Genomic DNA, 144,179 nt, shown 5'->3' with positions numbered 1-144,179 from the left:
CAATACATGGTATTTCTTTTTCTCCAATTTTGGCAATTGTCTCTGTTGTTTCTCTTGCCCAATGTGTACAGGAGTAGTGATTGCTTGGAATGAACCGAGCCTCTTCCTCCTCATGCATGTGCTATAGACAGTCTTTTTTTTTAGAGGTGGGCTGCCCAACTGGTTTGGACCAGCCGACCATTACATTTTCAGCTGTCACTTCTTTAATTTTTGCATTCATGCTTTCTTTATCTTCACCTTCAATTACTGCAATTAATTCTTTAACTTCTTCAAGATGAATTCCTTGTGAAGTCAGCTTCTCTTCATCCTGCACAAAAACTCGAAGAACTTGCAAAAAAGCATGCACTGTTTCTTCAGCTTCATCACCAACATATTGTATTTTTCTTTTGATTACATTAATAATTACATCATGGAATTCACATTTGGCATTCCAAGAATTTCACCTAAGATGAATTCAATTTTGCTTCCCACAGTTCATTCTTTTAGGACTCGTTTGAGATCAGTTGTAGATTCTATGTTAGATTGCAATTTATAGCCTTGCTTCTTACCTTTCTTCTTTCCTTTGGTCTTCTTTTTTTGTGGCGCATCTTTCATCTCTTGATCTAGGGTTATATTTTCAGCCAGCTTTGGTTGTTCATGCTTTCTTCTAGCTACCCATTTTGGAGGGCCAGAAGAGGAAGGCCCTAGTTCATCTTCTCTTATTCTCTTTTCTTCAATCAAGACTTCTTTTTTATTAACGTCAGCCAAATGTGCAAAGGCATAAAAAGAATCTACCGGTTCTTTCCAACCAGTTATTCCTCAGCTTCAGCATCACGGAAGGCATAACACTCCCTCTTGTCATGTTGTTGGCTGTCACACCAAATACAACGCCTCTTAAACTTTGGCATCCAGCTTCTCCACCTTGGAACTAATTTCTATAAGATTTAGATGAAGATCTCACATGCTTTTAATGAGTTCATCCATTACATCATTTTTAGAAGGAACATAAGAAGAAAGAGTTGGTTGATTAGTCAAAGGAATAGGGGATTTTGAAGGTGGAACAAGCTCCATCAATGGAGTTGTTGAAGTTGAAGTAGAGCCCAATATTAGTTGCATCCACTCTCTTTAAGCAATCATGTTAACTGCATCAGTAACATCTGTCCTCCATGCAGTCTTGACTCGTGATTCAGAGGTAGTATCTTCTAGGCGATCAACAAGTTTCTCTTGCAGAATGGGATCTGCAACCTTAAGGAATAACTCAATCTTCTAACCTTCCATACTTTGTTGATTTTCAACATCAAGTTTCCCAAATTTACTTTCAAACTCATGGTATAAAGTTGTTGCAGCTAAACCTTTGTTGGGTTTCTCAACCCAATTAGTGAAACTTTTCTTCATCATTAGGCCATAGTCTTTTAAGAAGAATTCTTCACATAGGGCTTTTTTGAATACAGCCCAATACGCATCTTGCTGAAAAAGACCATGGATTCTTTCTTGAAGACCATGCTTTGGCTAGTCTGGTGAAATAGCGACTCCATGCATGTTGCGGTACACCAAAGAAGAGTATTTTCTCAACATACAAGCGAATGAAAATAGAGACATTTTGACCATTAATTTTTTTTAATTCCCGCCCATAGGGCCTTGATAGCTGTGGAATCAATATTCTCTTCATCTTGCCTTTATTGTTGTTGTTGTAACATTTGGATTTGTTGTTGCTAAGTCTACTGTAGTATGCGCACCAACTATTGTAGAGTATCTCCTAAAGAATCCCCCATCTTGGAGTTCTCTTACACCAACCTCCATGTCGGGTTCACCAATGTCTCAACGCGTAGGGTTGAAGGTCACCATAGGGGTTTGGCAAGAGAAGAATATATGGGGGGTTCAAGAGCTTAGACTCCGGATATGGTAGAGATAAGAGAAGGGTTGAAGGTTTCAATCCAATCATCAAGTAGTGCATCAATCCCTCTGTCAAAGCATCTGCAATGCTCCTTACCTACAAAATATACTCACTAAATATATATTTTATTATGTCTTCAAAGTATTCAGCTCTTGCTTGAGTTGAATCTTCCGTGTCTTTGTATTTAGTCAAAACATGTTCTAAAAATTATCCAAGTTCCACATGAATTTTTTACATTTTTGATATGCCCCAACCCAACATAGTATTATCAATGACTGCAGATAGCCAATGCATCACCTTTTGGTCCTTTGCATTCCATTCTTTCTCACCTTTAATTTATCTACAATTGTAAGATTACTCACCTTTGGCTCCTTTTCTATTTCGTTTCATCTACTTTGGGTGGCTTTAATAATGAGAAGGCTTAGAAATCATTTCTCACTTCTATATATGTATGAAAGCCATTTCCAAATTTTGATGAGTTGGTCTTCTCATGATTACTTAAGAGATCAATATGTAGGGCGACTCATCTGAAAAAAATGGTGAACATGTCCAAGCATTTTACTCAAGTTCAGGAAGGGATGTGATAAATCCTCTTCAAGAGGTCGTGGTATGGGATGTGCTGGTGATAACGAGCAAAACATATTAAATTAACAATTCGGTGAAATGCAGGTTTTATAAGGTTGTTGAAACTTTAGAGGCAAGGGGAGCTCTAGAGGAAGAGATGGATGGTAAAATAAATATTGTGGAAATTTTGATGTTGTTTGTTACTATTGTGGAAAAACATGTCATATTGCAACTCATTTTTTCACTAAGAAGAATAATATCCGCAATGGTAAACTACAACAAGGAAACTATGCATTGTTTTCATGATAGATTGAAGACAAAAATGAGTATTTGTTTGTTATGTAGTATATGGTGAATGTTGTTATAGGAAAGGGGACACATGATGATGTATGATATGTTGATTCAAGTACAACTAATCATATGACCAATCATATTGAATGATTTGGAGAGATACATGATTTACAAAATCTAGGTTATGTGTAGATGGATGATGATTCATGCCACCAATTTTACACATTGGAAAGGTTCCCTTGTCCTTGCATGATGGCCAGACAAAGAGTTTATCATATGTATTACATGTGCCATCAATCTCAAAGAATTTAATGTATGTTGGTCAAATGGTAGAGAAAAGGTTGCAAGTTCGATTTAATGCAAAAGGTTGTTTTATAGAAGACTTAAATGATAAGTGTAGATTGGTTGTAAAAGGAAATAGAGTTGGTTACATGTTCACTTTAGATCCTGAAACTATTGCAATGAATGTTGCTATGTATGCTAAAGGAAAAGGAGTGATTGTAGACATTGAAATATGGCATAAATGTATTGGACATACAAATGTGTAAAGACTGAAATTAATGCAATCCAAAGGGTTGGTTATAGGGTTGCCTACCTTTTAGAGTTCCAAAATTTATGTGAAACATGTCAGTTTGATAAGTAGTCAACATAATCTTTTTTGCATGACAGAGATGTGAGTAGAAACATACTTGATGTTATACATACAGTTGTTTGACAATCTACATAGAATATATCTCTTGGTGGTAGCAGATATTTTGTTACATTCATTAATGATTATTTAAAAAATATGTGGGTATATTTCATGAAGGAACAAAGTATTTGAGCACTTCAAAACTCACAAGGCTGCAGTTGAAACAGAAACACACTTGAAAGTTATTTCTTGAGATCAGATGGAGTGAAAAAGTACCTCTCTAATGAGTTTAGTGCCTTCTTGAGGTCTCATGGGATAAAGAGAGGGTTTACTTACATGTATATCCCACAACAAAATGGGGTTATAAAAAGAAAAAATAGGCGTATTACAGAAGTTGTATGGGCATTGATGGCTGAAAAGAATATGCCAAAAATATTTTTGATTTGAAGTCGTTTATATTGATGTCTATATTATAATCAAAACTCCCACAATTGTAGTTTATGGGATGATCCCCGAAGAATGATTTACAGACAATAAGCATGATGTGTCATGCTTAAAAGTGTTTGGTTGTATTGTATATGTTCATGTGCCAAATGAGCTATGAAAGAAGCTTGATTAAAAGACTAAAAAATAGATTTTTATTAGATATTATTTAGAGTAGAAAGGGTATCATTGTTATGACCCTATCACAGGTGAGTTCAAAGTGAGTAGGGATGTCATTTTTTATGAGATGAGTAGTTGGTATGCATCTAATGGTGATGCATTGAGTGATGATGATGATCATGTTAGTTACATGCAGAAAGAAAATTAACAATAACATAGCCTTAGTGGACCAAGAACACCATCTGGTACTACATCTATAGTTAGCCCTTGGTCTAGGAGACTAAGGAGTAGCCCCATATCTTCCGGTGGATCTACAAGCATTATAGGTAAAGAAAAAGAAAAGAAGAAAGTATCAGATGGTAATGATGCATCTACTAGTCATTTGGGATTTGATGGAGATTCTAGTGGATCAGAGAGTTTGGATGATGAGCTTGGTATTCCTTCAATCAAGACAGTAGATGTACGGAGAGCACATGGTAATGGAAAGCCTCCATTAACTAATCTAGAAATACACAAGTCTAGTAGTAGGATCAGATACCCTATTAAAAGATTTAGTTTTGGAGGCTATGCAGCTCACCATTATGCTTATATGGTAAAGGTAGTTGAGGAGTTTGGATCAATTTCCTTCGAGCTCACGTATCAATTAGGATGTATTTGACAATTGTTTATTTTTGTGTAGAAATTCAAAGATATATAATGAAAAAATACAATGTATACACACCTCACAAGCTCTCCCATCTTGTAAATGATATCACGTACATCTTTGGATACACAATGGGATATGCTAGTAGGAAGTACGAACTGAATGTAAATAATATTCATAGATCAAATGATTAGTTGAGGAAAAAGTCATCATACCCCAAAGTTTACACATAGTTGCTCCAGTAATTACTATATTCATGGTTAGAGATACCCTTACTTGAATCATTTTGTGCCAATTGTGGGACTTCAAACCAGATAGTTGCTCCATACCTCTTTTCTTTTTCTTTATGAAGGCTCCCTTGAGACATCTCATACATCCTGTGGATGTTCAAAAGCTACATATTTGTTCCTTCACTATTTTTTCCTCGTTCTTTGACAACATCCAAGGTGCATGGGTAGCTCAATCTTTCCTCTGGGTCCAACGCACGGCCAGGCTCGTCTCATGCGACCAATGTTACATAAATCCTCCCTTACATTGACTGAATCATGAGCCCCTATTAAGTGATCTCATAATGTAGATACAACATTTTTGAATATGTGCATGGGATCCATTGATCTTGAGTTCAGTCCAATACGAAAGACGAAAAAATATAGAAAACCTAACAAACAAACAATATATTATGTAAACAATTCATCATGCTAAATACTTTAAAGTCAATCGAGAGAAATGCACTTCTTACCGACTCATGCCAAGTGGAGGGTGGCTGTCGGCATTAATCCATCTCTCCTTCCAATCTCGAATGGTTAGAGATTGTGGAGTCATTCCATTAGTAGGGAGAACATATTTGGGATGGTCAATAGGAAGAAATCGATGATGATTGTCGTAGATAACCTTCTTTAAATGTGCCGACCTAGAGAAAACTAGAGAGTGACCACAAATAGGACATGCATGATATCCTGATGTGGTTAAACCTGAACAAACAAGTGAATTAATAAAATGTAATTGATTCAAGTCTTGAATTTCAAATATAGAGTTATATACATGTACATGAATACTCTCCGTATCCTGGAAAGTCATGCATGGTCCACAACAACATGGCTTTCAATGTGAAATCTCTAGAGGATGCAGATGCGCTTGTATCTTACACCTCAATACCTTCCCATAATATTTCTAACTCTTCAATCAAAGGCTCTAAGTAAATGTCCATGTTTTTTACCTTGTGCTTTCCAAGAATCAGAAGGGAAAACATTACATGTCCCTTTTTAATTGCCATGAATGGAAGAATATTATAGTTCACCAATACCACTGGCCATACATTGTATGATGTGCTTTTGATGCCAAATGGATTGATTCCATCCATACCTAAACCAAATCTCAAATTTCTTGGCTCTTCTTTGAAAACGGGCCACAAATTATCTATATGTTGCCATGCCGGTGTGTCTGCAGGGATTCTCAATTTTCCATCACTTGAACAATGACTAACATGCCATGACATGAGCTTTCTAATAGACTTACACTTGAACATAAGTTGAATACGTGGAATAATCGAAAAATGTTGTAAAACCTTACGAGGCACATCCATTGACTTCATCTCCACTTCGTATCTTGATTCGCCACAAACAGGACGCTCTCGTGCGAACTCATGAATTCCACGAAATAAGACACAATCATTGACACATGCATGGATCTTGACATAATCGAGGCCTCCTAGAGATGTCAAGTAATGTCTTGCTTGCTCTCTCTTAGTTGACAATTTGTTTCCTTTTGGAAGCATTTGTGATAATAACCTACATATATTTTTAAAAGTGAGTTAAAAAACCACCAACATATATTTGTGTCTGATTTCAAAATAGAACAATTAATATTATGATTCATAAGCCAAACTGAATTGATACCTACTTCAATAATGCATTCAAACTGACATTACTCCATCCATAAATTGTTTGCAAGTTAAGTATCTCGAGGGATGCACGAAGAATGGAGTACATACAACCTTCATACAATGGAGTAGATGACGTTACATATAGTGGATCATTTGGCTTCATAGAGTTACCTTCTCCCTAAACCGGTTGCGAAAATAGATGGTGTACCATGTTGTCCAAAATCTCATCCTCTACAACTTGATGGGGCATTTCATGAGGGCTACTATCATGGTCGTCAGTCTCCACTCTTTTTGAAGACTCTGCCTCCTCGCGTCGACGTTTTGTAGCCTCTCGACGCCTGAGAGGGAGCATCTGAGGATGTGGCACTACATCCTGCTCAACCACAAAAGAGTGTTTCATGTACGTTGATATATATTGAGTAACATAGACTAGCAATCTTAGTGTTAAAAAAAAACAATGAATACCGATGATTTTTCTCAGTCCCATTCTCCATACATGCTGAGGTGTGACATTGCAACTCGACGTGCTCGAAAAATACACCCTCGATAACAATCACACATGCATTTAATTTTTCGTCGTAGCCATGCATCTCGATTATGAAGACGTAATGTTTCATCCTCACTTGAGGATGTGCTCGTTGACTCATCAGTATGCACCGCACTATGTGATGATGACGACATGATTAAACCTAATTCATGACAATATTAAAATATTTGTCATTCATATGTTTACATAAAAACTTCAAGCTGGCGTATTAATTATTCTAAGATCTCAAATTTAAATACACAAAACTTATCATAAATACATAAAACCTTATGATAAGAACTTACTATCAAAACTTATCTTAAAAACAAAAATTTATGATAAAAGCTAAATGCGCGTATATATCTGCGTTTACCTACACGTCTAAATTTGCGTCTATTTGCGCATCTAACTTCGTGTCTATACGCGCATTTACGTAAACTTAGACGCGTATATGCACGCAAAAATAGACACAAATGTAAAAATTCAAAAGATACTTAAATCATTTCTTTTCAAACTGCACCTTTCCTTTCCTGCGTTTTTTGCACGTCCTGAAGCTCGAGTTTAGCCGACATGCATTCTCTTCATGCCTCACCTCCTCATGACTCACCTCTTTTTTCACTTCAAAGAGACAAGAGGGGAAAAAGGAAAGCCAAGGAGAGGAAGAAAGAGAGAATAAGAGAGAGGAAAACAAGAGGAACAAGAAGCAAAGGGAGGAGACAACAAGCAGCAAGCAAGCATCAAGGGAGAGTAACTCACCAAGGAGAGGAAGAAGGAAGAAGCGCCACCACCCGCCACACCAAACACCCAAGGTGAGTCCTCTCTCTCTCTCTCTCTCTCTCTCTCTCTCTCTCTCTCTCTCTCTCTCTCTCTCTCTCTCTCTCTCTCTCTCTCTCTCTCTCTCTCTCTCTCTCTCTCTCTCTCTCTCTCTCTGTGTGTGTATTAGGATCTATGATTGCATTTTGTATAGCACAAATAAATCATGAATGGCGGTCACCGGACTGAAATTAGCCGACTGAGCGCGTTTGCCAGTGTGTCTACATTTCAGTACAGATGCAAGGATAGACGCGAAGCTATGTTTGGTGTCATTGCGTCTGCGGCCGCGTCTCAGAGTGTCTACACAGAAGAAGCTTTGACTTCATAATCGTGTCTCTAGGCGTGTGTATCCTGCATGTGAGACGCGGGAATACATGCGCCCTGCCTAGAAGCTTTGACTTCAGAGTTGCGTTTCCAGGCACGTGTATTCTGCAGTCCACAAGCGAGGATACATGCGCGCCAGAAGCATTGACTCAGAAATCACATCTGATAGTGTGCCTATACTGCATCTCAGATGCGGATATACACGTGCTCTGACCAGAGGGTTGACTTTAGAGATGCATCTGAGAGCGCGTCTATCCTGCATTTTTGACGCAGTTATACACGCGCCAGCAAGCTCTGATAAAAAATAAATTTTTATTTCTGAAATTGTACGAATTTATCTTTTTCCTGTGTTTTTTTTACAGATGTCGCATCCTGGTTCATCTAGCAATGACCCGGATTTGGATCGTATAAATGATACATTGGGCTTGTTCGGCAGAGGGATCAATGCATTTTTTGGAGTTTTTGCTAGTAGGGAAGACTTCATGGGAGAGATGACCATACACCTTCACTGCTCTCCCACAGCAGACGAGGTGTTCAGTGTTATGTCTGGAACGCCTCTGATATCTTTGCTTGGCACTACTTCCCAAACTCCAATTGTAGGTACTCCACGTACAGTACCTGTACATGCATCGGCTGAAGCACAAGCGTCAGCCGACGCATGTGCATCTGCAGAAGCATGTGCATCTAGCGAGGCAAAGGGTAGTCGATAGAGAGGGAGGAGGGAGAGTCGAGGGGGAGAACGAGGCTCGTGTGGGGGTTGCCTAGGAGGTGGTGAGCGATCACCCTCACCAGAAGATCACGTAGAAGAGCCAGTACGCCAGTACTATAGAGTTACAGATACTGGTGGCATCCACTACAAGATATAGGCCTTATATCGACATTTAAAACAACGAAAATACAAACAACAAAATTTGCCCCTCTCATCGCAAAAAGCGTCGTTATTAACGACGCCATAGAAACGTTGGTGCGATGCTGATAGCGACGCTGATAGCGATGCCAATAGCGACGCGAGTAGTAAAATTTACGACGCTAATAGCGATGGTAACAGGGATACATTTTTTTTTGTGACAAAATAGTTTCTGCACTATTATGTACAATGTGCTTGCAAACAAAAATAATGTATATTGAAATCATAAAACTGATACATGAAATAAATACACGATCGCATAAAAAACAATTGGTACAATCATAACAGGATATCACTAATACATAGAACATGTCTATATAGATCAGACGACTCAAAAATAAAGGTGTGTGAGCTCCAGGGTTCAAAGGGTGAGCTACGCATCCTCGTCCCCCGAAAGCTTGTCTCGCCCTGCCGCAAAGGAGCATCGAACAAACTCTGCAGAAAAAGAAAAAATACATCAGTCCACCATATAATAATGCATTCAAATATCTCATGGTAACTACAGACAAGAAATATGAGTGACTTACAGGGCCATCGTGTCTATATAATCGGTCGATCAATGTATTCAGACCGTACTTCTCTGCATATCGAGTCTCAAGGCCAGACGGATCGCGATTTGTAATAGAGTGCTGCAAAGAAAACAAAATGCTAATTGTTAGAAACATGATTGTCAGTACAAAGAATATTTTAAAAAATAAACAAGCAAAACAAAAGAAAAACTTACAAAGTTCTCCAAATATGTCCTGTAGCTGCCACTCCCAAGATGATGGACCACTCCGGCCTCGAGTCATGCCCTCGCCGCCTCGCACTGCTGACTCCAACGTCCTGGAGAATCTGTAGCCTCCTCCCTCAATCGGCGCCAGTCGTCTGCATCTAACCACTCGGGCTTTATAGCACCACTCTTGATTGCCTTGTGTGCGTTGGATCGTCTATGTGACATGTATGCACGCATGCAATTCATCATCCAGCCTGTAGAGAATCTATCTACTGCGGTGGCTGGCACCGGAAACTCCTCGTACAAGGATGCTACTATGTAGTCCTTGCTCCCCTCCGATATGTTCTTCCAATGATCCAAGACATTGTGCTGAAAAACTTGTTGGCACAACTCTCTCATGTGAGCCATCACCCTCCTCCCCTCATCACTCATGATGATGGCTCCTGACCTACTATCGATCAGATATCCATAACCCCTAGGAGTATGCTTAAATGGGTCCTCTCCCATCTACATCCATGCTCCTGGGCATATCCAGGAGACCCTTTGTATCTCTACAGCATCCCCCTGACCCTGATCCCAATGCACACTCTCTCTCTGGCCCAAGTCGTGAGTGTCGAGATCGTTTGCTCGAAGCCGAAGTATCCGATCCCACTAAAGCAGATCTCGCAGAGCGCCCTGACGAAGAACGAGACAGCTCCTGGTCTGCCATCTCTCTGAATTTGGCAATCTGGTTTGGAGACATGCGTGCAAAGATGTCCTATAACTTCTCATCGCTCATCCCTCGACTCATCCTGAAAATGTCACCTGCACAGACAAACAATGATGTTAGAATAATCAATTTAAATCATACAAAGCACAGCAATATAAATCATTTAAAAAAAATCTCACTTAAAATGCATATCTTATGTACCCTTATAAGCGATTGATCAACGAATTGAGTAAGTGGATGCTCCAAATATGAAGTATCCTATGGTCCCATGTTAATCTCTTGACACAACTCCGCATACACTGGAAGGTCGATAGACATGTCACCACAAAAGAATGAGTCTGCCTTGTTCTCAAGAATTCTTGGACTCCTGTATTTCCATCATTGTTAGCCGATGCTGGCTCCAAGCTTTCGACGGCCTCCACCCCTTGCAATATCGACCCCTCTATTTGCATATTATCTTCATCTATGCTCGGAACATCGCTTTGATCATATACTCTCGCACTTCGGGCAGTTGAAGGTATAACATACCACCATTGAGGTTGTCGGGGGTTTGGATAGAAGATTACATGTTCACAAACTTATACAAGAGAGTTCAAACCATTGTGACATAAACCATGTCGTAATACAATTAGCAAGCAAATGACTCCATGCACCTGTTCACAATGGGCGGGCAACACAAAGGTGTCGCGCAAATCCGTCTATTTTTTTTTGGAATCTATTTCAAGAAATTCGGATGGACCTTGTCGAACTGTTGCTCCAGCTCCTCCAAGTACCACTTTGAACCATTGCACATCGAATAATATCATGGAGAAGCTACGGTAATCCACCGTAATAATACTTTGCAAGTTTTCAAAATACTCCATCTCATCCACAACCGTGTTTGGATCCGTTGCTCGTCGCCGGATCTCTTGCTTGAACCTTGCCATGACATCACAGTCCATTGTGGAGTGCATTTTGTCAATATGCTCCACGTGAAAATGCCGTCCGCGCGACCACGCTGCACTATATATTTTGTATTGTACATTGAAACACTCAAATTAGATGTCGCATATAAAATTTAGATACGACAGAATCTAAATCCCTCATTACCTTTGGACTACATCCCCTCGAGAATTCCCACTTCTCCATTGAGACCTCCGTCCCTTCGCGAGATGATGCGGTCAAGGCTCCATGCAACCATCGCGTTGACATAAACCGCGGCATCTCTTCCATGCCTTTGGGATATCGAATCGGTCGATGATGCGTACTATGTCGGAATTCAGCTCGCGCTTCCTCTCGATCTTGCCTAGCGATCTGGTACTTGACGAGCCACGTCTCCATAGAGGCATGGTGCAACATACAAAAGCAATTCACCTTCTCTTCCATTGAGGTATCCATTCTTTTTTCTACCCCATTTCCAACCACCACATCTCCAATTAGTCTATCATCGTCCTTCAGCGAGACCATAGCATTTCATTGTCTGGTTTCACCGTTGGTAGCCATTGTGAAATATGCACTAGCGCCTCAGACACCAACCAACCTTTGGCCATGCTACCTTCTGGCCAAGCTCGTTGTCGTACAAAGCCTTTCAGGGTTTTCATGAAGCGCTCCAAGAAGAACATCCATCACGTATGGACAGGTCCAGCAATCTCCACTTCATCCAAAAGATGCATAAGAAGGTGGATTTGTATCGTGAGCATGCTGGTGGGTAGGTATTTCTCAAAGAGACAGACCGTCTCCACTGCTCCCCGCCTCGCGGATTCAATAGAGGACGTCTTAATCTCCTTCTGTGAGATCCATTGCACCAAAGTCGACAACTTGTAAATGGCCCCGCGAATTTTTGGAGTAAGACATCCTACGATTGCGATTGGTAGTACAAACTGCCACAAATGAGAAAGCATTATGAATAATGGCCACATTCCAAATATCAAAATACCCACGCTAATTACAATCCATTCTAGTATAAACCTGACATATCTTATGCCAATCATGGGATTTTAGCGCTGATAATTGGTCGTCTTTAGAAAATGCGGACCTGAGAGAACGCACAATGGACATGCATGATAACTTGAGGTAACTAGACCTATTACAACACCATGACCTAGTGAATACTTGATTGAATGAGATAAAATATAGATATTACCAGCGAGAACGGAGGCCTGCTCACCTGAGCACTCTCCCAATCCCGGAAAGTCATGCATCGTCCACATGAGAATGGCTCGAATATTGACTGACCGCCGACCATCGCGCCTGCTCATATCTTGCACAGTGACCCCCTCCCCCCACAAAATCTTAAGCTCATCGACTAATAGACGAAGATACACGTCCATATTTTTGACTTTGTAGCGGCCTGGGATGAGCAAGCTAAGGATGAGATGCCTTTTCTTCGTAGAAAGCCATGGAGGGATGTTGTAGTTGACAAGGACTATAGGCCACACACAGTAAGAAGTTGAGCGTAGACCGAATGGGTTCATGCCATCCATTGTGAGACCGAGCCGAAGATTCCTTGGCTCTCGCGCAAAACCTGGGAAGGTAGAGTCAACGTGGCTCCATGCGTGCGAATCCGCTGATATTTTTTGAACTCCATCCGTGGACCTATTCTGCGCATGCCATGTTGTCAAGCTCACCATGCCGGACGTACAAAACATGTGGTTTATGCGGGGGATGAGCAGAAAGTGTCTGAGAACTTTTTGAGGGATGGTTTGCCCTTGCAAGTCTTGTTGATACCTGTGAGTACCACACTTTGGACATGTCTCCATAGTCTTGTATTCTCCTCAAAATAGACAACAATCGTTGATACATGCATGGATGTTATTGTAGTCTATGCCAAGCTTCCGTAAAACATGTCGTACATCATCACGAGACTCAGGCATGGTATTTGCAGGTGGTAATATATGATATTTCAATAACCTTAAAAAAATCATAAAACACCTTGAAAAAGCACAAATGTTTGTAATAATAGTGTCAAAAAATAATAATCAATGAAGCGTATGTACAAGGTACCTAAACAACTCGGTCACACTCGTATCGCTCCACCCGTATTTTGCTTGCACACTTAAGAGTGCAAGCGGTGTCTTTAGCCGAGATACTCGGCACCCATCATATAATGGTATGGATGCCTCCTCTCTAAGCGAATCAGAAGTCTCAATATCCATGGGAATCAATGCATCAATCATTGCCTCCATCTCAGGCTCCAAGATTGTAGGTAGGTTTGGAAGGTTGCCTGTCTCCTCTGGCATTGACGGTATAGATTGGCCTTGCGAGTGGTGGATTGGCTCTTGCACTCCATCCATTATACGCCCACGAACTCTTCTAATTGGCCGCAAAGGGTGCACTCCCCCTTGGGACGAGACATCACCTCCCTGGATAGAAAATTTGCCAGCAAGACCCAATCTTATTATATATAGTATTCAATTAGCTTGCGAGTACAATGCATGATTGATATTAACTTTAAATTACTATTTGCTGAAAATCTGCAATCGCTTGATCAATGATCTTAGATTGAAACTCGCCAAATCGTCGTACGTGTTCTGTAGAAAATCGGCATTTTCGTCTAATTTCCAACTTGTATTGAGAGCAAGGACATGGGACACGCTGATTAAGATATGCCTCGCGATCTTGAACAACATGACCTTCTTCGTTTTCCATCTTGTCTACGTTACAACAAACAATTTAATGACTTGTAATACAATTTGGGAAAATGAGGCTCAAATGGATAGCTTTATGGAGATGTATGTCAAGTTGCAAGTTGACCATAAGCTCTTGCTTGAGAGCTTTTAGCCTCTGCAAGAGGTTGAGAAGCAAATTTTGAAAAACATTGAGGTTGATATTGATGCATCCATGGTGTTGAAATCTAAACTTCAAGATATAAGAAATGCTTTATTGATTGATGTAAAAAATGCATGGGACATAGTAGTTGAGAGATCTATTGATGTTATATCTCGGCCATATATCATGCTCAAGGATTTGTTTGTCCCGGTAGATAATTATTCATTATTGTAGAAAACAAATGCATTGGTTCATAAGGTTCATGAGTTGGAGACTAAATGTTTGGACTTGACTAAAAGATTGGATAATGCCTTAGATGCTAAAAGGAAAAGTGATGAATATATTACTTCATCATTGCAACAAAAAGATTGGTGACAAGGATGCTATGATTAATGAAGTTCTTCATGAGGTGAATATAGAGTTGAAGGGGATGGAACACGATTCTTCTTTGGGATTTAGTGGTGATCGGTCAATTATTAAGGTGTCTTCTTGTATGACCATTATACCTTATATACCTAGCTACGGTCTCTAGGTTATGTACTTTGAGTATCTTATCCATGCTCTACTAGGATTACTTATACAATTGCACTAGATGGCTTTGAGCATAAGTAATCCTAGTCAACAAAATACAACTTTGTCAACAAATCCTAGTTGTATAAGTAATCCTAGGTGCCATTGATGAATATCACTTTCCACTTTGTTTCATCATAGTTCTTTCTTAGTCTCATTTTGTTGACACCTAGGATTACTTATTCATCATAGTCTCTTTCTTAGTCTATTGAGGCCATAAAATAAACTAAAGAAAATAATCATCAATTAAAGAGAAATACAATAGGGAACATTCATACTCATCCCTCAAATGTTACATATATATCATAATATGCATTAATCATGCATGTGCGCGCGCGCGTGTGCGTGTGCGTGCACGTGCGTGTGCATGTGCGTGTGCGTGTGTGAAGTAATATCATGAAGTAGCGATATGTGTCAGCGTACACCCTAGTTATGGGATATCAAGATGTCAAGTAAATTCTATATGCTTATGTACACTTACCCATATATTCATATATTCTTTCTAGCACAACATCGACATTGATGGTATAGAAAATTTATGAGTATCATTGAGGATCTCTTAGTCTAATAATAAACCAATCTCAACAAAAAGCATCTTAGTAATGTGGTTTTTTTGTCCTAGGTCCATGTATAAAAATTAATGCCATCTATGAAATTTATCAACTTTTATTGTAATGATTGGAAGACATCAAATGCAACAATGTAATACAAGGTTACTATGTCAAAGACAATATCAAATAGTAAAAATGTTTGTGCCTATGTGGGGGTGTGTGTGTGTGTACCATAGTTATAAAATTTGTTCCAATCAATTATACTCATAGTCATAACCTTTGAAGAAAATATCCTATGCTCAATTTAAGGGATTCTTCTTCTATGGCAATACTTTTGGGTTCATTTTGATGAAGTACCATAATGACCATTAGCTAGGGGATCATTTTCTTTTAGTTCTTCCGTTGACTAGTTGGCATGATTACTAATTTGTTATGCCTATAAAATTAATACAACAACAAGGAATTATGCATATCACAATTAGATCCCCTACTTGGACATTATGAAGGATATGACCAATTTTAAGCCATCTTAAAGAGTCACCAATGTACGTGGCCCATGGTAAAGCACATTGCATACCATTATCGATAAGTCCATTATTGTGCATCTTAAATCTCCTAATTAGACTTTATAAAGTGTATGAATAATTTTTAGCCCTCTTAAGGAGTCGTTGATGTAATGGTACCCATAAAAAAAGCAAAGTGCATACCATTACCATAATCATGGATATGTTATAGTTCCAATATACACACACACACGTGGAGTACATCTTGAGTAGACAAAAGCTATCCATTTGAGTAGACATACATCTCCATAAAGCTATCCATTTGAGTATACATGTCTTTCTCTTTCTCTCCCTCTCTCATTTCCTCCCCCTCAGAGAATGCACTCTCCCTCCCTCTCCCTCTCCCTCTCCCTCTCTTTCTCTCCCTCTCTCATTTCCTCCCCCTCCCTCTCCCTCTCTTTCTCTCTCATTTCCTCTCCCTCTCACAATATATTCTAACACTCTCCAAAAGCAAAAGGGAGAGGGAGAGAGAGAATGTACTCCCTCTCCCTCTCACAATATATTCTAACACTCTCCAAAAGTAAAAGGGAGAGGGAGAGAGAGAATGCACTCTCCCTTCCTCTCCCTCTCCCTCTCCCTCTCCCTCTCCCTCTCTTTCTCTTTCTCTCCCTTTCTCTTTCTCTTTCTCTCCCTCCCTCTCCCTCTCCCTCTCTTTCTCTCTCATTCCTCTCCTAAACAAGTAAAAGAGAAAGTGATTTAAACCCTAAACAAGCAAAAGAAGGAGAGAGGGAGACTCACCAATGAGATATGGCGACTGTGGGGTGGCTCCTCTTCGCGATGAAGGCTCCTCCTCTCCTTCGCGAACAACGGCGGCGGCGGCAAGCCTTCTTTCTCTCCCTCTCTCATGACAGTCGCTCTCTCTCTCTCTCTCTCTCTCTCTCTCTCTCTCTCTCTCTCTCTCTCTCTCTCTCTCTCTCTCTCTCTCTCTCTCTCTCTCTCTCTCTCAAAACACAAAACACAAAAATACGAAATAAACCTGCACTCAGTTTCGACCTTTTTTTTTTTCCTGTGGAGCGTTGCTATCGATGCAAATAGCGACGTCGGTACCCTGTCGCTACCCGCCGTCGCTATAGGCTTAAATCCTTGTAGTGATCTTCCATGATGATGAAGGAAGGGATGTAATGGCGTACATGAGAAGCGTCGTGCATGTGATGTATAAAGGTTATTTCGTTTACTTCAAAAATCAGAAAAGTGGCTTGTGGCAGGAGGTGTTGAGGGCAGTCCATAGGAGGTACCCAAATCTTGAGGGTCAGCGATTCTCGGATGATTGGGGACACACAAAAGTGAGGGATTTGCTTCACAACAAAAGATCCCACCTCATGACACGTGCCAGGGACTCACTGCGGAGACATGAGGAGGGGCGTGGAGCCTATAGCCAACCACCTATGTGCCACCACATAGAGTGGAAGAAAGCCAAGAAGAAAGTAGCAGAGAAAGTGAAGAGTCGCCAGCACGTAGAGGCACGACGCATCCAAATGGAAACCATGGGATCGTCGCATTACGGATCGGGTGGCAGAGAGTCGTGGAAGGCAGAGTTTGTAAGTATATTTTGATTTTTAGTTTTTTTAAAATTTATATTTCTTTCAATTCTTTATATAATTTGTTCTAATACATTGTGTCTCATAATTGTTTATATATATCATAATTGTTTTGCAGACTACTATCGTTGGTAGGATACCTACTCCTAGAGAGGTAGGTTACTATCGAGGCCATAACCGCGCAGCCACATGGCTTCACTTCTATGAGGAGGGTCTCATCATTGAGGACTAATACAACCGGGCTATGAGGATTCAACAGCCAGAGGAGGCATGTTTTTCTTACTGTCCTATTTAAAGTATAGCTAATTATAACTTTTTCTCCACCATGTGTACGTAAGAAACCTTGATCTTTTGTGTGTGTAGACAAACCCCAATGTGGAGCATAGTGAGGAGGGGGATAGCGACGCTAGTAGCCATGGTGGTGCTAGCGAAGATGTTTCTTCTTTAGATTCGTAGAGGAGCACCATACCTGCTCTATGGCCTTGTTTTCTTGTATATCTATTATCCATCTTTGAGCCTACTGCTTGCGACCACGCTTTAGGCTGTAAGCACTTAAACTCCCCATGTAAATGTTTTTTATCTATAATAAATACATGGACTTTTGTTTTCAATTCTCGTGCTTTCAGATCCATTGTCTTTTTTCCAAATGCACAATTTGATGTATGGGAGGGGAAAAAAAAAAACCAGAAAGCTCTGTTTTGCGCGTCTATCTGCGCGTCTAAATTGCAGAAAACGTGCGTTTAAAATGCAGAGTACACGCACCCATAACGCGCTACATAATTCAAATTAAAAAAAATAAATATCTTTAAAAAAAAGGAGATTTTTTTGTTTTGCATTCATGTATATCAGCGCTTGTAAAAGCGCGTCTATGGGTGTGTCTATATGCCCGTCTAATTTGCCATGTAGACGTGCTGGTAGACGCACAAAAGAAATTAAATAAATAACATTTTTGGTTTTTTTATGCGCTTGTATTTACGCGTGTATATGTGCATCTATTACGCATCTATTTTTGCGTGTAAATTTCTCCATACATGCGAGTATAGATGTGGGTTTGTAGACGCGCAAATAGACGGGCGGGTAGACGCGCCCGTAAGATTTTCTCTATATTCAAAAATTGTGTCTAAAAGTGCATCTAAGAGGTATTTTTGTTGTAGTGTCAGTGATACTTCCATAATCCCACCTCATATGTGGATTCTTGATATGGGGGCCACATGCCATTTAACTACAAATAAAGGTTACCTAAGTGCATACAAAGAAATTACACCTAGAGATGTGTGCTTTAGAAACAATGATACACTTATCGTTGTTGGCATGGGAAATTATGTCAACATCGAATTAACCGATGGCAAAATTGTTCTCATTAGGGATGTCTATTATGTGCCTAATCTTGCGAAAAATCTAATTTTCGTTAGTAGAATTTCTAGCGAAGATACTTATTTAGAATTCCATCATACCCATTGTTTAATCAATCACAAACTCCCTTATGGGAGCCTTTACTTTGTTCCTTGCCCAAAGTTTGGCCGCTTATACCTTTTAGGAAGAAGTCAACCTTTTATCGAATCTTATAGTGCTACAAACTTTAATTACAATCATTACTCTACCCTCTTGTGGCATTACTGTCTTGGGCACTTAAACCTTGCCACTATGAAACACATTCAAGCCCATAAGTTAGCACGAAATTATACCTTACCTCATAATTGCAACCTTACCTTGTGTGAAGGTTGTCTCCTTGACAAGATGGCCAATAAGAAATTTCCATTTTCCCGCAATCATACAACTCACCCCTTACAAATTGTCCATTCTGATTTGCGTGGTGTCCTTCCTTGTCACGAAATAGGTACTTCTTAACCTTTATAGATGATTATACTAAGTTTACTATTGTTACTTTTATTAATAATAAAAGTAGCTCCACCATTTTACAACAATTCAAGTACTACCAAGCTTAACCAGGTGCCTGCTTGGTTTGGCCAAGAACCAATCGTGGCTAGATTTCTATGCAAAAGACCGCTAGCCACTTGCAACTTTGCATCCATTCCAAAAAACTCGTTATCCAAGTGATCGAGAGGAACCTGATTAAGCAATGTAAATGCGTTGGCTTTACCTCTATTGGCCCGGGATATCTCCACTTTATTCTGGAAGTTCCTGGTTGATCATGATGGTGGGCAGATTGCAGTGCTTTCTGGAATACTAAACTTGCCTTGTCTTTTATGTCTCTAATTCTTAACAATCTTCCAGGCTGCGATAATCCATCCCTTCCTGAGGCTTCTACGCTTCTCGTGAGGCCATACTGCAGCTCAGCCATCGACTGCAATGAGTTTGCCAAAGTAGCCTGTGAAGAAGCCTTGACCACCTCTGCCCAATTGCCCTTCTTTTGGTAGTCTCGATTCTCCATATCTTTGTCATCAGCATTGTTGGGGCGTTCCTCATAATAGTGGCTCCAAAGGCCACGTTCGAAGCATGCTCCTGCAAACCGGCTCCACACCAGCTGAAGTCTGAGTTGTCTCTGGGTATGCATCCAATTCCAGAAAATCAGGTAATTTATCAGTACTCCTACTAGCGTTCCAGAGAAGAGTACAGACTCGGTTCCTCCTAAAGGGGCTTGCCAGTGGTGGGGGAATGTATAATGCTTTCCCCAAGCCATTAGCAATCATGTCGAGCCAAGTTATAAGCAGGTAAATTGGGGATCTCCCACCTATACAGCTGGATACCCTCTCTTGAGCACATCTCTTCCCACATCAATCGGCTACCATTTCATATTAACGTAAACCAAATTTTGTAGCCTCACTCTTGTTAAAGACCACCTCAAGGAAGCCCCTTCCCCTGTAGCATATTTGATCCACATTGCTGTCACCTTTAAGAATTGTGTTAAACCATGCAGTCACATCCATGATAGCTTTTGGAAGCCTGACCGTAAAGAACACAAGATCGGCTTTCATGTCAAAGCATAGGACCTTTCTGCAGACTCTGTCTATGTCAAGAACAGTCTTTTCCCCCTCTCCTCCATGTTTTTCTTCCATATTCTATTGAAGAGCCTTGGCCAGAATTTCTGATACCACTTCTGGATTGGCCTCCACACGAAGCCGTAATCTTCTGAAGAGCTGTTTGATTGATCATTTGAGATGGTTGCCTGATCTTTTGCAGGCTGGCTCTTCCCTGCTAAAGCCTCCTCGTCTTCAAGGGACCCCTCCTCTTCTCTTTTCCCTTTGAGAGAGATGCTCATAGTGGTATCTCCTCCCGAGCCTTCCTTCGTTGCAGACTTCCATGGCGACCATATCCTGTTCGGCCCTTCAAAAGACAGATTCAGCTAAGCTCCTTACTGAGAGGTACATGCAAGTAGCCTCTTCCACTACGTGTTTGTATGGATGCATGTACGATGAACACTCCTAATCGAATTCTAAATATATGGAGACTAAAGAGCTTCAATAAAGTGCTTAGAAAAAAACCTTCATTGCCTGAATCTCCTTGTCGATTTCATCAGTCCAGTATTTTTAAGTCTCTACGTCTTCTATTTTCTAATGACCTGACAAATTTTATAGCTAACAAATATTTTGGTTTTGCTGTATTTTCTTTTATCTCTACTAGAAGTTTTGGAGTTCTACCACATGGCAACCTTCAAAAACCACAACTCTCTCTCTCTCTCAGCTCTCTCTCTCTTTCTCCAATGCCATTTGGAGGAAACATAGATTGATCATGATCATGAATGCCCTCGCCCTCTTTTCTCTTTAACTAATCATGATCATGATCATGAATGATGAATTCCCTCTTTATCTTTCTTCTTTCTTTCTAAAGTAACACCTTGATACATGGGCAAACAAGCATAAGACTTTGACCTATGTCTAGGAGAGAAGGGTAAAACCTAGCTCACTAGTTGCAAACAAAGTTGAAAGAAGTGATTTTGATGCGCTCACCTCTTCATCAAGAGATTCTTTATTAGAGCCAAAAACGCTTCAAACAATGCACTTTTGTTAATCATGTGATTAAGGAAAGGGCCGAAGAGAGTTTGCCACATGTGCAAGAATATGGTATTCTTGTCTCCTCCTTTTTGGAGATAGTAGAGTCCACTTTTGTTAATCATGTGATTAAGGAAAGGGCCAAAGAGAGTTTGCCACATGTGCAAGAATATGGTATTCTTGTCTCCTCCTTTTTGGAGATAGTAGAGTCCATTTCATGATTCTCTCCTCTGTTTTAGCCAAAATCTCCAAAGTCTGACATGTTTTGGTAGTCCCGAAGTCTTTATTTACTTATAAAATCTGACAAAGGACATGATAGAGATGTTGTGAAGTTAATAATGACTTTTTTGAAAGTCAGGAGCTTTTGGCACCCCCAATATATTTTCATTAGTCTTCTTCATATTCCTTTTTAGTTCATTCACCTTTCTTAGTGAGCTTCTTTCTTTGCTTATTTGCCTTTCTCAGTGAGCGCTTTTCTCTGCAAATTCAATCTAAGTATGGCATCCAAAAGGCACCCTTCTCGTTTAATAAACTCTTGCACTATCTATAGCCAAGGAATAGATGGAAATCGGGAGCCCAAAACCTTTTGCATAACTGATTGGGTTACCATGTTGCCATTTCACAAAGGCTCTCACAAGGTGAAAAGAAGAAAAAGAGAGGATATAAAACATCACTGGAAGTGGCGTGTCATTGCTTTCAAAATTATGCATGAAGGGTGGTTGGTCAAAAAGCAACATGTTTACATGGCCAAGGATATGCACTTGTCTCTTGATGAACGTATTTGCTAGCAGACACATTGTAAGTCTTAAGTTGATAACATATGTGATATTTTTTCATTTAAGCAAGTACTAATATCGAATTCTTGGTTGTAAATATATTTATGTCAACAAGTACTGAATGGCAACCTGTGGAGAGTTTGAGTGGAACTTTCAATGTGATTCATAAGGCGTTTGCAAACATTATCTATGTTGATGAGACCGTCGGTTCTTTTAGTGAGAGAAGAATTTTTATATATTATGCACAGCATGTGGTTCTGTTTAGAGAGGGTACATATGGACATATCGAGGATTTTCCATTGCCAAGTCTCTCATCTCTAATTTGGGAGGTTCCTGATAAGGCAAGGATGCATAATTTCAAATTGAAAATATATATAGATATTCAAAAGTCCATGACAACTGGAAGGATCTCAAGAAGAATACGCATGTCATGGTTTATCCCCTTACATATCTTTGTGAGTTGCTTCAAAATATCAAACTTAAAAAGAACAAAAGTATATTGGCTAAGTAGAAATTTTGCAGAAGTAGAACTAGATAACATTATATGAAGGCTTTGGAAATCTAGAGAGGTTGACCATAAGGCCGACACCATGAGGTGTATTTTATGCCCCCAATCCTTGTCTCTGCATTATAGTATAGCACGACAAACTCTTGCTTTGGGCTTTGATTATAGGGGATACAAACTTAAACTAGACATTTGGATTCCCTTAGATTCTGATACAAATTGCACGTCCTTCAAACTTAAGGTGCAAATTATGAAAAAGAGGTAAATATCACTTCCAATTGGAGTCTTAAATATGTAAGGGATACCTTGGAGATGCTAGACTATACATCCCCTGAATATAAGTTCAAAGTAAATGGTAAAACAATTGGGAAAAGAGCTAGACACTCTTTCTCTTATATGAGTTGCTTGCCTCCCACAATTGTAAGCTGCAAGCCATAAATATGAAAACATTGATGACATTTACATTTGACAAAAAGCTATTTATTGAATTAAGAGTTACAAAATTGAAGTGTAAATATACAAGGATCTTGCTTTGTTTGTATCTATTTGTCTTCTTTTAGCTTGTAACTTCTTCATCACTTTCTGTAAATATATCTAATCTCCTTAGAGTGACTTTTTTCTTTAGTTGCTCGAAGAATTTGACTTGGAGAGGGGGTATATTCTCTTCAGAGACTGATGAGGAGATGGATGAGAAAGTGTTGGCATTTCTTTCTTTTTGGATTTTACCTTGTTTTTCCAGATGACTTGCCCTTCGTCTTACCCTTACTCTTAGTTGAGGATTTTAGTGGAGGGGAGTCGGGGTTGACTGGCGTGATTGCCCTATCCAAAATCAACTCAATACATCTCTCTCTTATCCATCATGTGTATGAATTGGGGTAATCTTGGCACTGTGAGGAAAATTGTAATAAGTTGGAAACTGTACCCAACATGTCTCTTAAAAAATTGAAAGTTGTTAGGGCAGTGATAGTTCGTACTCATAGGGAGTTAAAACGAAGAAATGGAATGATTATAAAATTTGATGATAAATTATGCAACAGTTGTCGTGAAAACTCAAAGACATATTGCTTAAAAAACAATGTGAAAGATACTTACATTAACCCCATCTATCTTGAGTATTTTTGAATATTTTATCCTACAAACATTTGAAATCACTCTCCATCCACAAGAATGTGCATCATTTTGCAAGGGCACTTCTTGTTAGACAAAACTATATGGTTTTTTAGGATAAGCAATATCCTCATATGTGGTGTCCAAAAAAGTAACCATAAGCTTGTCAGCATTGTAAATAGAAACATGTTACTAAAAAAGACAATCAAATAAAGTAAACAATAAACCAAAAAGTAAGTATTATTCTAGTCAATGTACATTTTTGCTTGGCCGTGGATACCACTGAGAGGGTTCATAAGGATAATTTCCCTAGTGAGAATATCAATATATATTAGGCTCCAATGTCCTTTGCAAAGTGAAATGTTAGTAAGAAATGCATACAATAAAGAAGTATACATTAAGCCCTTTGCAAAATTGCATACCTTTCGATATAAGGAAAAAAAAAAGGTAGTTTGTGATTGGATCAAACATTTTGAAAAATATTTCTATGTTTGAATGAGATCTTGAAAACAATTCCACTTATAATAGTGGATCAACAATAAATATTGTTTTAGAGATTTATTGGTTGAGAAGGAGGGAAAGATTGAGGAACCACTGATGGCCTTATCTATTCCTCACTATCTTTGCTATCTATATACATCTTTCTTGTAGTGTGCTTTGTCCTGACCATCACATGCTAGAAAATGACACAAGTTAGAAATTTTAAACTCAAATAAAATACCTTAAATACAAATAAAAAACATTAAAACATAAAACATAAATCAGAAACCTTAAACACAAATCAAAAACCTTAAACCCTAATTAGAAACTTAAAACATCAGATACATCGTGAAGGGAGGGAAGCCCAAGATGGAAGGTGATTCATTCATGCCGTATCTGCGAAACAAAGATTTAAATAGCAAATACGGCGTGAAGGCAAATAAGCGTCAGATTACAAGCTATACATTTGCATCGTATTTGGGGACGACAGATATGATGCGAACACACTTGAGTAGCATGAGTAAGGTTTTGTCTACTCATGTTGTATGTGCAAAGAGAAGCTTGCATGGCCGTTTTTGCATGATCGATACAATACGAATACACTTGAGTGCTATATTGAAATTTGTCTACTCGTGCAGTATCTACAGGTAGAAATTGACTCCTTTGGCTCGAAGTTTTAGCAAACGACAGATATGGCACAAAGCAACAATCGTTGGGCTAGACGTTGTTGGGTATTCGCGTCATATCTGCAAGTAGAAATTGACTCCTTTGCCTCGACATTTAAGCAAACAATAGATACGGCGTGCAGCAACAATCGTTGGGCTCGACATTGTTGGGTATTTGCCCCGTATATGTAGGTAGAAATTGACTCCTTTGGCTCGACGTTTTAGTAAATGACAGATACGACACGAAGCAACAATTGTTGGGCTTGACGTTGTTGGGTATTTGCACCATATTTGTAGGTAGAGATTGACTCGTTTGGCTCGACATTTAAGTAAACGACAAATACAACACGAAGCAACAATCGTTGGGATCGACGTTGCTGGGTATTCGCGCCGTATCTGCTATAGATCGAACGTCACTCGTAAGGCACACCAAGATAACACATTGAGCATATTTGCACCGTATCTCTATTTCAGATCGTGGAAAGCGTAGTTTTTTGAGCCAAGCTTGAAATGGGATTAAACGATATGGCACGATGTTTGAAGATGGTTGGCAATGCAAGTGGTTACTCTCTCCGTATCGTCTTTCGCAGTCGTGGATGCAAAAATTAAGCCACGTAAGTCGGCATCGATCTTTTATACCTGTGGGGTAGGTGACACGTAGCATTGTATTATTGGCTAGGGTTTGCGAGGGCCATCTACGTGATTGTCGACGTGGAAAATCATTGTCCTTGTCTATATATACACGTAATTAGACATTTATGATTTTTTGGCAAATTATCAAGCCTAGCCAGATTTGAGCTTCTCTCGCAGTTTTTGTTGAGAGTGGAAAAAGACTGAATTTTTGATTGAGAGTGGAAAAAGGCAAATTATCAAGCCTAGCTAGATTTGAGCTTCTCTCGCAGTTTTTGTTGAGAGTGGAAAAAGACTGAAATTTTGATTGATTTTTGTTGTTTTTGAGGTCTGAATGATTGATTTTTTATGGATTTAGAGTGATGTATGGTTGTTAATGGAAGTTTTTGAGAGTGTTTTGGATGATATTGATTATGTTTTGGAAGCTCATGATGATTTTAGTAGAAATATTAAGCTCTGTGGATGGAGATTCTGATACCTTTTGTATAGCTTCTATTTTGTTCTGATTTTCTTCTGTATGAAGCATGGATTGATGATTGATGAAGGTTGAAATATTTTGAAAGCTTATTGAATAGTTTTTGATAGTTTGGAATGGTTTTAGTATGAATTATGAGGATTTGATGTTCTCTGATGACCTTCTGTAACCCTCTGTAAATCTTTTATAGGGCCTCTGTATCTGCTTTGTTCCTGTTCTGTACTGTTCTGTCAATCTTCTGTAAGTGTTATGTAGAATGTATGTGTGACTTTGGAAAAGTTTTCTAAATTTTGGAAATGATGAATCTAAGTTCAAAAGAGCTAAAACAAATGGAAGAAGCAGTTGATGAAGATTGAAGAGAAGACTAGAGTGATAGTGACAGTAGTAAGCTATGAAGAGACACTGTAGTGGCTCTGGTGTTTCTTCACATCAGACATACCTCTTAAGAGGTACATCCACGACCTAAGAAAGATTATTGAGAGTCATTATTAGATTATTGTAGTGAGGAGATGATGTACTATTGAGAGAGAGAGAGAGAGAGAGAGAGAGAGAGAGAGAGAGCCAAATTCTATCAAAACATTGTAATTGTATATGAGAGATTAAGAGAGAGAACTATGAAGACATTGAAGATGAATACTATGTGATTTATTTCCATTCAAAGATGGTGTATTATTTTATGTTCTTTGTTCTATTGATGGATTCTATGAAGATGTTGAAGATTATGGTTGATTCTATCAAATCCGTGGGAGATATCTATTATGATGCTGCGTGAAGAATTGCTGTTTTCTTTGTTGTGGTCATCAAAAGAATGAAATGCAAGCTTGTTGATGTTACAAGATAGATTTTCTTGCATTAGAATCCCCTTTTCCTTGGTGTTCCTCTTGGGGCTCCATGTTTTTGGTGCGCAGCCTAGGAAACTTGCCATCAACAAGCATCAGAAGAGGCTGAAAATGAAGGAAATGACATTTTGCCAAGAAGAGGAGAAATCAATGAATGTTTGCAAAGTTCCTTCTTCCACCACTGAAGAGTTTGAGATTCTCATTATCAAAGCCACTTTCCACAAGAAGTTCATCCCACAATGGCGGAAACATATCACCATCATGATGCATGCTCTATGTGGTGGACTGTTTCCTCTTCCTGTTGAAGCAACAGAAACTTGCATCTTGGTGGCAAATTGTTTGAGAACAAACTGAGAGCAGAATCAGAGAGAATGACTATCCATGGAAGATTTGGTATTCATTGAGAAGTTTCCAGACATCATCAAGTGGGAGATTGTGAAGAAGCTTTAGGAGTCGTGGTCTGTGGAGGTTCATGAAAACAAGAAGGAAAAGAGTTGCAATTTGTTCATGGATGCTCAATAGCAGGATACGCGGGATGCTTGGTGTATTGACAATCTTCTGTTTGTCCAATTAGCAACCCACTGAAAGTTGGTAGACATAGTGTTTTTCACAACATACATTGTTGAAACCCTCAGAAGCTGGCATTATTACAATGACATAACAACGATCCTAAGAAGAATGAGTTTTGATACTTTCAAAACAGAATATCTCCCCCTTTGTAGTGGTTTAAAAGCTGAATTCAGAGATGTTGAAAAGAAGGAAGTAGAGGAGATGTTGGCTAGAGAATCCCCCAGAGACTGAAGCCCTCTTTGATACTATCTTGTTATGTACAGACCAACTGGTTGGAGCCAACCCCCTGATGAATGACACAATCAAGAGGCAAGCGTTAGAACGAGTCCAGAGGTACGTGAGAAGAGAGAAGGCAAAAATCAAAGCTGAGAATGAGCTCGTAGCGGAAGCCTCCTTTGATGCCCTAAAAGCACTCTTTATAGAAGTGCCCATGGCAACTTAAGGTTCCCTTCCTAGTTAGATTTGTCCTGGAAATATTGATGACAGGCTAGCAAATGTAGTCCCATTGCCAATTATTAAGGGAGAGTACAATGAAGACCCTGATCTTCATGTAGCAGAATTTATGGTAGCATGTGTGGATAACAATGCCAAAACCTTTGAGCATTGGTTAGCAATATTCCTCGCCACTTTCAAGGGCGCGGCGTTTCAATGGTATGAGAGACAAGCAGCAAGAACTTTTGGCACATGGGACGACCTAAAGTTGGCCTTCGTCCCTAAATTCAGGCGTGAAGGTTTTGAAGAGCGGATGCGAGAGGAGTTCATGAACCTAAGTCAGTTCTCTGGAGAAAGAGTAGAAGCTTATGTCTCGCGAATGGAATCCATCATGAAGAGATGGACTAACCATCATTTGGATGAAGGCATTCAGAAAGAAGTGTTTCTCAGAGGCCTACAACCAGAAGTTCGTAAGTTCGTGGAATTGAGAAGACCAGTCAATCTGCAAGTTGCAGTGGAAGGTGTAAGATTGTATGACGAAGTTGAAGCAAGACTGTCAATGACTCCAGGAAGAGGAGTCTTACCTCCTCCCATGCCAGGAATGGTATACCCACCAAATGCAATCGCAGGGACAGTTCCCTACCCCTATCCCCAGATGCAAACAGTGCCGCAATATAGTGCACCTAATCCACTGTGGTCACCACAGACGACAGTGCCTCAAATGATGGTTTAACCATAACAATAGTGGCCCCAAACAGTTCTTCCAATGGCGACTCAACAACTATGGAACCCCCACCAACTGGAATCAACAATCCCAAGTCTCAGCAGGAGCTCTGAATCAACAATCCCAAGTCTCAGCAGGAGCTCTGGATCGACCCAACCAGTGTATGTAGTAATTATAAAAGCTTCCCAAAATCCTACTATAAGCACTTCAGGAGGTGAAAATCTAAAGGACTACTTATCTAACTCTTGCAAGTATCAAGAAAGAGCTTATGGATATGATTACATAGCAGCTACAAACGCTGAAGGTGAATACCGCCAATATATCCATCCCTACTAGAGCTGGAAGAGATGTGATGCACTCTAATACATGGTGCGGAAAGTGTCATCAAGTGGGACATTTAGCAACTGAATGTACCCAAAAACCAACCATTCCTAGAGCCTTCTGTTCCTACTATTTGCGGAAGAACCATACAGAGGATATTTGCTCTCTAAAAGAGATGCATGAACGAAGACAGAAGGATGAAAATGCAAGATTCAACTTGCTAGAGTCCAAAATGATGACCTAGGATATTGAACCAAAGTCTAGGGAATTTGGTTGTAATTTTGGTCCAAGGAGGTTTCCCTCTCAAAGTTACAGAGGACGACAGTCTGGTGGTGGTCAGAGATCAGAGGTGGAATGCTATAGGTGTGGAGAAAAGGGTCATATCTCCCCGAATTGTCCAAACCCTAGATGATCTGTGGATTACAAGCCCTTATGCAGCCTATGCAAAGGTGAAGGCCACATTTTAGACACCCAGTTACACTGATCGGGCATATATGGTGTAAGAGTCCTAGATTAGGGTAACCAGTTATTATCAAGAACATACTCTTCACCTTCATCTCCAACTTCCATGGCTTCCTCCTTCTTTCTCTCCTCTTTTCTGTCTTTCTCTCTCCTCTTCTTTGCTAAGACTATGAAGTTCAACTTGCCAACAGAGGGACATAACAGTACAGTATAGAATAGTGCAGTACAGAGCATTGTAGTGCCACAGAGAGTCACAGAGACAGGACCAGAGGTCCAGGAGATAGACGATGTAGAAGCACCTCCAAAAACAGAAGAAGTGCCAATGCTACCATTGTTAGAAGAAAAAGGAAAGATGAAAATGGGTGTAGCCCCATTTCCCAGTAGGCTGGAGAAGCCTGTGGATCCTATCAAAGATTATGACTTGGTAAAAGACCTAGACACCTTTAAACCCAACTTAACATTCCGACAGTTGCTGATGCTGTCTCCCAGCTGCCGAAAGAAATTCAAAAGCATCTTGACAAGAAGACGTGGACTAAGGATTGTTCCTTCAATAGTAACCAAGACCAATAAGGCCCCGGAGCCTGTAAAGGAAGTAGATGTGGCTAATGCCTTCCTAGATCATGGAACCCCAGAGATTAGTGTATGGATAGAGGGATGATTTATTTCAGATGCATTGATTGATGGAGACACATCAGTAAACATAATGACGGATGCGACAATGAAGGACTTAGGTTTGCAAGGAATTCAACCTACACAGTGGCTTATCAGATTGGCAGATCAAAGCAGAATTAAACTGTTGGGCATCCTCCCATATGTAAAAACAACCCTTGCAGGAAGAGATTATTGGCTGACATATTTTGTGGTCAAACCAAATTCTTATGGGACCTCATATCCTCTACTGTTGGGAAGACCTTGGCTTTTTGAAGCAAGAGCCAGGATGGACTGGTTCAAAGGAACCCTAACCCTAGGCAGAGGACCCAACAAAGTGGTGTTGAAGTTGTATGGATCGCAAAAAGGCAATGGATCCACATCCATTGAATTCATAACTGTCTCTTCCAACGAGCTAACAGATGGTACATCAGGAGATGAAGAGGCTGTTAAACAGATCTTTCCCAAGAAAATAGAGGCACAGTCCCTAACAGTGGGCACTGTAAGCCAACTACCAAGGGAAGCAAAGTCCTTGTCCATGGGAGAATAACTTCTGAAATCACCTCTGACAGTGAAATAGAAGCATGGATGTACTGTTCTCCTTGTTACATGGCAGTTGTAGAGACAGTAACAAAGACAGAGCAGATACAGAGCAGAGACAGAACCAGAGACAGTCACAGAGACAGTGACTGTAACAGAGACAGAAGTAGAAGCAGAAGCAGAAGCATATGCAGAGGGTAGAAGATCTGTTCTTCTCCTACAAAGCCTCTACAGAAGCAGAGACAGAGCCTCTAGAGGAAGAGAATGAAAATAATGAGAAAGAAAATGAAGCAGCTATGAAAGTGTAAATGAAGAAATTCCTTTGATAGCAGATGTTCTTGTTGATGTCCCTACAGAGACTTCAGAGGCCGAAGATCTAAGGGTGTTGGATGGAATGACTATGGTTCCATTTGGATTGACCAATGGACCACAAAGTATGCGGAATCTGCATAAGCAATGGATCAAAGGCATAAAAATTAAGTTTACCAGTGGCTCCTGTCACCTTGACCATTCAGTCCATAGAAAAGATGATGATGATGCCCCCTATCAACAGAAGCCAGAACGATCAGAGCCATGGCTTCTAGAAGGTCTGTGCTATGTGACATTCCTGGACGCATCCTCTGAAGATGAATCGCTAAGTCCAGAAGAAATTACCACTCACACAGAAGAAAAAAAAGCTCTGATACCCTTTCAGCAACCTCAATAGACAAATGAGTCATCTGTTTAGAAGGCGTACACTAGTTCTAGTGGAACATCAGACGATGACACTATTCTCTCGAAAGAGTCAGACCTCTATCGAGAAGCAATCCGTGGGACATTTATCCGTGAAGTGGAAGGTGAAATACAAGTAACATTCTTGGATACTGACGGTACTAGACATCACTTGAAAGTGGGTCTCAATCTTCCAAAGGAAGAACTAGCGGTCTTGCTAAAGGAGAACTTAGATGTGTTTGCTTGGTCATATAAAGATCTGAAGGGGATTGATCCCACAGTATGCCATCACATTGACCTAGAGCCTGATGCCAAACCTGTAAGGCAAAGACAAAGGCGTATGAATCCTAATTATTTTGCTCTAGTGAAGGCTGAATTATTGAAACTCCTTGAAGCCGAGTTCTTTTATCCCGTGGCTAACAGTGAATGGGTTTCGCCCATTGTGGTAGTATCCAAGAAGAACCGAAAACTTCGAATATGCGTGGACTTTCGAAAGCTCAATTCGAAGACAAAGAATGATCATTTCCCTATCCCTTTTACCGACCAACTGTTGGACACAGTGGCAGGCCATGAGTTGTATTCCCTCTTGGATGGATTCAACGGATATAACCAAGTTCAAATCGTAGAAGAGGACCAATCCAAAGCAACCTTCACCATAGAATAGGGGACCTATACCTATAGAATGATGCCATTTGGGCTATGTAATGCTCCTGCCACCTTCCAACGAGTAATAATGGTTGCCTTCCAGAATCATTTGCATGATTTCATTGAGGTGTATCTTGATGACTTTTGTGTCTATAGCTTAATCCGTGAGCATTGGGGACACCTAGACCAATGTTTTAACAGATACTAAGAGTATGGGATTTCTCTCAACACCGACAAATGTGTCTTTGGCATCTCATCGGGAGTTCTTTTGGGCCATATTGTCTTTGCACAAGGGATTGCCACAGACCTGGTGAAGATTGAAAAGATTGTCGCCTTGATAGCACCAACAAACCTGAAGCAATTGAGAGGATTTCTTGGCCATGTGGGCTACTACAGAAGATTTATTGCATATTTTGCAACCAAGGCAGCCCCTCTATATAAGCTCCTAAGAAAAGATGCGGGTTTTATTTGGACTGACGACTGCAAAAAAGCCTTTAATACCCTAAAATGGTGCCTTATCCAAGCACCTATCTTGCAGCCTCTTGACTAGACGAAGGAGTTCCATGTGCATACAGATGCATCAGTTGAAGGGCTAGGTGCTGTCCTATGTCAAAAGGCCCCCTCTAAATTAGATCAGCCAATATATTATGCAAGTTGGAAGGTTACTGATAGGGAACCAAACTACACAGTGACAATATATTATGCAAGTCAAAAGGTTACTGATAAGGAACGAAACTACACAGTGAGACAGAGCTTGAATGCTTAGCAATGGTGTTTGCACTGGAGAAGTTTCGACACTATCTACTGTCAACACATTTCAAGTTCTACGTGGATCATGAAGCCTTGTCCTTCCTGATGAACAAAGCAGATGTTAAAGGACGACTGATGAGATGGTTACTCCTATTCCAGGAGTTCAACTTCGAAGTGGTCATTAAGCTTGGATGTTCCCATGTCCTAGCCGATTATCTATCATGGATCCCTCAAATAGAAGAAGAGGAATAGGATGATCCTGACCTTCCTGATGCTTCTTTGTTTCTAGTTGAAACAGTTACTCCATGGTATGCAGACATAGCCAACCTCCTGGCAACTCGACAGTATCCTCCTGGCATCTCAAGCCGTAAGAAGAAGAAGCTTCTATTAGAATCATCCCCCTACAATTTGCTAGGCGGTGCACTATACAAGAGAGGCAAGGATGAAGCACTGTGAAGATGTGTTGTAGGGGATTAATTCGGTATAGTATTGAAACCATGCCATGACGAACCATGTGGTGGACACTTCGCAAGAGAAGCGACAGCCAGGAAGACGCTACTAGTAGGATACTGGTGGCCGACTCTCCACAAGCATGCATATGACTATTGCAAGAGATGTGATGCTTGTCAGCGAATGGGGAAACCCACCAAAACAAGTGCCATGCCACTGCAACCTATTCTTTCCCTAAAGCCGTTCGAGAAGTGGGGGATTGATTTTGTGGGTCCCATTGATCCACCCATCAGACGGAAGCAGAACAGATACATCTTAGTATGTATGGATTATGTCACAAAGTGGTGTGAAGCTAAAGCCTTGAAGTGAGACGATAGTAACAACGTAGCTCTGTTCATGTACAAAAATATTATCACCCGTTTTGGCAGTCCCCTCGAGCTGGTAAGTGACAGAGGTACTCATTTCCTTAACAAAATCATGGAAGGAGCTGACAAAGCTGTATAAGATCCGCCATCGCAAGTCCACTCCCTATTATCCTAGAGCCAATGGCCAAGTTGAAGTTACCAATTTTGACAAGAATGATTGCCACACATCGTTGCGACTGGGACGATCGACTTACCGAGGCCCTCTGGGCGTACATAACCTCCCATAAGGCAGCTACAGGATAGAACCCTTTCCAGCTAGTTTATGGTACAGAAACCGTCTTCCCTATTGAGCTAAAATTGCCCTCTTTGCGAGTGGCAGTTAAAGAACGCTTGGGAGATTATGAGTCACTACAACGCCACCTCCTACACTTGGAATGTTTGGATCAGATACGACGGATGGCCCTCCAGTGTATAGAAACCACTCAAGTTTGACGCAAGGCCTATCATGACAGTTTCATTAAGCACAAGGAGTTCAAAGAAGGTGTTCTTGTCTTAGCCTATGATTTGAGATTTGGCAAGTTTCCTAGCAATCTTCAACAACAGTGGATGGGCCCGTGCAAGGTACTTGCTGTCAATCCTAATGGCTCTGTTCAGGTGCAGACTATTGATGCCTCTGATGATCCTTTCTTGATCAATGGCTATTGTCTGAAGAAGTACTTCCCTCCCTGGGGATCTTGACAATCACATTTGACCTACCCTCTCCCTTTTGGGCATCGCACTGTCATTCTCTTTGTGCTTCTGATCACCCTTGTGATCTTCCTCATGAGGTGGTCTCGTTCTACTGGCCTCTCACTGATACCTCTCAACTCGACCTTGGTCTCTTCTCGTCTGATCCAACAACGGTGGCGAGATTGGTCCTCACACATGGTATTTCTACCATTCTCTTTATTAACGAAAAAAAGAAAAGAAAAAGAAAAAGAAAAACATAACAGACAAAACTGTTATGGGAGAAAATGAAGAAATTCCCTGTCATAATAGGCCTCGTTCTAAGAAAAGGTGAAAACAACCTTGGGCAGGAAGTTGACTGTGGAAAAGGTGGTAACACCCCGCAGTTCATGATAGCTGACTCACCAGTAGGCCTTTTTCAGCAAGTAATTTGAATCCACCTCCCTTGGTGCACTGCCTTTGCAATATCAGTCCGTCTGCCCTTCTTAACAGACGACCTTTCTTACAAATCATTGAAGTACGAGACTTGTTGGCTGTCTCCCTGGGTACGCCTCATCTTTAAGATCCTGATGACAACCATAGCCGACACGATCTTCATCACCAACCCCTTGAGTAATGTGAGCTTTCATCCTAACAGGATGGAGATGTGAGCGTGGGCTGCCCTCTGTATCTTTCAACAGAGAGTGAGACAGAGGGTGGGGTGAGTGATCGATCTTTCCCTTCAAATCAAATGAGAGGTGAGATGTGTGAACGGAGTGTTGCATGCATGGGTTGGGCCTCTCAATGCACAACACACGATTTGTTTCTGTATACTGCACCATAAGGCTCCATGGCCTTTCTTCTTGCACTGTATGCTGGCACATGGTGGGATGCACAGTTGCACCATCAATTGCACACAAGGCATACAACCTCTGCACAAGTGATAGTGAGGATTACATCAATGGGGTTCAGGAATGGGCTGCCCTATGTATCTTTCAATAGAGCGTGAGACAGAGGGTGGGATGAGTGTGACTAATGTTTCTTTAATCAATTATTGAGAGGTGAGGATTGAGGGACGTTACGATCATTGGAGTCAGGTACATTCTTGTTTCTCTATGCACCCACGGGATGGGTCTTTGCTATCAGCACGGGACACGTCACTCTATTTTGTACACTGCACTACAAGGCTCCCTGGCCTTCCTGCTTGCACCTATGCCAGACGGGGTTAGACGCACTAATGTACCATCAATTGTGCACCTTGACATACTTACTCCCTCACATTATCAAGCAAGAACAAAATACTTTAGACACACAAGACGTGGAGGTGGAAGATACAAATAAAAAAGTTTATTAGAGGTATTTCAATGGTTATACATATAAATTTGGTACAAATTCAAGCTCAAAGACACAATCGCATCATGTAATACATCATCTTTAGCAAGGAGTATATCCACTATTACCTAAAGAAGAAAGGAGGGACACTTAAACTCTTGTGCAAAGCAAAGATATTCTAAATGGTTACAAAATAGACAAAGAGATGGAAAAACATGGGTTTTAACAAACCCTTAACATCTTTCAGGGAATTCACTAGGTCCTTTAAGAGAATCTTTTGTTTCATCCCACTTGATGAGACCTCTACATTTCAAGAACTCTTGTTTCCTATAGTCTAGAAGGAGCTTCAAATTCTTGGCATCTCCTACATGGGAGAGCAAATAAGAGGCAAGAACTCCAAAATATCTTGCCCTAGATCCACTATATCCAGGCATGAAGCCAAAAACTCTTACAGCTTCTTCCTTCTCCACCAAAATTAACTTGTCTGAACCTCTATTGAAAGCTTGGGATCCAATCACCTTGGAGATAGCTTTCAAAGCCATTATTGGTAAGCTTGGAGAGCTTGACAACTTACTATGATAAATTGCAATTGTTTGATTATTTAAGCTTCCAATATAATGACCAAGGCCTTGACTTTTTCCAAGCTTCAATGGCCTTGAAGACTTCACATGATACATGGAAGAAACTTGACACCTTTTTCAGTGCATAGTCTAAATCATCAAAGTATGGTCTCTTGATTGAGTTCTTTAGGCTTGAAATGAAGTCTAGCACATCACTTGCCATACATCTAAATTATATGGAAGGACTTCTAACCCAACTTGCAAGAATCAACATTAAAATGGAAGAAGATGTTTGTATTAAAACTAAGGAAGAACCAAGTACCTGTAGAGATGAACATGCATTATATGTTGGCAACATGTACAAAGGCAAGAAGGATTAGCTTTTCTCTCTAAATGCAAAATTCGTTTTACAACTTCTGGTATGTGGAGCAATTTTTTATTGGCATGTGTATGAGTGACAACTAATTGATTTGATTAAAAATTAAAAATGTTTATTTAGCGCATGAAGCACATGTAATGTGAATAATTGGTTCCTTTTAATTGATTGAAAATGTGTGTTGAGCGTAGATGTGCATGGAAAAGGTGATCAACAAGGTTCATTTTAGGAATTAGATGTATGTTTGGATATGCAAGAAAAAAGGAAAAATAATTAAAACCTACAAGGTGTGTGAATGCACCCTAATTTGAATGCACACACTAAAAATCAACGGCCATGTCCATGAAGAAAATCAAAATACAATCTAGCCAGTTTAAAAAGTTATAGCACGAGGAAAAAACAAAATCACACATGTCTATTTTTTGTTATTTGTTATTTATGTATATGATTTTTTTAAATTATTAGTTGAACCAATGGGTGAGGCACACATCAATAAATTTTTTAAAACTTTAATGGGTTTTATTTTTGAAAATTTAAAATTTTATGTATTTTTTTCAAAAATGTAAGGATTTTCAGTGAATTTTTCACATTTTTATTAGATATTTCTTACTTCTGCAAAAGGATCAGACACACAGAGAAGTTCTACCATGCCAGAAAGAGGTCCCAAAAGGCATATCTAGTTGCAATCAAAGAAGAAGAAGAAAACAGAGCAAACGAACGAAGAAGAACACCAGGAGAAGGACAAACCTCATTAGTCCTCCTATTCATACAAACTTTTTTAGTTTTGTATTTCCTAGCCCTAATGCCTCAGACATAAACTTGTAAAGTCCTTAGTTAGCCTTATACTATAGCCTCTATACACTTTGTGAGACCTTCAAATTGCATCCCCTCAAGAACTCCCACTGATCTCTAGAGACTTCTACCCCTTGGCATGAAGTTGTGGTCAAGGCATCATGCAACCATCTCATAGGCATAAACCACTAAACTCCTCCATGCCCTCGAGATATTAAACTTGTTGTTGTCATGTACACATTAAAATTGAGATCACGCTACCTCTCCCATTTCCTTATGGTAGCATGCTTGTATTTATCGAACCACTTCTCCATGGATGCATGGTACAACATACAAAAGCGATTCACGTTCTTCTCCATGGCACCACCCATCCTATTCTCTATTCCATTTTTTATCACCATCTCTTGTTAGTCTATTGTCATCATTCAACATCCACATCATCCTGTTATTTGAATCTATCCTCAGCAGGCCACTCCAAAATATATACCAATGCATCCAACACTAGCCAACCTTCAACCATGTTGCTCTTTGGACAAGCTCATTGTCACATAAAGCCTTTCAAGATTTTTAGGAAGTGCTTTAAGAAGAACACCTATCGAGTATGGATCGATCCTACAATCTCCACTTCATCCACAAGATGTACTAGAAGATGAGTCTATATCGTGAGCATGCTTATGGATAAGTATTTCTCAAAGAGATAGACTATCTCTACTGCTCCTTGCCTTGCGGATCCAATGGAGAAGGTCTTGATCTCCTTCTATGAGATCCACTACACAAATTTTGACAACTTATAAATCACCAACAACTGGAGTGACCACAATCATGATTGATAATATGAATTGCTAGAAATTTAATACACTACAAACTATAAATTGAGGTAAAGTAATTAAATCCTAGGCTAGGACAAAACTTGCACATCTTATGTCAATCATAGGATTTTAGTTTTGTTTGTTGGTTATCTTTAGAAAATGTGAACCTAAGAGAACAAATCATACATGTCAGCATGTAGATAGATGTGATAATTTACTTCACCATTCAATCTTCTTTAGTGGATAAGATCCAAGGAGGACAAGGTAGTTGTACATGACCATTAGAGCTCGTCTGTGTGGGGCCAAAGCACTGCCATCTTGCCTACCTCCTTTACATCCATATGTGTCCATAGAGTGTCTCTCTTTCTTGTGATATAGTCCCACAACAAGCTGCCAACATTCTTGAAAATGTAAATTGGATCTAATAAATGGTTGATTTGTAAATGGGTTCAATATGGAAACTCATAGAAATTGAGAAATACCATATTTCTCTTGGAAGTGACTCCTCATGGACCATCTTACTAGCTTTGAGCATTCATTTGTGTGGGGGTCATCCAAGCAATCTTTCTCTTAATTTATGGCCCTTTGACAAGAATGCGACGTGTCCTTAATAGGTCATCTTCTTCATGGTCGGTGATCTTTGGGAGTCTAACTTTGGTCCACACAATGGACATGCTTGGTAACTTGAGGTGACCAGACTTATCACAACATCCATATGTAGACATGCATTGTCTACATAAGAATGGTTCGTATATTAATGGATTTCCTCCCAATATGCTTGCTTATGTTTTTCATAGTAATTCCCTCCTTCCAAAAAAACTTGAGCTTGTCAACTAATGGATGGAGATAGACATCCATATCCTCAACATTATAGCACCTAGGAACGAGCAAGCTAAAGATCAAGTATCCTTTCTTTGTAGAAAGCCATGGTGGGATATTGTAGTTCACAAGGACTAATAGCCACACCTTGTAAGAAGTCGAGTAGATCCCAAATGGATTTATGCCATCTATAGCAAGACTAAGCTAAGGATTCCTTGGCTCTTGTGCAAAGCTTAGAAAGATGGAGCCAATGTGACCCCATATTTGCAAGTCTACTAGTATTTACTGAATTTCATTTGTCAACCTATTTTACGCATGTTATACTGTCAAGCTTGCCATGCCTAATGTGCAAAACATGTGACGGATGTGCAGTATAAGTGAAAAGTGTCTAAGAACCTTTTGAGGGACGAGTTGCCCCTATAGGTCTACCTGTGAGCACCACACTTTGGATATGTTTCTATGGACTCATATTCTCCTCGAAAGAGCACACAATCATTGACACATGCATGAATGTTGTTATAATCTATGCCAAGCTTCTATAACACTGGTCACATATCATCACAAGACTTAGGCATCGTGTTTTTAGATGGTAGTATGTGACATTTTAGTAGACTAAAAAAAACCCAAACACCTTTGAGGAAATAAAAAATCTTTCTTATTTATGTATACAAATAAGTGTAGCATATACCTAAACAACTCGATCACACTTGCATTGCTCCATCCATACTTTGCTTTTGTATACTTAGGACTGCAATAAGCAAGATACTTGGTACCCATTATATAATACTATGAACATCTCCTCTTGCAATGGATCAGATGACCTATCATCCATGGATAATAATGCATCGATCATTGCCTCTATCTTAGGCTCCAAGATTTGAGGAAGATCTGAAAGGTCCCCAATGTCTTTTGGTGTGAAGAGTGTAGCTAGTGGAGTGCCCTCTAATGGGTTGATTGGCTCGGGTGCTCCTTTCATTATATGCCCACGAACTCTTCTTACGAGTCGTAATAGGTGCATTGCTTGGGATGAACCGGCACCTCTTTGTGGACATTTCTAGGGCACATTCAATATTATTGAAGTTTATTTCAATTAGAGTTTGATTGCAAAGCATGATTGGTATACACTTTGCTCACTGCCATTAATTCAAAGTCCAAGGCTGCTTGATCAATGATTTTCAATTGAAACTCATTGAAACGTTGCATGTGGTCTATATACAAGTAATGCTTTTATCATTTTGTAAGCTTGCACTGTGAGTATAAGGATATGGGACACGTTGATTGAGATACATCTCTTGATATTCGATGTCGTGGCCCTCATCATTGTCCATTTCTTCTACGTTACGGTGGGCAATAGACTTCTCTCTCTCAATTCATCATCCCCCCCTTCCTCCCTCTGTTTGCCTCCCGCCTTGTGTATTTTTGTTTAAGTCTCCTTTTGCCTCTTCCTTTCTTTCTATATATATTCATTTTCCGCTCTCTTTCTCCCTCCCTCTCTCATTTCTCTCTATTCATCTCTTTGTTTCTCTCTCTTTATGTATTTCTCTCTTCCCCCTCTCTCTCTATTTTTCCTAATTTTCTTTTATTTCTATCCCTCTGTTTCTCTATCTCCCTCCCTCCTCTTTATCTCTCTTTATTTCCATCCATTTCTTTGTTCTTCTCTCCCTTTTATTTCTCTCTCCTTCCATATCTCTCTCTCTACACACACACACACACACACATCCCTTCCTGTCTACCTCCCTCTATCTTTATATCTATCTCTCCCTCTCTTTTTATTTTATCCCCCCCTCTCTCTCTCTCTCTCTCTCTCTCTCTCTCTCTCTCTCTCTCTCTCTCTCTCTCTCTCTCTCTCTCTCTCTCTCTCTCTCTCTCTCTCTCTATCTATCTTTTTATTTCCCTCTCTTATCAAGAATTGTGTGGTGGGGGGACTTGCTTGAGCTGCATGCGCCAAACACACATCATACACACTAGAGGAAACTCGCTCAAGAATACAAGAAGAGAAATGGAGGCCAAAACATATTCTTGTTGGTTTTTTCTTATTCTTCGACACATAATACAATGTACACAAAGTACATATAAGATATAACATAAAAAAAGTGGACTACTATGTCAAACAATGCATAATTGACTATACTAATCAACTAGTACTATAACTATGCCACCTATAGGTAGGTGCAACAAACTAAATATAGTAAGTGATAAGTCAATGGCCATGTGAGGATCATGATGACCATTGATGTGCTAAGTATAGACATGTAGGCCCATCTAACTGGATGGTCCATGATCAATATTTGCACGTGTTGAGCTTGCCATCTCAACACCCCCCCTCAAAAACAATTGTATCTTTGCAACTCCAAGTAAGCTTCGAAACTTTTGAAGCTTCTTTTGACCCAATGTCTCTGTGAAAATATCAACTATCTAATCCTGTGTGCTTACATATACCAGGTCAATCTCCCTTGCAAGTCCATTCTCTCGCACAAAGTCGTAGTGCATCTTAATGTGTTTTGTCCTTGCTTTGTCCTAGTATGGAACATTAGGTTCCTAGCTTGTTGTAGTTTCTCAAATTGTCACAGTGAACAGGACCATCTCCCTACACATCCAAATCACCCAATAACCTTTGTAGCCATACCACCTCATATGTTACCATAAGAGCACCTCTATACTCAACCTTTGTACTCAATACAACAACTGTAGGTTTCTTTTGCCTACTCCATATTGCTGTTGCACTACCAAGGGAAAATATGAATCCATTGGTAGATTTTCTTTCTGACATGCTACTAGCCCAATTTGCATCTATGTATCCAAACAACTCTACATTCTTACTTGCCTCATAAAAAAGTGCATAATGCAAAGTGGACTTCACATGCCTTAATATGCATGTAAGTGTATCCAAATGAGGCTTTCTAGGCATCTACGTAAACTAACTAACAAGGCCAACAATGTAACTCATATGGCCTTGTGATAGTCATATAAATCAGACTCTCTACTATCCTCTTGAACATAGTAGGGTTTTCTATCTCATCCCCAATATCAGCACTCAACTTCACATTTTGCTCCAATGGTACTAAAAGAGGCTTATATGTTGTCATACCATACTTAGATAACAAATTCAAGCTATATTGCCTTTGGGATAACCATATACCATCGTCATATCTAATCATCTCAATACCAAGAAAGTACCTCAGCTCACCCAAATCCTTGATCTCAAAATTCTTCTTTAAAAGGTCCTTAACTTCAATAATGCCACTACCACTATCATCTATAATAATCAAGTCATCCACATAGATGACTATAATGACCAAGCATGCATCTCCATTTCTCACATAAAGTGAGTGGTCAGCATAAGAAATATAAAAGCCAATGTTGACAAGATACTCTCCAATCTTGTCAGATCATGCTCTAGGTGCTTGCTTCAGTCCATAGAGCACTTTCTTTAACCTACACACATATGTGGAATGCTCTAAATCCTCATAACGTGTTGACTGCTCCATATACACCCCTTCTTGCAATTCACCATGCAAGAAGGCATTCTTGATATCCATTTACTACAAATTCTAGCCTTTGCTTATTGCCAAAGCAATCACACATCTAACAGTTGTCATTCTAGCAACTAGGGTGAATATCTCTTCATAATCTATACCATATGTTTGAGCATAGCCTTTTGTAACTAGCCTAGCCTTATACCTGCTAACACAACCACTTGTATTATGTTTGATTTTGTAAACTCACTTACAACCAATATCTTTCTTGCCCTTAGGCAAGGGTATCAAATTCCAATTCTTATTGGCTTTCAATTCAGCCATCTTCTCATCCATTGATGCGTCCCAATGAGCATGACCAACAACATCCTCAAAACAAGTGGACTTAAATTTGAGGGAAGCATGGCTGAGGGTTGGTTAGTGCAATCATCCCTTGTTTATATCACTGAATATCTTGCTGAACTGAACCCCTCTCAACCACGACTATGGAAAGATGATGAAGACTTGAGGATGACCTCTATAATACCTCAAGGAAAAGGAATGAGTAAAGTGCTAACAAAAGAAGAACTTCGTAAGTTAAATAGTTTTTGTGTGCTCAATAGTGATGTAATGAGCAAATGGGTGACACTATATAATGAAGCAAGGGCAAGAAGAAAAAGTGAAAGACAAGCATTTCGCACCAGATATGGACGTAATGTCTCATTTCCAGATCATCTAAATGCGCTCCCATGTCATATTGATATAGATTGGTTACATGATAAAATGGAGAGAATGGAAAAAGAGGAGGAAATTAATAAATCTCAAGAAGAGTGGGAATACGCACGAGGTTGCTTATCAAAGGTGAGACATACTATCAATTAATTTGTTTCTGTAAGTTATATTTTATATAAAAATTTGACATGTTTGATCTTAATCTTTTACTACTAGTGCACATTATTCAATGCTATTTGGTATGAGGGTAAACATCTTCGAACTCAACGTATAGATGAAAAGAGAAATACCCAAGATTGTGGTACCATGGAAGGTTATTGTGGCTTGATCCAAGATATTCTAAAGCTTGACTTCAGACGATTCTTTATATATGTATTGGATGTGAAGTGGTTTAAAGAAGTGGTAACAAATGGTGAGCATTGCACAATCAAACGTCATCCAAGTGGTTTTGTAATCATTGACTCTACAAAATTTCACCAAAACAAGAATGACACATTAGTACTACCTCAACAATGTGAGCAGGTATATATGCAAAAGCTAATTTTTTTTTATATGTATACATATGATACATATACACAATATAATAAGTATTTAAGTTTCTTGCTTTTGTTTTTCAAATACAAGTTGTGTATCATCCAATGATAAACAATGACCGATGGTAGTATGTCATCCCTATATCTAATCGTTCAAAACCAATATATGGTAATATTACCAACATAGAGATAGAAGATGACAATCCAATAATTAATGATGATGTACATGATGACACCATAATGGATTATATGCGTGATATAGTACAAGATGAACCTCGCGAGGATGTTCAAGGAAACGCAGAAGAGGACAATAATGTGATTATCGATGATATTGATGAAGTTATTGAGCAATATAGCAACACATCTGATAGTGGGATAGACTTATTTGTTTCGTTACCTCTTGGTAACATAGACCTAGAAGTAAATAGTTTAGCAAAGGCTGATATCATTGAAGATGAGATGGATCATTCACTGTAACATACTTAATTTGCTTAATGATTCAATGTGTATTCTTAATTCTATGGTTTTTATCATGCACACACGTGCATACTCAAGAATCAATAGTCAAGTTTAAAGCTAAGTTAAATTTTCCATAATAAAAAGGAAGTATTTTTTATCATCTTCAAGTAGAGAAATTACGAGATACATGCAATGCTTGCTACTAATTGTATAATAAGGTTTCTGTCACTTGCCGCTAACTACTTATATCAGGCTTGTCAACTGGAGGAACTGCCATTCATTAGAGAGCAATGCAAAAATAATTATTCACTCTATTTTTTTATTATATTAAGTCCAATTTCAGGTGATTAAATAATTACGCGTCTAAATTTGTGTCTATTTACACGCTCTTTTACACGCACATATAGACGCAATGATAGACGCGCCCGACTTTGCGTGTCTAACATGCGCGTCTATGCCTCGTTTCTGTTGTAGTGTGAAAGCCATAAAGGCAAGCAAGGCATCGTCAACATCCGAGTAATCAGATTGAGATGTGCTATATAAATCTTGTTCATCCGATTCACTGCAAGAAGATTCGGATGCGGTAGCACAATTTGCTTGAGCCTTAAGCCTGTTAAGACGGCCTTTGAAATGATGCCAGCAATCTTTAGACGCATGACCAGACCTACTGCAAATGCGGCAATAGGGTGTGGTAATACTAAAGTTAGATTTGGAAAAGCGTGGTTTAAAGGTTTTTCGTGAAGGATAATTATTGCGGGATGAGGCAGATCGGGAGTTTCTACAAAATTTTCCTTTGTATTGAACGTACATTATTAATGTGGATGATGAAGATTGGGAGTGTTGATTGGCTTGACGCATGGAATTTTATTGTAAAATTAGTGGAATAAGTGTTGGTACCGATAATGTGGCTTGATTAGATTGTGTGGATCTGAAGGATTGCCAAGATGGTGGAAGCGCAACAGCAAGAAGTATAGCTTGAACATGGGTTGGAAGCTCCAACCTCGAGAGGAGAACATCATCCATTTTCAAGCTCCAAGATTGTAAAAATTTGTGAACTTGTTGATATTCTTGCGTAATTAAATTAATCAATGTTTTAAGGTTATGTACCTGACTGTCAACGGATTTTGGCTCATAGGTATCACGTAGCTATGTCCAAATAGAATGTGCAGTTGATTGCATGCAAACAGACTGCTTTTGGGCATCATCCATATGAAGAAGAAGTTCAAGACGCGTGGTTAAGTTGCGCTCTTCCTACAATTTAACATCATCAACTAATGTGGGATCGGTCTCATCAAGACAAGGTGTACTTCCATCGACAATATCGAGGAGTTCTTGTTTTTGAAGGATAATCTCCATCGTCCTGTGCCAGGGGTGATAGTTCTGGTCGCTGAGTTTGTCGATTTTATAGGTTCGCATTGATCCCAATGCTTGTGCCATGGTGATCAAGCACGAGAGCAGTTCAACCACGCAATACTTGTGTGGATGTTTAAAACTTGGTTATTGATACCATGTACGAAATCAAACGCAGGCCTCTCTCTCGAGAATACACACAGAGGCACGAATGAATAATGTGGTCATTGATTGATGTTTGTTTATGCAAAAATACGCGGCTGCGTCAACCATTTAGTTATTTGTAATTTACAATGTAATAAACAAGTTCGTCAATTTGCTTGTGTTACATATATTTCATCAAAAGAGCCCTAAGTTAATTAGGAGCTCGATGCTAAGATAAGGTGCAATCGAAAGCGGCCATGAGATGAGAAAGGTTTTGATAGCTCGCAAAACAATACTATCAATACTCATGATGGATCAGCTCAAGCTCTAATCTGCTATTAAGATAAAAGGAATCTAGTCTCCCCTGGTGGCCACAGTTCAGATGGCGATTCGGTCCTAAGTATTGATGTTGTTCCTAGCTGGGCCTGCTTGCTCAAGGTCTATGGATCCTATGCATTCCAACCAAGCGCGATCATATTCCATGCGCATGATCCCTTGCTCTACTCTAAGGGTCTGCCTTTCCTGTGGCTTGGCGTCTGCTCGTATCTGCTCAATTTCACGTCCTTCAGTGTCGTATTCTATGGTATCTACTTCACCCTTGCTCTCATCACTAAAGGATTGGCAGTCTTCATATTTGTCACTAGAGTCTTTGTCATCCGACTGCTCGTCGTCTCCTAGGGCTTGGTATGCCTCGTGTCGTTGGTCAAGAACTAGGGCCCAGTTATACATGAGGTTTAAATCGTGCACCCTGGTCCATTGCCACCTGGATTCCTCTAAGAGATCCTGGAGCGGTTTGAAATTTGCAGCTGGATTGCCAGCTAGCTAGTTCGTTAGGTATTCCAGTATCCCCTGGAGTTCCCTTTTGTTGAAAGGTACGTGGAAGGTGACAGGCTTAGGCTTTCCATGGAAGCTTCCTGCCATCATGCAGACTGGTGTAGAGAGTGCTTCGTTAGACTTGCTGATCATTTTGATGGCTTGCTCATGCGCCTCACGATCTGAGAATGGCAGGTCGATTGTAGCGAGAACGTGCATCCAATCCCGCTCATCCTCTGGGCACGAGATGTACTTGGTCAAGGGCCCATAGGGCTTCTTGACCTGAGTGTTCCCCTTGAGCATAGTAGAGATGGCATCTAGGTTGGCTAGTGAGGTCTTCCAAGTGTCCATCTCTATTCTCACGAAATCTGCTCTATTGCCAAGGAAGATCAAGCCGTTACCCCAATCTTCGATGACTTTAGCGTTGTGCATCCAGGGTCGGCCTAATAGGACATCGTAGTCCACTCCCTTCATGACTATAAAGTCAACAGAGAACTGGACACCTGCGATCTTCACTGGCCAATTCTTCAGTACCCTGAATGGCTTCACTCTCATACCGTTTGCTAGCATAACATTAAACCAAGTAGCTTCGACAAGCGGGTTTCCCCAAGTTTGAAGCACTGCGTGGTTAAGCACACTAACCCCAGCTCCCGTGTCTACGATTCCCTTTCTTGTTGTGTCACCCAGGGCTAGGACTGGCAAGACCGCGTGCATCTTAGAGCCTTCCCAAAAGGCGTTGACATACAAGTATTTAGGCACGGAGTGCAGCGTCAAACTTGGCAATTGCGTTTCTACATCCTGGTCTTGAGGGTCTGTCGTGACCTGCTCTTGTGACCCTTCGACCCACTGCTTAAGATCTTGCCATAGGGTAGGATGCTGCTTAAGCATATCTCCCAAGCTAAGTGCTACAGGAATGGTCACTAGCGTGGTCAGGAGGTCGTTGGATACTCGTCCTTCCCCTAATCTAGATTGTCCGGGCCAATGGCCGCGGCTGATCTGCGGCTCTGTCGCGTCAAGGCTTTGTCTTAGAGGCACTACTTGTGGCATAGTTGCTTCTACCGACTTAGGTTGAGGCGGTGATATTGGCATGCTTACGCTAGAGAGATCATCGATCTCATCCTCTATGATGGGCTTAGCGTCTTTGAGATGTTGTTGAGCCTCCTTCACCCATTCCTTCACCTTCTCTATGGCCTCTAGTTATTGCTTCGGATGCAGGTATTCCCCTACCTTAGCGCTTCCTTTTTCGGCCGTCTTAGGTGCTGAAGTCTCTGCCTCTACGTCTGAAACCTTCTTTCCCGCAGGCAGAGTCGTAGCACTCTCAGTCTTTAGTGCGACCTTAGCTTCCGATCTCTTCTTCTTCCACTTGCGGCTTTTCTTCCCTATCGAGGTTGCGTCAAGATTGCTAGGTCCTAGCAGAGAGATGCCAGTCTACTTTGTTTGGGCTTGGGTCATAACCCGCAATGGGATAGGCGTGGCCTCCCCATCGAGGTTTTCGACACCAAACAGCCCCAATGGGACTGATGGCAAGTTGGCTGAGCTAGAGGATGGCTTTCGCTTTGGGCAATCCACGAAAAGATGGGTGATTCCGCAGTCTGCGCACCTTTGGTCAGACTTATCTCTGTTTTGCTGCTCTCTTTCAGGGTCTGCGCACCTTTGGTCAGACTTATCTCTGTTTTGCTGCTCTCTTTCAGGGCAGCGTGATGAGACATGACCGGGGTGACCACAATTCCAACAGGTGACCGGTTCTTGCATCTGCCCTCCTAGGCCTCTACCCCGTCCTCATCCTATCGCCATCATCGGCATGGGTCGATAATCCATGAGGACTGCGTTGCCCTCGTCGTCGTGCGAGACGTAAGGGTATATGTAGGTCTCATCCTCATTCAGCTCCTCCACGTAGTGTACTGGAGCGTCGCTCGGTGGGTGGGTCACATAAGGACTAGGCGGTCTAGGAATGCCTGTAGGATTTATGTCCATTCCAGGGATGGCTGGTTTCATATCGTTAGGCGCGGGAAGAGCCAATGGGGCTCCCCTTCCGAAGAATGGTTGCGGTCTGTTCGCTAGGTAAGGCTGGCTGTAGGGTTGCGAGTATGGAAGTCTTCTTGGTAATCTACAATGTGAGACATCGTGGCCAAACCTACCGCAGTTAGCACAAGGTCTTGACCTAGGGTCTTGACACTCAGCCAGCAAGTGGTTTCTACCACAATATACGCATTGGACGTGCGGGCGCGTTGGTCGTCTCAACATGTCTTGCAACTTGGCTAATTCCATCTTGACCTCAGCCAAGCCTTGGTCTGTCTCGATGGCCTTCCCCTTATCTTGGGACGATGGGGTTGACCGCTCACTAGAGGCTGACGTTCTCTCTGAGCTTCGCGAGTTGGTCTCTTCTGGATTTGAGCTCCTGGAGCTCCGCTCTTTCAACTGATCATCAACTCCGATGGCTTCCTCAAACATCCTAGCTACCGCATCCCGTTGCAAGCTTAAATTGCCTGCCAAAGCCTTATACAACTCCTCGTCTCGAATTCCGCTGATGAATACAGTCAAAACTGCTCTGTCAGTCGGTCGCTCGCCCAGAGGGATTCTCTTAAAGAGACTCCTCACATGGGTCACGTAGTTGCAGATGTCCTCCTCTTTCTACTTGATGTTCATCAAGCGTACTAGCAGGTTATCGGAGTATCCGGGCTCGGCGAATCTCTTGACGAAGAGATCCTTGAGATTATTGAAGTTGGCTCGCTCTACAGCATCTAGGCTTGTATACCACCTCCTACCCTTGTCGCCTAGGCAAAGCCCGAATCCTCACTAGACCGATAGTCAGAGCTCTCTTTCGTCATGGTTGAGTTCTTGTGCTCCACTATGCTATCGATCAGGCTGAATAGACTTGACAGATCTTCGTCGTTGGCGCTCCTTGCTTGGTCCTATTCTGCACTTTGATGGTTTATCTATGTCTTGGTTCTCTCCTGCTAGTGGGTTCTTTGAGTGGTTTTATCTGGGTGAGTTTCTTGACTTATTGAATACGGTCCTCAATTATTGTTCACTCAGTGAGTGTGTCGTTTCTCGTGCACTTGTGCCCAATTAGGCTTTCAGCTTTCTTAAGTGTACTTCAAGTGCGGAAATTCAACGTGAGTGCAGTAAGCAATTCCTCAGCGTCTTACACACTCTCGCTTGTTTAGGCCTGATAGGCTTGTAGGTCCATTTTCTGGCCATTTTGTCAGGGTTTAGGGTTTCCTCGTATGTTGCCTTGTTCGTTTTTGGTCGATCAGGTGTTACGGCTCAGCAGCTCGCGTCTAAGTCCTTGGGTCTCGCAACTGTCCACTTCTAGCCGCTGAGCGGCTGCGCACTTCAATTTCTCTTATCACGTGTGCCAGAATCAAGTTCTGAGCACCCGAAGGGTTTCGACAGTTTGCGCTGCTGCGTATTTGCCGGGTTAGGTCAAATTTCTGAAGGATTTGACAAAAAGTTGCACTTGGACCAATTGGTCTGAATTGCAGGGTCTGAGTGGGTCACTCGGACGGGCCGAGGCACAGGGTTGAGGGCCGAATTTCCGGGTTTTACTCAGACGATTTTGATTCGGACGGACCGAGTGGCGAATTCGGGCAGGGTGATTCGGACGGGCCGAGGCGCTTGGCCGAGGGCCGAGTTTGGGATGTGGCCGAGGGCCAAATTTGAGACTTGAACGGGTCACTCGGATGGGCTGAGGCCGGATATGCCATGTGGTAAAAAGCTTTGATTCGAACAGGCCGAGTGGGATGACTCGGACAGTTGCCTCGGACGGTCCGAGGGCCGGCCGAGTGGCAAGGGCCGAGTGCGGCGCGCGTAACCCGCGCGAACGTGATTTCAATGGTTTCACCAAATGTAGACCGGCGCCGTGGTCATGCACTTCCAGATCCTATCTAGGGAAGTAGAGGGAGAGATTTGTATACCTGAATGGGCTGGTAAGTGCGTCGGTAATGCGATCAAATCGATACGGACTGGAGTCTCTCTCTCTCAAATAGCACAAATGAGCTCTCCCTTGGCCTCCTGGCTCTTATATGCCTTCCCAAATGTAGCGTTGATGCCCCCAATTACTTACTTGCAGATCTTAGGCATCACTAGCGAGCATTTTACCCATTTTGCACGATTTTTGCCCTGTTTTGAAACAGTAAACCCTACCCTTTTCCGGTTCAATTTCCTAACTCTAACCTATGCTAAATGCAACAAGGATCGAGGGCAAAAAACTGAAATAGATTCTCCATGCTTTCCAATCATCAACAACCAAAATATCCCAAAATACTTACTTGTTTTGAAGATCAAAAACACCCAAACTTCCTACCTATCTCAAGCTCCGTTTCGGGGATGAATCCCCTACTTTGATGCTCGATATGAGGTGCGCAAGTGCTCAAGCTTGAATCTGTTAGTCCTGGCAATGGAACCAAAATGTGGGAGCTTTCGCTCAACCGCCAAGACCCACAGACCGCTTATTGTTCAAGCGTTCCAAGCGAGCTCTAATGGTTCTCTCTCACCTAGTCGACGCGCTGTCAATCCTACGAGTGTAGTAAGCTTACCTTGATGCTTGATCGAGTACCCTCCTCTCTCTTGCACTCCGGTAGCTCCACGATTCTTGATGCTAGCTCAAGCATCCTCAACCCCCCTCCATCTCCAAGCTCCATCCTCCATAGCCGCGCGCGCAAGAGAAGAGAAGAGAAGAGAAGAGAAGAGAAGAAGAGAAGAGGAGATGGTGAAGAGCTTCACCCTCTTGATCCCTCACTCCCACACACACACTCACTCCCTCACACTCCCTCTCTCAAGAGCACCCACAAGCAAGAAGGAGAGAAGAAGAGAGGAAGAAGAAGACTTTTTGCCACACACCAAAGAATGAGCTTCTCATTCACTTTTCAACTTTATATACAAAACCCTAAATCCTTTTTGGACAGTCATCCCCTTTTTCCCTTTTTTACATGGCCGGCCATAGCCTAGGCCCTTTTTCCCATTTCCCACCACTCTAATTTCATCCTATTCCCAACTAATGTGTACAATTTGCACAGGAGCAAGCCTAGCGCTCTTTTACAAGGATTCGGGAGCGCTTCCATATTTAATGGTGCACCTTTTACTCTTTTGTTGCCTCGGGGCGACACTGAGACTTTCTCAGGGTCGTGCCCGAACATTTAAATTTTTCAGGGTCTGGTTACCGGTCAAGGCGTCTTTTTTTGCTTTTTCCTTTTTTCTGTTTTCCGCTCCTCTGTGCTGCACGAAACACGGTAACAATGACATAAAATGGTAGTCTACATGCAAGAACGCCTTGTATACATATTGAAGTGACACGTAACTTGATGCTTGAGAAAAATATACAAAGTTATTATTAGGGAGGATCAATTCAAGCTATTAATTATATTAGAAACAAAACTCACCATAGTTCATGGTATCTCCTAAAGAATGCCTTACAATAGAAAGCCTAATGTATCACATTTGAAAAGGCTGTATGCATATGTTCATGTGTTCGATGAGTTGAGAAAGAAACTTGACTTTAAGACTAAAAAATGCATGTTTATCAAATACTCTATTGATCAAAACAAGTATCACTATTATAGCTATAGCTCTATCACTACCAAGTTTAGAGTGAGCAAATATGTCATTTTTTATGAGATGAGTAGTTAGTATGCATTTAGTGATGATGCATTAGATGATGATGGTGATCATATGAGTCATGTGCAAAAAAATAAAAGTCACACACGCATTAGACCAAAGACATCATGCAGTAGTGCATATGTAACCAATCCTACTATAAACAAAGGAGAAAGGTTCTACTAGTAATGCTACAGAAAGTTTGGATGATGAACTTGGTAACCATATAGTCAAGATACCAATTGTACAAAAATCACAAGACAATCTAAAGGCTTCAATAAGTGATCCAGTAATATATGCAAGCCTAGCAGGGTTAGATACCCTATTAAGGGTTATACAACTAATTGTTTTGCTTATATGGTGAAAGTTATTGAGGTTGTAGAGCCCATGTGTTTTGAGGAGGATGTTGATCATGCTCATTGGGATTTGGCATCGCCAATAGAGAATTCTGTCAAGAGCTCACTGATATCATTAAGAGAAAACAACAAAATGTTGGGAATCCAGCACATGCTATGGTGCAAGGAGAAGATTGTGGATTGCAAGGTATTCAAACAATGCCTATTGATGATGAAGCTGCTAAAATTGAATTGGCTAACGGTAATTTTTTTTTGGTAAGGTTGAAAATGCAGTGCTTTCCAACCATACATCAAAGGGAGTGCATCAAATGCATTACAATGGTGAAGCGGCTATAGGTATGATACCTAGAAGCCATTATACATTACATGATTGGGCTCATGCAATCATTGAGACAATAATGAAAGTGGAGCACCTTGCATTGCTCTTATTGATCATGGCTTTGAAATCAATGTTATGGTTAGAAGTTTGTATGAGAACGAAAGATGATTAGTGGATGTAGAGTATGGATAGAATATGCGCTACTAACAATGCGAACTCTAGAGATATGTATGTAGCCATTCTTTGTGTAGGATTCCTCTACTTATCATATTATCATTGGACAACCATATATCACAATTGTACGCATGGAGACAAAAATGTTAGATTATCCATCAACCTATGCAAGGATTAGAAGCCATGATGGAAAAAGGGTTGTGCAATTTCTTACTATTTGTGTGAATCATGCACGGAATTGAGATACACTGAGGGATTATCCTTTGTCATTGAATGTGAAAGAATTAAGATATTCTCGTGAGCTAGGATTTTATTAGGCACCATTGTAAATTGGGACTATGGTGGTGTACGATGAAAAAAAGCTATCGTCTCATATACTAGGTACAGGCACTTTTTCTATAGGGTTTATTTGCATTTTCAACAAAAAGTTATATGTATTTAAAAAGGGTCAAAACTATATATAGAGCTAGAAAATAATATGTTTTTAGGGCATAGAAAGGCATGAAATAACATGGATTCTTGGAAGTTGAAGAATACATAACTGGGAAGTAAGATGGGTTGTCTCATATTGATACAATGGTTGACCTTTCACTATGTTGAAATCTAAAAATTACATGATATTGGTATGTTCTTTGGATATGTACCAAGTGACAACAAAGTTTATAAAGCAGAAGTGTTTATGAATGGATGGCATGGCTAAAGTTAAGGTTGATATGAAGTATAAGATTGTGGATAAAAAGGTGAAACTAGTTACATTGCCCTTACCTCCAAATAGTGAGGAGATGATTGGTTTGGCTTCTCGTTAGCTAAGTTTATGGGATCTCAAAGGGATTAGGCATTGGTTCACTCCAAAATCTCTCAAAGAGATGAAATTTGGATGTGATGCCTTTCTTTTACCTATAGACAAGTCATGTTTTGAGGATGGAAGATCTTTTGTATTTTAACCACATGATATTGGCTGCATGGATCCAAGTATAGTTGCACCTATGGTTATTTTCACTATTCCACATGTGCCATGGAACTTGCGGTGACCAATTCCAATGCGAAATGCTCAATTGTCTAAGCTAATTGATTGATTGAATGAAAAGATTAAGATGGGGATATTGGAGCCTCCTTTAGCTCCTTACTCTACCATGTGGTTTAGAGTGCCCAAGAAAAATGGGACAATGACATTCATTTAGGATATGCTACTAGTTAATAAAGTGACCATCGGGAATGTAGGAGTAGGTCCTATTGTGGGTAAGTTTGTAGAGGCTTTTGCTAGAACAACTATATATTCTTTAGGCGACCTATACTGTGGTTAATTAGTTCGAGTTTTTACCTATTGAAAGCAAGGATCTTACTACCATGAAGATACCATTGGGATTAATGCAAATGTGCACTTTACCATGGGGGCAATGAATTTTTTCGCACACATGATGAACGCAATGAATAAAGTATTGTAGGATTATATACCACATCTTGCTATGCCTTTTCTAGATGATTTGCCAATAAAAGGGTGTGCAAAACAAGATAAAGATGAAGGATTGAATGAGGAGGGATGTAGAAGATTTGTTTGCATGTGCATGTGATGACCTTACAAATCAAATTGAAGGTCAAGCTTTGAGGACTAAGCCTTGTGTTTAGATGATGAGGAGATTAATAACAGCCTTGAGTGCCTTGCAAGCTTGGATGAGTGTCATGATAGTGGTGAGAGTAGTAATAGCCTTGAGATAGTTAAGATTGAAGAGAGCCAAGATACATTGGAGATATTGAAGAGTAGTGATAGCTTTGAGCACCTTAACAGTGGGGAGGACATTGATAGTATTGAGAGATCAAGTGAGGAGATGTGACTAAGGAGGATTTCTTGAGCTTTTAGAGGAGTATAAGGGGGAGAGATCAAGAGTTGAAAGGTTAGAAGATGAGGTTGGAGATTCCAAATTGCTACCTATTGAGATCAATGTTTTGGAGATTGATAGTGAGCTTCTAGATGTGCAAGCTAATCCCAAGAGTGATGAAGTTGAGAGTTTTGACCCTTTGACTATTGATGGTGTTGTTTGTTATGACTCGATTGAATCTTATTTGTTTGCTTGTAAGTTTTGTGATGTTACATTGTGTTATGAGGGAAATCTTGGAGAGACCCCTAATAGTTTTGAGATTGATGTTGATTGTGTTTCGAGTCGAAGAGTGACTCTATTCATTATTGTTGATATTATTGATTATACTTGTGAATGTGATGTGATTGATTATGATGTTATTGATTATAATGTGAATTATTGTAATGTCCCCATTACTTAGTTTATTTTAATAGACAATGTGCATATACATTCCAAAATTTGATTTATGTTGAAAACAAAATTGCACATTTTTAAAACTAGCTCTAAATATGAAGATAATTGTTATTATTAATGAGGTATTATATGCTAGCTCATGGAAGGAAGACTTGGGAAACCCTCCCAAGACTAGCTTATTAAAATTGTGTTTGTAGTATAGAACAACAAAAAGAACTAGCCTAATGGATAGTCACTTGGCGTTAAGTGCACCTGGGTGATGACACTACTGGGATGGGTGATCTCACGGGAAAATTTTCCTACAAGCTAGTGGGAGCTTCTCACGCACAGCCAATGGTGCCAATGAAGCCTTCATAGCCTATTGCCAAGTATGCCAAGGACTATGCCTTAGTTGCCGCCTTGGTCGTCGCCCGCCCGATGACACGACACGTGCGATGCTCGCCCATATATTTGTAAATTTTTATCTTCGCACTACAAAAACGGAGCCCCCTCTCTGATGTCATCGATGATATCATCAAAGACTCTAAAAGAGAGTGTTCTCTCTTTATCATCAATGATGTCATCGAAAATGCTAAAAAGCAAGCGTCCTCTCTTTACCCCCGCCTCCCCATTACTATATAAACACGGGTAGAGCATCATGTCAAAAACACACAATGACCGTGCAGAAGTCTCTCTGTTGTTGTTGACGTGACGAAGCTCTGCTGCAATTAGTTGAGCCTCTCTCTCTCCACACCTACACAGAAGTGTTGCTCGAATCCATCAAGCTTCTTCCCTGGATCCCAAGAGACGTCGAGATGCTAAGCAAGGTCACGCTTAGAGAGCTCCCCAATGTGAGGAAGTAGTTGCTGCTAAAGCGCAAGTGGAAGTTAACCCGAAATCCATTCAACCCGAAGGACCAGTTATTCCACAACAAACCGAGGTTGCGGCCATAAACCGTAATCGCGATGGATGGCCGAACGGAGATAATTAGGTTAGTACATAAGAAAAGGATTACGATAAGTTGGAACTTACTTAAAATTGCAAAAGCATGTTAGTATTATCAATTGCTTTTTAGAAAAGAACACGGAAATTGATGAAGGGGATAGATTCTATGCATCACATACATTGACAAGTGGGTTAAAAATGTTTTATGGTTATGACTGTTTTTGGATTTGTGAATGATGAATTATGTCTCTTATGATTCCAAGCTTGCATAGCCAGATGAGTTGTGGATGGTGGTGGTTCAAGACATTGGGGTCCCCAACCCAATGCTCCCTAACACTTTGCGGAGTTTGGAAAAACTCACATGTGGGTGGGGGTCCTATGCTCCTAAGGGAGGTAGGTGTTTTGTGTGGAAAAACTCACATGGGGGTGGGGATCCTACACTCTCGAGGGAGGTAGGTATTTTTGGTTTTTGATTGCTTGAGCACTTGAGAGGGCAAAGGGCCAAGTGATAAGTTCCCCTATTATGTAGGATGGCTCCTGAGGCTTAGGGAAGCTTAGAGGGGCTTTGAGCCAATAAATCCCTTATAGACCATGGACGGAGTGTGATCACAGGAAGCTGAGTTTATATGTCCAAACATCATGGTAGTATGCTTTGCTAATTAGAAAACTAAGCAAACCCAATCGAGGAAAATGGGAGGCTTCGATCCTGACGAATGAATGCCTACGGTTGGGTGGACCCGATAAGTTGGCCAACACTAGATAGAGCTGATTAAATCATGACCCTCCCAATATTTATGGGATTAGTTACCAGGTTTAACATCGTTTTAGGGGACCGGAGCTGAGATTTTACCTTATGGGGTAGGGGGATCGAGTTACACTCTCCCCCATCTCTCACTCTCTTTGAACCAAGTGCAGTGTTAACCTCACTCCTGCCTTTGATGGATTACAAAAGTGGTCTTTCTTATGTGGGTGTTAGATTACTGTTAGGGGTGACTTGTCCACGCTTCCCTTGTGAAGTAGAACTGAGATTCCCATGTTCAACTAAGTCCTAGGTTTCTCATGGGGAGACTAGATGGTGATGTGATTTGAATTTCAGTCGACTACTAAGAGGACTCCTCTAGATCTATTGGAGGAGGCATCTCACAATTATGGTCTTGATGTTTCAAGTGGAACTAACCTCACACTTCTTAATGTTGTGTTGATGATTTTATGGTTGATTTAGGAAATGATGAGAAAGAGAAAACCTTATTGGATAGCCCCAAGTTTTTATTAAGTTCTCCTAAAGTTGTTGTTGTTGAGAATTGGTGTGTTGATGAGTATTTGAATGATGTTTTAGACCCAAATTTGCTACCTTGTGATGATTTTGTCTTTGTGATGATGTTGATGATATTGGTAGTAAGCTTCTTGTTGGAGACACTTTTTTAGCTTGCTATGGTGAGTCCCTTGTTGATTTATTGTGAAGGTGCTATGGTAGGTGTTGGCCACTTTTTGAATGTTGTTGACTCATTGGATCATGTTATGTTGATGAGTTGTGTGAGTTGGATGGTTGTTTTGGAGTGATCCTGTGCTTTGTTAACATGTTTGGTGTTACGATTCTAGAAATGACTCAATTTGTTGTTGTTGTGATGATGTGGTTGATTTTATTGATGAGATGGGAGAGCATTGCCTAAGATCTCTTAATGAAGTGTCTTTTGATTATTTGGATGAGCCTACTATTGTACTTTTTGTCATTTCATTATACTTGGGGTTCATCTCTTGTTCTTTAAATTTTACTTTCATGCCATTCAATGGGTTTTTGCACTTTGCACCATACTTGAGCACTATATGGCATGAGACTCGGTGCAACTATATGTAGTAGAAACTTAGATCATGACAGGATCATGATGAGAGCATACCATTCAACAAGTATGCATGTTCTTTGCACATGCATAATTTGAAAATTTATCACTCAATTAGGAACCTTAGGGAGAGAGGGTAAGGTGGAAAGGTGAATGGAGGGTCATGAAGGACTCTTGTTCTTATGGTTAAACATCGAACGACTCATTTTTCATGAGTGATTGTGAGTTTGGGTAGGTTTTCTTGATCGGAGGTGAGAATGAGAATAAGTGGTAGAAAGGAAGCAAGGTACATAGGGAGAGAGGATAGATGGAAGAGAAAGGAAGGGTAGAGAGAGAGAGAGAGAGAGAGAGAGAGAGAGAGAGAGAGAGAGAGAGAGAGAGAGAGAGAGAGAGAGAGAGAGAGAGAGAGAGAGAGAGAGAGAGAGAGAGAGAGAGAGAGAGAGAGAGAGAGAGAGAGAGAGAGAGAGAGAGAGAGAGAGAGAGAGAGAGAGAGAGAGAGATCATTTTTCATCCTTCATATGTTGTAGTGATAGAATGTTTTGTTAGATGCACCATACAAGAGCATGTACAAACAAGCTTGAAGATGCTTTTGAAGGCCTGAGGAGGGCCTAAGACCTGATTGTGTCATTCTTGGGGGGATGTTTCATTGAGTTTGGTATCAAAACTTTGTTTGGCATGGTTTGAGGGCTTCAACAACCTTGGGATCGACTCCAAAGTGATTTGAGTAGAGCATAGAAGGCATTTGATGATGAATATCTAAATTCTCATTAAAAGATCTCGATACTTCAAGGTTTTTTAATCAAAGGGTGCGTGAACACACTTGAGGCTTATGGATTTTGTAATGTTGCTCTGTCTTGACTACAGGAGGCATTAGAGGTTGTTGTATGTTGTTTTGCTCATATGTTTGGTTGTTAGCTCGATGAATTTTTTGTTGAGATAAAGGTCTAGTTAAGGTCAACTAGCCTTATTAATACCTTCGTTTCATGATATCTCGTTGTAAATAGCATTTATGTTGTCTATTGCTCGCCTCTCATTATGACATGAAACACAAAAAAAAGGGAATGGGAAGGTCTTACCTCAATGAGACAGTGTCTAATCTTATACAATGATCATGGAAACGAGATACATAAGTGAGAGAGATGCAACATGAGCTAGGTCATGACACGGTCTATTGAGAAGCTCAAGGACTCAAAGGAGGATATGGTTTAGAGGTGTGTGTGCATGACTCCGATTAAAAGCCAATGTGGCTCAAGGGCACTAGGCACTAGATTAGTGGTCGAATACATGGGTATAACTTTCAAGTTCAATTAAAAGATCATGCATAAAATCTAGATAGAGGACCCCACACAAGTATTTAATATTTATGTGATCGAAAGATCTTTTGTGCATGTGTGAGCGTGGCCAGTGTCTAATTCCAACCATATTTATATTTATAAAATTTAACTTTAATTGTAAATGTTTAATAATAGTTTTATTTTATAAAAGTTTTAAAAAAATTGGTGGGATTAAAAGCCCCTCTCTATGTCGACGTAATCACTTGTTGCAATGGTGTCACCAAGCACTAGATGCATGGCAGGCCATTTTTTGCCTAATGTCAAAGGCAAGCAGTCGAACAACCTTGAGCGCATCATGAGAGGCTTTGATTTGATGGCAAAAGGGGCAACACGAAAAGCCCCCTTTTCTTTTGGGAAGAAATTTAAAAGAAAAGTGAAAATCCCAAATCGTGTATGAACTACTCATTAAAAAAGTAAATATTAACTGAGGTGGTTCAAAGGTGCAAACCCTTATCTTGATATTAAAAAAGTGTGGTGAGGTAGGTGTTGTTGGCATACATAGATTCGATTGGGTGAATGATGACATGAAGTGTGGCAAATGTGAAGTGGGTTGTACGTGACATGGATGAGGGTCTATTGAGGCTCTCGGTAGTATTGGTAATGGTAGTGTGAGTTGGATGATAAGTGGAATCGTTCACATTGCAGGAGATAGGCAATAGGCAAACAATAGCTCATTGAAGAACACTCAAGATAGGTTAGGCCAATGCATAGGGAACCAAGGGATAGAAGGAACCATGACTATGGGCAAACAATTGATCATGAGGGGGAGCAACCGAGCTATGATGGTGTGTAGCTCACATAGTGTAAAGTTCAAATGCAGGTTGAGATGGTCAAGGGTAGCAACATCATCAACATCATCATCTTCCTCTTCTTCTTCTTCTACTTGTACGATTATTGATGGTGTTGGTATATTACGAGCAACAACCAAGTCATGGGTCACGCTCTATTATGAACAGCCAACCCCATGACAATGAGGCTCTATTAAATAGGCATAGGGTTCCCAATCCTTTGACCCTTTTTTAATGCAAGGAGATGTAAAAGGTATTCACACCTTTAACACACACACACACACACACACACACACACACACACACACACACACACGTGCATGTGCCCACGCACATGCACACGTGTAAAATGCATTCCTAGACAAGGAAAAAAAACTAACCATTATTTTGTTAATGTTACTTACTTTCATGTAAAGGCATTATATTTTCTGACGAATATGTATAGGCACTTTGGTAAATTGTCTAGAAATTTATATAATTTATATTTTCTGAGTGGAGGATAGTACACCTGTGCAAGTTTGTCCATTACAATCGCACAGACGCGCGAAGGGAGTATGGCTCGGAGCTTCCTTCGAAGGGTTTGTGCCTACGCTTACCTTTCATCAGGCCCTTCTCATGGCATTTCTGTGGAACGGTCTGCCGCCTTATCTGCGAACATGATCATTACACGAAACGCGTCGACTTCCAGTTCGTCGTCTTCGTCACTGAAGCCTCTGCCTTCGATCGGAAAACACACAGCCAAGTGGATGCAGGTTTCTTTTGTCTTATTCATTTTTGCTACACTGAGAGAGAGAGAGAGAGAGAGAGAGAGAGAGAGAGAGAGAGAGTGTGTGTGTGTGTGTGTGTGTGTGTGTGTGGGCGCGCGCGCGTGTGTGCGTGTTTTTTTTTAACAACACTTATGACCAGAGCGGTATCTAGGTTTTATCAAGAGTTGCACGTAGGATCTAGTGATCAGAGGAATCCGGCAAACAGAAAAGATCACTGATCATTAGCTTTCATGCAAGGACTGCAGTTAGACAGATATCTCGCGGAGAGTTTGATTACGCAACGGGATGCAAATTGGAATTTGTGTGACTGATGCACGCTATTACTAAGGGATGTCTCCTTGTGTACCTCTGTGCTATTCTTACATAGACACAATTGTAGGAGGAGGAGGAGAAGAAAGAAAGTGGTGCGTGCTTTTGAAACAGATAACAACTGCCAACAACTTAATCCTCTCTCTTTCTCTGTTTTGTATGGTTGCCTCTCAAACCCAGTAAGGCTTGCATGACAGATCTTAAATGCTTCTGTGACACACAAGGAAAGATCTGGACCATGAATTGATGTGGAGCAACTTTTCTTGATTACATACTTGTCACAGGATAACTATGAAGTAATCTGTTGCAATGAATTTATGCAGGTCCTTAACAAATTGAGGGGGATCAATCTCGCCTGTTTAAAACAATGACAGATCAGCCCTTCCTTGGTAAAAATTGGAGTAGACAAAAAAATTAGTGGAGAAGTATTTGGCAACAAAAGCCAATGTGAAAATTTTGTGGGTTATGCAATGGCAGTAGAATGCATTGCTCAGGCTGGGTTAATCTTAGAGCAAGTGGATTCCAGTTTTGGAAGTTTCAGTAAATGTTTTTCACTAAACATGATGAATTTTGAGGCTTTGAATGGCTTGCAAGGCCTTTAAATGGATTTCTGAGGTCCATGTCTTGTCTTCGAGCTTCGGCTTTTGAGAATTTCAGCTTTTCTAGGGTTTTCAGCTTTCATTGATAAGACATTGACCTTCATAAGGTTTAAATAATCTTCCAAACAGTAGAATCGTTCTAGTGCTAGATTTAAAAACTAAGTAGACAATTTGGTTGTGGTATAGAGGTGCTCCTTTCTAGACGAGCATATTCTTCTAAAGATATTGGAAAAAATGAACTTTTAAAGACTATGCCGCATATTTGTTGTATCACTAGGTCTCAGTCCTTATAATTGACCTTCTTTGGCCATTTTCCAATGCTGATTTTGGGCTCCTTGTTTGGCCCTTTCCCCTACTTGATTTATGTTAGACTTATATATCTTACTTAGAGTTGATGCCTCTTTATAAGTTTATAGTGCAACTGGATCCAATGGATGAAGAAGAAAGACCTGTCTCTCCCCGACTAGAAGAATAGGGGAAGAATCAACTACCAAGGCAATCGGAATCTGCCTGCTCTCGATCTTGGAAGATGGCTCCAATGTTGACCAAGTGTCATAGGTATGCATGAAACTCGAGCTTAGGAGATGGCTCTTGCTGATTAAGAATATAAAGGCACAACCACTTGTGAAGAAATGCTCTAAATGCAAAAAGCACAAAACCAATCGTACGACAAAGCACAATTTGATAAACTGAGAATATAGTTAGGGTTAGGATTAGGGTAACTCAGAGATAGTGAATACAATGAACAATAAGGTGAATGAATAATGAATATATAGTGCTCATGTAGCAAACACACTATGCAATGAGTATTGAACCTCGAACTCTCGTATATCTTGGATAAAAGTAGAGGTTATGAGTTGTAGAGTGTGTTGTACTTCGAACAGATCTCGAATCGTAGCAAAGGCAGATGCCGTGTGTCGAACACCAACAAATGTAGCCAAGGAAGGTTGGATTTGATGCAGATGGCAGTGCAGGAGAGAGAAAGACAAAATGCAAGTAGTTGAGGAGAGAAAATTTGAATGACAGATGTTAGGTGCAAATGCAGAAGACAGAGGTGAGAGAATGTTATAGGGCGGTAGCCAGAAACTAAAAATGCAGCATTTAGGGGAGAGAAGATCAAGGCGATAATTCCTGGCTGATGACAACAGTATGAGATGTTGATGTCAGCATTAAACATAGCAACAAATTGTAGGTGATAGCTCCAGGGTACTAGACGATAGCTGCAAATAGGAGACAAAGGTTGGAATCAGGTGCCAAATGGTAGCAGATGGCTAGGGGAAGCTTTGACCTCAATGTCATTCGTGAACGGGGTATAGACAGTAGAGATACGGCTCGTGGAATCTGTAAAAACGAGATTAAAGGAGAGTGGTGGGTTGTATGCCTATTTATAGGAAATTTGGGACACCCAAATTAGGGTTTTGTATGTGGGACATAGTAACTCTATAGGATTATGTTTTTGTTTAAAATAAGAGGTTTTCTTCATTAATTAAGTGTGTTTTGGGGCTGTTTAAGTCAGATTAATGCATTTTTTGCTCATTACCACTCTCAGGCCCAAAATTGAGCTATGAGAGAGAAGCCCTTGATGTATGTTTTCTTTTACCTAAAGGCGTACCACTCCAAAGCAGCTAGGGCATCGGGCAAAGGGTGCACGTCGGTTGCCCAATGATCTACTAAGACTATAGAGGTGATTGTTATTTTACTAAGTGATCATTCCAAAGAGGCCAAGGCATCGGACCAAGGGTGTGCGTCAGCTGTCTAGGGGCCTACTAAGTCCTACAAAGGCAAATGGAATTAACAATGGACTTTTTGATGCTTTTTCTTTTCGATTTTTTAGAACTTTTGGCGTGATTTGTTCAAAAGGTTTAGTATTAAGTGATGGTTTTAAATAATTTTTCATCCCATTGAGCTATGTGTCTCGAAGTATGGAAAAATAAGGATGGATAGTCCCACTACCTTCATAAAATAAGCAAAACAATTCCACACACTACTAGGTTAAGTGCCTAGGGATTCTTAAGAGGGTGTGTGAATGTGCCAATATTATGGAGAATATATGGAGAGAAAGGCAAGATAGGTAAGCAAGCAAGATGAGCAAAGCTAGCATGTAGGCATAAGAAAAGAAGCGCCTTCGGAGACTGCCATGTGCAATTCCACGAGTATGGTGGATCTAGAGTTGACCGCTCTAAGGGTGACTGAAAAAGGAGAAATGTGCATAGATGTATTTTTACATGAACAGAATGCCGATGCATGGGGTAATGCAAAGGAAGATGCAAATTTTCATGCTTATGAAGAACGAGATGCAACAGTGCTACTTGGATAGTGTTCTCGTAGGAAAATTGTTCACTTGCCCAAGCCACTTTTCCAATCATGTCATCTTGAGAGTGCGGATGAAGTTACAAATGTCCATAATAGAGAATACATAATAAATAAATATTTGAAAGCAAGAAGTTGTAAACATCATCACTGTCACTATCAAGAGAAGGAAACTATCCCTCTCAAATTGGAAAGAGAAGTAAAAGGGAAGCATCCTCTCCCCGTCAATCGGAAGAAGTAGAGGAAGGTGTATCGAAGCCGACCCAGGGTAGAAGATATTATAGAACCGGCCGATTGGCCACCTTGGTCAAAATACTTGCAAAGTTATCACTGGACGGCACAAACTCTAGGTGAATGGTGCCTAGCTCAACCAACTCTCTGGTGAAGTGGTAGTGAATTGCTTTGGCCATGTTCAAGGGGTGATGATAGGATTTGCTGCAAGGGCAATGATACTTTGGTTGTTGCTGTAGATAACTGTAGGCGACTTGCAAGGAAACTGTAATGTGGCGAGTAAGGTCCTTAGATAGATGGCCTCTATAGTCCATTGAAGAGAGCTTGATAGCTGGCCTTGGCCATGGAAGCTGCCACAGTCTCTTGCTTACAGCTAGCCCAAGAGATGGGTGACGTGCCCAAGGTGTAGAGGTAGCCTCCATGAGAATGCCAGGTGGATCTCCCGCCTAGTCAGAATGAGTGTACCCTTGTAAGCATAAACCATGATTATAAGCTAGTTCGTAATTATAGGTACACCGTAAATATCTTAACACACGAAGACAAGCAATCCATTGAGACATTCTAGGTGTATTAAAATACAAACTAAGCAAACTAACTGAGAATGCAAGATTGGGTCTAGTATAAATCAACTAGAGTAATTTTCTTGCAACAGAATGATAGGTATAAGCATCAAAAGGTTGATTGGAGGTAGGCATGATCTCAAATGATGTGAGCGAAGGTGAGGATGAAGAGTCCAGTCCAGAGGATTGCACTATGTTTCTCTTATCAAAGACGATATCCCTCCTAACAATCACCTTGTTTGTCCGAGGATCAAACAACTGATAGGCTTTCGCTTCGAAAGAATAGCCTACAAAAATCAAGAGATCAGCTCGAGAGGTGAGCTTTCCTATCTTGTGATCAAGAGTGTGCGTATAAGCACGGCTATCGAAAACTTTGAAGTGAGAAATAATAGAGTGAGAGCTAGAAAATACCTTGTACGGAGTCTTTTTAAGAACCACTGTAGTTGGGTATCAGTCTAGAGTCATGTAGCGGTTAGTCAAGTGTATCCAACGCTTGGATACTAAGTCAAAATGTTGAAGTTATGAGTGAAACTTAGGTAACAAGCCCTACATAAGCTCGAGAATAGTGGAGGTGTTATGATATGAGCCTTCCATGAGCGGATGGCCTTGCATGGAACCAGGGCGGAATCAAGTTGGGGTTCCAATTCTGGCACTAGATCCCATAGGTTCTGAGAGTCTAAGACATGCCTCATTAAGTTTGATCTAGTGGTGTAGTTTGACCCATTGAAACGAGTCTTGTCATTAAATGCATGCTTGTGGCGGATGAGGAACTAGAACCATGAGGTGTCTGTGAAGATGGATAGATGGGATAAGATGAAGGATAAGATGGTGGTGGTGGTGGTGGATAAGAAGCAAGAGGGGGTAAAGGTGGATAGGTAAAAATAGGCTATTGATGTTCAATGAGTGCCGATTGTTGTGGGTTTACTGAAACGAACATAGGTCCATATGATATTGTAGTTGGAGGCACTGGGACATGATAGCCTCGTCCAAATGTTGGCTAGGGCACAACATAATGATTGGATGGTCCACTAGGTAGTGCTATAGAGGCAAATTGGGATACCAAACAATCCACACTCCACTATGTCCGGGATGCACTCCCAGAGGGATAACCTGAAAGTATGTGTGGGAGGTCGAGCCTCCGTCACTAGTACACCACTTGGAATGGAGTATGTAGAGGTCCTAAAGACTGTGCCTAAATGTGCAAAACCCCCCGGTGTGGTGTGTGGTGGATAATGTGGTACACTTAATGGAAGCGGAAAGGAAGGTGTAGCAAAAGATGAGGGAGAGATGGGTGCGAGTCCAAATGGATTTGTGATGGATGTTGTTGTGGGAAACATGGTTGGCTCCTTTTGTCCATTAAATGCACCGGATGAAGATGCACCTATTGCATATTTACCATGAGAAATAAAATCATTTGAAGGAAAAGGAAGGGTAGAAATACTTACAAGTTTTTCTTTTAGCTTCTTATCTAGTTTTGAGTTCATGAAGAAATATCTGTCTTTCTCATTACTCACAAACCAAAGCTTGTTTTGAAGAGTCTCTTCTTGATGAGCATCTCTCGATCCAATAGAAAATGCAGAATCAGCTGGCATAGAATCTGAAATAATAGGGTTCGTACTTGGCATTGGATAAAAGAAGTATTGTGGAAGTGATGTGTAAATCGAGTTAGGTTTCACTTGCGGATGGTTGCTCCACAGTGGAGATTTTGAAAGTCCAACAAGATCTTTAGTTCTATGTACAAATCAAAAGGAGAAATCTCAGGTTTATCTTCAACCTCTTGTTGAGCCCTATGCATAAGGATGAGATCATACTTGGTGGCAGAAATTTGATATGGTTTGTGGACTCTATGGAGTCAGATGGTTCTCCATCCATGTTAGATCGAATAGTAGCAAGCTGAGAGGCCCACTCTTGATCCATGTTTGGTTGCGGAGATTGGAGCGGTGTTGTGAATGTGTTCGAAGTCATGTGACCCTTTTGTTGTTTTTGCTTTTGCGAATGAGCTTTCCAATCAAAGGCCAAGGTTTCTCAGAGAGTACATGGCTCTGATACCATTTGAAGAAATGCTCTAAACGCAAAAAGCACAAAACCAATCGTATGACAAAGCACAGATTGATAAACTCAGAACACAGTTAGGATTAGGGTTAGGGTAAAGAGACAATGAATACATTGAATAATAAAGTGAATGAATAATGAATATATAGTGCTCAAGTAGCAAGCATACTATACAGTGAATACTAAACCTTGAACTCTTTTGTATATTTGGGATCAAGACAGAGGTTATGAACTATAGAGTGTCGTACTCCGAATGGATCTCAAATTGCAGCAAAGGCAGCCTTTGTGTATAGAACACTAGTAAACGTAGCCAAGGAAGGCTAGATCTAATGCAAACGGCAATGCAAAAAAGAGAAAAACAAAAAATATAGATAGTTGAGGAGAGAGAAAATCTAAACGACAACTGCTAGGTGTAAATGCAGCAGATAGAGGTGAGAGAATGTCAGGGCGGCAGTCAAAAATTGAAACTACAGCATTTGGAGGAGAGAGAAGATGATGGCGAGAGTTCCAGGCTGATGATGATAGCACTAGATGCTGATGTCAACATCAAACGTAGCAACAAATTGTAGGCAGCAGCTCTAGGGTGCCAGGCGACAGTTGCAAATAGGAGGCGAAGACTGGAATCGGGCGCCAGATGATAGCAAATGATCAGGGGAAGCTCTAAGTGCGATGTCCTCCATAAATGGGGTGTGATCAACAGAGATACGGCTCTTGAAACTTGCAAAAACGAGATTAAGAGAGAGTGATGAGTTGAAACTGGCCTTCCTCCTCGGATAGGGTGGTAAATAACCTTACTAAGTACTAATTACAACAATCATAAAATTCACATAAACTGAAAATGCACACTTTACCACTTTAATCTTGGACATTGGACACCTGGTTGTCCCTAAATTTGGCGCTCCTTGTGGTATTTCTTTATCTTATATTGTAAATGGAAGAAGTACAATTGAGATCCTCTTATCTCCTCCACTAATCCAAGTGGCTCTTGCTGTCAAAACTTACTAGCAAGCCTCTAAACCAATTTGCCCCTTGGTTTGCTTGGGGATTCGCCTTTACCCTGCTTCTTGAAAGACAAATTCAATGCCAAATTTGATATTGGCTGGTTGGCCTCCTGAATCTCCTTGAAATTCCTCAATTTCAGTTGTTAGAATTTAGGTTTAGGCTCTCAACTCGGATAGGGTGGTAAATAACCTTACTAAGTACTAATTATAACAATCATAAAATTCACATAAACTGAAAATGCACACTTTACCACTTTAACCTTGGATATTGGACACCTGGTTGGCCTTGAATCTGGCGCCCCTTGTGGTATTTCTTTATCTTATATTGTAAATGGAAGAAGTACAATTGAGATTCTCTTATCTCCTCTACTAATCCATGTGCCTCTTGCTGTCAAAACTTACTAGCAAGCCTCTAAACCAATTTGCCCCTTGGTTTGCTTGGGAATTGGCCTTGACCTTGCATCTTGAAAAACAAATTCAATGCCAAATTTGATATTGGCTGGTTGGCCTCCTGAATCTCCTTGAAATTTCTCAATTTCAGTTGTTAGAATTCAGGTCTAGGCTCTCAATTTTGAGCACGCATGCTGATGTGACTGTCAAAGCTCTAATTTTTGCTGTGAATTAGGGTTTATAGCAGAGATTGACCAAAATCTCTTCCTGTGACGGCTCAAACTGTTGAAAAATGCTGAGATAACTTGAGAGATGGTGGGGGATGAGTGAGAATGCTGTAGAGAGAAATTTAGAGTTTCATCGTGAGAAATGCTGAAAAACTGTTGCTGCCTTGTTCAAACAGCCATGGAAGCTGTCATCTATAGCTTAGGACCACTAGAAAGATTGTTGTTTTCTCTTGTATGCTGTCATCTGCACCAAAAGGACCTTGGGCTATTGTTACCTGCTCCTAGAGGGCTCCAAACTGCTGTCACATGCTGTGGGACTAATCCTTGGTGGTTGCAAATCACATCACTAGCCTCTCCTTGCTCTCTACCAACCTCCTCTCTCACAATGGTTGGAATAGACTCCACCAGCCTCTAAAAACGTTTTTCCCACTTGCATGGGCAAGTTTTGCCAAGTCCCATTTTCTAGCATTATCCAACTTATTAAATTAATTTTCATAATATTAGTTCTAAAAATTATTTAATAATCATTCTTGTGCTCAAAAGATTAATTTCACTAGTCAATAATGAAATTAGCTAGGTCAATTTGGTGGTACCCGATGTCAGATTTGGGCGTAGACCAATTTATTAGTCATTAATTAATTAATGCCTAGTTTCTAATGTCACCACTGACATTATTAATTAATGCCTAGTCTCTAATGTCACCACTGACATTAATGACTAATAAATTGGTCTAGGCCCAAATTTGACACCGGGTACTACCTAGTACCTGCTAGGCAGAACTTATTACAACTTTTGCCTTTGACACCTACTGGATTCTTGGGATCCTTGGCATGTTACCATGAAATAACTGCCATGTGGATTACATGTGCCAAACAACCTCGCGCATTTGATTAATATATTAATCAAATGTTATCGGTAAGATTAAAGCATCTTAAAATTTCACGTCCGCGCATGGGTTGCATGTCTATTTATAGAAACCCAAATTAGGGTTTTGTATGTGGGCAATAACTCTCCAGGATCGCATTTCTTTTTAAACTAAAAGGTTTTTTTCATTAATTAAGTGTGTTTTGAGGGTTGTTTAAGTGACGCTAATGCATTTTTAGCTCATCACCACCAACATAGCAATCCGCATGATTCAAAAAATAAACAAACTTAGTGTGACCTTAATGTTACATTAAATATCACTTTAATGTTACAAAACGATGAAGCCAAAAGAAAACAGTCCTAATCTGTGAGCACGAGTCCTTTCTTTCACCTCCCAGCCTTGCCTAGTATGTTGCTGGCCAGACCATCGTGATCCGATTGCCAGTTGTCAAACCTTGGTGAGTGCTACTATTCTTGGACTCTCTTTATTTCTAGGCTTCCCTTAACCCCGTTCGGGCGCCCAAGAGCCCGGACGGTCATCCTCGTGCGTGTTTCCCTAGATTTACCTTAATGTCACATTAAATGTCACTTTAATGTCACATTCAATATTTGTGACCTTAATGTTACATTAAATATCACTTTAATGTCACATTAATGTCCGATGACCCAAAACAAAACGATGAAGCCAGAAGAAAACAGTCCTAATCTGTGAGCACGAGTCCTTTCTTTCACCTCCCAGCCTTGCCTAGTATGTTGTTGGCCAGACCATCGTGATCTGATTGCCAGTCGTCAAACCTTGGTGAGTCCTACTATTCTTGGACTCTCTTTATTTCTAGGCTCCCCTTAACCCCGTTCGGGTGCCCAAGAGCCCGAACGGTCATCCTCATGCGTGTTCCCCTAGATTTACCTTAATGTCACATTAAATGTCACTTTAATGTCACATTCAATATTTGTGACCTTAATGTTACATTAAATATCACATTAATATCACATTAATGTCACATTTCCTTCTCCTTAAGAATCGGTTTCGTCCTCAAAAACGATACTTGGAAGGTCTAACTGTAAATCGGGAAACCTTTTCTTTAAAGTACTTACTCGCTCCCATGTTGAGCTTTCTTCTGAACAATCTTTCCACTTAACCAAACATTCTTGATAAATAGTATTCCTTGTTCGTCTATTACGAACATTTAATATTCTTTCTGGTTCATGTGGATTAGATTGGTCATTGAATAGCTCCTCAATGTCATCATTTAAGATTAGATTATCCAAATCACCCAGCTTCTTCCTTAATTTACTTACATGAAAAACTGGATGTATTTTACTACCAGCAGGTAGTTGGAGCTTGTAAGCCAATTCTCCCACCTTTTTAAGTATTATGAAAGGACCACAATACCTTGATGAAAGCTTTGGACATTGTCCCTTTTTCATAGTTTTAGTTTGTTCAGGCATCTTAAGATAGACCAATTCTCCTTCTTCAAAGGAGATGTCTCTTCGGTGAGGATCTGCATATGCTCTAGCTCGGTTTTGAGCCTTTTTAATATTTTCTTGAGCAAATTTTAACATATTATTCTTATCCTCCAAAAAGTCTTTGGCTGCCTGAACCTTTTCCTTATGCAGTCCTACTGCAAAAGGAGCTCTGGGCTTAAACCCATACATTAACATAAATGGACTATATCCAGTGGAAGAGTGCTTGGCACTGTTATATGCAAACTCTGCTATCGGTAGATACTCTTCCCAATTAGTTTGCCTTTTACTTACATATGCCCTAAGCATATCTTCAAGAATTTGGTTAACCCTTTCAGTTTGCCCATCTGTTTGCGGATGATCCGCCGTACTCATGCTAAGTTTAGTATCCAATTTCCTAAATACCGCACGCCAAAATTGGCTATCAAATTTTCTATCCCGATCAGAAACTATATTTGCCGGAAGGCCATACAATCGATATATGTTCTCTATGAACAATCTAGCCAATTCTGGTGTTTTAACATCAGTTGAAGTTGAAATGAACCTAGCCATTTTGGTTAACCTATCCACAATCGCCCACACAGAGTCGTGTCCCCTCTGTGTTCTGGGTAAAGCAACAATAAAGTCCATGGAGATACTCTCCCATTTTGCCGAAGGAATCTCTAGTGGATGGAGAAGTCCTCCCATTTTCAATCTTTTAGCTTTATTAACCTGGCATTTATTACATTTGACCACATAGTCAAGGACGTCCTTATTCATTCCAGGCCAATAGAACTGCCTTTTAATAAGACTATAAGTCTTATTAACTCCTGGATGTCTCGCACTAGGGGTATCATGACACTCAAAGAGTGTCTGGCGCCTTATTTCTGCATCTTTCGGGACACATACCCTACCCTTGTAGAGTAAATAACCATTATCAATAGTAAAATTCTTCCACTTGAATCGAGTTTGAGCAACCCCTGATGCTCCATTTCCTTGTTGAACATCCTCAGATATTCCTTCCTCAGTAGAAGCACTTTCATTTGGATCCCCATTTTTTATTGCTTCCCATATGTTGGAATATGCCGAATCAACCTGGCATTTCCCTTTTAAAGATTTAAGCAAGTTGGAAGTGAACTGAGTAAAACTCAATTTATTAATGATGGGCATTCTGCTGAGTGCATCAGCTACTATATTATACTTTCCTTTTCTATATCTTAACTCATAGTCGAACTCTTGGAGGAGTTCGGCCCATCTGGCTTTACTCCCATGTAAATCCGGTTGATCATTAAGCCACTTAATGCTTTCATGATCCGATAAAATCAAAAGTTTGGCACCGTACAAATAGTGCCTCCATTTCTTCATTGCATGTACTATTGCATACAGCTCCCTCTCATAAACAGAATAATTCTGTTTTGCACGGTCTAATTTCTTGCTTTCAAAAGCAACTGGTCGACCTTCTTGTAATAAGACCGCGCCTATCGCCTTATCACTGGCATCAGCTTCAACCACAAACGGTTTATTGGGATCCACAATTAATAGTACTGGAGCTGTAGCAATAGCTACCTTAAGTTTTTGAAAACTTTCATTTTGGTCTGCTCCCCAATTAAAACTTTTTCCTTTCCCTTTAAGTTGGTCTGTCATTGGAACAACTATTTTGGCATAATCTCGAATGAATCTACGATAAAATCCAGATAAACCTAGGAAGATCTGCAGCTCTTCCAGGTTCCTTGGAGATGGGCCATTCAATAATTGCCCTTACTTTTTCTGGATCCATGTTGATTCCCTCTTTCGAGATAATATGCCTCAAATATTTGACCTCTTGTGCAAAGAATTCACATTTAGTTTTCTTCGCATAAACGGAATGTGTTCTTAACAGTTGGAATACTAATTGTAAGTGTTCCAAATGTTCTTCTCTTGATTTACTAAAGATCAAGATATCATCCAAGAAGACGACTACAAAATGTCCTAGATAGGGCCGTAAAACACTATTCATCAGCTTCATAAAGGTAGCTGGTGCATTAATGAGGCCAAAAGGCATCACCAAAAAATCATAATGCCCGTATCTAGTACGAAATGCTATCTTGGAAACATCTTGTGCCTTAATTCTTACTTGGTGATAACCTGATCTTAAATCTATCTTTGTGAAGAATTTTGCCCCTTGCAATTGATCAAAAAGATCTTCCATTCTGGGCATAGGAAATTTATTCTTCACCGTTATTTTATTAAGTGCTCTATAGTCAACACAAAGTCGCATAGAACCATCTTTTTTCTTTACCAATAAAATTGGTGAAGCCCAAGGTGAATTACTGGGTTGAATAAACCCTTTATCAAGGTAATCCTTAATTTGTCTTTCAACTTCTTGATGCTGTGTTTCACTTAACCTATACGGTGGTTTAGAAATAGGGTGTGTATCCTTATTTATGTCAATTGGGTGATTTATATCACCCCTATCTGGTGGAAGGCCACTTGGTAAATCAGAAGGAAACACATCTTTAAAATCATCTAACAAACTACTTAATTCATTATTAACATTCAACTCACAAACATAAGAAAATTGTTGCTTTATATTACAGAAAGTAAAAGTGTTCTGTACAGGAAGAGACCATAACATATATACCTCACAAACTTCCTTCTTTATCAGCTTCTGAACTTCAGTAGAACATAGCAAAGGATTATCAGATACTTCATGTTCACCTTAAATGACAAAAGTCTTACCATCCCTTTCAAATTCCAGTGTATTATGGTGATAACTACGTTTTAAGGATGGTTCCAATCCCCATAGCCACTCCCTCCCTAGAGCAATATCAGCTCTTTCCATATTCATAATTTGGAAATCAAGTTTATCTTTATATCCTTGAATCTCAATTTCCAAATTGGATACAATTGTATCCCATATTTTATTGTCTTGGCCTTGCATCATACGAACATATTGATGGCCACTCCTTTGTTGGGGAAGTTTTAATTTTTTGACAAGTGCATAGTTTATAAAATTATGTGTGGCAGAGTCATCAATCATGACTCTAACCCTCTTTCCAGCTATCAATCCATGTACTCTAAGTAAATCATGTGGCCCAAAAGTAGGCTGCCACATAGAAGTTGACATACAACACTTATGTTGTACATCCATGTGCAAGACCTCTAAAGATTTGTACTTTTCATGCCCCTTTAATTCTAAGGTCTGCACTACATGGATTTGTTTTTCTTTTTCCTTGCCCTTGTCCTTATCTTTTCCTTTGTCTTCTCCCTTTTTCTTTTGAGGGCAATGCCAAGCAGCATGGTTAGGGGATAGGCAATTGAAGCCCAACTTTTCTTTTTTGGCCTTATCAAAGTCATCAGGACTTAACTTTGGCCTCACATATGGTTTCTTTTCAAAAGGTTGTTTTTTACCCTTAAAAAATGGCATTTTCCTTTTAAATTTGCCCACAAATTTTGAGGTTTCCAATTCCTTAGACTTGGGCTCCGTATCAGTGAGACTAGTGAGTGTATCTGGACGCATACTATCTTCATAAATTAATGCAAATTTAATTGCCTCTTCCAGCGTCTTAGGTGAACTCCTTTTTACTTCCTTTTTACAGGCTTTATCTAGTCCCCTAATGAATCCTCTTGTTTTTTGGAATTCATCTATTCCTTCCAATTTGAGGATTATCTCACGATATTCCTCCAGATATGTCAGCAAGGGTCTTCCCTTTTGTCTGACATAATCCCAATCTTCCCAATTTCTTTCCATTTCATTTTCAGGAATGAATTCTTTCAAAAAGACGGATTCAAATTGAGCCCAAGTTTCAGGTGTTTTATTTGCCTCCTTTAAAGTTCGCCACCACTTATATGCTTTGGGCCCCAAAGTTAAACTAGCCTCCAGTGCTTGGAGATGTGGTGGGGTATTTTTAAGTTTATGTAAATCTTTCCATTTTTGGAGGAAATTAAAGATTGTATCTTTATTTCTATCTTTTTCCTCCCCGTGAAATTGAGGTGGTTTCATATCCTTTAGAACTGGATTATCCCTCAATTTATGGTGGGGTTCCTTAGGATCTCGGATAGTCACATCTAAATCTTTCGATGAAGATGGGACATCCGAGGTTTCTATTTTATTTTGATCTCTTTCTAACAATAAAGTTAATTGAGATTTTATTTCAGTGAGTGTTTGGGTTAAAAATTCCTTTTGAACCCCCTGAGCTTGCACACGAGCAGTAAGATCATCAAATTGCTCTCGTGTAGCAAAAAATTCTTCCCACTGTTCTTCTTGAATTTTTGGTTCATGGGGATCTACCATAGGGTGGTCCCCAGAACTAGAACCTTCCATTACTCTCTCTTTCCCTTTTTCTGCCATTAATACACTGGAATTGGAAAGCAAAGATAATAAATTTGCATACAAAGTAAAGTACTTCCCTGATTTTAATGGCAGGTAGTTGTTGCTGGTTTGTGAATAAACCCGAAGAGTAAAGAACAAATTTTATTGCCTGAACAAAGTCGGTTACGCAGGAAATGGAGCTTCTTTGCAGAAACGACTAGTATTCAGCCCCCTTCTTTAATAATCACGCAGGCCATCAATGCCCCTTTCCTGAACTTGCTCTCTGCTGAGCTTGTATTTGTGATATAAATGCAGTTGAGGCTGATAAGAAAAATTCCAAACGCGCAGTCGACTGATCAGACACGCATCAGAAAATAACTTCAGCTTCAGCCTGCGAAAAAGGAAAAGAATGTGTGTTTCGTTGGTGTGTTCACGGAGGGGTGTTCACGGACGGGCGTGAACCAGGATTTGGTGGCTCACGATTCAGCCTACGGCGTTCCGTGAAAAGGTAGCTTCCCCCTCGATAAGTTACGTGACGTAGATACACGTCACGTCAAACTTTACGTGACGTGTCACCCAGCACCTTTGATCAGCGACTTCACGGATCCGTGACGGGTCGACGAAGGAAAACCCGTCGACTGAAATTTCCTGCGTGACGTATGAAACTTGTCGACTGACCCGTCGACTGAATGGATAGCGGGACTACTGAAAATCCGTCGACTGCCTTTTCGTTGAAGGACTCCACAAATCCACATACCAATGTTCGATGACCCAAAACAAAACGATGAAGCCAGAAGAAAACAGTCCTAATCTGTGAGCACGAGTCCTTTCTTTCACCTCCCAGCATTGCCTAGTATGTTGCTGGCCATACCATCGTGATCCGATTGCTAGCCGTCAAACCTTGGTGAGTCCTACTATTCTTGGACTCTCTTTATTTCTAGGCTCCCCTTAACCCCGTTCGGGCGCCCAAGAGCCCGGACGGTCATCCTCGTGCGTGTTCCCCTAGATTTACCTTAATGTCACATTAAATGTCACTTTAATGTCACATTCAATATTTGTGACCTTAATGTTACATTAAATATCACTTTAATGTCACATTAATGTTACACTTAGGGTGTAGTAAATGATGGTTAAATGATAAAAACACCTCAATTGAAAGAAAGAAAGACAGATGCCAAGAGAAGAAGGATGCCCAAGAGTTACATTAAGAAGAGAAGAGAAAAGAAACTCAAATGAATGAATGAAATAATGAAGTGAATCTGATAGAAGGGTGTTGTAGCAGCAAGGATGCCTTGGAGTAGGGAGAGTGTCCAAGAAGCCTTTGAGTCTACAAATGCAGGGATGATGATGTATCACTTGGAGCAGGGAGACTGCCGTCGAAGAGGAGCATGTGAATCTACAATGCAGGGATGACAATTGGTGATGCTTGGAGCAAGGAGACTGCCGTTGGAGGATTAGGAGCCTCTGACATAGCAAACACAGGCCTAATGACTGATGCCAATTGCTCTAGAGTAACGTTGGAGGTGAAGGAAGAGCCAAAAACTGAAATTGCAAATGTATGCAAACTTTGAAGATGGAAGCGTCAGCTGGAAATGCAATGCCTGATGAAGGAGAGTGGCCAGGAACCAAAATGCAAATGTGTGGAGTCAAGAAAGCTGATGCTAGGCCAATGATGCAGATGGTAGGTGAAGGAGAAGTGTTCATAGGTAAAGGAAGTTGCCGCCAAGTTGGGGATGCTAACGCTAGGCAGAAATGAGCTGTTGTTAGGGTGGAGAAGCTCACACCAGTAGGATGGGATCCAAACACAAACATGATGTTGAAGGTGACAAGGTGCTTGTGGAAGATGATGGAAGGAGAGAGGAGAGACCAAAGTCTCGGAAGAAGTGAGAGAGTATGTTAAGTACAAGTGAAGAATAAATGGGAGGTGCTATATATATAAGCACAAACAATCTCGAGTCTTCCCCATTGAAGTCTCTCGTACGGTGCTTTGACACTCTTGAAAGACCCTAGAAAGCCTTTTTGGGATTGGAAACTGAAACCAAAAACGGGAATGAAGAAGGGAAACTGTACGGAATGATGTGGTTTCTCAACACACTCCACAATATTTGCATAGATGGGGATGAGTCAATAGAGCATGCATGTGTACGCATTGTTGATCTAGGGTTTCCTGTGTGAGAGTGTGTGACGGAAGAGAGACATGAACATAGAGACAAGTAGAAAGAGAGAGAGAGGAAGTAGAAGATGAGGGAAGAATACTGCATTGACTGAAGAAGAATGTTGATACAATGATGATGGATTGATCAATCCTTGCACATAGCCCAAAGCGTCAGTGAGGGCACTAGATTAGGTGGATGACGATGGCAGCACCAAGTATGGAGAGTTGGAGTGTTGGAGCGTGCACTTGCAAAGGGAAGAGAGTGAAGATTGAAGAGTGTGTGTCTGTCAAGTGGGGGATGCAGCTATAAATAGCAAGAACACTAAAAAATTGGCCAACTTGATCTAGGAGATGCCATAAATACTGGCCGACTAGCAATAAATGCTAGAAAAAATAGTGTATACCTCAAAAAAATGGAAGATGGCAATGACAATGTCTAGCAAGTGTAGGTAGACTGTGGAAAGCAATAACTGGCCTAGGAATGCACATAGGAAGTTGACAAAGAAAGAAGTGCATCTAAACTGCCAGAGCTCCTATGTCTCTGTTAGACTTTGATAGGAGCTCATAATCAGGAGATGGCAGATTGACATGACTAACACAGGTAGGCTAACACCCCCTTGTAGATCTTGGGAGTGTTTGGAGACCCAACAAGCTCATGTGATGAAGCCTTAGGCAAAGTCTTTGTGAAGAGATCAATTGCATTGTCCTTCGTGGGACAGTAGACCACTGCCAACACGGAATCCACGATCTGCTCTTGAATGTAGCAGTATTGAACCTCAATGTGTTTCCTGTGAGCATGAAACATGGGGTTCTTGGCCAGAGCTAGAGCATTCTAGTTGTCCACGTAGCTCGGTAAGTCCAGGCTGAGGAAAGCCAATCTCTGCCAACATGCGGTGAAGCCAAACCACCTTCATAGTTGTAGAACGTAAAACACAATACTTCATCTCTATAGAAAACCCATTCAAGAAGGCAGACTTTACGTCCATTTGATAAACAGAGCAGCGATGGTGGGTTGCAAGAGCCAAAATAACCCGAATAGTAGACATTTGAGTGGTAGGTGCAAAAGTCTCAAAGTAGTATAACCTTGCCCTTTGAGAAAAACCCTTGGTAACAAGCTTAGCTTTGTGCTTCTTCAAGGAACCATTTGCAAGGTACTTTGTCATGAGGACATGTATTTTTGAAACCTCACTTAACATGTGGATTAATTTTAATCACATGATTAAGTATATGTTGCGCATGTGAGGTGCAGCTGGGGTTAGAGTAAATTTACGAGCTCGGGACTCGAGAAAATCACGGGATGTCAAAGGCAAAAGTTGCTATAAGTTATGTTGCACAGGTACTTGGTGGTATCTAGTGTCAATTGTTGGCCTGGGTCATTCATTTGGCCATAAGTGTTAGTTAGTGACACTAGAGATGTGGCGTCTAATGTACCTAACATCGATCCAATGGTCAAAGATGACACAAAGAGAGTCGAGAGTGGAAGATGCCTAGCCAATTTAATTATTGGCCAGTCAGATTATTTTTTTGGGCATCGAAATAATTAATTTTCAGTAATTAAAGACTGAAAATTAATATTTAATGATGGATAATGTTGGAAAAACCATTTGGGAAGTAAAAGACTGTAGAAGAGGAAAAACGAGATCATTCTTGCTGTAGCAAATGTGGGAGAGCTGTGAGCAGTCATGGCCAGTTTATTTTCAGCCATTGCAGCCAGCCATAGGACCATCCACGTTGGGCGATTGCATCCAGGTACAAGGTGACAGCTGATTTGGATGTCTCAGCTGTAGGCGACAACATTTAATGTTGTTGTGGCAGGGCAGCTTTCAGTCATTCTTCTCGACAAAACTCTGAATTCTCTCTCTCTACAGGTTTCTCTCTCATCTCCCAACCATTTTACAGCCTTGCTCCGAAGATCTCAGCATTTGGACCCTTGGAGGCTGAGAAATTGCAAATTTCTCTACTGTAAACCCTAATTTACAGCAGAAATTAGGGTTTAGCAACAACCTTGGGAAGTGTGCTAGAAATTGGAAGCTCCAAGACTTGGATTTTTCAGGGTTGAAGGTGAATTTCAGCTAAATTCAAATGGAGAACTAGCTAGCCATTGGATTTGGGGCATTTCCATCATCTATGAAGTGGGTGAAGGCCAATTAAGTGCGCGAATCAAGGGGCAAATTAGATCAAAGACTCGCTGGTCACTTTGGACAGCAAGGGGAGTTTGGATGACGAAGGGGATCGGGAGAATCCCATTGTAAAGCAACTTCTTCTTCAATAAAGCTAAAGAAATACCAAAAGGGGTGCCAATTTTGGGGCCAATCAGGTGTGCATTGTCCAAGATCAGTAGGTAAATTTGTATTTTCAGATTTGTATTTATTGTTTGCTGCTATAAGTAAGTTGTAATCAGGGATTTACCACCCATCCACGGAAGGAAGGCTGGTTTTATACTTGGTCTTATAGATCCACTTCACACGTATCACCTTTCGCCTCAGAGGACGTGGAAGCAATTACTAAGTTTGATTATGCTTGATGGAATTGAGCTTCTCTTGCATGGCTTGACACCTAATATCTTGTGCAAGAGCCTTTTTTAATTATAGTAGGCTTACTAGTATGAAGAATCTGTGACGTAAGAGCATAGTTCACACAAAGTGAACTATTCCGGTGGGCTTGTAAGTGAGCTGATCCGTAGGGACCTGTAGGAGAAGTAGGAAGAAGGGGTGTGAAGTGGCAACCTGGAGGGGAGAAGAGGAACAGAGGATGTGAGGGGAGGGGGGTTTCAGGCGATGACGAAGAATCACTTGCAATAGAACCATCAGTCAGATCCTTGGAGGCCAAAGCCTCATCGAAGATCACATCCTTGGTCACCTTTAGCTTTCATGTCATCGGTGTCAGAGTGCAGCGGTGCGGAAGCGTAGGACTGAGAGAGAGAGAACGCAGAGAGAGAAGGGAGAGAAAGAGACAGTGTACAATGAAGATCTGCTGTATAAAGAATGCTGAATACAAAGATATACACGGGCGCAGTGCGCTGGACTGCGTGTCTCCACCTCGACGATGCGACCTGCTGTCCACCTCGAAGTCTGCTGCAGTCTGCACTGTCTGCTGTCTGAAATCTGTGAACAGAGACAGAAAACTGCACAGCACCGGTCTGTAATCTGCGACAGAGAAGAGTGGGCAGACTGCTGGAAACGTCGGCAATATATAGCCGAAAAACTGCCTGAAATGGGGCGCCAGAAATAGGGCGCAGCCTGGAATAAGTCGGCTGCAGGCAGTCGGACTGCCACCGACTGCCACGTGGCAGTCCGACTGCACAGTCCGACTGTGCAGCAGCCTGCTGGTCCGACTGTGCAGGCCTGCCTGCCCACCAAACAGGCTATGATCTCTAACACCCCCTCTCAGAGCCTGGGCAGGGCAGAAGCCTGAGGGATCTGGAATGTTGCCGAAGGAGAGCCTGAGGAAGCGCCTTTGTAAACAAATCCGCAAGATTGTCCTCCGTCTTGCAATACTCCACAGTGATGCTCTCATCCAGAAGCTTTTCTCGGATGAAGTGGTATTGGATCTCAATGTGCTTCGTCCGGGCATGAAAAACAGGGTTCCTCGCCAAGGCAATGCAACTCTCATTGTCACATCGCAGCAATGTAGGACGAGTCTGGGGGCACCCAAGCTCCTCCAACAATCTCCGAAGCCACACAACCTCGCATGTGGTGGAAGACGCGGCCCGATACTCCGCCTCAGTAGACGAAAGGGCTACCGTGGGCTGCTTCTTGCTACTCCATGAAATAACACCTGCACCCAAAGTAAAGCAGTAACCTGTTGTAGACCGCCTGTGGTCCACGTCACCGGCCCAATCCGAGTCGCTCCAACCTGCAAGTACAAGATCTGATCCATCTGTCCCTGCGGGGTAATGAATCCCCAAATCAGACGTTCCCCCTCAGATACCGAAGTATCCTTTGAGCAGCCTGCCAATGCACCGTCTTAGGTTCACTCATGAACCTTGCCAAGAGCCCAACAACAAAACATAGATCAACCCTCGTGTTGAGAAGCCAAATCAAGGACCCTGTCAACTGTCGATAGCGGGACGCATCTGCCAAAGGAGAAGCTGAATGGGAAGTGGCCTTCCAGTTCGGATCCATAGGAGTAGAGCGGGCCCGACAATCTTCCATCTCAAAAGACACCAAGAGCTCCTGTACATATCTCTGTTGGGAGAGAAAGATCCCCCTCTGAGACTGATAAATCTCATGGCCTAAAAAGAAATGGAGTAGCCCCAAATCCGTCATCTCGAACATCCGATGTAAAGCTGACTTTGTCTCCTGGACCTGCTGTGCATCATCACCGGTGACAATCAAATCATCAACATATAATACAAACAGCACACAACCATCCGCGGAAGTGTGAATATACAGCTGCGGATCGGCCTTGGACCGCCGATATCCCAACTGAGACTGGAGGAACGAATCAATCTTCTCGTTACAAGCTCGCGGGGCCTGCTTGAGACCATACAGGGCCTTCTTCAACCTGTAGACTTTCCCATCTGAAGAACCAAAGCCAGGAGGCTGCTCAACGTAGATCTCCTCCTTCAAATCACCATTTAGGAAGGCCGACTTTACATCCAACTGATAAACAGGCCATCTCCTATGGCCAGCCAAAGCAAGAACAGCTCTAATGGTTGCCATACGAGCTGTGGGGACAAAGGTGTCATGACAGTCAATCCCTGGGCGCTGGGCAAAACCCTTAGCAACAAGGCGAGCCTTGTGCTTATCCAAAGTACCATCACTGAGATATTTGGTCTTGAAGACCCACTTGACTCCAATCACCTTCTTCTTCGGGGGGCGTGGCACAAGGGACCAAGTGCCATTCCTCTCAATAGCCTCCAACTCAGCTTCCATAGCTTTCTTCCATGGGGCGGACTGTAAAGCCTCCTTCACGGAGGTGGGCTCTCGATCCTGCATAACACGGGACATCAAACAATAATTGGAGCAAACAAGCTCCGAAGAATGTGCCTGGTGCCTCCGTGACCGCCGCGGACCATCCTGCGGTCCCCACTCCTCAGGAACCCCCTCGATCCCTGAATCACGGAGAGTGTCACGGGCCCAGCGAGGAGGAGGCCGAACCTCCCCTCTTCGTTCTCCATCAGTAGAAGACTTTGGAATGTCCACCGGTGGTAACTCCTCAGAAGGGTCCGGTGGAACAGTAGACTCTGTGTCAGAAACAAAATCATAATCAAAAGGCACAGGCTCTAGTGAAACTATAGGAGCCAAACTCTCCCCTGGATCTCCAAGAACGGGATGCTCATCACCCGTTGAAGAAGCCGGAACCTCCACAAACCGCACATCACGGCTAGTATATACATCCCGCTTGACGGGATCATACAGTCGGTAGCCTTGGGACTGGGAGCTGTAGCCAACAAATACCTGTTTTCGGGAAGCCGCTTCAAATTTATCATGGTGAGCCTTGGGAATGTGAACATAGGCATCACACCCAAAGACTCGAAAGTAAGAAACATCTGGCTTCGTCCCAAAATAAGCCTCAAATGGAGTCATCCCTTCCACGGCCGAAGTAGGGGATCGATTAAGGATGTGGACTGCAGTAGCCACAGCCTCGGCCCACAGAACTTGAGGGGTCTGTCGGTGCTCCATCATGGTGCGCGCCATCTCGATCACACTGCGGTTCTTCCGTTCTAGAATACCATTTTCTTGAGGAGTATTGGTATTGGCAAACTCCTGGTGAATTTCTCTATCTGCACAAAACCGAGCAAATTCATTAGACACAAATTCACCTCCCTTGTCGGATCGCAAGGTCTTCAACTTCCGGCCTGATCGGTTCTCCTCAAAGAGAAGCCAATCCTTGAAGTGCGAGAAAGCTTCTGACTTTAGTGCCAAAAAGTAGGCCCATGTCATCCTGCTGTAGTCATCCACAATCAGCATGAAGTACGAGCTCCCACGCAGGGACTCATTCCTCATAGGGCCACATAGATCCGTAGATACTAACTCCATCGGTGAAGTAGACCGCCGCGAAGCGGTGTGGGGAATGGCATCTCTATGGTGCTTCCCCCGTATGCAGGAGACACATGACTGCTGGCTCACCACTATATCCGGCAACCCTCGAACAAGCTGTCCACGTGACGCCTTCCGAAGATAGTCATAGTTCAGGTGACCAAACCGAGCATGCCATAACTCAGACTGTGACTGTGAGGTAAGAAGAAGAGAAGAGAGGGCAGTGGAAGACTTCAGTTTGTAAATGCCGTTCTCCTCATATCCAGATGATAGAACCTTCCTCGATTCACGATCAAGGACTCGCACAGTAGAACTGTCAAATTCCACCAAAAGACCAAGGGAGCAAATCTTATAAACTGAAAGGAGATGGTACCCTAATCCTGGTACATGCAAAACCTTTGAGGTATTGGTGCCACCTCGTCCATCCGGAATAAGCTGCATCTTACCCCGACCTGCAATAGAAACTGAAGAGCTGTCTCCAATGAGAACCTGCCCACGCAAAGGTCGCAGCTGGGCAACACCATCTGATGAAGGAGTCATATGCCGTGAGGCACCACTATCAATAATCCACTCTCGAGATTGGGGAGCCGCCATCGCAGCATCAGAAGCATTCGGTGAAGCGTCCTCAATGACAACTAAATGTAGAAATGCAGCTGATGAGGGTGCAGCCACCGCTCCAGAATCCTTGGTTTCCTTATTCTTGGTGTCCTTCGAGTCTTTGTCAGGGCAATCCTTTTTCCAATGGCCAGTCTTTCCACAAATATGGCATGTGGAGTCTTTGTCCTTGTCCTTCTCCTTGTCCTTCTTGGACTTGTTATCCCCCTTCTTCTTCTTTTGGTCCTTCCCCTTCTTCTGAGAGGCTTGACCTGTCAACGCCTCTGTCTTGGAAGCATTCTGTCCCTTTAATTGTTCCTCTTGGTCCAAGACCATAGGAACCAACTCTTCCCAGCGAAGAGTAGACTCTCGCCCCGAAGCAATAAGGGCAGAGTAAAATGTACCGAATCGTGGCGGCAACTGGGACAATAGTGTAATCGCCATGTCTTCGGAGGAAATCGGCTTCCCCGCATTCTGAACCTGCATCTGTAGCTGCCTTAGCTTGTTAATGTGTTCCCTTAGCGAAGAAGACTTATTGACGGACAAAGTCCGCATCTGGACCTCCAAAGAAACCCTCTTCATCAGGGTCATCCGATTGTACATTTGATCAAGCTCCAGCCATATCTCACGAGCCACCGTCAAGTGCTCGATGTGAGCGATCACGGCTATAGTGCATGATAGAAAGAGAAAGGATCGAATCCTGGCATTCAGTTTGTCCCAATGAGACTGGGCCCTGGCCAACTCCGCACGAGCATCGGAAGAGAGTTTGGACTCATCTCTTACCGAAGGCCGGTCAATATCTTCCTGTACCAACTCCGCCAAATCATAGGACTCAAGGATGGCCAACATCATAACGCGCCAAATGCGGTAGTTGTTGCCGTCGAGCTTCTGATCTGTAGGAAGAGCCGGTAAGACAGGCACCTTCCGGTCCATAATCGCCTGGAACTCCAAGTCCATCTCTGTAGACATCTTCACCTGCAATGCCTTCTCAAACGCAAAAGCAGCCCCCTCTGATTGGGTAAACTCAGCCTGCTAAGGCTCTTCCGCGTCCTGAAGCTTCTTCACCCGCCGGAGGCGATGAAAAAGCAAAACCTGCACTTTTAGGTTGAAAACTCAAACTTCCTCTGCGTCAAACAGCAGTAAACAGCAGCAAATCCACCACCTGTACTCCTTTCCTGTGCGCCCACACTCGTTTCAGCCTTGTTCCAAGGCGCAGCCCTCCTGTTTGCCCTTAAACGCAAAAAACGCAAATTTGTGTCGCGATGGAAACTCCTCTTCAGGTTGATTCTGCGCTCAGTCAGCCCTCAAACACTGCTCTGATACCATGTCAGAGTGCAGCGGTGCGGAAGCGTAGGACTGAGAGAGAGAGAACGCAGAGAGAGAAGGGAGAGAAAGAGACAATGTACAATGAAGATCTGCTGTATAAAGAATGCTGAATACAAAGATATACACGGGCGCAGTGCGCTGGACTGCGTGTCTCCACCTCGACAATGCGACCTGCTGTCCACCTCGAAGTCTGCTGCAGTCTGCACTGTCTGCTGTCTGAAATCTGTGAACAGAGACAGAAAACTGCACAGCACCGGTCTGTAATCTGCGACAGAGAAGAGTGGGCAGACTGCTGGAAACGTCGGCAATATATAGCCGAAAAACTGCCTGAAATGGGGCGCCAGAAATAGGGCGCAGCCTGGAATAAGTCGGCTGCAGGCAGTCGGACTGCCACGTGGCAGTCCGACTGCACAGTCCGACTGTGCAGCAGCCTGCTGGTCCGACTGTGCAGGCCTGCCTGCCCACCAAACAGGCTATGATCTCTAACAATCGGGTTGTAGAGTCAATAGCCCTTCGTGGTAGTGCTGTAGCCCACAAAGATGAGCTTCCTTGACTTCAAGTCAAGCTTCTTTTTCTCTTTTTCTTGTCCACATGGACAAAAGCATCACAACCAAAGATGTGAAAATGAGACATGGAAGGCTTTTGACCAAAGAAAGCCTCATAAGGAGTTGTGTCGTGTAATGCAAAAGTTGGGGAGCGGTTGTGGATGTGAACCGTAGTAGCCATTGCCTCACCCCAAAGGTGATGAGGAAGATCCCAATGATCTAACATTGATCGAGCCATCTCTAGGATGGACTGATTCGCATGCTTCACCACATCATTCTTCGAAGTTGTGTTCGGATGGGTATACTTCACCCGTATGCCGTGATCCTTGCAAAACTGAGAAAAGAGATTAGAAGTAAACTCGCTACCATGATTTGCTCGTATGCCACGTACTGTGGAAGTAGTCTGTCTCTCCACAAACACCTTCCACTCGTAGAAACGGGAGTATGCCTCGCTCTTGTACTTCAGAAAATAAGGCCACACATAATAATTGAAGTCATTGATGATCAACTTCAAATACTCGGGCCTTGCCAAGGGAGGCTGTGCTCATAGGTCTGCAAAGGTCGGTGTCAACCAACTCAAGCGTGGTAGAAACTCTCCTAGTGGCAACCTGGGGATGTGGCTGCTTTTGTTGCTTGCCCCTCAAACAAGTAGGGCAAAAAGTGTGAATAGGAGGGAGATCAAAAAGTCCCTCCACCATTTTCTTCCGAGAAGCTTGTCTGATTGCATCCAAGTAAAGATGACCATAATGAGTATGCCAAAGCAGCCCAAGCTCGTGGGAAGACGGCGTGGCCAAGGTTGTGAGCATGTGAAGTCCACCCTCCTGGGAGCTTGTCCAAAGAATGGTACTTGTAGAAGCATCCTTCACTGTCACCGTATCTTGTGTAAAGACCACATGGGTACCAAGTCGTGTAAGACCATGAATAGACAACATGTTAAAATGTAAATCTGGTACATAGAGAACTTTGGCCGAAGAAGATTGCCTGTCGGGCAATAAAGGAATAGTCCCCTCTCCGTGAATGGGAACTGTAGAGTTGTCACCAATAGTGACTGTGCCCCCTCTAGCACTTAATTCTTGAAAAAGCAGAAAGAGAGAGAGAGGAAGCAGAAGATGAGGGAAGAATATTTCACTAACCAAAGAAGAATGTTGATACAATGATGATGGATTTATCCTTGCACACAGCCCAAAGCATCAGTGAGGGAATCAAATTAGGCTGATGACGATGGCAGCACCAAGCACAGAGAGTCGGAGTGTGCACCTGCAAAGGGAAGACTGAAGACTGAAGAGCCCCCAAGTGGGAGGTGCAGCTATAAATAGCAAGAGTATCAAAAAACTGGCCGACCATATCCAGGATAGGGCATAAATGCTGGCCAACCAACAATAAATGCTGGTCTCATAGAAAGAAATGCCAAAAAAAAAAAGGGGACATCCTAGAAAAGTCCTAGATGGCAATGCCAATGTTTGGCAAGTGTAGGCAGATTGTGGAAAGTAATAATTGGCCTAGGAATGCACATTGGAAGCCAACAAAGAAAGAAAATGCACCTAAATTACCAGAGTTCCTATGTCTTCGTTAGATTCTGATAGGAACTCAGAACTAGGAGATGATACACTGACATGACTAACACAGGTAGGCTAACACCCTGTTCATGCACCCATTGGCGGTTTTAGTACTGGAATCCAAAGGGATTGTCTTACTCGCTATATATTGCGCAAACAAGTGTAGTGTCATTATGCTTCAATATCTTCTTTTTGCAGCACATTTGATGAAGCAGAATGCACTTCCTTGTTGCGACGGAAGCAACAATCAACTCAATGTTATGTGATTTTGTTTTAGTGGAATACCACCACTTATGGTTCCAAATAATTCTTTTTTAGTAATCCAATGTTCATTCAAGAATACGTTTATTTGTGCAAGCATGGGACTTCTCTAATTGCATCAAAACTCGTGAAACTACATACAAGGCAACTTTTGAAATAATGATCCTTGACAAATTTTGTTGATTGTTTCAAATGAAAAGAAAGTTTTACAAATGAAGCATCAACTATGGGCTATGCCTTCAAGAGGAGGATGTTGTTGCCGCGTACAAAAAATGAATAGATGCTGCCAACTCTCGCATCACCTCATTGGCTTCTCTTTCATTTGCTTGCATGCCCGATCATTCTCAGTCTGATGATTGCGATGCTCTCTTTGCAAAAAAAGATTTGCGTCTTGTGACTCCCTCCAGCTGGCTAAATTGGACTGCAAGGCCTCTTGCTCCCTTGCAGCTCTTCTCACCTTGGTCTCAGTAAAGTGGTCCATCTGTTGCTTTGTAGTTTCCTCTAGATATCTTCCCAATGTTGTTCTATTGGCTTGTGGCGCTTGTGGCCCCCTGTAGTGGTAGTGTTGGCAGCAACTTGATCCTTATCCACTTCTTCCACTCCATCTCCTTGCATGGATGCCCCATTCTCATTGTCATTGCCCGCATCTCGATGTGTGGATGTGCTTGCATGTACAATTCACAAATCAAGAAAAAGTCATGGAGGAAAATTTTTGGACTTGATTTACATATTGCAGCCTTTAAATATAGTCCAAAATGTAGTTGTTAGTTGCACCTTGCATTACGAAACATCTAATTTAAAAATGGAATATAAGAGCCTGTTGCAAGCACTGGATTTGACGAAGTGTTGACGAGGTCGTCGCCTGGATCGGTAGAACGTGCCCCACCCGTTCGACTCTTGATTGCATCATACATCCGCCGGTCAAATGATATCGGTAACTTCCGTGACTTCTTCCCCCGAGAAGTCATGTCCTAGTTAGTTGGATGGCTCGATGGAACTTGCTTCTCATAGTCGTATATTGCTTTCCATTCCCTGTGCACTCTGTTCCATCCTGCTGCTTCTATGTACATCCAACCTTGAGCATTTGTCAACTAATATGAACTCCCATATGTGGCCGGTAGTTCTCCGTTTTGCAACATGTCATCCAAGTCCAGCTTTGCTGAGATCAAGACCAAGGTCTCCCTGGCATCCCAAGGTTCGGTGTTAGTGGCCTGTACGTCCTCTACAGGGGGTTGGCTTTCACTTCCTGTCCCACCAGATGGTGGAACCTCATTGTGCTTGACCTGCTTTTGCGGTGTAAATGTGCGCTGCTGTCCTTGATCGGTGCTTTCAGATGCATTGCTGTGGTTTGTCTCTATGCTCTCCCTTGCTCAATGACTTGGGCTGCGTGGAGGCAATTGGACAAGCACATTGGCGCCCATACCCAAGTGCCTAGCAGCGGGCCTATGGACAGGGGAGAATCCATGTACTGTACCTGCCCCCATTCCAGGATTCAGTGTAGTAGCTTGCTGAAGTTGGTATTGCTGGCCTCCACTGTGATTGGGCAATGTAGGTCCTTGATGGCCAGACGATGAGAATGTCACATCAACAGGTAGTGGAACAGAATGACCCCTTTGAGGAATGGTGTGAGAGAAATTGTTGGGTGGCATTGTCTTGATGTGGTGGGTGAGAAAGCGCTGTCTGGACCTCTCCATGGCCTTGGTGGAGTTACCGGGGGGGGGGGGGGGGGGGGAGGGGTGTGGCAGTTGGGAAGGCTGGGGCAGCATATGCACTGTACTAAATTGGATGCTCAATGAGGCATAATCCTGTGCTTATGTCACCAAGGCAGCACACATGGCTGATTTTTTTAATAATTATGGAAATTGACAGCCATGTACATATTCAGAACTATGAACAGCAACATGGACAGCAAGTACAGAAAGGGAGCAGTTTTTGACATAGGGCTAACAAATCTGAAATTCCACGGTCATGCAGAAGATTAAGATAGGATTGTTGTATATATTACTGTCTTCTAAACCTTCAAAGCAATGTGGCACAAACTCAATTGGAGAGTGTATAGGAAAAACCGGAAAGACGCACCCCGTAGCAATAAGTTATGAAAGCAAATACAAACTGTGGCATGAATGCAGTTATGTCCAAATTAAGAACATCAAATATCCTGTCCTTGAATGCTACCATTTATGTTTCGATGATTGTAGAAGAGTTTACATTATGATTTCAACACACACCATCAAAACAAGATGACAGAAATAATTCTGCAAACATCTCTTTCATTGGAAACTGCACACTGCCTGAAGGAAATTGGATGCACACACTGAATGTTAAAGTCATTCTTGCGCTATCCTATTGGAGAATTAATTTTCCAGCAAGTACTCTTCTACGCATGCACATATAAGATCTGTTTAAAAGTATTGGTATAAGAACATTATGATGACAAGGCATGACATGTTGCATAGCAATATTAAAGTTAGAAATCGAGAAACGAGATGTGTGCAATGTATGCATTTGATTGCACATATCAATGCACGTCCAAGAAGGACCGTGTCTCATTGAAAATAGTAATTTTGATTGCATACTTTATCAAGATTTCTAAATTAAAATGTAGACCCTTTCTCATTCAGCACATGTGATTTTCTGTTCATAATTTATGAGAGAATGCCTCGTCCGTATACCATGTGCCAATTTCCATGAAATATGGCAGGATGTTTGGACGATGCATGCCTCTTTTTGCCTCGTCAAACGGAAGCGCAAAACAACAGGAAGATGAATGCATCTATGTGCATTGTGCATAGCGTATTTTGATGATGTGCCATGGTTCCAAAAAAAGCCATGATATGGGATCAAGAGGTTGTGCATGCCTGAAAATGGTTACTGCAATTGGCGGAGATCTCAGGTGTTGCAATTTAGATGGTCTGTGTTTTTGATTTTTGGAATTAGGCCTGCAAATACCCTATCGAAGTTTACAAACAAGCACACAACGTGATGCAAATTGAAGGCAAAAACTGATACTAGCAAGGTCATCAGAGGAGTAGGAGGTATTGATGGTTTGATGCAATTAGCAAAAGGCTTGCCAAGAAATCCTCATAATCAGAAACCATGATTCCATAGATTGAGATCAATTTAAGGCAGCCTAGTGTATGGCAAATATTACTAGAGGAACTGGAGTTGTCGGTGATTGATTCTTGAAGAGGCCGCACTGACGCTGCTGCGAGTGGTGTAGGTAGTGAATTCATTGCACGTCAGAAGCACATGGTTGGTGATTGTTGTTAGGAGAGGTGTGAAGGGGAAATATATCGAAAGCACATGACTAGATGCGCTGATCGAAAAATTGTAGAACGACAATATTATAGAAAGCTTGATAGCTCAGGAACAAAAAACCCAAAAAACACCACTGCCAGAACAAAAACCCCAAAAAACACCACTGCCATGACAATTCGGATCATGCATTGGCATACTTATTTTTTTGTAGTAGCCCCGGTTATCAGCATGGCATGTAGATCAACAAAATGAATTTAGGCGCTGTCAAAAGCATATGAGAGCTCTAGCAACTTATTACATGTGATATGCAACAAAACCAATACAAATTATGGACTAAATTCGAAACATGGGTACATATGTAAGTGGCAGGACGCTGCTTAACAGGACACACAAATTGTAGTAGATTTGCCTTTGTACTCAGCAATGGTCACCTTGGTGAAGGAGGAGAGTCAAAGGAGGTCACCTGAGAAAATCTAGGATGCTGTTGTGCAAGCTCGAATCAGCAGGAGGATGATGCAAATGTTTGCGTCCATACGAGGAGGATGATTGCTCTCAGCCAAACAAAACGGTGGAGGATGAAGAGACGAATGGGAAAAAGTGGAGGCTATGGTGGAGAACTTATACACATTACTTAAGAGGTTGAGAGAAGACGGGGAGGGCAGCTGTAGCGCCGCTCATAGAGGGGTGTTCTACGCACAGGGGCAGCAATGCAATGGTTTTGAAAGCCCTTTTGAATTTGGACTTGGGGAAACAGGATCCATGTGGGAGGCGACCATGTTTGGAGAGGGTTTCAGCTAGGAAAATAGGCCGTGCCCTATTTTCCAAGGACACACACAAACCCAAAACCCACCCCACACACCCCACCTGCAGTTTTCATTTTTGCGTTTTTGTGTTTTGCATTTAGGGTTTGCAGTCCCAAAAAGGGGCACCATCCTAGACAAACTGTGCCTATTTATAGGCCACTCTCTCATTCATTCCTTACGGCTGATTCATTCAGTCTATCACCTCTTCTCTCCAGCCTCTCCATTGCCCTCATACCCCTTCAGGAGGACATTGTGGTTCGTGGTTCGTGGTTGTCTTCATCATCTTCCTTGTGCTACGGCACCTTTGTTTTCTTGTATCACATTTACTCCATGATTCAAAACTTCATTATTCCATTCATCAGAGTTTCTTCTCTCTTCTCTTCTCTTCTCCATGTTTACTGAGTTCACTCCGTGTTCCTCTGTGCAAACCCTACTGTCTCGTTGGTACATCATCTTTTGACATGGTATCAGAGCTGGATTTGCTCAAACAGCAGCAAAGATCCTCCACCCTAGTGATGGCAAAGATTGGTGTCGGGTTCGGCATCTACTTCTCTTCTTCTTCCGCTGCATCAAATTTTCGTTTTTACAGGTTTCAGGTGTTTTTAGCTTGCTGCCCACACCCCTTTCACGGAGGACATCGCAGTCTCAGCTGTCCCTTGCTGTCATCTACAGTCTGGTGCCTGTTTTCAACCTTCCACCTGCAGTTTGCAGCCGTTTGCATCAGAGCGACTGTTGCTGATCACTCTCCATTCAGAAAATAATCTCGTTTTTGCAGATTTCAGGTATTTCAGCTTGCTGCCCACACCTCGGACGCAGAGGACATCGTGGTCCAAGCTGGCCATTGCTGTCTATAAAATTTGGCGCCTGTTTCCAACTTACCACACATTGTTCGGAGCTGATTTCAGCATACTAATTGCTATTGCTGGTTTTTCTTGCGTTTTTAGTCTCTCTCTCTCTCTCTCTCTCTCTCTTGCAGCATGTGTTTTTAGTCTTTCTCTCCTCACTTGCGTTTTGCTACTGATTGCAACCTCTTACTGTTGGTAGCATCCTCCTCCCACTGGCAGCTCATTTAGTCCTTCCACTGCCCTCCCACCCCTTGCGGCGGACATAGCAGTTCATGCTTCACATTGCCCTCACATCCCTTGAGGCGGAGATTGCGGTCTGTGGTTCGTGGCTGATCTCTTCCACCTCTTCCTTCTTCAACAAGGCACACTGGTACCCATTGCTTCTTTACCAATAGATGACCAGACTTCTGGGTGCTTCTACTGTGGCATCACCGGACACACCACTAATGCTTGTCGACTTCGACCTTTGCTTCCCACCCCCCCGGAGTATATGCGTCTTCCACCAAGCACTCCTTGTGCCACCTCTCCTTTTTTGGGCCACAAAGATTGTTCTGCATCAGCTATCAGAGTACTATGCTCAAGGTAATAAGACGCATCCGATGCGCACTAAGTCCTTTCGAGCACATGGAGGATCGATTGACGCTACGACCTCCTAGAGATCGTCGCAATGCCAGTGGCAATCTTCTTTCACCTATTTTCGGGTACAGTGGCTACCATGACCCGCGGTTCTGCAGTCCGCTCCATCGAGAGATGGTGATTGTTTGATACCGTCTCCTCGTCAGTCCGCTCCTTCGAGAGACAGTGGCTGCTCGACTCCTTTCTCTTCTTTGGCTTCTTGGGCCGCTATATTGAGAAGCAATGATTGTTGCCCACTCATTGCTCAGTTTGAGCCCCACCCTTCTCCCTCACCTACTCAGGTTCGAGAGGCCGCCTTTGGGAGTTCTTCACTACCCTAGATACCTTCTTCGGCACGACCGACGGCACTTTCTTCATCCTCAGACACTTTGGAGTCCGTGATCCATGAGTTTTTGGATTCCCTATCTACCTCAGAGGAGGATTTAGAGGCGGATGATATTTCTTTGCCCTCCGAGGGGGCATCTACATCTACTGCGATTTCAGAGGGGGATCCTATTCCTCTAGTTTCAAAGGGGGTCCCCATCCCCTGCTCAATCCTTCGCACACCCTGGTGGAGGCCTTTTACCTTCTTCTACCCTTGGATGAGGGTGGCTTCCTTCCAACGGTCATCTCACCTATTGATACCCAGGATCTCGAGGATCTACCTAGATCGGGGCCTTGGAGTTTCAGTCGTGACTTGGTGATGAGGCCTTCATATTCCTTTTTGCATGGATGCATGGAGCTAGTGGCTTCTCTCACAAGGTTGAGTTTTGGATTCTTCAGTTCACTCTGTCTATTGTTCTTTACTAGCAGGTTACCTTTCAAGTGGAAATCTTGGATCTTAGGGATCCCATACATCTTCTTCCTCCTCTTCTTCTTGCCTCGGTCACTTGGTTAGCATGGAGTCAACTCCCAAGATGGAGTACGGGCATATCCTTATTGTTCTCGGCACCACACAAAGTCTAACATTCCTCCTACGCATTGCATGTTTTCATCATCTTTGTGTGAGGGTGCTTGGGCAAGTGAACAATTTCCCCACGAGGGACATTGTCCAAGTGGCAGTTGCTGGATGAGCATTCTTCAGCATGTAGCATTCCATCTCCACCTCACTCTTCTCTTCTTCCCCTTTTTGGGCTTGAGAGGGGGTGTTGAGAAACCCTTCACCCATAGTTTGCGTTTTTGCGTTTTGCATTTAGGGTTTGCATCCCCAAAAAGAGGTGCTATCCTAGATTGATTGTGCCTATTTATAGGCCACTCTCATTCATTCCTTATGGCTGATTCATTCAGTCCGTCTCCTCTTCTCTCCAGCCTCTCCATTGCCCTCACACCCCTTCGGGAGGACATTGTGGTTCGTGGTTCGTGGTTGTCTTCATCATCTTCCTTGTGCTACGGCACCCTTGTTCCCTCGTATCACATTCACTCCATGATTCAAAAATTCATTCCATTTATCAAAGTTTCTTCTCTCTTCTCTTCTCTTCTCCATGTTTGCGGAGTTCACTATGTGTTCCTCCCCGCAAACCCTATTGTCTTGCTGGTATGTCATCTTTTGACAGTCCAGCCTTGGGGGACCCTTGGCCTTGGCCTTGGCTGGAGGATCCAAGTCGGAGTTGGAGGAAGAGGATGACTCAGTGGAGGAGTCTGTATCTTGGTTCTTCTTCTTCTCCTTCCTTAAAGCTGCCACTCTTTGCAATCCTTGTGCAAATGTCTCTTCTTACCACAATGATAAATGAAAATATGAGAGCAAGCTAAGGTGTTCTGGCCCATAGATGATTCTCCTGACATTATAAAAATCTTGTGTCTGCTGTCTGCTGGTTTGGAACGGAATGGAACACACATGGACTAAGAACTGTCAGAGCTAAGGATTGAATCCAATCAGATTTTGAATGTGCCTGACAACCTGGAAAGAAAAGATCATGCACTGTTCACAGCGTGTGGTCTTCATATCACTGGCACTCATATCCTATATCCGATTTGAAATTTTCTGACAAGCGACGTGATGGAAATTCTTAAGGATCTTGCTTTCATACCATTTACCATATTCAACAACCAATACAAGTGCTTGAAACTTTATCAAACGGGAGGGAAGGTCTATGAGTCTTACTGACAAAAGGTAGGCTGCACAGAAGGTTTGAATAGGTTAATTATTTCTTTGAGAGATTTGGATGCAACATTTGCTGTGGATCATTTTACCCCTGCACATGATGTTACGAACAGGGTAAATACATGTCAAGGTGACTAGTCTAAACAGGCCATATCTTGTTTCTATGTAGGCTTCATAGGAAAAGAAACCATGTTATGTCTGAAGGTCCTTGTTTGATTAAATTTCTCTTATACTGAATTATTAAGACTTTTTGGACTACGTGTGTTATTATTCTTCTGTGCTTCCATCTTGTGAGTACTTTTTCTTGCTTGTTCTCATTAAATAATTCACCGGCATATTTTTGTTTCTCTGAACTGTGTACAATCAGAAACTAGACAGAAAATCACCGATGGAATATATCAGTGAAGTACCCCCCATACCTGTGGAAGGACGGGTTGTGGCATGCATAGGGGGTATGTAGCTTTGTCTATCAACTTGCTCATGAATTGATAATGTATTCTTCTTTGTTTCTTTGGGTTGAGGTTCTTGGCACCATTTTGCAGGCCCAGATCCAGCTCTTGGTCATCCGGTGGAGTTTATTTGTCTTGATTCTGATGAACCAAATGTTTGCAAGTATTGTGGACTTCGGTATGAGCAAGCACACCATCATTAACTGTAAAGGTGATTTGCAAGTTCAGTCACTGACAATAGCTTCAATAAATAGATCAGAAGCTCAAATTTCTGCTCTCTTATATGTTTATTGCCAAGTTCAAGTATATGGCTTGCAATCCATGTAGAAGAAGCAGTTGATTATCTAGCAAGCTTGTCAACTTGTTCAGTGTATGATGAGATTATGGGATTTTGCATGTCAGTTGTAGAGCCCTTTGCTGTACCCATGAATATAAATGCAAACCTGAAAAGCAGTTTAATTTGACCTCTCCTTATATTAACCCCACAAATGCTGTCCTAGTATTCAGTGGCTTTGCAATAGTGATTTTTAAAATCTTACAGCCATCTTATGACTGTGGCATGTGCCCAGCATATTATTCACTATGGTCCATAATAAAGGGTACCTAATGAATTGTTACTTAAGAGTTGCAAGTAGAACTTTTGAATATATAACAAGCAAATTGTTGGTTTAAAAAAGCTTTATAACCATCTTATGACTCTGACATTTGTCATGCTAATGTTCACTGTGGTCCATGATAAGGTCAAAGCTAATAGGCAGGAACTTTTGAATATGTAACAGCCAAATTGTTGGTTTATTTTACTCAAGGTTGCTGTTGTGTCTCAGGGATGTGCTTGCATGATGACATGCCTTGGTAGAAGTATCTTTTTGCTTCATTGTCTTAACCTACTGACATCCTTGCTCATATCAAATACTAGTATTTCTTCTTTACATTGATTTGCTTCTTGAACGATTTATGTTGAAAGTATGGTTCATGGAACTTGTAGACATGAAAATTTCAAAGAAATAGACCTATTAATTGGATAAATATCAAAGATCAAGTTGATGAAAAGACAATACCATATATATAATAAAAGTGACAAACATGGATATAACTACGAAAAGTGTCAAAAAAGAGCCATGCACCTTGTCAAATGTTAAATACTTAAAATGGAAAGTATTAAAAAGTCCCTCTTGCATCCTAGAGAATATATAACATACTCATCCTTAATCTCCTCAGCCTCACTCACTGTATTGGAATCAGAGCTCTAATAATGCATTAGTCTATTGAGAGAGAGAGAGAGAGAGATTTTTCTTGGACCAATGTATCTTGTATATAGCAGTAAATAAATGTAGTATACTAATGCACTCAATTGTATGCCAATGCATTTAAGTCTATACAGTAAACTATCTGTTGCAATTAATTGTAATTTATTTCTTTTGTGTGAGAGAGAGAGGTTCTTTCCAGGGAGGACTTGGTCCCTTGGCATATGGTAATTTCCATTTCTTAGTTGCTATGACTTTTGTACTCTTTTAGTCAGGTGACTGTCTATAATCTTGTAATCTTTTGATATAATATAAATCACTCATTATGGGGAGAGAGAGAGAGACAGAGAGAGTGAGAGAGAGAGATGGATTGACACAGCAGTGATGATGGATACTATGATTTCCAGGGTGTTTTATAATCAACATTGTTTCCAAGGCAAGAAGTTACTTTCTTGTTATTTTTTTGGGATGATTTTTTTTTTTGGATGATAAGAAACATTGTTTATTTTTAAGGAGTGTTTCTTACAAGTTATTACATCTTTAGAAATGAATTTCCATGCAACTATAGTAATAGGGTGCTGTTACTTAGGTACATATGTCAACCTACCATATTGAAACTTTCTAATTGCACTTTGGACAGAATGTTTTAATGATTAGTCCAAGGGCTTTTTGTTGTGAAATATTGTTCTTAACCTTTGATCTCTCCAACAGGTAAAATTTGTGGAGCTCAATCTCAATGGTAGTTTTGATTGCTATAGAGATTGTCCTGCACATAGATTTTGTGCACATGAATGCTTATGTTGTAGGTGGTCCTTAAAATATAAAGTCCTATTGGCTCCCTTATCTTGGGGGCATTTCTAGCTTTCGTTATACATCATTGTATTTATTTTTAAGTCAGAGAGAGAGAGAGAGAGAGGGAGGTAATGCAAACCAATGGTGTCATTGCTATCAAGAGTTGCCAAGTCATTTTGATGTCGTGTATTAGTGACTGTGGTTAAAAATGTTGTTTTCAAAGTAACTTAGATGGCAAAACAAAGGAGCAAATTAGATTGTTGAAACTTGTATGGAGTGTACTTACCAATGCTTACTACATTGTAGGTGCAATGTGTTGGCATGTGTTACTCCACAATCCATGTGCATGGCCCTTTGCTTATGATCTTGCTTTTGTTGTTGCCCACATAAGAGAGGAGTTGCCACTAATGAGCTTCAGGAGATGAGAACTTCACTTTGCCATGCTCCTTATACTTTCACATTTGTATTTCACACATGGTCACAGACTCCGCTCATTGAGAAGATGGGATAGAGAAGAAGAGAAGAGAATGTAAGAGCTTCATGGCTAGACGCATAGAGTCTACGACTCTCTCACCTATTCTACTCATGTACAAGCACAACCACCTAACCAAGCAAACGATACATCAGTTTAAGAAAAATGTATCGAGCACACTTACCAATACCTACAATGTTGTAGTGGCGATGCGTTGGTATGTGTCACTCCACAATCCATGTGCATGGCCCTTTGCTAATGATCTTGCTTCCATTGTTATCCACCTAAGATAGAAGTTACCGCTAATGAGCTTGAGGAGATAAAGAGAATTTCACGTTGCAATGTTCCTCACTTCCTCACATTTTGTGCTTCGCATAGTTACATACTCAACTCACCAAGAAAATGGGATAGAGAAGAAAGGAAGAGAATGTAAATAGCTTCACAATAGCATGTCCCTCCCTCCACACATTCTCTCATACTCCCTCTCCCTCACTCTCACACATAGACAATAGAGTAGCGGGAAGATAAGGAGCAAAAGTTTGCACACACATGAATAGTCTCTTCTACCCTTTTTCATCCTTTATATACAAGTTTTCTAGGGTTAGGGTTTCCATCTTCCCCTTGGGCATCCATCCCACTTTTGTGGCTATATGACTGGTCTTTCATCAATTGCATGCCTTTCATTAGGTTTATGAGCCTTCTAGGATGAAAAATAAATTACAGCTTCTTTGCTTATAGTTAGGAATCTATTGATTCGATGCAAATTGCATAGGAGCGAGTCTGGCTCTCGAATTTACATTGCAAAATGATAATGCTACAAATGCCACTGCTTCATGATTTGCAAAATAATAGTGTAATTACTTGCACTTGGTAAAAGTTGTGGTAGGTAACAAGACTGCTAAAGATTATGATATTCTTTATATCTTTGTCATGTGATTACCATTGGCGGATGAAGATTGGCTTCAAAGTTGTGGAAGAAGTTAGAGTGAGTTGAAAAAAATGTGATGGTGTGAAGGCTTTGGCATTGTTTTGTACTTGCAATGGAAAATTTTCTATGTATACTCTCCCTAGGGTGCAAGTGTTAGTATCTTGTGCACATGTCATATGTTGTTGGTTTGGGAGATGGGTCGAACACCAAGAGAGCCTTGAGTATTGTCCCACACTTGAGGACCCAACCTATGCATAGGCCATTGTGTAAATATTATGTGAGTGTGTGGGTATGCTTAGGTACTAAGTTAGAAGGCTACTTCACTAGTTCCTCATAGTTATATAGTCGATGAAGCAAGGGGACTCAAAAGGTGGGCAAAATCATCGGTGTTGAGAAAAAGGGTACTTGATGAAAATCATTGGAGACACCATCAAAATATTGGACAAGGTGTTGTATTTTAGCTAAATGATTTTGAGAATCGAGGTCTCTAGTAGTTGCAACTACTTGTGAAAGTTGGAGAGAATCATTTCATTTCCAAGTGCCTTTTTACCTTGATTTTATTTTCGATCGATCGATCGAGAGAGAGAGAGAGAGAGAGAGAGAGAGAGAGAGAGAGAGAGAGAGAGAGAGAGAGAGAGAGAGAGAGAGAGAGAGAGAGGTGCAAGTGACAGGGTGATAGGTCTAATCATAGTTGAGACAAGCTGCCTAGGTATGTCCTACCCTTGATGTGCCTTGAGGAAAGGTGGAGGAAATCGGACGAAGGGCTAGGAGGTTATGGACGGAACTGGCCGACCCAGGCCTTTGGATGTACCTATTGGAGAATCTGTAGGTATGGAGCTGTGATTGTGAGTATATATTTATTTTCTTTTTCTTTTCTTTTTTTTTTGAATAAATATACAAGTGCTATATATTAAGGCTTTCAATCTTACAAAAAGGACTAGACAATTTTAGTTTTGGGAAGGTTGATCTTGGTAAAGCTTTAGGTTTTGTATATATTGTCATAGAAATGCTTTGATGCATAAGCATTTAGATTGAAAAAATCACTGCTTGCTAATGAAGAATTGAGGAGGACTGAGATTTCTAGAAAGCCATTGCAATTGTTGCCAAGGTAATAGTGGGTTTGAGGTAGTAGTCCAAGTGGGATTTGCTTAACGAAGTTAGCTCCTTGATATCGACTTTCTTCTTGTGTGTCCTTGATGTAAATCAAGGATTTTGTGTATCCATCTAATAGATAATAGTGTGGACTCTATGGTGGCTTGCAAGATCCTCCCTTGATAATGAGCAATGGAATCCACAATTTTGCAGATGTAGCCTAAGTGGACAATTAATCATTGATTGTAATAGAGCACGTAGCTTGCGTGGATAGTACGACATCAATTGAAGATTGAAGATTAAAGATCACCTATTGCATATGATGATATGTTTGCTTTGTTGGATGAACTTCACATCTGATGTCCACAATCATGCCTATTTTCATCACAAGGAAGCACATCTTCAAAGCAACATAGTGATGTAATAGCATTGATGATAGCAATTGACCGTAGGGTGATTGTTGATCAACAATAGATTTAGGAAGTTGATTAGATGGATGCAATCTAGACAACGATGATAGGCTCCCTCCCCCTTTGAGAAGCAATATAATGATGTGCTTTCCTTGCTTTTTTTGGTTTTAAAAAAAAAGGAATTAGCATTACAATAGACTTCTAGAAGAAGAAGAAAATAGTGCTTGTTCTCTCGCTTCCTTCCTCTTGTTTTGGGAGCATCTATCTAACCCTTGATTCTTGTAACTCTCAAGATATTTGCATTTTTACTATTTATCATCTAGTTGCATTTAAATATCCACACATTTTATTTTTATTTTTCTTTTAATATTATTAACACAAATAATTAGGACATCTTATTTATGCCTTAAATTCTTTCATTTTGAGTGATACAATGATAATACTTTAATAAGAAACGATAGTTGCGATTGAACTATTTGTACATATTTTTTAGAATTGGCACATACATATTGCCTCTTGTTCGACTATGCAAAGTTGTGCATAAGTGCCTTCATGATTGATGTATCCTTGGTCTTGACAAACAAAACCAAGATGTTGCACTCTATGAGCTCAACATTGGGACCATTGGACACACATCTATTATTTCAAGGGCTCGACACACGAAGATTACAACTCTCAACTAGTCAACTCACATTTGCAAGTATAACAAAGTAACCTACCAAATGATATATCAACTCAAGGAAAATGTATATGTTGCACTCTATGAGCTCAACAATGGGACCATTGGACACACCTCTATTATTTCAAGGGCTCGACACACAAAGACTACAACTCTCACCTAGTCAACTCACATTTGCAAGTATAACAAAGTAACCTACCAAATGATATATCAACTCAAGGAAAATGTATTGAGTGCAGTTACCAATTCTTACCACATTATAGCACAATGCATTGGCAAGTGTTGCTCCACAATCCATGTGTACGATCCTTTGCTCATGATCTTACTTTCATTGTTACCCACATAAGAGAGGAGTTGCTGCAAATGAGCTTGAAAAGATGAAGATAAGTAGAGAACTTCATGTTGCCATATCCCTCCATGCACACTCTCTATTACACACACTCATGTTCACACTCTCAACTCACCAAGGAGATGGGATAGAGAAGAAGAGAAGAGAGCAAAGAGCTTTATAACATGTCCCTCACTCCATACACTCTCTCACAATCCCTCTTTCTCACTCTCATACATAGACAATAGGGAAGCAAGAAGATAAGGAGCAAAAGTTTGCACATACATGAATAGCCTCTTCTATTATTTTTTATCCTTTATATACAAGTTTTCTAAGGTTAGGGTTTTATAATGTGGTGGAGAAATATATTAAAATAGAGAAAATATTTACATGATAAGGGATGCCTAAGGCCCTTGACCAATGATAAGGACAACACAAAACAAAATACAAAACCATTTGGGATCTATTAGCTTACATAATGAACCTTTTATAGAAAACTTTAAACAATTGAGCTTGGCTTTTAACTACTCTAAACATGGCTAAGGAGTCACTGCTAATGTGTTTAAAGACATTCGCAGAGCTAGAATCTTTTTCTCCTACCTCATCAAAACCGTCCTTATTACTCTAGATGCGCTTGAATGGGATTTCACCACATTCCATAGCTTTAGTGATTTCTCATCCATCCTTCCATCTTCTCCAAATGCTTAAGGCCTCTTTGCATGTCCATAATACATGCTTCACTCTCTTTCTACGTTGGACAAAAGACAATAGTTAATGCCTATGCTAGCCCACTTCAACAATCTGTCCTTAGTTAGAAGCTTCCTTGCCATATTCCAGAATAGCAAGTTTAGTTGCTCACTCAAGGTGGCTTTCCATACCCATGTCATCTTGCGCTTCCAAGATTTGACTATCGAGTTTAGATAATTATCCTTCAACTTGCTCAGGGTCTTGGGCATGGATTTTTGATTTGTCTTCTTGAAAGTGCCTACAGTCTTTCATTTTTGTTGTAGGTTTGCCTTCATGATTTACCAAAGTTCTCCATATTGCCATGGGCCTAATCAACCTATGTAGAAGCCAATAGTCTCTTTTCCTAATGAGAATCCTTTAGATCCCATGTAGTAGACCATCTTAGTAGACCCTTTCATGCAATCCTCCTTGCAAGCTTAGGGTTCTCGTTGATAGGAAGGGTGTTATCTATCATTGCCTATGGAAATGTCCATCTATATTGGAGTAGGGAGGCATCTCCTCCTCTTTCACTTTCCTTTGACCATTCCAATCTCTTAACTATTTCTTTTCACTTCTTCACAAGCCATGTAACAATTTCATCGCCCTTGATTGTTTGCTTAATGTGGGTAGCCAATATCTTATCAACCTAGGTGAGTCTCTGCCACTTCCCTCTCAAGAGTGATGCATTCTGAATTGCTGTCTTGGATATTATGGCAGTCCATGGTTCATCTGCCTCCATCCTCATCAAGATTTGAAATGCACATCTTAAGGACCTATATTGGATCTTCTCTAATCTTATTCCACCATTTCAAGTGGCTTCGGCTACCATACTCCAAGGAATGGAATGCCACTTTTCCTTTGCTCCAAAGGTCCACAGATAGGATTTCAACATCTTCTCAATTCTTTCAATTTGTTTGTTAGGTGGGCAAAGGTCTCACAGCTACTACAAACATTACGGCTAGCATTATTATTTTGTCCAACACAATTAGGCAACCTACAAAAGATAGTGTTTGCTTTGAGTACTTAAGCATCTTTTGCTCGATTTTCTCTGTGGAGCCAATCCATCCTCTACTTCATTGTTATTACTAGTCTCATAGGTGCACCCAAGTACCTAAAGGTCTGGCCCACCTTAGTTAACTTGAATCCTAGCTCCAAAATCCAATCCGGGGATCATCAACACCAATGTAGAGCATTTTAGTCCTCGGTTTGCTTATTAAAGCCCCCGATACCTCTATGTATAGACTGTATATTTGCATTGGCTCTTCAACATTACTTCTTTCAACCTTCACTATGTTAGAGTTGTTGTCAGCAAAGAGCTGTGTGCACATAATAGATTCATCTATCAATGGTAACCCTTGTAGTGACCTATTTGGTGCTTTGAAGTTAATAGCTTTGAGCAGAGGATTGACAACTATGGCAAAAAGCAAGGGGGCATCCTTGCTTAATCGGATGCTCTAGTTTAAAAGCATGAGATGTATACTTGTTCACCCTTACTGTGGCAGTTCCATCAGAAAACAAAGTTTTCACCATCCGACAAAAGTTGTTTCCCAATCCTAATTTGTCATAGAGAGAGATTCCAATAGACCACGTCTATGGCCTTATACAGATCCATATCAATAAGTAGAAAGTCCCCACCTAGATGCATAGCATGGTTAATAGCCAAGACAAGATTCAAGATGGCGACTTGGATGCTCCTTCCATTCACAAATCCATATTGAGCTTTGTGTAAGACCTTGGCGAAAGGTAGTTCACTCTTTGCGAGATGGGTTTTGACACTCTTATATGCGACATTCAACATGGTGAGAGGCCTCCATTGGGATGCTTTGTTCTTTACTATCCCCTTAGGTAATAGCTTTATCATTCCTTGGTTGGGATCTTCCTCCTTACGCATGCGTTATCAAATCTTATGATGTCATTTCCACATGAAAGGCCATAGGGCTTCAAACACCTTAGCTGTTTACCCATCTAGACCAGGGGGCCAAACCTTTCTTCATCTTCTTGAGTATGAACAACAATTCCTCCTTCGAGAACGGTCTGGCTATCATAAGAGCTATTTCATTATCAACTGCTCTCTCCACCGGGTCCGACAAGATCCGTAGCTTCTTCTCATACTCAGCTCCGGGGCTCAGGGCCTCCCCCACTATGCTGGATAGATGATGGATGAACACTTTTGCTATTGACACACCATATGTGTGTCTGTTCCCATCTTCATCTTCAATCTAAATTGTACTAGTCTCTCTCCTATATATCGTTCTGCTGAAGAGTGTTGAAGAAGGTCATGGTGGGAGCATTATGCTCTACCTAATAGTTGCTCTTCGATTGTGAGCTTTTGACCGCAACAATCTTCCTCTTCTCCTTCGCCTCAATAAGAAAAGCCCCCATCATAACTCTCCATATGAAGAGTTGAGTCCCGACTCCCCATGTATGCTGAAGAATGGAGATCAGCCTTTCTTCAGTCTCCTTGCAGTTGGCGCGGTTAATGTTTGGTATTTTCAAAATATGTCAAATTAGTTGTTGTTGATGTTGGGTGTCTTCAAACTCTATCCTTGCGGCTTACTAGTCTTTATCTCCCGCATTATCTGGACGGAGAAGAGCTGGACAGAGTCAGCAAGAAGCAACAATACTAATTTGAGTTGCAGCTACGATGCACCGATAAGTGCTGATCTCTTAACCCTGTTGCCCTGCTGAGCTCGATGGCTCTTTGAATGTTTTTGCTAGAAGCTTCTTGCTAAGCATTTACAAACCCTTCACCAATAAGTTGATCATTTCTGTATCTGACATCAGACATTTCACCTTTAGCAGCCAACCATACCGGTATTTATTAATCCATCTCGGCAAAATAGAACCAAGACTTAGCCATGGCTTTTGTCAAAATCTTGTATATAATGCTGCATGCTGCTCATTGATGCAATTGGCTGCCACGGAGATGATTTCAGGCATTGCTTTTGGTTGGGGATAAGATAAATGTTCCTTTTTGTAAATTTAATAGGAATACCTTGTGACCAACATGGCTTCATCATGCCAGTGATTAACGGTGATACCTCATTCTAGTAATAGAGCAAGCACTCAGTAGTTATGCCATTGTGTTTTAGAGCCTTAACTTTTGTCGAATCCCTTTGACAAGGCAACGAACAACTCCTCTTGGGAAAGGGGGCTCAGTGAGAGTCTAGCAACCTTATCCAGATACTTCAGTAATTCATGACATGCCTCCCAATGAAATGCCATTGAGTTGTCTTCACTATAAAGATGAGAGAAAAACCTGCAATACTCATCGGCAATCTGGAGGGATCAGCTTGTATATCACAAGAAACTCTAATCCACTTACTATATAGGAAAAAAAAGAGAATTTGCTAGTTAGATTTCCACATAACTAGAAAGAGTCTAATATAGGAAAAATCAAACTTTACTAGATTGCCAATCTAGAAAGATAGTTTCCAATATAGAAAGATTTTTCTAGTTAATTTACTATATAGAAAGCTTTTTTGGTTAGCTTACTATATAGGAAGTTTTATCATAACTATCTATATAGTAACTTTTTTAAAACATTACTACATAGTAACTTCATAAATAGAAATAATCTATATAGTAACTTCATCGAAAAAGTTACCATATAAGAAATTATAACATATAACATCTATGTAGTAACTTTATCATATTTTCACTCCACTATAAGATAAAAATAAATTGATTAAACAAAGATAATATTTAATACAAACTATAGAGATAAAAAGAATGAGAAATATCTTAGTACCTTTGGGATTCGCTTGCTTTTTTGATTTACAGCTATAACATTATTTGCCAACATAGTGTTCTCCTCAATCTATAATTTTAAAAAATATTATTAAATTATAATATGATATATATTAATATTTAATTTTTACAAAGCATTGAAGATAACTAACCTGTGTAGCCTGTATAAGAAGGTCGGCAAATGATTTATAATTCTTGAGCATGTCATCCTTAAAAGAAAATGAAACATGTTAGTAAAATTATCCAAAGATTTTATTAAAAATAATTATGAATATCATGCTCACCATATCAAAATTCTCATCATTTTTTTGTGTGATTTGAATCATCTTGTGTATGTGACGGTAGTTCTGGACGATAAACATCCTCTACCTCCATCTTGTTTGAAAGAAAACTCAGTAATCAAATAAAAAACATAAATATTCCAAAAAGTAGTGATCAATGAGGTGCATTATAGTTTTATTGACAAACCTCTATTGTGCCACGTGCATTATGATCCAAACCCTCATTTTCTTCATTGTTAAAAGCTTGGGATTGTTGCAATGTTTTTTTTTTAATATAACAAAAAAGCGCAATTTATGTCAGTACAGTTATGTAAATAAAATCATAATTTAAAAAAACATTATTCTAAAATGAAAATAAAATATTTGAAATAAACCTGTTGAACTTCTTGATCATCTTTAGCATCTTCTCCAACTATAGAAGTAGTTGATTTCTATAAAAAAAAGTTGATTTGTAAGGAGCATAAAAAGTAAAGTAAGTTCTATTACATGTTAAAGAGTGTACCATAGAGGAGCTCTTTGATAAGTGTCTCATCTTTTGTTTCTTGAATTTTCTATTTGTTTGCATATTTCGAAGGAAATATAGGTAGATGTCTTCTTTTCTCCAAATATAAGTTGCCCTTGGAAACTCAAGTGGCTTAATCTTATGATGCTTAGACTCAATGTAATCTTTTATCTCTTGTTGCAAGTCAAGCTTATGTCGCAGATCTTTATACTTTTCTTTCATATATTTCACCCAGCGTCTTACAGTAGCTTGATTTGCACAATAAATTTGGTTTTGTGTACTACGACAATATGTATCTACAGCCATGACCTCATTAGAGGCCATCGTAAAATATAACCTGAAAAAAAAACATACAAGTCAAATAAACATAATATTTAAGATAGTAATCATTCACAAAATGGTAAATATTAGTTGTAAAGATATATGAAACTTGGATTGATCTAATAAAATAAATGTTTTTAAAAATACTTACATTTATAAGCATGTATATAGTCTATAAAGACATGTCTTTTTTGCATAAATTTAGGATATCCATGACACTGGAAATCACATAATTCTCCAGAGGATAATATTGCTCTCCTGCTTTTCCTTATCAACCATCCATGTATTATTGTGATACAACAATTCTAGTCCCTCGTGCAGTTATCCTCCATAGAAACTTTCCATAAGTTATTTTGATTGTGATCTTTCTCCAACTATGCTAATTTGCATTCTTTTTTTTCTCTATCCACTTCACGTACCACCGCATGTTTGGTTAAATTGTTATTCATATCCATATATGCCAACACAATATCATTTTTCTGTAGCCATGGAGGAATACAATCAACTTCACCTACTTGAAGCAGTCTCATCCTTGGTGAGAGATCTTTTATTTCATAAGCAATAAGCTTATTAGTGAAAGGGAGAAGCATACACTTGTGCAATAATGAGCTTACAGGCCTTACACAATCCCAGTCAAATGAAAGACGTTCTCTCTGTAACACACTCATTCCTGTAGTTGGTTCAATAAGTAAGCACTCTTTATTATCTTTTACTGTGATACACTGTTTATAATACTCTGCCCCAAAGAAAAGCATGATCTCTCTATTCCATTGAACTGAAAAAATTGATGTAATACGAGCCTTCCAATGACCCATACTTTCAACAGTAGTGTTAGGCTCATCAACTTTAACTACTACATCATCCCCAAGCTTATAAACATCCCCATTGAACAATAATTTTTTATACATTGTCACATGTTGGGATTGTAGAGAATTCTCTTCAAGAGACCAATAGTGCTCTACATACTTTTGTTCCTCCTGACTAAGCAGTCTAATTATTCCTCTCTTTTGTCATATTGCTATACCTTTTTATTTTATCATTCTCCAACATGCACTATCTTGATTTATTATTTCAAGCTCCCTCCATAGCTCCTTTGCCCTCTTGATTGATGAAACCTCCAAGATTCCTTGCTCATGTGTTGCGTGGCATGATGTGCTGTCACGACTTCTTATCTCAAAAAAAGAAGGAACTGACAAACACATATGAACACTTTTTAATGTCCTCTCATGTGGCAAAAGGTTATCCTTATCTTGTTGTAAGATTGAGAAAACCTCTGTAAATAGATTCGTCTATAATAATGAATGTACGATATCTCCATGTCTTTTTTATTGGTCTTGATACCAACATATGTTAGTACCTTAAGTTCAAATTCATAACACCAATAGATATCATGCATTCCATGCCTGCAAACGTCATCAAGTATTTCTCCAAACCCTGTAAATAAAATAAGTTAGTAGACATTATTAGAGGCTATGAGAAATTGATATATTGAATTAATAAAGGTTCATACCTGCAACATGCTCAAGAGGAGAAGAATTTTCCCCCATGGACTCTTCCTTTCTTACTCTCCATGAAAGAAGCAAGGTACGCATCATTTCTATGCTTTCCTTTGACCAACCTTTGTCGCGACTATAATTATAAAACCCATGGAATATATCTACTAGAAGAATCCCCAAGTCATAGATTTCTCTATGTAAGTCAGAAATTCTTAGTAAAATATATGGTAAGCACCACTGGATGAACTTTTGATTCTCCTTAGCCTTAAAAATATCATGGTATTTACTTGGAGTGGATGGCCAACGACCATATCAAATGGATTGTGGAGCGAGGGAAAATACTTTTTCAACACAAGCATCTATTTCTCTCTTTGTCTCATTGGATGCAGCTTGCATAAGAGCACTTATATATTTTTTGAATACATTCAATGCAAAAATATGAATTGAATCATAGACTAAATCCAATGATAAATTGAAACCATATAGATCATGCAATCTCCACATTATAGACTCTCATGATAATCCTGCTTCCTTGAGTATACATTCTTGTTCAATCTGTGTGAATGCTTTTTTGGATTATAAAAGTGCTTCTTTCATTCCTTCTATGGTACGTTTTTCTGGAGGATACCGAGCTTGATATCTATTTCCATCATAAATATAGCGACCTTGAAATGATGAGTTATTACTATCCAAGGTAGCTTGAGCTTTGTCCCTTCGGCAAAAGGACTGTCCTCCATCTTTAAACATTCCAAGTTTGCATTGGGCTGGATGATCACTTGTGACCATCATTAACATTGCACGTATCTTACAAAATTGTGTTTGTTGAGTGGAATTATCAAAGATATGTTCAATTGGATAATTATAAAACACATTTACTCCCTCAATGAATAACTCCTCAAGCTCTTTTATTAATGGTCTCAAAATGATCCCGAATGCAAAGCTTGAATTGCGAATCAACTTCTTGCTACTTAGAGGCAAAAATAATACAGGAAGAATCCCAACCCTAGACCTTTTTCCACAGTTTAAAATCATAATTTCTATTGCACCAGAGTCTTTTTGAGTTGTTCGAGAAGCTTGGAATCCATCCCAATGTAGAAGTAGAGCAAAGTTTCGAGGCTCTCCCTACATAAAAAATTAATTTAGTACAAATACGCATAGAGCAATAACTAGTATGATTCTATGTATTCACAAGTAGATTTGGTATACATATTTTGAAAAGATAACTACTGAAGTATGTACCTTGCATAACTGTTGATGGTGTTTATTCAAAGTACGACACTTATTGCATATAAATATATACTCCTTGGTAGATTCACTCCATCCATGCTGAAGTGTTTCTGATTTTCTTGGAAATGTGGAAAACACAGTATTATACCTTGAGTTCTGGAAAATGACAGGTAACTCGTACTCAACATTTGGATTCTAGAAATCTTGGACCTCACGACATTGTGATCCATCCCAAAATTCAAAGGATGAGTTTGGATGCATAGAAACAGCCTGTCCAAGCCATCTCTCCTTGTGGCGCCACATTTGTAAAAATCCATGGCAAAGGCTTTGACTTTTTACTAAAAGTTGTAGTTGATTCTTAATAGGTAAATAGTCAAATGAAAGCATATCCTTTCGTGGCTTTTGACACCTTAGACACTTGGAAAAACAAATCAAGCAATCACGTTTCAAGATGCTTTGTCTTCTATTTCTTGGACAAGAACACTTTTCAACATTTCCCACATATAGATATTCTCTACTAAGCTCAAAAAGCTCTATCTCATGAGGATTATCATGTGTACCTCCACAAATCTTATAGGGTTGAGATTGAATCATTCCAAGTCCATTGTACATTGTAATCAATTGCTCCCAACATGTAGGAATCCTTAATCCATCTAAGGTCCCATTCCATGTCTTAGGCAATTGAACCAAGAGCTTACTCAAGCTTGGTTTCAAAGGCTCATTATCTCGTTTTCCAACTCTCTGGCCACCCATATCACCAAACAAAAGTTGAAGCATTTCATCCTGAGCTGTAATAGATATTCTATGTTTATCCCAAAGAGCTTGTAACTCAATTACCTTCTCAAGTATCTGGATGCATAATAAGGACTCTGTACCATCCACATCTGCACTTCTTGGATCAACGTCTTCATGTATATCCATATGTTCATGTATATCCTCACAATGTTGATCTGGGTCACTATATGCATGATCTCCATGATCATGAATATAATTTATTATATCATCAAGATGATTTATCATACTTGGAGACCTGTCACCATAGGCATTGAAAGTACTATTGTTGTCATTGCATTGTGGTGTCAATCCTATCTCGAGTCCCAAGTCTCGATATTTTAACCTCAATTGTTGATGAATAGCAAAGGTAGAAGGAACCACATATCTTCCACCATGACAGTATAAAATGCAATTGCACCAAACTTGTCTCCTCTCTGTGGGTCCATCTATAGTTTCAGTTAATTGTTCCTCATCTTGGGCCATAGTCAAGTTTGGATTTTGTAAACCAGTCCTCCTATGCATATTACCAAGTAAATCTTGGCGGCTATGATGGTAGAAAGTACTTCTACTAACCATCTGCCATCCTTGATTAGTTTTTGAGCACTTGTATAAGCATGAGCATCTTCTCATATCACTTGAGGAACTTGCCATCTGTGCCACAAGAATACCATTCAATTAAAACTTTATATAATCTCTTAACAAATTTAGTTTTCAAGCTTACTTTTCTAAGCATGGTTAAACATCTCCTCAAACAAGAGATTACAAAATCCTACTTAGATAGAACAAGAATGTATGTCCTAGTAGAGGTGTTTGTACAAAAGGGAAGGCCCATCACAACAATTATCCTTTCCCAAAGCATGGTTAGACATCTCCTCAAACAAGCAAAGGAGATATTACAAAACCCTGCTTGGATAGGAAGATCGTGTCCCTAGGGCCAAAAAGACCCATCACAACAGTTATCCTTTCCCAGGCATGGCTAGACATCTCCTCAAACAAGTCATTTTAGGATGATTACTATAGGAAAATCATGAGTATTCCTCATTCCAAAATATCATAGAATTTAATGCAGCATAGAAGAGTTAGTGGTAGCTCCATTTTTACTTTTAGCTTTTGAAGGCATAATCCATTTAAGTAGAGTGCATTAACATTCCATGAACATACCCTTAAACATGCTAAATAATCAGATTATCAATGTTTTCAATGCATTAAGACGAATATCTATTGTGAAATTTTCACAAAATTGAATGGAATCTATGATTAACATAGCACTGATCTCATTATTGAAGGTGTTGGTTCTCAAGCTACTTATTGGTCCTATTATACTTGATTAGGATTGCAACCATCAAATTCCTCAAGTTTTGTAAAAGAAAAGTAGGGGATCTTTATGTGGTTCTAAAATTTTTTAATTCCTAGAAATATTATGATACTAAGATAGTCAATGGTCATTGTATTTACTCCATGCAATGAGGGTTATTTTTTTAGGCTAGATGACCTTGGTTATCTATTCATAGGGCCAATAATTTCTCATGATAAACTTCCCTTCTATAAACTTTTTCTAATCATATTGTAAATCACCAAATATAAACATTTTGATGAACTTAAGTTCTTTTGTCCTCTTTGACATCTTGAGATTAATGGCAAGTTAGTTAATTTGGCTAAAATTTTATAAAGAGATGGGGGTTCCATCATCCCCATTTTGGGCTCCAACAACTTCCGCTTTAGATCCAAATATACTCTAGATATCTACATCTTTTCTAGGAAATTCATTGTGTCTCCTCTATATATTTGGGATGGATATTGGTAAATACTGGCATATAACGACCAATCTAATACGATATGGCCCATTATTCCTATGTCATCAAAACACCTTATAGTCAATATATACAAACTTGACTTAGGTACAAGACTCTAGTCATTAATGCTATATCTAATCAATATTACTGACTCCCATAGTACTCTTATATTACTTTTCTTATAAGTCAAACGCTCTTCGGAGATGTAACACAACATAAAATAACTTGATACTTTGGGACAACCCCATACTCCAAATCTAGCAGGTGGGATCCTTGGCATTAAGGAAACTCTCTCGAGTGAAATTATTTGGGTTACATGTCTATAAACCATAAGGTTAAGGGTACTCGTTCATTTGAAAGCAAGGAATCTTCATGGATGTTATAGAAAAGTAGGTAGACTAAATCCCTTCTACTCCTTGTATTCTCTATAGTATGAAGGTAACATATTGTATTCTATTGGTTTTCAAGATGAGATTTCTTTCTAGATGCAAATTTATATTGGGTCCAACCCCTTATAATTTGTGGGTATAAAATATGTTGGGGGATGCAAATAGTATCAAAGTAGGCATTCAAGGAGCTTCTTCACTCCTTGCTTCAACCTCGGAAGGAGAGCTTGACTTGAAGCTTTCATGGTAGCCCACTCTTCATCGTTCCAAGGTGTGCATTGACCTTTCTCGTCAAATCTTGTTTGAGGGCTTCAAGGAGATCTATTGAGCATTGATTGATGGTCATTGAGCTTAGGAGCAATAGTAGAATGACTGAGCAGCTAATGCACTTTGCGTTGATTTTCAATGCATCAAGACGAATATCTATTGTGAAATTTTCACAAAATTGAATGGAATCTATGATTAACATAGCACTGATCTCAACATTATTGAAGGTGTTGGTTCTCAAGCTACTTATTGGTCCTAGTAGAGGCGTTTCTACGAAAAAGGAGTTACAAGAAAAATATCAAGGACATACATTGATGGGCTCATTTTCCAAGCAAGGACATATATTGGTGGTTAGACATCTCCTCAAACAAGTGATACTTGGAGCTTGCTATAATAAACTTATGCTCAAGAGAAAACCTTGCATAAAAAGCAAACAAGAGAACCCTAAACCCTACTTGGATAGGAAGATCGTGTCCCCAGGGCCAAAAAGGCCCATCACAATAGTTATTCTTTCCCAAGCATGGTTAGACTCCCTCCTCAAACAAGCAAAGGTCACTAATTAAGAGACATGTAATCTTCAATTTTAAATTCTCTTATGCAACAAAAGTGTACCATTAAAAAAAGTTAAATTCTCTTATGCAACAAAAGTGTAATACTATCTAAGGCATCTTGGAGATTTCACTTATTATCAAATGCTTTGCATTTCTATTCTTAGTTGTTTCATAAGATCCATCCCATAACTAAATCTTAAAAAAGACCAGTATCACTCCATAATTAGCTCTTTAGAAAAAAAACAATTTCAATATCATTGCAAGACATAGAGGAATTTATTTGAATAGATAGTGAACCATGGAAATCTACATGAATTGATGTACAAAAGTGAACCTATTATATACACTAGTATACAACGCATGCGAATGCTCAAGCAAAATAATTGACATAATTAATTTTTTCATATTGCAATTGATGAATTCACATCCTATTATCCTTAGTGTTAGGTAATTCAAAAACTCCCCTATTATTATCCTTAATACCATAACATTAAAACACTTTAGTTAAAAAACCATTAAAAAAACATTTCAAACTATATATTTTTTAATTATCCTTAGTCAAGTTTGGTTATACCTGGCTGGAGTTGGAGGCGTAATGGGTGGTCGAGAGACGCAAGACGTCAGGAGCTAGGCCGTCGTTGGGAGGAGCTGGCCGTTGGGAGGAGTTACTTTCAGGAGGAGATCAATTCTTTCCTGAATTGGCAACACAAGAACCCCCAAAATTAGGCAGGCGTGTTAGAGAAAATAACGCAGATACAGATAAACTCTTCTATGTGATTTATTTATCTATATATATATTCGATTCTGCGTAAGTATAAAACACTAAATCAAAAACCAGCAATGATTCATGTCAATTGCGATAGATGCGCATGCGACACACATTGCATTAGAATCCATGCATAGTTCATGTCAAATTCTGATGCATAATTCATGTCAAATTTGACAGAAAAAAAAGAAAGACAAGGAATCATAAAGCAAGACAATAATATCGAGGCATGACTAAATATGCCACTGATCAGGCGCTCAGGAACTTGAAAAGCCGCCAAAACACTCCTTGCTTGAATAATATTACATATATAACTGCAGTTGCCTTATGATCACTCTGTATGAACCCAATCAGGCTTTGACAACACTTTGCACGAAGATGGAGCTGAATTTCTAGCTAATGCGAGTGACCAAGTGTATAATAATGAGGAAGACGAGTATAAAGACCTTACAAAGTTTCTCTAGTTCGAACGCCTCTGCCGAACTGGCTCCGCTGGATGTTCTCGTGCCATTTCTTCAGGACAATGCCGATAACTCCCGCGACTCTCACGCCCAGACTTTGACAGGGGAGGGCAGTAGGACGATGGTATTTATGCGCCCAGACTTTGACAGGGGAGGGCACCCAGACTTTGATAACGGGGGAGGGCCACGCCACGCCCAAACTTTGGCGGGGGAGGGCGCCCAGACTTTGACGGGGGAGGGCCACGCCACGCCATGCCACGCCGACAGGGCCACGCCGACGATGGTGAGCTGCTACACTTTGACGGGGGAAGGCAATAGGTCGGTGGAGTCCCGGCGGGTGGAGAGCTTATATCGGATGATGGCAGAGAGTAGGAGGACGACAACGAAGTACTACCGGGGGAATATGGTGGAGAGTAAGAGGATGAATATGGCCGTGAGCTGCCAGACTTTGATGGGGGAGGGTAGTAGGTCGGTGGAGTAGTCCCGATGGGATCAAAGCTACCTAACGATGGAGGAGTGTAGGAGTACGTCGGGCCGGCAGAGCTGCTGGCCACCGAGTGCAGTTCGCTCTTACAAGCTGCCGCGCGGCGCTTGCTAGCAGGCAGGGTACCACTTATAACAAGGCCGCCTGCTAGCCGACGACGCCGACAGCACCTAGCAGCATGCGTCACGCGCCCGATTAAATCAAGCCGATAGACGTATATATTGGGCACCAAGCTGACGATCACTGTTGAGGAGAGAGCACGCGCGGGTCACTGATCACAGTGCCAGTGCTTAGGGCGTGCTATATTTGGGCACTACAATATTGATTGCGAGAGCGAAGCTGGAGGGCGGGAATATGCATAAGAGCTCAAGGCGGTTCAAGCTAGCTCCAGATCAATAAAAAAAAGAGGAAGAAGAAGAGGAGGAGAATTAATTTGGCACCAACGTTCCTCTTGCAGGTCAATATTAATGCCATTAAAGTCATTAATGACCTTGCAAATAATAGTAGTGTGACTTGCAACTAGACCTAGCGATGAAGAGGACTTTAACATGTTTTTATTTATCAATGTGGGGAACCAATGAAGAAAAACCCATGTTAAGGACCCATTTTCATCAAATTTTGTACTAGATAATACTAGATACCCCTACCTCCATTATTCATAGATTTTTGAAAGAAATATTTGTATTGTCCATGGTTACATGAGATAATTAATCTAAAGTCACACACACACACACACACACACACACGTGTGTATACAGACAGGCAAAAAGAATTTATAAATGTGATGAGTTTTTCCAATGAGGTATTGTAAAAATTTCATAGCCATAAAACTACATTTGTTTTCAATTTAAATGTGCATTCAAAATCTTAATTTATTAAACTTCCCTTTTAAGTGCTTATGTGGATTAAGATATGCTATCCTGAATTAAGAGACTTGAAGTATTGTATAATAAATTTCCATATCCACAAGGACACTCACAACATTTGAGATAAAATATAAAAAACCTTTAAGAATGAGGTAGAAGGAAACTTTGTGTTATAGCTGGGGGTTAGATCCAATTGTATCACATTGGGGTAGATGGTTGAAGTAGGGGCCACAAATGTTGGAAGTTTCTCGCAGGCCGGGGTCCTCAAGCACTTGTAATTGTGTATGCTCCTTGGGGGTGTGTCTCCCTATCTGTGATGTGATTTGTGTGTATGTTGGTATAATCAGAAGCCAATCTTCACGGGGTGTATATAGCCATCAAAAAAGTTTTACTAGCAGTTGTAGATACTTGCGTATTATGATGAATGATGGATTAGGAAAGTTTCTTAACTTTCTTACCAAATCAGTTGATTGAAGGCAAAAGGTCTCTAGCATGAAACATATATTGCTCCAGTGGGACTTCCATGGCCTACTACATATACTTGTGTCACAAGTATCTACAACACTCCCTAGTCATTATCCATGTCGCCCTTACAAGTAGAAGTTATACCTTGTTCAATTCCATTTCCATAAATAGTAAGCTTCATTTAGTTAGATAGAAGATGAAAGGAAATTGAGCTCTACTCAGTCGTGGCAAAAGTAGAAAGAACTTAGCTCTAACAGGAAGTCATAAGAAATTTTCAAGAATGATAGGACAATTATGTTTGTAAGATATGTAGGGTATTTATAGCACCAAGCTTTTAGTACTAGTAAGTTATATAGGGTAATGGCCAAATACTGGACCTTAATTAAAAAGAAAGAAAAAAAAAGCATGCACAATGATGCCTAAGGACACATTCTTTCTCCCTAACGGGAATCGTATGTAGGAAAGTGAAATAATCTAGTAGGTTTCTATCGCATTGTGTATTCTATTTTTAAGCAAATCATTATGGTCCTCAACCCATTGATGTTTAGAATGTACCCACTTTTGTGGTTCAAAGTGGATATTTTAGATGGATCACTCTCATTTAATTTAAGGTTACATGTACAAAATTTAACAAGAAAAGCAACATCTACCAAATTATGCAACATTTAAAGGTGTAGATACAAGGCATGCTTCGGATTTAACAGAGAGTAGATTCATAAAATAAGATTCAATGCATATTATGATCTTGCATTGAATTTACAAGAACTTGGGATAAGCATGAGGAACACTCCTTCAAGAAGCCTCTGGCAAAAAGGCTTCTACATAGCAGGCCTATGGTAAAAGGGCTACTTGCTCTACGACCTAATCAAGATAGGAAAGTCAACATGTGGCTACCTTATCCAACTTTCTACACTTTGATAGAGCTATCAAAAGTGATAAACAATTCGGAGCTCAAGTTGCTACTAAGGATGTGGACTATAGCACCCCTAATTTCTAAATAAGTTTTCTTGTATTGAACCATCAAGGTTGCACCATTCAAAGCTTGACTATTGATGGTGTCATGTATGCTAACATCCTTGCTTGCTGCATGCTTGTGTGCCTTACCAAGTGGACTTTGGTGAGCCAAGGTTCATATGCCATGTCAAAATTGGAACTTAATTTCTTGATGTGTTTGAGAGATTGGTGCAAAATTATCATTTTGAAAGACTCTTACACTATAATCATGGCAATGTAATATGGGGTATAGAGAGATTTTCTTGGATGCGATTATAATAGTGTATCTAAAATTGATTGCACACATAAGGAGTTGGATTGTGCACTTGTAGGTGATTGTAGATCACACTACACGAGTGATTCAAAGCACTACACCATTGATTTCCCAACCTTTGCTTGCCAATCAATGGCATAGCAGGATAGTGCAAGGGATTAGTTACCTAAGTTTTCTTTTGCATACAGAGTCAATAATTTGACAATATCCATAATTACTCTTAAGATTATGATGTGGTGTACTGTAATAGAGTGTGGTGGTTATATATGTGGTATACTATCTCTTGCTTATTTAGTGTAATGAAGTAGTTTATATGTGCAATGTATAACTTTTGAAGTTAGTGGGTACTAATGGCTAGACAATCTAAACATTCATAACTTGGTCAAGTGCAAATATGCAAATGAGGTGAGGATCAAATAATTGCAACTAAACCACATAAGGGTATTTCTCATATTTATACTTAGAGGGGTTTGATCTACTTAAATATGGCTTCTTTAAACATAAAGTTGTTGGAATATTTGTATGCTTAAGATTTTCCATATTAGCATAAGATATCCCATAACTTATGTAAGGATAGCTAGAGTTGCTTCTTGCAATCTTATTAGGCAAGATTTTTTGCATGGCTTACAATACTCTTCTACATGGTATTTACATGGCATTTCCAAAATTTAAAAAGAATACCATGTGCTCATTTGTGCTTCCGAAATATTAGGTATAATATAGTAAATAGTTGCCTCGGTAAGGAAAAGTTCTTTTAATTAGAAGCACTTGGCCTCCTAGATAAGGTCATATACCAAATGGATATTGCATGCTAGATGCCTTTACTTTCAACTCTATACTTCATAGCCTTTGAGAGAGAGAGAGAGAGAGAGAGAGAGAGAGAGAGAGAGAGAGAGAGAGAGAGAGAGAGAGAGAGAGAGAGAGAGAGAGAGAGAGAGAGAGAGAGAGAGAGAGAGAGAGAGAGAGAGAGAGAGAGAGAGAGAGAGAGAGAGAGAGAGAGAGAGAGAGATTATAATTCTGGCAATGGTAGGTTATCTTCATAGATGAAGACGAGTGTTTTATAGTTAGATAGATTAATATCCCATTTTTTAAATATTTTCTTTGACTCAGATTATGTATATAAAGAGCTCATCTCATTGATGTTTCAATATATGGAGAAAGATGGAGGGAGAGAGAGTTTTTCTTATTATGATAATTCATCGTATGATAGAATTGACTCAATGTGTGTGTGCACACGCGCGTGCATTTGTGTCTGTGTGTATAAAATAGTTTAAAAAACATTATTGAAATGTAGCTTGAAATCTAAGATGCAATTTCTAAGACATATATTTTAATATGTGGTTTAAAATATGAGGTCATGAAAGGCTACTTAACGTTATATTTATTTTCCTTTTGTTTATGTGAAGAATATGTATACATGACACAAAAGCTTCTTGATGCTTGATTGACATTATTGTAAAAGTGTGATATTACACACATGGTTTATTCTAATAGCTTTTGTACGATTTAGTGAAATTATTGGAAAAAGAATGCACTACATATATGGTGTCTTTTAACTTTTGTGCGATTAGTGTTACAATCATTTTACTGTTTGAGCCATAAAACCCAAAAATGATGTTTATGTGTGAACCCTCTAGCACTAGTTGTGCCTAGTATTATCATTACGAGCTTAGGTGTGTGGGTGTGGGTGTGTTATTTAGGTATACATGTATTTGTATTTTGAAATTGAACTTAATATAAAGATATATACACGTGCATGTATGTCCATAATATGTTTGGATACATATGTGTATGTATGTGGATTGTTTGTATAGACATGTATGAGTGGCATTGTATGGATGTGTATGCATGTACCTGTAAACATGCACATATACTTGTGTATACATGCATGTGTAATCAAGTATACAAGAAAGGTTATGTTAGTAAAATAATCCATTGCCTAGTTGAAGATACAGCCATAACCAATGTAGCACGTTCATAATCTTTTTTATTTACCGAATGTTATAGGAAAATAATTTTCTAGTCAAAGGGCAAGATAAGTTTCTAGTCAAAGGACATCAATTTACTAGTTATATCTAGGAAAATCCTATATTCTTAATTGACTAGAAAGATTGTATGTAATTTGCTAGTTACAGAATAGTAATTTACTAGTTATAAGTAGTGAAACATGAAATTTCCTAGTTATCTTGGTATTGTTACTAGTTTTACAACAAGTTACTATATAATGTTACTAGGTAGGGCTCCAATTTTCTAGATAGTAACTAGAAAAAGGGACTTACTAGTTTGAAGAACCTCATGACCCCCAAAATTTCTAGTTATAACTAGGAAATGTTGCATCCTTACTAGTTTGGTTGAGGTTCTTACTAGTTATAATATGAATTTTCTATATAGAAAGTGATTTAGAGTTCCTTGTGTATTCAGCTTCCATTATCACCTTCCAAGATAGTGAGTCTTTCCTTAATTTCCTTGAGGCGGATACTTCTGATGAATTAAGGTGAAACACACTCAGGCTCCAAGTTACACTAGACGTTTGTTAAATTGCAAAGGTAATCCATCCAACTACCTCATGTGCGCATGTCTCCTTATTAGAAGTATCCCCTGGAGGGTGCTGTAGCAGTGCTGCAATGTGTTTGTGAAGGAACCCCAAGAGTCATGCAAGTCTCCTTTGAAATCTTCCTCCAGTTTACTAATTGCCCAGGCTTCATCATATAAGAGAAGATAGTCTGGTTGAGTAAAATGTCTTAGGTTGATCACCAGACCCACCTGGTGTCCGCTTTCAATATTGCATGCATCAAAATTCATCAGATCTAGCAAGTCTACAACATGATTTGATAGCAAGCAGTTGAAGTTTGACTACTGCTGGCAACCAAACTCTTGAACTTGAGCAATACCACGTGTCTAGTCTTGCAATGTAGTCAGTGTGACTCAGAGACCTATAAATAAAAGCAGAATGATCCAGCCGTAGATAGTCTTTGATGTCAATCAAGTGAAGGTAATCATGGGCAACTAGCTAAGATTCTAGCTCTTTGTTGAGGCATCTACGGGATTAATGATAGAATTCAAATCATCTCCAATAAGACGTATATTTAAGTATATTAATCAAATATAGTAAGAAAATTCTTGTCCTGGCACTGTTATAGTTATAATTAAATATATTAATCCAAGAAATTCTGCTGTCACCCTAGTCGATGGTTACTTCCAAAGGTCTTCCCTCTTCCGCATTCCTTAATAGGCTTAAGTTCCTACTAGACTTCGTTACAGTCAGTAGACAGCTTGACTCAGTTCCTATGCTACCTCCCAGAAAATAGATATAATCCCCGTGCTGGAAAGTTGAACCACTCCATCTGTGTAATTTACGTTCTTGCACTAGCATTCCGTCTTAATTCCATTTTTTCACCCACTTTCATGAAAGATTTCTTTTGACTTCTCCATCTAGCGAAGATGGAGGGTTTGACTTTGAATCGGAAGTTAGTTCGAATAGTGATCCAGAGATCCCTAGGCTGCCCACGACCAAACGTATTAAGGGGGACCTACCCGTCCACCTGAGGCGCAGACGGTTAAGGCAGGAAAAGGCAAAGCAACCCATGGATATACGATCAGAAGAACAGCGGAAGCCGTAGGATCTCCCTAAACGCTTCACAAAATTCAAAAAAGGAGATAGGATAGTAGTTCTGTTATGTGTCAAACGTCAAGGGCAGACGAGCGAACCAATCGAGGGACCAACCAAAGTCAAGGAGGTAGACTTAGCTCAAGAAGGGGAAACACCATGACCAGTGTTCATTGCCGACGACTTGACTGGTAAAGAAGAAACGAGTATTGTCGCTCTCTTGCGAGAGTACATAGACGTGTTTGCCTGGTCCTTAGAAGAGCTATAGGGGGTAGATCCGAGTGTTGTGACTCACAACATACCCATAATGTCGGACGTAACACCAGTCAAGTAGCGACCGTACCCCATGAATCCAAAATACGCTCATGCTGTCAAAGAAGAAATTGACAAGCTGATGAGAGCTGGATTCATTTACGAAATTGAGCACACAGACTGGGTATCACCCATAGTCATTGTGATGAAGAAGAATGGAAAAATCCGAGTGTGCGTCAATAAGAAGAAGGTGAACGCTGCTATGAAGAGAGACAACTATCCATTGCCGTACACCGAGCACATGCTTGAGAGGGTGGTAGGCAAGGAAGCCTACAGTTTTCTGGATGGCTTCTCAGGGTACAACCAGGTGCAAGTGCATCCTGCAGATAGGCACAAGACCGCCTTTGCCACTGAGTGGGGCGTCTTTGCATACATAGTCATGCCCTTCAGGTTGACCAATGCCCCTGCCACTTTCCAACGCCTCATGTGCACCATCTTTAAGGACATGCTTTGCAAGGAGTTAGAGGTCTTTGTCGACGACCTGTGTGTCCATTCAACCTGGATCGAACACTTAGACAAACTCTGTGCAGTCTTTGAACGGTGCCGCTTATATCGTCTCTCCTTGAACCCCTTGAAGTGTTAGTTTTGGGTAAAGCACGGATGCATCTTAGGGCACGTGGTGTCGAAGAACGGCATTGCCGCTGACTTCTTGAAGGTTAGGGTTATTGCTGACCTTCCATCCCCAATTAATTACAGGGGAGTTTAATGCTTCTTGGGCCATATAGGGTACTATCGGCGGTTTGTACTGAACTACGCGCTGATCGCTAGACCATTGTACAAGCTGCTGATTGTCTTCGAGTGGACTGAGGCATGCCAACAAGCGTACAAAGAATTGAAAAAGGCTCTAACAACAGCACCAATTCTACAAGCCCCAAATTGGGCCATCACCTTCCACGTGCACATCGATGCTTCTAAGTTTGCGGTGGGGGCAGTGTTGTGCCAACCTGGTGAGCACAACTTAGATTATCCAGTGAGCTTTGCTAGTAGACAACTCACTGAGACGGAGATGAACTACTCGACAACTGAGAGGGAGGGATTAGCCATGGTGTTCGCTGTGAAGAAATTCCGGCATTATCTATTGGCCACACCCTTCATGTTTTTTGTGGACCATCAAGCCCTGCTCTATTTAGTAAACAGACCTTGTGCTACAGGGCGCATAGCTCGATGGCTCCTCTTACTTCTAGAGTTCGAATTCTCCGTGGTAGTACGAAAGGGAAAACAACATTACATGGCTGATCACATGTCACGTGTCCCCACAGGAGAAGCCGCTGGACGAGGCATCGTTGACGAGTTACCTGATGCCCACCTATTCCAGCTGTCCAGCGAGAGAGACTTATTTAAGGTTGATCTAATGCCATATTGGGCGGACGACATAGTCTAAGTGCTCGGGCACGGACTACCTGAGCGACCAATAGAAAAGGCCCGACTCAGGCACTTGATCTTGAAAATCCAGCCCTACGAGCTGATTGCGGGCCAACTTTATAGGCTGGGGCAAGACGGATTGCTGCGTAGATGCGTGTGTGAGCACGAGATGCATGATGTGCTCTCAGAGGCGCACAACGGCATCGCGGGAGGACACTTTAGTGGAGACACAACAGCACAGAAGCTGTTGAAGTCTCAACTATGGTGGCCCACACTTTTTTGCGATGCCAAGCGATTTGTCAAGCATTGTGACAAGTGCCAATGGACAAAGGTCCCGATTCGTAAAGATAAAATGGAGTTGACCCCAATTATTGCTCACTAACCCTTCGAAAAATGGGGAATTGACTTCATCGGACCCATCAGCCCTGCGGCTCATTACTCACAAGTCAAGTACATCGTTGTGGCCACGGATTACCTCACCAAATGGGCAGAGGCAAGAGCCACACGAAAAAATGATGCTAGGACGACTGCCAAGTTTTTATGGGAGCAAGTGATCTCGCGCTTCGGCTGCCCCATCAAACTGGTTAGCGACCAAGGCACACACTTCACCAATGAAGTGATAGCACATCTCCTATCCACCTTTCTCATTATCCATTGCAAATCCTCGCCATACTACCCTTAGGCGAATGGCCAGGCAGAATCAACTAATAAGATTCTTATCAATGTTGTGACTAAAGTAGTCTTAGCCTCACGTAGCGACTAGGACAACAAGCTGATGGCAGCCTTGTGGGCCTACCGCATAGCTTATAAAACGACTGTCGGTGGCCAAACCCCCTTTAGGTTGACCTATGGAACTGAGGCAATTCTGCCATTAGAATTCTTCGTTCCTAGCATGAGAATAGCACTTCAAGAACGATGGGAAGGGCAGGAGGCATGGACACAACGCCTGGTCGAGCTTGAATGCCTATCAGAGACTCGTCTTCTAGCCACCCACGCGCTTATTTGTGAGAAAGCCCGACGCAAAAGCTGGTTCGACAAGCATGTCAAGCAGCGCGAATTTGAATAGGGGGACTTAGTGCTCCTTTCCTCAGTTAAGGGGCATAAGCAAAAAATGAAATTTAGAGGTCTCGGACCCTTCAAGGTTCGTGCGATCAACCGGACCGGAAATGTCAAGCTTGAGACACTAGACGGTGATGGAATAGGCTTCTTCAATGGCACTCGTGTTAAGAAGTACTACCCTCCCGCACATCCTTTGTATGAGCCACCATTGTTAGAGCCGCCGGTCAAAGTACGAGTAGCCACAATCACTGAAATCAATGGGGAGGATGAGGAAGCCGTAGAACCTGCTTACCTCCGTATCACGGTCACTACCAAGCAAACATGCGCTTTCAATGCCTTGATCGACGAGGGCGTAGATGTCAATGAGTTAGCCCACAGTCATTGGATCCAACTGGGCAAACCACTACTTCAACCCACAACTGCCAAATTAAGCCCATATAGGGCCCACTCATACGCACTTCTTGACATGTGTAGAGTCGCCGTTTCTATCGAGTCTGAGACTATTCCAATGCTTTTCTACGTATTGTCAAGTGCTACAGACACAAGCACGGAGTCACTGCTGGGGCGACCTTTCAAAAAGCAGACTCACTGCAATGTTGATTATGAGTCACAGCGCATCCACCTAGCAATAGGCAACGTGCGCATTGTCATAGCTTTCAGCAAGGGTTGCGCGACACTATCACTTTCCACAAAGCCGCGGGTAGAAACATCCATAGGTAAGACTAAGGAGGGGGGTAGTGCGCGGCCGCCACTCCCCGACTTCCATAAATCACAACCCACAGCAGCTAAAGCTAAGGCCCAATAGCCTTGCCTTCAATGGGTGCCTAAACAGTCACAACAATCGCCTAGGAGTCGACGCTCCTATCCTCATAAGACCCAGAACTCTAAACCTAGGAGGCCAAGACACAATCACAGGAAGCGCCGCGTGATCAAGCAAAGATGGGTCCCTAAATCCCTCTTGCATGCGCAAGGCTACTACGAGGAAAATACCTGGATGTGGATCCCTAAGGTCCCCACGGCCAAATGCACTATTCATATGCCACCCTCAAACTTGACCAGCCCACGTCCCACAACAACTCAAAACCATAGGCCGCAGTGCTCTCCAGAGCCCCAACCATCCGACTCATCTACACTTCGGCCCAAGAGAGTCGCATAAACCTATCAGCCCAAGCAACATCCACCGTCACAGGAGGCAACACCCGACCAAGTCAATCCGACTCCCCAAAGCAAAGCTAAATGTGGCAATCCATCTATTGGGGTTGACCCTAATCAACCCATATTCCAAACAGTCCAACTACAGGCTCAAGGAAACTCCCAACCGCCCATCTTCGTTGTAAAAAATGCTCGTTCTGTCAAACCTCAACCACTCGTCGGCCTTACGCCCTCCTACGAATGAAAATCCTTCCTAGTGCTAACCGCTGACCTTGCAGAGGACACCAGGGATGACATGGTGGAATGCATTAAACGACTCAATGCCACCTTCGTATCGCTAGCCCTCAGCTACGATCGCTTGGACTTAGGTCTATTGGAGGAACCCTTTGCAAGGGAAGTGTGCAACATGCCTTGCTCTTGGGAGACCTTTGAATTCGCATTTGCAAAAGCTTCTTACTCCGCCGTGAGTTGATCAAAAGTGAGATCTCCAAGAAGCAAGCCATCAAACAATGCCTTATCACGTCATACGATCCACGAACCACTTCTGCTATCACTAACCAAGAGATCACAAAGTTATCACACCTTGCTAACAACTGATCACCTTTTTTGAGGCAGTGGTATGCTCTTAGGCTGCAATGGGAAGTTGAAGGATGTCGCATAATGACCGACGCTCAGCAATGCCATGCCATCAAAACAGCAGAGTATGATCCCACTTACGTCGCGCCCACCTCATATAGAGTGTTAACCACTCTTCGGAACCGACCTATGGAATAACACCTCAAAGGACACCCCTACCTCGATCGCTTGTTGACTGAGGAAGAGCTACACGTTGCTAGCCGTGTTGACTCTGGTGACCTCCTCCCAGATGTTCTCACATACATCACGCACATGGGAATTCGACCTTGCGATTTGGACCGCGCAGCTCAACTAGAATACAATCCAAATTTCTATACTTGGCTCCTTCACAAGTAACTCCTACCCTAACATGCCGAAAACCATTAACCTTTTGACCCTCAATCCTAGGAAGGATTCTTTTCAAGGTGGAAGGGGAGGGGGTAAGGTAAGGTGAAATGAATCAGATAAGAAATGAATCAAAGGGAATACATTAAAATAAAACTAGTGAAAAGCATAAGCATGTAGTATGAAAAAATGGACGGGGGTAGGAAAATGGGCAGGAAAACTTTGAAGTGAAGGGCAAAATGTCCAAGTCTAAAAAGGAAAATCTACATGGCTTCCTAAGGAATTCATTCAAAAAGCATAAAGTTTTTCTTTTCCTGCAATCAGCGAATTGATATGTGGAAAATACTAATGAAAATTACGATTTATGGCAGGAGCATAAAATGTCGCAACAAGACCGCGCCCATTGACTCCTGTTCACAAACAAGGAAAGGGAGAAATACTACATCCATCTAGAGAACCGCGCCTTCATCCACAACATAGAAGTCGTGGTGGCCAAGGAGGAAGCAGCCAAGAGGGTGGTGGAACAATGCAACCTCACGAAGTATCTGGAAAAGTTCTCGCAGGAGCCGGACCATCTGAAGTGCATGGAGTTCCTCAGAACATACAACCCGGATCAAGAATGTGGTATTGTAACAGTGGGCAAAGGAGAAGATGCAAAATAGGTACAGGTCCGGTTAGACCCAGCCCTGGTGGAGAAGGCTTTGGGATTGGTACCAAAGAAGGAGAGAAAACAAAAAAGGGATGTTTATACCATGTTGAAAATGAAGAAGGAAGAGGTACTCACAAATGACGGCATAAGCATCCAGGACATCCCTGACACAGAAGCCAGGATGCAGGCCAAGCTGATACATGTGCTTTTCTCCAGCCAGCATTACAATTCATTAATGCATCGAATTAGCATACCGGTGCTGGAGAATGTAGCAGCCCATACCCTAGACGAAGTGGATTGTAACGGGTACGTGTGAAAAACGATTGATCAGGTTGCCAAAGCGTTGGCCCTGGGAAGTGCACCAGCAGGAGGAGAATCTCCGGCTTCCAAAGTTACGGAAAGAAAGAAAGCCTCCTTCAAATCCTCTTTCATCAGGTATGGAGGTGTCTTGACTGCACTCATCCAGGAGGTAGTGAAGGAAGCACAGGAGGCGGAAGAAGGAGAAGGAGAAACGCCAGAGAGGTCGCCTCCTCACCAGGACAAGGATAGGTCCACCGATAGAACTGAGACAGAAGAATAAGGGGAGAGACAGACTAGCAAAAAGACAACCAGGAAACCCAAGAAGAAGACAATGCAGAGGAAGAAGAAGGATGACGAAGGCAGAAAGAAGGAGAGAGAAGACTTGGAAAGGGCAAAGAAAGAGTCCCTAAAAGAAGCGAAGGAGAGAGAGAGGACGAAGAGACAGGAGGAGAAGGAAAAAGAAGAATTACAAAAAGCAAAGAAGGTGTCGAAACAAGAAGCAGAAGAGAAGAAAATGAGGGAAAAAGAAGAAAAAGAGAAAAAGCCTAGTGTTCATCACCACTTGTAACTATCTCTGCATCCTAAGAATACTTAAGCAAAAACCAACAACAGAGGAAGAGTGACTACCGCCCCTCTTTTTTTATATGAATGTGGACATAGATAGTTGCGCTATGACTAGGCTTATGATGATAACTATCCTATTGCCAGCTTTTTGTATGAATCTCCTAGAGGACATGAGCAATGGTCAGTTCATGAGGTGTAATCACCCACTTTTGTACACTACACCTCTGAATGTAAGGAAGAGCAGAGAAAAGTGGAGGAGGAAAGGAAGAGAAAGGCGGATGAGGAAGAGGAAGAGCTGCGAAGGAAGGAGGAAGAGGACCTGGCAGAAGCCATCCGCCAGTCCATCAAGCAACAGAGCCGAGCAGATGAACTGGGAAACTTGAGCCCACATAGAGAAGAGGGGCCAGGGTCTAGCACACAGGTGCTGGAGTTTGTGCCACCTCTACTCCCCGAGGGCAAGGGCAAGGCCCCGATTCATCTGATTCCTAACGTCCTGGTGCCTTTTGTTGAACCCACCACCATCACCCCTAGCATCCCGACCAATGCCGACGTGTCAAACTTTATGGCGTGGATGCAGTATTTCATCAACAAAGAGATGGGCCAGGGACAGAGCATAGAAACCACGGCCACAGGATAGAAGAGGCCAGCTACGGATGCAGAATCCAGGCAAGAGTCCAAAAGGCAGAAAGTTGAAGCCTCAACCTCGCCCATCCACACAACGATGACGCCATCGGCTAATTACGACGAATACGTCATCGAGCTGCTCTCCCAATTGGAGAAAGCTAAGGAGGAACGCAAGATAGCCGTAGCTGAGTTGGCAGCCGAGAAGGAATCAATGGCCGCCTTCCAGCTGGATAAAACGAGAATGATAGCCATGCAACAGATGGAGATCGTAGATCTTAGACAAGAAATGAAGGCTAAGGATGAGAGGGAGGAGCACTGGAGACAGCAGCTCGAAAACGAGACACTGGAGCTAGTAAAAATGCAAAGAGAGCACAAGCTCCTGATAGTGCAATACCAGGAGCTTGCTATGAAATCTGCTCAGATTGATGCGCTTGTGGGGCTGAGCTGAACGCCAGGGACGAAGAGAGAAAACAAGGCATGAAGGAACAACAGGAGGAAATCGAGCGCCTGACGGACCAGCTAACCTCTGAAAAAGAAGAGCAAGAGAGGCTAGTCAGGGAATTGGAAGACTATGAGCAAAAACTCATGATGTTAACCCTAAAGCAAGGAGAGAGCTAGGAAGTGATGAACAAAAGAGCAGAGGAGTGGGGGCTGCGCACAATGAAAAGAGGGTGAAGACACTGGCGTGGCGCCTTGCTCTGGCAGAGAAGGAGAAAATCATCACAGAGAGCAAGGCAGAAGCAGCCCAAGTGGCCTTTAGCACTCAACAGAAAGCCTTCCTCGACACCATCCTGGACGCTGCCCACGCAGTACAAGGAGAGCCATTGGAGGTGATGCAGAGAAAGCTCGGCATGTCACGGAGGGCCTTACACGCTGGATTGCAGATGCCACCCTTACCTGCGGAGGTTAGGCTGAGCTTGGATGAGCAACAAAAATACCTATTGTTGGCCGGCCTAACCCCCTAGGAAATGGATGCCCTCGGATTCGAGGAAGAAGCAGCACAGGCAGAACGGCAGGGGGAGGAAGCAGAACTAGAAATTGACATGAATCGATTCAAGGAGGATGTAGTCCCATAACCCCCCTCGCCGTAGTCTCAAGAGCCACCACAAGAGGACCCATCTGCGGAAAGAAAAGCGCCCTCCAGGGAAAGACGCAAAAAGCTGGTAGAGGAAGCCAGGAAACAGCTGAGAGCCAAACCAGTAGTGCTGCCGACCGCACCTCTCCCACCGTGCCCTGATGATCTTCTCGCGGGATTCCACGCAAAACTGGTGTTGTGGGAGATACAGGAACAAGGAAAGGATCCATTCACCTTTAGTTTCCTCCTACCCAACAGTCTACGGAGGGTCCTGCCGCTCAAGGTGATGGACGAGGTAATCGTGGTCGGTGGCCGGTTGGGGCAAAGATGGCTAGAAGAGCAAGAAAAGACCCCAACCTCTTGGGGCACAGAAGCGGCTGACTACTGGCAGGATAAAGTTTTTGAAGTCCCACACACTGTACAGGGCTACAAAAGCCAACCCTTGTGGAGGAGGCGAGTGTGCGACATTAGCATGCTCGCCTAGATGGCATTTTGTAACACCTTGCCATTCGAGCGGAACAACCCTACTTACATGGCATACCCTCGAAGGGTAGGGGTGGATTTTGATGCCACCCTCTATGGGTGGTACGACTTCCCTATTATTTATAACTCCACTGTAGTATCCTTCAAGCATGCCCTTCTCTTTACCGCCGAAAGCCTAGATGAGTCTATGACTCGCTTCCTTGCGGATTCCTCCTCATGTCCTGACCCTGCTTTTGTAACAACTTGTAATTATCTTAGGTTACTTAGGCTACTCCTTAAGCAGGACCCGACTCCACAAGAGCGCGGCCTACCTCCCCTATTCTTTGACCCTAATGCTATAGACAACTGCACCATGGCTCGTCTTATGATGAGGGCTAGTCTCCTTCCCTCTTTTTGCCTAGCCCTCCTAGAAGATATGAACGACAGCCAATTCACTAGGTGCAATCACCCTTTCCTCTCCACCACTTCTCTTCATGTTCTCATGAATCTGAAAGATAACATGCAGAGTCACCAGTTTTTGAGCAAATCTATCCGACCCCCTTCCCCTCCTCATTCCGATGAAGATAATTAGGCCTGGTTATCATTTCAAAAAAAAAAAGAGAGAGAAGAAGAGAAAAAGAAAAAAAGAGAAGTGCACCACAGTCACTGCACCTAGGGTCTTCCCTAGCCCCCTCCCCACTTCACACTTAGGGCACATCAAGGGCAGGACCTTCAGACTTGTCACCCTAAGACTTGCACCGCACCTCCAACGACGCACGAACTGGGTCCTCAAGTGTGGTCACACTTAGGGCACATCAAGGGCAGGACCTTCAGACTTGTCACCCTAAGACTTGCACCGCACCTCCAACGACGCACGAACTGGGTCCTCAAGTGTGGGAGATTACCAAGGGCTTGCCCAAGGTTAGACCCATCTCCCAGTTCCACTGCCACGAGCACCATACACTACACGGAGAGGCAGACACACCCCTTAGGGAGTGCACAACTTTTCTTGTAGGTTATGTTTGAGTTTCAAGAAATGGCTACTCCGCTGAAGAGGATCACCCACGACATCCTTTAATGACCAAAACTTTTTACCAGGTGCTAGTGTCCAGCCATCTGCCTGTTGATGGCTACCATGATTGAACCAAGTCAAGATAGATATGCTATTGGCATAGATCTTGGAACCTCATCTTCCAAAGATGCATGCCCAATGCCTCAAGATCTACGGGTCACTTATTGATTCCACAAGCTTGAAGAATTTCAATGCAAAGTTGAAGATCTTCAACACAAATACTAAAGACCTTCAACTCAAAGACAAAGATCTTCAAATCAAAGACACAGATTTTCAATGCAAAGACAAACCATATCTTTGTCAAGACAGAGTTCGGGGGGGCTTCTCCAGAATAAATCCCTCCAATACCATCCTCCTAAGGGATTGCTTATTGCTTCAAGCGTTTTTGATGCTCAAGGGACGACCGGCTGCATAATGGATGCCACAACTGTGCGAAAGATGCTAAAGCACCCCGGAATCTCTCCTGGTCATCGTCACTAAACTCCATGAACTCTCATTCACACAACCACCTTGGAAGCGGTGTCATCCACCTACCCGTTCCGCCTCGTAGTACACCTAACTAGACAGTACTTCCCATCGCAGTGCCATGGGACTGGCACTTGGCTAGGAGGGGGGTAATGTTACCGTGTTTCCCGCAGCACAGAGGAGCAGAAAATAGAAAAAAGAAAAAAGCAGAAAAAGGTGCCTTGACCGGTAACTAGACCCTGAAAAATTTAAATGTTCGGACACGACCCTCAGAAAGTCTCAGTGTCACCCCAAGGCAACAAAAGAGTAAAAGGCACACCATTAAATATGGAAGCGCTCCCGAATCCTTGTAAAAGAGCGCCAGGCTCGCTCTTGTGCAAATTGTACACATTAGTTGGGAATAGGATGAAATTAGAGTGGTGGGAAATGGGAAAAAGGGCCTAGGCTACGGTCGGCCATGTAAAAAAGGGAAAAAGGGGATGACCGCCCAAAAGGGATTTAGGGTTTTGTATATAAAGTTGAAAAGTGAATGAGAAGCTCATTCTTTGGTGTGTGGCAAAAAGAGTCTTCTTCTTCCTCTCTTCTTCTCTCCTTCTTACTTGTGGGTGCTCTTGAGAGAGGGAGTGTGAGAGTGTGAGGGAGTAAGTGTGTGTGGGAGTGAGGGATCAAGAGGGTGAAGCTCTTCACCATCTCCTCTTCTCTTCTTCTCTTCTCTTCTCTTCTCTTGCGTGCGCAGCTATGGAGGATGGAGCTTGGAGATGGAGGGGGCTTGAGGATGCTTGAGCTAGCATCAAGAATCGTGGAGCTACCGGAGTGTAAGAGAGAGGAGGGTACTCGATCAAGCATCAAGGTAAGCTCACTACACTCGTAGGATCGACGACGCATCGCCTAGGTGAGAGATAGCCATTAGAGCTCGCTTGGAACGCTTGAACAATAAGCGGTCCATGGGTCTTGGCGGTTGAGCGAAAGCTCCTACAGTCATGCACCCTTAAGAAATCACTAAAGTAATTGGAAAAGTAAATTTTCCCTCAATTGGATCTCAAATAGGCATTAAAAGTATTAAAGTGCTCAAACACTTCACTCTTCTCTTTCAAAGAGTATACACCCACCTTTTTAGAGTGGTCACCAATAAAGGTCACATAGTGATATACCATCTAATGAGAGATTCTGTGTAGGTCCCCATACATCAGTACATCCAATATATTGCTACCTATGTTATGTGGAAAAAGAATATATTGCCTACTTACTAAACTGAAATAGTTGACAAACTTTTTGTATATTTTAAAACCTGTAAACTGTGAACCAAAACTTTAGATTGCATTGATTTTAGCCTTTCCATTTGCATGACCAATATATTTGTGGAAAATTGTAATATTTGCAACAACACCTTTTTCTTTAGCATATATATCAGAATCAATGGTAAGAGTACCAACATCCAAAGTAAACATATGTCCAACTCAACTTCTTTTTGCAACCAATCTTCACTTGTCATTAAAGTCTTCCACATAGCAATATCTAGAATGACATCAATATGAATGGCATTCATATGTTGCTACTTACATTATTTTCATGTGGAAAAGAGCATCTTGCTTGCACGCGTGCACGCGCACGCACGCACGCATGCACGCACACGCACGCACACACACACACACACATAGAGCAGTTGGTCCTCTTAATAAAGGGAGGGAGGGAGGGGGAAAATGTTGCCTCCATTATAGGGCCTAAGCTTGTTAGGGAGGGAAAGTTATTTTTTTTTGTTTGAAAAATTTTAATTCAAAATTGAAAAGGTTTGGTAGCTATGGTGGAGTGCTCCTTGACAAGTGAGGTGTTGGGCATGATAGTGGGAGTGGTGTCAAGCATAACAATGGGTGTTGCGACATACATCACGATGATGAGTAGGGATTTGGGGGACTAGACAGATTGGGTGGATGAGCACACACATGCGTATAGGTGGATGATACCATTCTAAAGGGAAAAATAAATTTGCATAGAAACACAATATCATGTTAAAGGCTAAGGCACATGAAAGAGGCATTTGGGGTTAAGAAAGGCAAGGGCCACTAAATGGTGATGATAATAAAAAAGGGGTGTACTCATAAGCACCCCCAAATACAAAATTAAAAAAAAGAAACTTAACAACTTGACTAACGATGAATCCAACCTTTGCTTCTTAATCTACATCGCACATCACTTCGCATGAATGAAGAAGAAAATCCGTGAGAGATAAACCCACTCTAAAATGTGATTAGGAATGGAAGGGCTATGGATTCAAAGTTGTACTCAATTGCATGTGACCAATGCCTATTGTATGTGGCGAGACTTTGATATTTTGAGTCTAGATCTTTCTCAATATGAAAACTAAGAAGACAAACCTCTGATTCTTTGTTTCTACAATTGGCATTAACTCATTAGTATTTAATAGCACATGTGTGGGAAAAGTAGTGTAGTGACCCCCCTTGCAAGCATGCACCCCTCTAGTATTAGCTAATGTGCCTATCATACACAAACAGACCCCCCCTCCCCCCAAAAATAGTGAACCTTCTAACTTATGTATTCAAAGAAAACTCAAAATGCCTATTACAAACCTTGTAGAACAATATTTGAGCTCAAGCTAGATTCTTTTATAGTCTTTCTAGCCATCTTTAACATCAAATGCTACTCATTGTACAATTGAGGTGATTAGCTAGATTAGTGATGAAACTGTATGTGATGGCATAGGTAAGTGTTGATGCTTGTAGGGCCATCGATACGAGGATTAATGCTTGGCTTGCCTCTTATTTGTATGTAGGAAACTTCACTTTTACGGCATGTGATAGTATGATAGTACTCTCAACTTTATGCTATACTAATAAAATTCAAAGGTGGGAATGAGTTTTCCAAATTTAACCTACAAATTTTCAAAATTCCTGTTATGGGATCCTCTAGATTTTATATATTTGTCCAAACATTGTCAAAATTTTTCTAAGTTCACATTATGAAATGTTTAGCCATCAAGTTAATATGGGTTACAATTAAATAGTCAGTGCATTCAAAACTTTCTTTTGCTTGAATTGTAGGTTGAAATTGTAGAGGGACACAAAATTAATATCAAAGCATATACATGAGATTTGTATGACGAGGGTTAAATGTACATGGTACTTGAATTACTTCATAGCATAGGCAATGACTTGGTGTGGCTTGAGTGTAGCCCATGTTTTTGATACCTCTCTAATGAGATACCTATCGCCTAACTCTCTCTCCAAGTAGGAGTTAATTTTTGGCAAGATACAACATTGCCTCTTTTGTTGAGGCAAAGGATACCTTAAGGTGGAAAGTGCATTTTTAACATATAACCAACAAGGGCACACTATAGTGTGCTGTGCAAGAGCATTGACCTTTTTATTTAGAGAGAGAGAGAGAGAGAGAGAGAGAGAGAGAGAGAGAGAGAGAGAGAGAGAGAGAGAATTCATTTTGAGCCTTTAGACTAATGAAATCTGTGCACATCTATGACTTACATAAGCAACACCAATCCAAACCTTCTTGTTTATTGCACAAAGATCTTTGGTAGTGTGTTCCTTTTTTGAAAAGTAATACAAACTAGACAAATATGTGGAATCACAATCAAGAACACGTTATATATCATCACCAACACCATATAAGCAAGTTCACATGCCCCATTGTAATATGCACACTAATGGATGAGACAAAACATAGCTCATTTCAATGCCAGAAATATTGTGTGCATAACAATCTTCTTGGGATATTATTTCAACCTATTTATAGGTTGCCCCTCTTCCACTGCCATTCATCTACCATAGACACATCATGCAACACTATTATTTTTAGGTTTAGAGAGGGAGACTAGTGCACACTCTTGGTGACTCACTACCCATGCCATTGTACTCTTTTTGAGCCTTGGTATATGTATTCCATTGAAAGGTGAGAAGGATCGAGGCTTGCACTCAAGAGCTATGGCGGGAGAGCAAGAGCAAGAAAGAGAGAGGCAAGAAATGGGAACTTCAATAGTCACAATGTGTGACAAGGCCTTCCTTTATTCAAAGTGTCACTAAAAGAATAAATAATAAAGTGACGGTGACGGGCGCCCGCCACCTGCAGTGTGCAGTGGTGGTGACTGTCAGTGTAGTAATACATGAGCGGCTAAGCGGAGGCGCCTTTACCCCCAACAACCTCCCACTTAAAGGCGAATCTACCCTAATGAGGAGTGAAAAGAAAAAGGAAAAGACAATACGACATGTACACATGTACAACAGGATGAGGAAAGACATAATCTCATCCCACGCCCATCAACCTCTTGAGGAAGGCAAAGCGCTCTATAGAGAGGCTTTTCATGAGCAGATCTACAGGATTATGGTCAGTTAAGATCTTGAAAAGATCAATAGACTTGTCCTCAACGACCACATGTATGAAATGATACCTCATCTCAATGTGTTTCGTCTTCGCATGGAAGATCGGATTCTTGGCTCTAACTGAATAGCACTCATAGAATCCGAATGCAGTGTAGGGATAGCATCAATACCAAGGTCAGCAACCAAACGACCCAACCAAATGGCCTCCTTGCAAGCCTTAGTGGCTGCAACATACTGGCCTCTATAGTAGAAAGGGCCGTGCATTTCTGCACCCTGGACAACCAAGAAATAACACCTCCAGCATATGTGAATACGTAACCGGAAGTGGACTTCCTATTATCTGCATGTCCTGCATAATCAGAGTTAGTGTACCCCACGACTCATGTATCCTGTCTGCCATAGCATATGCACATATCTGCAATGCCCTTCAGGTACCTCATGATACCCTTCACAGCATCCCAGTGCTTCTTGCCAGGTGTAGCCATATAGCGTGCCACAACACCAACTACAAAGGCAATATCTGGACGAGTGGCTATCATGGCATACATAAGACTGCCCACTGTAGATGCATAGGGAATCTTGGCCATCTAGACCCTCTGCTCATTTGTCTGTGGACAATCAGCCTGTGATACCTTCACATAAGAAGGCAATGGACAGCCAATAGGCTTTATGTCCTGCATGCGGAAGCACTCAAGGACTTTATGAATGTACTCCCTATGTGACAAGTAGAGGAGTCCCTGATGCCTGTCGCGTCTAATGCGCATACCAAGTATGTGAGCGGCCTGTCCCAGATCTTTCATCTCAAAGCTCTTCTTGAGCTGAGCCTTAAGAGCATCTAGCTCATCATGAGATTTCCCTGCTATCAGCATATCATCCACATAGAGGACCAAAATCAATAAAGAACCATCACGGGCTTTCTTCGTGTAAAGACACGGATCCATAGCACTCCTACTGTAGCCCTGTGATCGCATAAAGGCATCAAACTTATGATACCACTCCCTAGGTGCCTATTTCAAGCCATAAAGACTTTTCTTCAATTTGCACACTAGGTGCTCCCTGCGAGGTTCTGCAAAGCCCTTAGGCTGCTCCATATAAATCTCATCATGCAAGTCCCCATGTAAGAAAGCCATCTTGACATCCATCTGGTATAAATCCAAGTCAAGCTGAGCAACCAAAGCCAAGACTAAGTGTAGGGTGGTCATCTTAACCATAGGAGAAAAGACCTCGTCAAAGTCCACACCATGCTCCTACTTAAAACCCTTTGCTACCAATCTAGCCTTGTATGCCGGCTTGGGGTGTCTAGGGGTACTTTTCAGCTTGTACACCCACTTGCATGGCAAAGCCTTCTTGCCCTTAGGCAAGGAAACCAAATCCCAAGTCTCATTCTTATGCAAGGAGTATATCTCAGACTGCATAGTCCTCTCCCAGGAGTGACTGTCACCCCTACGCATAGCCTCATCATAAGTGAAAGGCTCTTCTATATCTGTAACCAAGACATAATGCATCGAGGGCTGAAATCTATCAGGTGGACGTTTGTCTCTAGTAGACTGTCTCACGGCAGGCTATGCTGCCTGCCCAGCTGCTTGTCCAACACCCTGACCATGAGCATCTGCTGCAGCTGTAGGCTATCCAACTGGCTGTGCGGGAGCTCTCGGCTCCTCCTGAAATATGACCGTGCGGATCTCAACAACTCTCTCAGACTGCCTATGCATCTTGTCTTCATGGAAGACTACATCATGACCACGGATGACTTTCTGCGCCTGCGGATCCCAGAGACGGTAACCCATCTCGCCTGCATCCCCATAACCAAGGAAAATGCATTTGACACTCTTAGGATCCAGCTTACTTCTCTTGTCCTTGGGCACATGGCAAAATGCCTCACATCCAAAGACACAGAGATGCGCATAAGAGGGAGATTTTCCAGTCCATACCTCCTCGGCAACCTAGAAATCCAAACCACTAGAAGGTGATCTGTTTATGATATGCGCAGCTATACTAACTGCCTCAGTCCAAAAGCTCTATGGTAGGCCTGCGTGGCTAAGCATACTACGTACACGCTCCTGAATGGTTCTATTCATCCGCTTAGCCAAACCATTCTGGGGGGGCGTAGGGGATGGCCAACTGACGCTTAATACCCCTCTCATCACATAATTGCTCAAAAGCATGTGAGACATCAAAAGCATGTGAGACATACTCACCCCCATTATCTGTCCTTAGGCATTTTAGCCTATACCCAGACTGGTTCTCAACCAATGCAAGCCATCTTTGAAACACAGCCAAGACATTGGATTTTAGCTTAATGGGATAAGCCCAAACTTTTCGTGAAAAATCATCTATGAAAGTAACAAAATACTTGGCACCACCCATAAACTGACAAGGCATGTGCCCACAGACATCCGAATGTACCAATGCCAAGGGCTCACTCATACGTGGCCTACCAGACTTTTTATGCGTAGACCTACTCTGCCTGCCATAAAGGCAATGCTCACATGAATCAAAACATGCATAATCAAGGGGCGGTAAGTACTGCAAACCAGAAAGCATTTTCATTCCCTTCAAAGACATATGGCCAAAACGGGCATGCCAAAGAGATACATGTGGGATAGAACCCACAAACAAAACATGATCAAGGGAAGAAGTTGATACAATCAAGGGATAGAGGCTGCTAGCCTTGGCACCTCTCGCAATCACAAGTCTGCCATGAGTGATCTTCCATGCAGAGTCTCCAAAACATGCATGATATCCTGTGTCATCAAGATGTCCAGCTGACATGAGACTGCATGTCAAAGCAGGTACATGACGTACATCCTGCATAACAAAACTGCTGCCAGAAGGAAATTGCAGTCTAACATCACCAATGCCCACAATATCCAGAGAGCTGTCATCACCCAAGCGCACAGAACCCGAAACAGTATGGTATGAATGAAACCACTCTTGGCAAGGTGTCACATGAAAGGATGCACTTGAGTTTAAGAGCCAACACTGTGCATACATAGAGTGTATCTTTGTCATCTGCGAAGCACTAGAAGAAGCTGCAAGGATATAATCATCATCATCAACATCCTCAGGCTGCATAACATTGATCTCTTTAATTTTAACACTAGACTTCGCAGGCACTATGCTGTGATCAGAAGACTTATCTTGCACTTTGTATTTCCCCTTATCTTTGCGCCTTTCATTGTGCAGTTCATGGCATTGTGGCCTAATATGGCCCTTTTTCCCACAATGGTGACAAGTAACATTTGCATTCCTGCCACAGGATTTGCTACATGACTTTCCACGAGACTTGGATCGAGATGTCTGAGAATCCTGTCCATGGCCACTGCCACTGCCACTGCCACTGCCATGCTTTCCATATCCATCATTCCTGCCTCTAACTGTCATAGCATGCGACACATGAGAGGCATCCAAATTCTTACGGTTAACCTCTTCCTACAGAAGAGCACTCTCAACATAAGATAATTTCAAGGTAGCAATAGAGGCACATAATGCAGTGCGGAATACATCCCATGACTCATTAAGAGTACCAAGCAAGAAAAGAGGAGTGACATCCTCTGCAAAAGTGATGTCCTGCGAAGTCAAGTTCTTGAGTATAGCATGGAACTGGCTCAAGTGAGTAGACATGGTCACATTCTCCTTCATGCGCAGATCCATAAGCTGCTTCAGCCCCAATACATCTGACTCGCTGGACTTTTCTTGTCATAAAGATTCTTGATTTTATCCCACAATTGCTATGCACTCTGTTCTTCCTCAAATACATTGTAGTGAACTTGTTTTGTGAGAGATAATACAATAGTGGACTTGCATAACTCATCAAGCTCAAGCCATTCCTCATCTAGCATAGTTCCAGGCAGATGCCCACTCAACCTCAAAGGTTTGATCTGCGATTTCTGCACCAACACCTGCAAAATCTGGCTCTTCCAATAAGAGTAATTCATACCATCAAGCTTAGTGATGTTGAAAATAGCATGTTCAGCGGACGGACTCGCCATAATGCAGACTGGAAGACTGTAGACAGTTCAAAACTGCTTGTTGTTTACTGCAGAAAATGACAAAAAAGTCACCAAAATCTAGAGAAAATGGCGAGAAAAGTGTAACTAAAGCTGTTGCCCACCAAATACTAGTGAAAATACATCTTTCTATAATATCTCAGCATGCAAAAATCCATGTCAGTCCATACATATATGCTTGTTGTAATAAATTACAGATTTCAGTAAATGAGAGCTAACAGTGCCAAAATCGAATCCCAGGTCAATCAGATACTACCAAGACCAAAGCTGGCATCATGGGGGCATAACATAGGCATATGACAGTCGATAAGCATGAATCCATCACCCAAACATGTCATACAAACATCTACCAATGAGTAGGCACACCCCCCAGCCAACGGGGAAAAGTGTTCTTGCCACTACCAAGACTTGACACAAGTAGGTGTCAGCTCACAAAGAGAGGGACCCAAAGCAAAGAGTCAGCTCATAAGCATTAGAGGAACCAAGACATATGAACCATGCATCATCCTGAAGGGTAAAAGATCCCAAATAGTCTCAAAAGCTCAAAGAGCATAAACCGCTTGCTCAATGGCTATCAAGCATCCAAAGACACTCCCACTAGGACAAAAGCCGTAAATATCAAGCAACAAAGCTTGAACAAAGCATGTACAAGCACCAGTGTGACAAGTGTCCAAGATCAAGCATCAAGGGTACATCCTGGACATGTAGGCAGTAGAGCATCCGTATGTATCTTCCATAAGCATGTAAGACATCAAGTACATCCCAAGATATAACTCTGGCAAGCCAATAAATAGCTCAAGTAAGCTTCGGGAATCCAAGGTCAAGCCAAGACCGAGCTCTAGTAGCAATAGGCTCCAAACAATGTAACTAGCATGTAGTAATGGCATAGGCTAAGCATGTTAAGACCGGTCAGACATAAGCAACATACATGCCATAAGTACATCCAAGACGGAACATCCAAATGCTTTGCAAAGTGATCTCAAGCTCAACCAACGATCCCGAATCAAAACCAAGCTCTATGTCGAGCCCCAAGTGTCAATACATCACCATATATGCCCGAAACATAGCCTGAAAAGCATAGGCATAAGCATACATGAGTAAAATGACTTCAGCCCAGCTGTGTACAGCAATGATTTACTGTTCAAAACTGAGAATTTCAGCACCAAAGTCAACTCCAAATAGTTGCCAAACAATAGGCATACATTCCCCTAACATCCGGGCATCAAACGAGACCAATCGGGCATAAAATGACAATGCCAAACAAGTTGTAGCATCAAATGTCAGTGTAACATTGTCATAAACTACCTGTGGATTGTTATAACAGTCCCAAAATAGTGTTAAATCAGTCCAAATGCTATGCCAACACATCAACCATCAAAACCAAGCATCAAAGCATGTTCATATGCCTGAAATGGATCCTTTCCAAGTGCCAATGGAGGGGGAGAGCTGCTGTTGTGACTGTCAATGTTGAAGACACATATGGGAGGGCTGCGTGATTGTGCCAACTGTAAATGTTGGTCCTGGGGCTGCAAAAAATGGTGGCCAAGCTTCGGAGGGGTTCGGTTAAAGCCAAGGAAGGCCTCAAACAAGCTCCAGCAAGGGGAGAGCAGCCCACATATGAAATGAGAGATGGGAGTGTAATGGCTGCCCTGTTTCAACAGGGCTGAAAACTGAGGTATACCCTGTAAAGAGTGAAGCAATACCTCTGTGTGAATGCCTTGAGGGTGCCCAAAGGGGCCGAGAAGATGATCGGGAAGTCGGGGAGTGATGGGAGCTCAAAGGAGTCGGATATGGTTGCCAGGAAGGAGACCCAATGCGAGTGGGGAGTCGATGGGAAGCTGAGAATGCCATGAACCAAGCTCAAGAGTCGGGAAGTCGAGCTCTGATACTAGTTGAAAGGTGAGAAGGATCGAGGCTTGCACTCGAGAGCTATGGCAGGAGAGCAAGAGCAAGAAAGAGAGAGGCAAGAAATGGGAACTCCAACTGTCACAATGTGTGACCGGGCCTTCCTTTATTCAAATTGTCACTAAAAGAATAAAGAATAAAGTGATGGTGATGGGCGCCCACCACCTGCAGTGTGCAGTGGCGGTGACTGTCAGTGTAGTAATACAGGGGCAGCTAGGCGGAGGTGCCTTTACCCCCAACATCCATTTCCCAAGTCTATTATCTTTGAGTACTTGTGTTCTTATTGTTCTCTTTTCTATTCTCTGTGTTCATTGCAATCTATATCAGTAGTGTCTCTTTGTTTCCATTGCTCCACACTTTCCTAACATATTATCAAAGTTTATTTCTCTTAGTTTTGGTGCTACCTATTGTGTTTGACTATTATTTTTAGGTTTGGTCATGCTCTAACTAATAGAACCACTTGCTTTGGTTGTTGTATACATTTGAGTAGGCCCGAGCAACACTTCAATTTGCTGAATGACAAATTTTAGCTACCAAAAGGCTATTTTTAGCTTTCTTGGTGTGTAGTCATTTTCAACTTTCTTTTACAAATCTACTCTCTAATACCTAATCCTTCACCAGTAATAGCCAAATCTTGATTCTTGTTATACTAATGCCCTATAGAGGCATGCATGACCATGGAATCTCCACCTTTGGTTGTCTTTGGCCAAAGTGCCAAAGTGTTCCTCATGTGAGCTCATAGGATTTCAAAACGTGCTACATTGCATCAATGCATGTGGGAAGCTGTAATTTGGATCCATTGTACCTACATATAGACGAGTCTAAGATGCCTCACCACCACAACCCTCTCACACTCCCTTTGTTGCACTCGAGAGTCATGAGGGATGCTAACACACTAGGCTAGAAGGTGAGGGATACTTTGAAGTTGATCATAGAGGGTCACAACTCATGTGGTCAATGGAGCCTCATACAAAAGCTATAACTTCTTCCACACTTTTAAAGATTACTTGCACGAAGGTAACCCTAGAAGAACTTTAGAGATGCATCAAAGAAGAGCAGAGTATGCATAAGGATATCTTGAATAGGAGACGACATCTTGGGACATAAGATGGCTCCTTAAACAATGTACCAAAGGTGATTTTGCACAAACCAAGCTTTCATAACAAGACTCTAAGTAAGATAGCATAGTCTCTTAAGCGTGTTATCAAAATAGAGCAACATGGAGGTGCCATTTAGATGAGGTGCAAAGAAGATGTAAGAAGGCAAGGGGCTTGAGAGAGAGGCACTTGTGGAGACACAATCCAATACCACGAGTTCAACTATTGAAGTAGTACAATTCAAAACAAAAAGAGAGGAACAAAAGTGAAGGGTGTTGTATGGTAGCATGACAACTAGTACATGAGATATGTCCTTTGACTATGTCTGGATTTGGCTAAAAACACACACTTAGTTGAAAATGTAGTTGTCACTGTGGGCATCCATGGAGCTGGATAATGATCATTGTTGGATGTGTTATGGTGGCTAATTGTCATTAAATATTTCATTGTACTAATCATCCATGATCTAAGAGAGGGTGTTAGTAGAGTACATCTTGGGTGTGAGAGTCTGTGCATTAGCATGGATTTCGCTTTTTATGCTAGAGATTTCATGGCTGGTTGACTTGTATTTTGGGAAAAAGATTTTGCTAGCCTAGTATTTTGTTGGGATATTATTTCAACCTATTTATAGACTGCTCATCTACCACTATCATCCACTTATCAAATACACATACTATAAGAAGGTTGCTTCTATGTGAAGAGTGGAGGATTGGTGCACCCAATTGGCGACTCATTGCTTGTGTCATTGTACTCTTCTTGAGCATTTGCATATGGATTTTTCACAAGTCTATTCTCTTTAAATTTTTGTGTTCTTGTTGTTTTCTATTCTCTTCTTTTTTGTGTTCATTGTAGTTTATATTTTCAATGTCTCTTTACTTTTGTTGTTCCACACTTTTGCAATAGTAACACCCAAGATGGATAAGGGCCAAAATGGCAGAGGTTATGGATGCCTATATGAGTATGAACATTAATAAGACATTAGGATACAATAAGACCAAAACTATTCAATCTAGAAAAACATTATGGACACTAAACCACTAGCTCAGTGATAGAGCTTCTAGACACTAAACCACTGGCTCAATGATAGAGTTCCATGTGTATATCTAGGCTCGTTTGTAAGAAGCTTGTGGTGTCACAAGCTTCCAAGCAGAGTATAGTATGAGGGTTGCCAATCCAATCCATAATCAACATCTCCTATAACGGAGTACAACTAAGACACCATCTCAAGCTACCAATCTATCAAAAAACCTCTATGCTTCTAGAAGCATGCCACACTTAGCACACATGTCCACCAATGTGCTTTTCACGTAGAAATCTATCCA

General features: G+C 41.3%; 2 protein-coding genes and 1 long non-coding RNA gene across 5 annotated transcripts; 1 reads left to right on the top strand and 2 right to left on the bottom strand.

The window, feature by feature from the left end:
• Positions 1-60,469: 60,469 nt before the first annotated feature.
• Positions 60,470-95,972, top strand: LOC148029035 (NADH-ubiquinone oxidoreductase-like protein). The gene is made up of 3 exons (XM_087687802.1): positions 60,470-60,724; positions 95,427-95,511; positions 95,602-95,972. The coding sequence occupies exons 1-3, from the start codon at positions 60,527-60,529 to the stop codon at positions 95,709-95,711; spliced, it is 393 nt and encodes a 130-aa protein (XP_087543928.1). The 5' UTR covers positions 60,470-60,526; the 3' UTR covers positions 95,712-95,972.
• A 1,869-nt stretch (positions 95,973-97,841) lies between these two features.
• On the bottom strand, positions 97,842-115,443 carry LOC148029033 (uncharacterized). 3 transcript variants are annotated; one of them, XR_015692468.1, is made up of 9 exons: positions 114,745-115,443; positions 114,102-114,220; positions 106,713-107,049; positions 106,585-106,641; positions 106,398-106,453; positions 106,214-106,304; positions 106,082-106,138; positions 105,931-105,999; positions 97,842-98,300 (listed from the first exon to the last, which is right to left on the bottom strand). It is a non-coding gene; the product is annotated as an uncharacterized LOC148029033 (long non-coding RNA). The 3 variants fall into 3 exon arrangements; XR_015692470.1 differs by lacking the exon at positions 97,842-98,300 and adding an exon at positions 105,280-105,438 and having other exon boundaries at positions 106,398-106,641; XR_015692469.1 differs by lacking the exon at positions 97,842-98,300 and adding an exon at positions 105,280-105,438 and having other exon boundaries at positions 106,398-107,049.
• On the bottom strand, positions 109,128-111,265 carry LOC148029034 (uncharacterized). Its single transcript, XM_087688647.1, has 2 exons — positions 109,769-111,265; positions 109,128-109,651 (listed from the first exon to the last, which is right to left on the bottom strand). Exon 1 carries the CDS (start codon positions 111,179-111,181, stop codon positions 109,952-109,954), a length of 1,230 nt encoding a protein of 409 aa, XP_087544773.1. The 5' UTR covers positions 111,182-111,265; the 3' UTR covers positions 109,128-109,651; positions 109,769-109,951.
• Positions 115,444-144,179: the final 28,736 nt, after the last annotated feature.

Source organism: Lygodium microphyllum, chromosome 11 (genome assembly GCF_053477565.2).
Source record: "Lygodium microphyllum isolate KBCC chromosome 11, Lygodium_microphyllum_v1.1.10, whole genome shotgun sequence".
NCBI classification, from domain to species: domain Eukaryota; kingdom Viridiplantae; phylum Streptophyta; class Polypodiopsida; order Schizaeales; family Lygodiaceae; genus Lygodium; species Lygodium microphyllum.
This window is presented reverse-complemented; position numbering and strand designations above follow the sequence as displayed.

Excerpts from the sequence above, each read along its gene's own strand:
- LOC148029035 (XM_087687802.1), top strand. The coding sequence starts at position 60,527 with ATGGCTCGGAGCTTCCTTCGAAGGGTTTGTGCCTACGCTTACCTTTCA. Across the intron at positions 60,725-95,426 it reads ACACAGCCAAGTGGATGCAG|AAACTAGACAGAAAATCACC; the intron begins GTTTCTTTTGTC and ends GTGTACAATCAG. Across the intron at positions 95,512-95,601 it reads GGTTGTGGCATGCATAGGGG|GCCCAGATCCAGCTCTTGGT; the intron begins GTATGTAGCTTT and ends ACCATTTTGCAG.
- LOC148029034 (XM_087688647.1), bottom strand. The coding sequence starts at position 111,181 with ATGGCAAGTTCCTCAAGTGATATGAGAAGATGCTCATGCTTATACAAG.